Source organism: Mizuhopecten yessoensis, unplaced genomic scaffold (genome assembly GCF_002113885.1).
Source record: "Mizuhopecten yessoensis strain PY_sf001 unplaced genomic scaffold, ASM211388v2 scaffold9021, whole genome shotgun sequence".
Taxonomy (NCBI): Eukaryota; Metazoa; Mollusca; class Bivalvia; order Pectinida; family Pectinidae; genus Mizuhopecten; species Mizuhopecten yessoensis.
This window is the reverse complement of record NW_018407839.1, coordinates 129,347-273,525: the sequence shown is the minus strand read 5'-3', so window position 1 is coordinate 273,525 and position 144,179 is coordinate 129,347. Positions and strand designations below refer to the sequence as shown.

At 38.0% G+C, this 144,179-nt stretch overlaps 1 protein-coding gene and 2 long non-coding RNA genes across 4 annotated transcripts; 1 reads left to right on the top strand and 2 right to left on the bottom strand.

The window, feature by feature from the left end:
* The first annotated feature begins 4,239 nt into the window (after positions 1–4,239).
* On the top strand, positions 4,240–6,438 carry LOC110457059. Its single transcript, XR_002463657.1, has 3 exons — positions 4,240–4,339; positions 5,715–5,912; positions 6,256–6,438. It is a non-coding gene; the product is annotated as an uncharacterized LOC110457059 (long non-coding RNA).
* Positions 6,439–17,073: 10,635 nt separating this feature from the next.
* LOC110457053 lies at positions 17,074–18,656 on the bottom strand. Of its 2 annotated transcripts, none has more exons than XR_002463656.1 (2): positions 18,578–18,656; positions 17,074–18,524 (listed from the first exon to the last, which is right to left on the bottom strand). It is a non-coding gene; the product is annotated as an uncharacterized LOC110457053 (long non-coding RNA). The 2 variants fall into 2 exon arrangements; XR_002463655.1 differs by having other exon boundaries at positions 17,074–18,505; positions 18,578–18,609.
* Positions 18,657–25,634: 6,978 nt separating this feature from the next.
* On the bottom strand, positions 25,635–126,037 carry LOC110457058 (N-acetylated-alpha-linked acidic dipeptidase 2-like). The gene is made up of 19 exons (XM_021508156.1): positions 125,964–126,037; positions 82,711–82,984; positions 73,731–73,813; positions 69,053–69,193; positions 67,875–68,002; positions 67,207–67,331; positions 54,453–54,636; positions 42,584–42,674; positions 42,311–42,397; positions 41,125–41,210; positions 35,175–35,294; positions 34,381–34,463; positions 34,095–34,158; positions 33,151–33,310; positions 32,743–32,836; positions 29,390–29,642; positions 27,677–27,764; positions 26,830–26,922; positions 25,635–26,231 (listed from the first exon to the last, which is right to left on the bottom strand). The coding sequence occupies exons 1-19, from the start codon at positions 125,993–125,995 to the stop codon at positions 26,039–26,041; spliced, it is 2,379 nt and encodes a 792-aa protein (XP_021363831.1). The 5' UTR covers positions 125,996–126,037; the 3' UTR covers positions 25,635–26,038.
* Positions 126,038–144,179: the final 18,142 nt, after the last annotated feature.

Here is a 144,179-nt window from a genome sequence, read left to right as displayed (position 1 = left end):
TAATGTATTTTAGAATTGTAATATATTGTGAACTCTTATGTAGTGCTGTTATATTCTATATTATCTGTTTAAAAGTGTAATGTAAATATTCGACTGTAAACTCTGCATATGTATAAGTATAAAAAATATATCGATTACATATAAAGATATTTGAACCTCAAAAAAGTATTAAAACCTTATTTTTCCCCAACAAAGCTACAAGTCACACAGTTAACTTTCAGGTAACTTTCACACAGGCAAGTTACCTGTGGGGTAAGTATTAAACAGACTATAATTGGTTTGCCATTGTCTTCCTAAATCAACGTTTTCCTTTGTTATATAAAAAGTGGGGGAAACGAGAGCACCCCATCTGTTTCTGTGTCATGCGGTACTACTGAAACCCTAGGTAAACCGGCGACTTTTATAGAACATGTAATGTGACCTCATACGATACCACACGAAATATGAGTATCACGATAGCACATTAACTATTCAAGGTTATATACAAAAACACACACGATGCCAAACGAAATAGGAGTCCCCACGATACCACACGAAATATGAGCCTCACGATACCAAACGAAATATGAGTCCACACGATACCACACGAACTATGCAAGGTTATGTACAAAAACGTGTGGTTTTATAGCTGCACTTTACATCTACTAAATTATTAATAAAAAAAATGTAACTCAAAACGTTTTGATCACTTGGATGTCTGATTCTAGACCTAAGTTCTATACTAGGGGGAGATCGGCTTGTAATAAAATGCAGCTGAGAAATTCTTCATAAAAACTTAGGGACTGGTAGCCAGTCTAGGGAAGGAGAAGCAACTCTATTTTCGTACGCACGTGTTACCATTAAAGAGCTTCGCTCCGGCGTCTTCGGCGCCCGCTCTTATGAATGGACATTTCACATAGCAAATGAATCATCTAGTCTGATGCTCGCAGAACAAATTGCACAGCTGTGATCGCCTCACACGGTCGTCTGCACAGGAATTTGCATACCACGTGCACCTCTGATGTTGTCGCAGATGACTTATCAGTTCATCCGTTAATTGGCTCGCTGATAAACGAAGGAATACTTACTATATCACAGTGACTTAATTTGACTACGTTGAAAGCAATGCTCAACAGACCTGCTACTGCAAACACAGTGTAGGCAATCACGTGACTTTAGTTGGTGAATCCACGACTTTTAACCAGTTTTGTACCACGGAACCGATTTTGAGTCGATCTGACATCTATACACGTGCACGTTGTGTGCCAAAAAGCCGATTTTGAGCCGATGCAGATGCTTCGAAAATAGACTCCTTTTTATTCTTTTTGACAGTGATTGTTATTGAAGCTCTATATCTAGATTTGATGAATCTGTAATTTACGTCTTTAACAACAGAAATTATAACAGTATCAGTACGGTACAATTTTACTACAATCGTATCTAACAAAATCAGTTAAATATCGGTAATATGAAAGAAATTGCTCGACTTAGGCTGTCAGCTCACAAATTAAACATTGAATCTGGGCGTTATGTTGGCACTGTTAGAGCTTAAAGAGTATGTACAAAGTGTTATTTTAATGACATAGAAGACGAGTTTCATTTTGTTTTAGTTTGCACAAGATATACCGATTTAAGACGGAAGTATATATATAAAATGTTACTATAGAAATAACTCTAGTGTTATATAAGCTTGTTCAATTACTTAATACACAGAATATTAAAGAATTTTGTCATCTTGAAAAGTATCCGATAGCGGCAAATAAGCGCCGATCAGATAAATGACCGATTGATTGCTTATGTGTGTTGTTCATTCTCCCGTGACCAATGTGGCTTTTTGTACATGTAAATATCCTGTTTATTATATGTTTACACTGATAAGTCTTTTAAGTATTAAGATTTAAAGTTAATAAAGAACTAGATTTGATGAATCTGTAATTTACAAATGTAACCCTAGACAATCGGGTTGTCGAACCTCGGGCTAGACAACCAAAAAACATTACCCCTCGGGTTGGAGATTTCTCTATCCCACCCTCAGGGCAGGGGCAGATTCTATTAATCTTGATGATCATGTTTCTGAAAAGTTAGGACACTGCGAGAGAGTGAAGCAAGAATAACACCAGAAATAAATACCAGTTTCAATACTAAAGTGTATACTGAATTGACCGAGTCTCTCTAAAGCCACATGTGATATCACAGGGTGATAGATATAACTTAAAAGCGAACTGACATTGGTCTGAATCATTGGGAACCTCAATACTAGAATGTCTTCCAATGTTTTACTTCACTTACAATTGGTGTGGACTTGTGATAATGAACAAACACATGACGCTGCTAAATAAGTTCCATTGAATGTGTGTATACACTGTCCATTTCCATTCAGTGGACTTTGTTCAGTTACAGTCTTCTACTTAACATCGCAGAAATAATGAGACCAACTTAATGCTGAATCCATTTATTTTAGTGGTCATTTCGATCTAACAACGTTCTACTATTATGATGCAGTGACCAAACATTTTGGCTCTAGACTTGTATGTCTTAAAACAACATCTGTAGTATGCAGCATATATATGTTGTAACATTATTAAAATTTCTGAAATGACGAGAATATCCAAGATTCCAAATTTCCAACGTCATTCCGCTTCATGAAGTCATGGCTATGATGATGACGTCACTCATTAATTCCATTCATGACTGGAATTAATGAGTGACGTTATTCTAGAATTCAACATGTTTAAGTGTTCCCCAATCTCGAGAGCTGGAATCGCATAAATATAAGGTTGAACGTTTAATGTCTAGGTACAGTTACACGATTAGCAGTACAAGCTATCGCTCTTTATGTATGTGGGGTTTTGATAGTACAGAGCACTAAAACAAATTAAAGAGTGTAAATTGTCAGTTATTTCTGACTCTCATTAATTGTAGAACACAATTTCTTTTCGGTAGTCGCCTTTTGTTAGCACGCTTTCGGAATAAAGTCAACGTTTATTTGTGTCAGTCGGCCCATCACAAGTGGTCACTATCGTAAAATAACCACATATGTTGATGTAATACCAAAAACATATCGCCGGACCAAAACAAATATATTTCCCTGACAAAACAGGAAGTCGCCATAACAACAGATTGATGACATTGTCCTGGGACTTTATTGGTGTCACGTGGTCCTATACTAATACTGATATCACGCTTTATTAGGTTTTTTTCCGGTACGTATGTCGAACCACCAGGAAGTGGCTAGGAGCATGTATACAGCCTAGTTGTACATGTCAATATTAGTAACGATAATTTCTCTCTCTCTCATTAATTATCCCGTCCACGCAAGACGTCCCTCGGAAAGTCCCATTTTTCCTCTCCGTTTTCGGTTTTTTCTTTATTTTTAGCCGTCATTTTGGTAAACGAAACTTGCATGGTTCAGCTATCCTGGCCTGTATTAGTATTTCTCTTGAAACACCTACTATATCTAGAGGACTTTGGCTAAAATACAGTAAAAGGCGTAAAAGTCGAACTGTTCGCCCCGTTCAATATTCGTATATTTCGCCCCGTTCAATTAATGTTCGTATATTTCGCCCGTTCAATATTAGTACATTTCGCTGTTGAACGCGAGGCTAATTTAGACACGTGTCTTGTTACGTCACTAGTAAAAGTAGTGAAGTGGGCGAATACAACCATTTGGCGAATTGATTTTTAAAATTTCCGACGGCGAAATTATTTTTTGCAGAACTTCGTGACAAATATTTATCAACGATTACCTTAATGTGTGTTATCAATGGTCAACATTTACGGCTTGTAGGTACGTGTTTGTAGAAGTACTGATTTAACAGTATAGTCTTAACTCTTCCTTGTTTAAAATTGTGAAAATAGAATGTCACCTATTGTAAGCGATCCACGTATGCTTGTGGTTTTACGCGTCTTTCCTGTTAAACAGGTGTATATCCGTCAATAAAGCGAGAAATAGTTGTTTTCGACGAAAACAATGAACAATGTTTGATTTAATGCAGGGGTTAATGAAAGCTGCCGATTTTAACCCGTGAAGGTTTTCATTCGGCCAGAAAGGTGGGCGTGTGTCGCTTCGTACATATCTATCACTGGAAGATTTACTCTTTGACTAAATCTTGACCACACGACATCCATCAAAATGTCCAGTTCATCTCCAAACCTTGTTATGGTGTTCCCGCAGTCACGTTCCGGTAGATCCGACCCTGGTGACGTCATGACATAGGTATACATATAGACGGCACGGAGCGAGGTTGACCCTTACGCGCTTAAGACAGGAAGTAGCCGTGACGAACAATTATGGCTGTGTACAACATGGAAAAACTCGCATGCATATTGCTGGCTTTCGGAATAGTTCTTTTATACTCAGGTAAAGTTTTGTGATGCTTCATAAATCTTGTAAATCTTGTTTTCACGATATTTACCATTTTTATCTCGTGTGTAGTAAAGTAGATCAATGTGATCGTAAAACCTTTTTTCTTCAATGCATGTACACTCGAATATAATTGAAGTTTTATTTGTCACATATATCCTTAACGGATGTTACGTGTTGTCTATCAAACGGTTTCTGAGCTATATATAGACACTTGTATTCAAATTTCCTTTCAACCTCGAGCGTAAATGTTGCAGGATTTTGTCTCTCTCTACAAAACACGATGTACTTTTTATTTGATCAAACAAAGATATTTCGAATCTGTTTTACCTGATGTCTCGGGTTATATAGGGGACCCGCAAAAATGTATGTGTTTATTAAGTTATCTGGCGCTGGTTATTTTATTTTCGAATTTTAAAAAGAAAACGAGTTTTAGCGATTAAGTGTAACATTATCGATATCGCCATTTGACGTATGCCTACGAGCCAGGCCGCGTAGACAATTGCTTAATGATAGTTTTTAATAGGATATTAGTGAACATCGGCATTGCTGTCTCTGTATCCACATCAATATAACTTGAAATACATTATGGGAAATATTTTAAAAAAAATGTCTTTTAATAAGAATAAGTATGATCGTATTTCAACTAAGGATCATACAAGAATTCCTGCTAGTTTTGTATTTTGTCAGGATTAGATATTTTATAATTTGACTTTGAATTCATTTCAACAAATTTTGTTGTTGATAACAAAAGGATTGAAGATACATTTGCTTAAATTTACCATCTCATGGCATTCACTATATAACCCTACCGATTTCAGTTGGCATTTATTTAGGCTATGAATGCCAAGTGAAAACAGTGCAATGCTTAAATAACTAGACTCAAAAATACTTCGTATGCGTTGAGTTGTTCGACCTTAGACAAATCTGAGTGTTCGTAAAGCTGGGATTTTGTAAAATGTAAGCATTACCGTACTTCATCGATATTGTAGAGCGCGACGTTAAATAAAGTTCGTGTATCTTGAATCTTCAACTCGACAAGGTTACATAGTTCAAGATACAATATGTCAATGGAACGATTGTTAGATGTATTGGTTTTTTCTTCTATAAAGTTGATTACATGGTCAATTGTATTGACAACGAGGCTACTTCAAAATAGGTGCCCAGTCGGGAACCGTCGACGTTTTCCGTAAACGAGAAAATACCCGTTTACGGAGAGTGCCGACGGTTCCCGGTTGATTGCGCCTCGACGTCATTTTCAGTGAATACAAATAACATATACAAGAATGGTGCAACAGTTGGCAGTTGATTTTACGAATATAAATACACATATTGATTTCACTGTTGTAATCAGAGTTGTCTATCCTTACAGGGTGTGTCACGTGCCAGGAGATCGATATCGAATGTTACAAAGGTGACTGTCCCGAGGGTTACACGGACTTTGACGTTTGTGGAGAATGTGGTTGGATATATACATGTTGTGCCCCACCGCTCAGGGTATTCCACTTCGGGCCGTTCTTCTGAGGAGGTACCGAAGGGAGTGAGGAGGGAATCAGAAGGGTTATCTGAGGTACGTATGTAGGGTTAACAATTTACTAAACAGATTGAAACTAAAAATAGTTGTTATATGTTCCGTTTGTTTAGGTTTCCAGATTATGCATGTTTCTATACAAGAATAACGCATGTGTAAATGTAACTCTGACACAAATATGGTGCCTTGGAACTATTCGAGTACTTACTTAGTTCACTGTAATGAAGGCATTCATTATGTTGGTAAAAAAAATGAACGATGTAAAATACAATCACGTTGATTATGAACACTAGCGATTGCACGGGTCGTTGTATTTTAATGTACCATCATATCTACATTCAGGAGAAACTATGATGACTTGATTGATAAATTTCCATTGTAGGCTGAGCCGGGAGGAGTGAGAGAGGGGTCCATACTTCACGTCACACATCACTGAACATGTTACACGTCACTGACCATCGTCATCAACATCATCGTTGTCAGATTGTCACGCGCGCGCGTACATTAGTTGTCCAATTCTATGTTAACACGTCAATAAATGTCCATGCTAAAGTAAGAAACCGTGTTAGTGGTGTTGTTTGTACCAGCTAGGGACTTATATTACCTTGTGCCAGCTAGCTATAGGGAGCCGCAGAACGGCCAGGTAGGTCTTACCTCGACCTCAACTTTGTAATTGTTTAAAAAAAATAAAAAATAAACATACATGTATACAATCGTAAAGCAGCTCAAACAAAATCCTAAGAATAAAAGGCAATATGATTGCATTAAAACCTCGGATAACCCATAAAGCCATTAACTCATTCACCCCTGAAATTTCATAATGAACGATTCCAAGTTTAAATGTGTTTTCATGGGTGAATGCTTATTTATGGGACGGGACCGTTACTCGCAATCAGTGTCGCTAATTAAAAAAGTGTTACACTCCTGACGATGTGAAAAAATAGGTAAAATTGAATTTAAATATTTAGATAACTGATTTAAATATGACGTAAAATTCGGAAATAATGGTGTTTCAGGAGGCGCCAACCTTTCACAATTAACCAGCAGTGAGAATTCGTTGAAACGACTGGACATGTTTTGGGAAAATGTTACAAAATCAGGGGCGTAGCTGGGGTATAAATCTTGTGTAGGCACTTGAACAATTGGCCGATAAATGTGTACTGTTTCAGTTTAATGACAACGTTTTTAAATTTCGTAAACAAAATCAATTGATAATTATACAAATAATACCAAAGTATATACCAATTTCTAAAAATGAATGAGAGGTAATGATCTAATTGTGAAGATTTTAGCAGGAGTTTTCAACTAGTTCTCACCGACAACATCTTATACAATATTTTTTAAGTAGAATAAACACGAATTGTTATCCAAAAATCTACAAACTAAATTGAACTATCTATTGGTGGGAGGGTGGTTCTTACACACAAAAAAATGGTATTCGGAAAGATTGTACTACAGAAGCGGGGAGTGTAATGTTATCACATTTTCTTATTATCGTACTTTTACGTATTCCGGAAACGGATTGACCAGCTCCGACTCCTTTTCTACGTTCGTAGTTTAGTTTAGTTTGCCTTTCGAAAGAAATGAAAAGTTACCCTTCGCTCCGAAGGAAGTTTCAGTGCAAAATAATATGACTCAGGCATGGCCTGGAGAGAGCGAAGCTCGTACATTTGTTTCAATAGTATAGTATAATTTTGGAATCATAACATTTAATACCCATTTTAATATATAAAAAATGTACCTATAATTGTTTTTGTTTATTATATACTTGAATCTGTTGCTGGGAAAAATCATTCATCTTTGTACTTATGTGTGCTCTGTTTTAGAATGATCCACATTCACACTACACCAATATGACGCATAACATATTAGTTTGAAGTTGATTGATTGTACTACAGTACTACTAGACCACATTGATAGTAATAGAATCATCATTTGGTTCTTGTTTTATCCAACACTACCAGTATGTTCATAATAAAATGTATTATTATTTTTATCCAAAAGAAACAAATGCCATTTGAAAAAAAAAATAGAATAAAAATGATATTGTGAGTTGTAGTCAGAATGTTTAAACAAATGGTTTGAGCTGATATACCAATCCATGAAGGATGGGTCTGTTTTTGAGTTAAATATATTTAGCATGTTAGTACACATCCCTGGTTAGACACAGCAGGTTAGAGACTAATAAAATCGTTCATCCCCTCGGGGATGAGATCGGGGGATCTCAACCCTGGGGGGCCAAACACTCGCCTTCTCAACCCGAGGGGGGAAGATTCTTAATTTGCCAAACACGAGGCTTTGCCGAGTGTTTGGCAACTTAAGAATCTTCCCCCCAGGGTTGAGATCCCCCTATCTCACCCCGAGGGGGTGAATGATTATTTTTCTCTTACCCTGTTGTTCCTGTCCAAGTGTAAGACGAAGCATATTGTTTGTAACCAGGAACACGTGGATAGCGTATTAATATTATATGTGTGCGTCAGACGGTTCACGCATAATATTTTAAACATTTTTAAATCAATCCCATCTTCTTTGATGTCAAATGTAAACACGACAAGATTAGCAGACGAACTTGTGTATGTGTGTGACCTCATAAAAGTAGTTCTTCTTCTGGGTCACATCAGTGACGTCAGGTTTATTGTGGAGAACGTGCAAAGAGCACGTGTAGCTTGTCTCAACCCTAGGGTGAGACAAGGAAATCTCACACCGGTAAAAGTAAGGATAAATCTGTCCAGGGTAAGAGAATGTCACGTCTCCCACCACTATAAGTATAAAATGAAGAGTTTAGATTTTTCTTTTTAATAATTCAGATAATCCATGTGAAATGATGAAATTTAATGTTTGTACTGATGATATACGTTAAAAATTCCAGGTATCTACAACAGGAGATTCCTCCTCTTCATCGTCGCTGTTGTCATCAAGTTTTTGAAGATACCTAGAGATAGATTGGCATATCAGCTAAAACCATTTATTTGCTAGTGAAGTTTTAGTGATGATTGTGTTGATGGCATTGATGGTCAGTTTCATGATGGACTTGTTGTTCTTGAGTCAATATTGGTGTTAAATGTGGTTGATTAAAAATAATTGCCAGCAGCAGGTACATCATAATTTTCATATGCAGAACAGTTTTGATTTTGATTAGAAATGGTTGCTGACAGTCGCATATTATGCAATCTGTTAACAAAAATAAAAGTGGTGAAAATATGATGTTTTTAATTCTCTTCTTTACTGATATTCATAAAGCAGAGCAACCTAATGTGTTCACTTCAATGTCTAATCAAAATGCTGTAATGATTGACACAGTTCAACAGAAGTAAAAATTGTCAAGCGTTTAAAGTTTATATTTATCTAAATATCAATAAAGATATTTTACTGTACAAAACTGTACAGATAATGTTTGTCTTTTTAAGTGATTGTTAATTTGGTTGCATTAGATGAAACTAGATTCAATAATGAATATATTGTACAAGCAGATCTAACGTTAGCATTGAAATTCAACAGTTTTAGTTGTAAAATCTACTGTACTGTATATCACAAATTTGGATCAAATAAAAAATCAACAGAAACGATCCCCAAATGGAAGAATTAATAAGAACTGAATATACAGTTAATGTTCTACAATAAATGCAGAAAAAACAAGAGTAGTAATACTGAAAAATCCGCAATTTGACCCTTTGAAACACCTTTCGTTTTCCCTTGGAAAGCTGTCGGTGACAATTCTGTTTCACTGGAGCAGACGATCCGTAAACTTTGACCTCGTTAATGAACCAAGCGAACTCGTCATTGACCCTGCTTCGTACATATTCGGGTATTTCCGTCCTAGTGGGAATGACCATCGTGTGTTACGATCGATAATCAATATTTAGATGGAAAATGTGTATGTTTAGAAAGTTGTCAGTATTAAATTATGTATTTCTTTCCAAAATTTAAGCTAATTTAATCGACGGTAATACAGTTGGTCATCTAATCACATTCTTACGCACCCTTCGACGCCATTAGCTTGTGACATTAATGTAAGCTTTTTAATGACCATGCCGATGACATATCCTTCCGTTACAAAAGGAAAGAAATCGTGGAAATAAACTAACACGCCCAGTGTATTGAATATGGTCAATATTTTTTTTAAAATTCGTTGGTTCGAATATATAATTTTCCTGCTACATTACATGTCGCTTTATTATTCGATTAGGCCAGAGACCTAAAGACCTAAATTAACGGGACCGCCGACTCCATGACGTCACGCTCTATAATCAACCAAGGAGCTTCCCGATGTTCGCAGCGCCCCCACCGGGTGGTATAGAAAGCAACTTCCGGTTTGCTCCAGGGGTAAAACAATGGGTGGCAAACACTGTTGTGTGGTCGGTTGTACCAACTCCAGTAAGAAAACAGGACAGTGTATTAATTACTTTGGCTTTCCCAAAGATGCAGAATGGCGGTCAACATTGATAGCAGCCGTAAATCGGTGTGATTCGGGGTTTAGCCCTGACAGCATACACATTTGTTCGGCCCATTTTGAGCCAAGTTGCCTTCTATCACATAATTGAAAAAGTCTAGGTTTAATATCAAAATATGATTTGTTTAATTGTTGATGAATAACTTAGGATTATAAAAATAAAATACAATGATTGTTTTTTCTTTTAATATTGTATAAATTTATAATATTTAAATAATGTCACTGAATAAGAACCTTTTAGTATACGGGGAAACGTTCGCTCGGCAGTAAACAAGCCCTCACATAAGTGATGATACAATCCTTTTTTTTTTCCCAGTGTTAAAGAGATATGGCGGGTTGCTATGCCTATTTCCCCAAAGCTATGTTACGCTAGTGCGCGCATCCAACCGTGCACTGTTATGACGCGTCCTCAGGTATTTTTTTTTATACAGGTAGCAATATCGGAATCCCGTGTCTAAGAATAGATAATTGTAAACAGACCACATATTTGGTATTTCGGCATTATTTGTTGGTGTTTAAGCACTTGACATAATTACTATTGCCAGTTGGAGGGTAAAACAATTCATAAATTTCATCAAAAATAGTCTTACCTACAAAGCGTAGCTGTACTGTACACGTGTACAGGGATTTGTTGACATGCTTCGATAAAAGTATGTCGCACTAAATAATAAAGAAATTATTACTAACAAAACTGATAAATCAATAGGTATGTTATTAAAATGAAAACAAAATGTTCCATCGATTTAAAAAAAACACTATTGCCTTATTAAGGAAAATGATCACATGCCTAAATATTTTAAAAAATAAACTGAAGGAGGAATCGAACCTGCACCGTTTATTTTCTAGTCGCAAGTAAACTGCGTTACACATTTGGCTACATAGAACATATAGATATTGGCAATTACAAACTTATCTAACCCGAGAAACACCGGTCGCAGTTCAGAGAAACTTGATCACCCCTGTTTTCCATTATTTTGAGCACTTTCCCAAAGAAGGACCACTTTTCCGTAATACGATTTGTTTTTGCAAATTACATCACGGTCACAAAAAGTTTATTCAAAAGTTGGTCCTCGGATGGGAAAGTGTTGAAAGTATTTTTTAAGTCCGGGAAACCCCATCACTTTCATAGATATAGTGTATATGGCTATATTTGCAGTATCATATTAGCAATACCTAATTTCTCAGCAGTTTCAAAATTCATATTCAATTGGTTTTGTATCTTTTGTATGCATTTTTGCTACCCGAAATGCTTTACTCCTTATTTTTTTTCCCCGTTTTCATAAATGCCGACTTTGGGAAATACGGGCAGTTTTCCGCCATACCTCTTTACCCACTGCCATCGTCTATATATATATAAAATATTGCTTTGTCGTCAAACGCTACTCCTAGTGTTGTGTTCACCATTGTGGGCAAAAGTTAATACCGGGCAGACGTTTCCCAGTATACAGTAATAATTACGGTTGCTAGATTTTATTGTCTCCTTAATGCTGTCAGGAATAATGGGGTCCACTATGACGAGGTTAATGACTTTCTTTACTAAGTCACGTTCAACTTTCACTATGTTTTTCGCTTTTTCTTTGGGCAAGCTGTCGTCGACGGGATCAGTGGTTGATTCAAATTCCTGCCATAATAGAGATACATGTAGAAAGTAATTGGAATGTTGTTATTTATAATTCTGTGCAAATACAACATTATAGTACAATTATTGACTTTTAGCGATAATAAGGTTCACGTGCAACTATACAGACCTGACCAGGAATTTGTTCACAGGTCAATTAATAAATCACTTATCAGATATGTAATTATGTATACTTTCAAAAGTCAATATTTCGGGTGTCCCAGTGGCTCGGTGGTATAATGCATGGACAAGGTAGTTCAGTGGTGCGTGACCGCCATGGAGCAATAGACCGATATAGTGTTTAGGTTCGAGCCCTGGTATGTCTATAGAGTTTCCTGCTAGATCTCTCTGGTGACATGATGGTTTTCTCAGTCCTTCTGTTTCCTCCATCATAAAAAACCCTGTGTAGGTGTAAATAATAAAATTCCCCGTCTCCTGTAAATATTGTAAATACTATTCCCGCTCGGCTATCTCTCAAAAAGAGCTGATGGCTCAAGATGGTAACCGAGGGTAAATAACGTCCATTATTATTATTATAATATTAAAATCTTTTATTATATACTATACGGCAAGGGTGGATTTGCCCCCCTTGTTCAGGATTTTTTTTGTACATAAAAAACGACTTATGCCATATTAATTTGCTTACAGCCCCCCTCCGTGACACATACAAATCTTCGCCCCCTTCCCCCGTTTCAAAATTTCTGGATCCGCCCCTGTACGGGTGGAAAATATCTGAAATTACCATTTGACTATTTGCAGCACAGAGAGGTGAATTTTGTTGTGTAGACTCGAGCACCAAAACCAGAAAATTCTTCTTATTTTGGATAGTCCACATAATGCCAATGTATGAGAAATTTGCAATTAACCGTAATACACTGACTGGCTGTTAAGATCTATATTTTATTATATTTTCCTCGAAAAGAATTTATTAACAGAAATATGCAATTAAGAGAAATATTTTATTGACAGAAATATGTTATTAACAGAAATATACACCAAAATATGCAAATAAGTTAAAATAATTAAAGAAAAAAAACTATTAAGTTATTAACAGACCTGTATGCAATTTTAGTGGAATCCACTGCACGGTGACAAGTGTAATATAGGTAAACATGTGGTCGTGATTTAATTGTTTTTATTTAATTTAAAAAATATATCTTTCTACTCCAAATAATGACACGGTACTTGTTATTGTAATGACTCATTTGTTTACATTATTATAATTTTATATGATGTCACATGTTTGTGAGAGGCTGAGTATGAAGCTGTATGTAATAAAAAATAATTGAGAAGACAAAAATGTTATATTTAAGTTGTTACCGTTAATTTCATATTATAAATTTATGAGATTATGTGCAATAAAAACAATAATCTGATTATTAATATTTGCTTTCTTATTCTTATGATTATTTTTGAAAACATAAAGCAACATGGCCTAAAGTATACACGGGACGTGTCCAAGAAGGTTTAGGATATTTATATTGCTGTCCGGAACCAGAGAGTGAGTCAACAAGGGAACCATCATCAACAAGGGAACCATCATCATCACGGCATGTGTACTTGTCAGCTTGTACATGAGGGTGCAGCTCACTACATAGCATAGTATACATACAAGGCACATTGATTACAAATATATTGTGGACAAGTATTGACATACAAAATAGGCGAATGTTCTCACAAGAGGTTATCACCAGAACGGCACCTGACCGGTGAAGTGAAAGTGAAACCACAGACTAAAAACTGAAAAAATCCGACTCGGCTGCTTCGTGAACATTATGTTATTGACCACGAATAATGCTTTAGATATTGCTTTTTTTCTATTTCAGGTGTGGGAATATGATATTAGAATAACACACATACCTCACACAGTTCGTTTAATTCATGTTGTGTGAAATCGATGCTTAACAATATTTCTATCGACAGCACTCGAGTGTTTACCAATGGCGAATAGACGGTACGAGTTATCGGCCTTGATATTGTATGACACCCGGTGAGGGCACTGCGAAATCGGTAACATATTTTCCCGCCACTGGGAGTCGGCGGTCCCTTTACTTTAGGTCTATGATTAGGCTTATGTACGGGCTCCCTGAACCGGAACAGGTCACCGGAAGTACGAAAAGTTTCTAGGCTGTAGCTGTACGATATAGTGATGGAAGTTTGGATCAGATCTATTTACACGCACATGTTACCGGTAAAGAGCTCCGCTCGGGTGCCTACGACACCCGTGAGCTTCGCTCTTATGAATATGTCAATATCATTATATAAGGCCCTTTCGTAAATTTATTCTTTGATTTTTTGGCAGTATTTTACCGCACGTCTGACACGCCATGTTACTCCCCAAGTGCTTCACTTGCAAATAAACTGTTATAGATTCCAAATGGTGAAGTTTCGTATTTTATGGTAAAACTGGTGCACTGAGTCATCACATAATTAGCTAGTATTTCGTCTTTCGAAAAACTGGAAAGTGAATAGATAGGGTTACCTTGGTGATCAACATTGCTTAGTTCTGTTCTTGCAAACAGACAATGTAATAGTGACTGCCGACAAAGATTAAACAGTATATGTTTTTCTGTAGACACACACCCATGTCTATAATCAAAGTTTAGAGTTTGGTTCGCACAGCGGGGTCAGCAAATAAAGACTTCGTGTTTCGACTTCCTTTCGGATTGCCAGCGGCTGATTTCGTTTTGCCCCTATGTCTGGTGTGGGACATCTATATGTCAAAATGTCTAAATCTGGTGTTAGGGCCAGATGAAACTCGGGTTTGTGGTTCTACCTGTGAATCTAATATTGGCTGTAACAAATGATTGGACCAGATAAAAACATCAGTGGAAACTTCCGTCTGTTTCCGTGTACCATTGATATTTTCAAGAACCGTTTTCCCCCCTGTATCACAACTGATTGGAACAGCCTCCCTGACGATCTGGTCACCCCCGTCAGTACATCCGACACCAAAACATTTATTTACAACAGACTTTTGTAAACGTCCTGGATTTTGACAGGTTAAGTTTGTTGTTGCGTTTTCAAGAGAAGAACTTGACAGATTTTCCTGAATTTTCAGTACATTTCTCTTGTACAAATAAAATCTTCCTGTTCTCTGGATGTTCATGTTTTGAGCTTTTAAGTCATTTGATCAGAAAACAACTAAGGCTGCCAAAGAGCAAAGAGTTTTAATCAAATTAAACACATCTTTTTACTGGAAATTATTTCTCAACTTTTTTTATGAAAATTTTCTTCTGTCTTTTGTGGGTTAATGTTACATTTTCAGGCTGGCCTTGAAAACAAGATGGCAGTCAGACAGCCATCGTGGATTTTGACAGTTTAAGTTTGTTACAGTTAGTTCTCAAAAAGGACTTGACAGATCTGTTTTAAACAAGTCTTATATATTTTTTTTGTATGTGGGTCCCTTTGGTTTGTAGTTGTGCATGTTTCATATTGAAACTGATCGGAACGACAAGACGGCCGCCATCTTGGCTTTTGACAGCTCCAGGTTGTTATCGCTATTTCTCAGAAAGCACGTACTTTACAGATATTTCTCAAATTTTATAATAGTTTCCCCTTGTTATACACGTTTCATTTTAGATTGATTGGAAATACAAGATTGCCGCCAGACAACCATTTTTAATTTTGACAGTTCAAGTTTGTTATTGCTGTCTTGGGAAGTACAGTACTAACCAGATCTGTTTAAAATTTCATATGTAGGTTTTTCTAGAGTGTGCAGGTTCTACACTAGCCAGACAGCCATCTTTGATTTTGACATTTAAATTGATTTAATATCTGTTTCACTATTTCTCATGACGTACTTGACACATCTTTCTGAAATTTCAGATTTCCCTTGTACATGTATATATACTCCTGTTCCCTAGACTTGTATATCTTGTTTTGAGCTTGAAGAACAGAAGTTAAAATAGGTCTAACGATGACCTTAATTGATAGGACATTGTCAAACTCACTTATGTGATGTTTTACTGTTTAAGACCATGAAATTAAACCCACAGATAAAGCTTACATACAAGTAACGAGGCGATAATATCACTCAAGGATATTTTGTTGATTGCGATACAGTAATAATCCATAATAGCAAACAACTCTATAATATATAATTTGATGTGTGTCCTCAGGGTTAAGTGTAATAAGATGAACTAATTTGTCTTGTACTTTTCGTCATATACATAACGACCTACCGGAAAACACGTCTTCCCCAACCTTTATGTTTGCTGGTGACACTAAGCTGTACAAAACAATATCGGATGATACCGATGAAAGCTTACTCCAAGATGATCTCTGCAATTTGATAAAATGGTTGGATAAATGGTTATTAATTTTTCATCCTAAGAAGTGTAAAGTTATGACTGTGTCAACAAAACATAAAACGAGAGAACCACGATATCATCTAACGGACAAGGGAGGAGAAACTACAGCATTGGAGAAAGATTTAGGGGTTGTAGTACACCGGGACTTGAGCTTTACAAGGCATATCCAACAGGCAATAAATAAAGCTAACAGCATCGTAGGTGTCATATTTGTAATCATTTGTATATTTGGACGAAAATATGTTCACAAATCGTTTTAAAGTGCTAGTTTGACCTCATTTAGAGTACGCTGCAAGTGTGGAGTCCGCACAAAATTAAGGAAATCGAAAGGATAGAGAACGTTCAAAGAAGATCTTCAAAATTACTCCCCGGATTTAAGACCATTAGCTACAGCGAGAGACTAGCGCCGATTGAAGCTTCCAACTCGAACATACAAGATCTAGATATGATCAACGTGTTCAAGTTTATGAATAGACTATATGATCTGAATTTAGTGGAGGGATTGATCGATCTCGCCGCTCAAGGAAAAACTCGCGGACACAGTAAAACAATACTCAAACAACAATTGTCATTTAAATATTAGAAAACATCACTTTACTCAAAGAATATTTGCACACGATGTCATTTCATCTTGTAACGTATTTGACTTTGAGATAAACTTGGACGAATTCATCATACAGCCTCTTATATATAGGCTTGTTTTATGTTTACCACAGTGTAGTCCAAACTATATTGATGTGGATATAGAGGCAGCAATACCTGTGTCCACTAATTAAAATAATTTTAAAATCTCCCCCAAAAATCACAGAACACTATAATGTACATGTAATTTTTATTTCGTACATTCCTTGGATCACCGTTATCTATATTACATGGAAATAAGGATTTCTAGTTTCTACCTCACATCTCCCACTCTCACTAACATAAACTCGGTAAAACTTTGAAATATACAATTTGATACGCTGATGAGTCGGTAGTAGACCAATGTTTAGCGTCCCTTTTCCAAATATGTAATGCTTTCTCCGATAGTCCTTCTCAATGGCTACAATGTAGCTACATGTATGTTAAAAGAAAATACGACAGTGCAATCTAGATTTTTGGCCGTTATTATAATTAATGACAATTTCACGTCTATATAACTTACAACCACACAAACAACAAAAGGTGAGTCATGCTTTATACCGTACCTCTACTGATACGTTAAGTCAAGTTTGAAAAATGATTTTTGAAAACATGTAAAATATCAGCATTTTTATGTTTGTTAACTTAAAGATGATCATTTAAAATCCAAATGCATACCATTTTTTTGTTGTACTCTTAACAATACCAAAAATATCAATGATTCAAATTCTACTATAATGTGTTAGTACTCAATAAATCTTGGTACAGGCAAGTCATGAAAAGCGAAATCAAAGTGAGCTACAAAAATGTAGGTCAAGGTGAGCTAAATTAAAGTGATCTACACAAATGTAGGTCATAAAAAGCTAAATCAAAGTGAACTACACAAATGTAGGTCAAGGTGAGCTAAATTAAAGTGAGCTACAAAAATGTAGGTCAAGGTGAGCTACAAAAATGTAGGACAAGGTGAGCTAACTCAAAGTGAGTTAAAAAAAACGTAGGTCAAGGTGAGCTAACTCAAAGTGAGCTAAAAAACCGTAGGTCAAGGTGAGCTAACTCAAAGTGAGCTAAAAAACTGTAGGTCAAGGTGAGCTAACTCAAAGTGAGCTAAAAAAACGTAGGTCAAGGGTGAACTTAATCAAAATGAGCTTTAAAATGCCTAGGCCAAAGGTGAGCTAAGTCAAGATGAGGTTATTGAGCTATATCAAGGTAAGCTAAATATTAAAAAATAAATAAAAAATACCATGAATTACACTCCAACTTAATCACAAACTATGTAAACAATATTTCTAATATCTATAAAGCTTCTTTGAATAGTGAATTTATGAAATGGAATGGGACGACATCACTAAAATAGCAAAAATATCACAAAGAGTAAAACCACCACCACCGTAAATAAATATACACAAAATACAGGTATACACCTAACATACAGGTATACACCTAACATACAGGTATACACCTAACATACAGGTATACACCTAACATACAGGTATACACCTAACATATAGGTATACACCTAACATATAGGTATACACCTAACATACAGGTATATGCCTAACATACAGGTATACACCTAACATACAGGTATACACCTAACGTATAGGTATACACCTAACATACAGGTATACACCTAACATACAGGTATACACCTAACATACAGGTGTACACCTAACACACAGGTATACACCATACAGGTATACACCTAACATAAAACATACAGGTATACACCTAACATAAAACATAGGTGACTTAAAAATTATGCATTTACAACTAAACAGTTAATATGTGAATAAAAAATATAACCTGATGGAAAATAATCAAAATTACAAACTAACAACAGGCCCAATGGGCCTTAACAGTCATCTGACTTCAAGGACTTCATGTTTGATAGCTGAGATTTTTAATCGGCCACCCTTTCTAAACTCATTTACCTCTGAAATTTCATAATGAAATATTCCAGCCTTTGAATTGGAAGAGTTCTAATGTGTCTTCAGGGGTGAACGAGTTAATCCATTACAGTGTATTTGTTCCCAAGACCCATTGGTAACTCATGATAAAATTATGTCATAGATTTGATATCATACACCATTAGGTCAGCATTAACTAAGTTCTATTGCTTAGTGGTTTCAAATAGATCCTACATTGTAAAGTTTGAAAAGAAGTTTGAAATGTAAACTACTGCTGCCAGACAAACAAATAATAGCGCATTACAACATGGTGACCATAGGCTAGCCACCATGTTTAATTTTGAAATGAATCCAAAAAATTACAGTATGTAGGCTTTTGCTACTGGTCCTTCCTGTAACGATGGTTAAAGCAGCCAAAAACATAGCTAAGAGTCTATGTGATCCAGATGAACGTCAAACATAGATGTGAGTCAGACTTGAGCAAAATGAACACCCAATCTCTGAACAGTTGAGAATAATGTCTGAGTTTAACTACAAGACTACATTTTTAAAACAATTTATAAAAAGTTTCAGCAAAATCACCCAGGAAAACTTTAGATTGACTTTTTTTTGCATAAATGGCCATCATGGATTTCAGACAGCTAAAATCTAACAACACTTTGCAAAATTTCAGGATTAATCCATTAAATCCTACTAGTGACATTTGAGAAAAACTTAAAAAAAGTTTACAGATTGCAGACTCAGTGTGATGGCTATTAGTTATCTAGGTCCTTCAGGTCAGATGACTGAGATTTATATCATTGTTATCAGCGGTAAAAGGGTAGTTAAAGGATTAAATAATAAAAAAGTACTGATTTATATAAGCCCAATAATTACAAGTATTTTTGGTAATATGTTGTATATTCTATAATAGTTATTTCCTTATCTATATTCAGCATTTAATTATCCACAACAAAATGTATAATAATATTTCTATGGCACTATGTGCTAAATTTGGTTGGTGCTTTTAATTATTATACAAGGGAAATAACTCCACAAGTTGTTTGTTACCTTCGGCTGTAGTAAGTAGTCTTTGGTTCCGAACTCTTTGTGTCCAAAAACCACAGAATGGTCAAGATCATATGATAAAGGTTAAGTCCAAGTCACATGACATTATGGTAAGTCAGATCACATGGTGTTAGGGTATGTCAGATTACATGGTGTTAGGGTATGTCAGAGCACATGGTGTTAGGGTATGTCAGATCACATGGTGTTAGGGTATGTCAGATCACATGGTGTTAGGGTATGTCAGATCACATGGTGTTAGGGTATGTCAGATCACATGGTGTTAGGGTATGTCAGATCACATGGTGTTAGGGTATGTCAGATCACATGGTGTTAGGGTATGTCAGATCACATGGTGTTAGGGTATGTCAGATCACATGGTGTTAGGGTATGTCAGATCACATGGTGTTAGGGTATGTCAGATCACATGGTGTTAGGGTATGTCAGATCACATGGTGTTAGGGTATGTCAGATCACATGGTGTTAGGGTATGTCAGATCACATGGTGTTAGGGTATGTCAGATCACATGGTGTTAGGGTATGTCAGATCACATGGTGTTAGGGTATGTCAAATCACATGGTGTTAGGGTATGTCAAATCACATGGTGTTAGGGTATGTCAGATCACATGGTGTTAGGGTATGTCAAATCAAATGGTGTTAGGGTATGTCAAATCAAATGGTGTTAGGGTATGTCAGATCACATGGTGTTAGAGTAGGTCAGATCACATGGTATTAGGGTATGTCAAATCAAATGGTGTTAGGGTATGTCAGATCACATGGTGTTATGATAAGTCAGATCAAATGGTGTAAAGGTATGTCAGATCACATGGTGTTAGGGTATGTCAGATCACATGTTGTTAGGGTATGTCAAATCAAATGGTGTTAGGGTATGTCAGATCAAATGGTGTTAGAGTATGTCAGATCACATGGTGTTAGGGTATGTCAGATCACATGGTGTTAAGGTATGTCAGATCACATGGTGTTATGGTATGTCAGATCACATGGTGTTAGGGTATATCAAATCACATGGTGTTAGGGTATGTCAGATCACATGGTGTTAGGTTATGTCAGATCAAATGGTGTTATGATCAGTCAGATCAAATGGTATTATGGTAAATCAGATCACATGACAATATAGACACGAGTCTAGACTGAACGCCGTTAGTGAACGTTCAAAGTCCAAATTATATGTCCCAAATGCTGTAACACAAAACGCAGCCAATTTAAATAAAGTTCACAACTTTACAATGTAAAACTTTATACATGTGAAGAGCCTTGCCATGAGAATGATTTTTCCTTTAGTTTAAAATATGTTTCATTTCAAAATCAGTGAACAAGAGAGTAAAACACCTTATAAGATTTACCCTATTCTACAGGTAATATTATAGTGATATCGTTTAAAAAATGTATAAAATACAACTTTTAATCCTAAAATCTATGTTATATAGAAGCTTGTCAATGACAAAGACATTAAGAGTTTAAAGTATTCTGGATTGAGCAATTTCCAGGTGACTTTCAATAGAAAGACGAAGAAAAACAAATGTTAATTTCAGCAGATGGAAGTTTTGTACAGAGATGTGGAGCGCAGCAGTATTTTACACTATCATCAAATAAGGTTTATTGTAAGAAGTACTCGGTCACATGGAGAAAAAAAAGTTTTTTCTTCCATAAGAAATATCTGAAAATCACTACGGTTCTTAAAAAGAATTGAATTAATATAAATATTGAAAAAATAAATATCCTATGATGACATCAACGTAATAAAAAAATGATTTCCTTCTTATATAACACAACCACAAAATAAATCATATGTAGCAAACAGCCGAAACAGTATCAACTTTATAACAAATTACAGACGGAAGTTATTGATATAATTTTTTTAATTATTATTTTTCAAGAGATCCTGGCTTCATATATCTACTAATTGTTAATTTATGAATGATTGATTACATGTCTCAAACAATGTCTGAGGTGATTATCTTTATAAAACATTAAATATACAGGAGAAAGAGTTGGCAACATGATGTAGGGGAGGTAACCCAGGAAAAAACTCAACACTGAGGATATTTACAAGGAAATGTTAAATGATGTCTCTATTCATCAACAAACAGAGGTTGATCATTCCGAAATCAAATTTTGTAAATATACTGCAGGTAAGTAAACTGTTTACCTACAGAACTATATCAAGCTAGGCCCGACCTAGTATGTATCAAGCTAGGCCTTTTGTATTTACATTTTATTTACATAATGTACCTTGGATTATTTTCTTTCTCCCACACACCAACATTTCACGCTGCATCAAATATAAAAATAGATCTCTCCTTTCTACAATCTACAGTAATTGTCATACTGAATGTCATTCTGGAAGATGATTATAGTAATCTACCTGTAAACACACACTAAACTTATAAGCAATATGTCCAAAACTCAAGACGACGTTCAAAGTTGTGCCCTGTTATTTTCCTTAAACAATGTATGGAGTGGGAAATTTAGCCGATTATCTCATTCACAAATTAGTCATCAAATAGCTCAATGATTTATTTATGATATTGTTTCCATGAAGTATGAAAAGGGGAAATAGATCGATGTCAAATTAAAACAACTAAACTATAATGGTTACGATGCATGTACGTTTTGGAAGACAATTCTTAATCTTAATACTTGGCATGTTTCAAAATAGCGGACTTAATTCACATTTGAATATTTAGACAGGTCTTAAGTCACATTAAGTTTCTTCAAATGCACATAAAATAGGGGCCACTGTTAGCCCTACGACACACTGTTATATGTGATAGAGCACACTTGTCAAGCCGTGGAACAAGTTCGGATTGGTATGGAAATTATACGATACCACACACCTGTTACAGCCAGCTTCTATAACTGAAGTGAGTAGTCGATACCGATACGTCTGTTTTAATTCTGAGAGAAAACCAGCACTTTAACTGAGCATATTACACGTATAACCTCTACTGTTATTATGTAATACTGGGATGAAGTCAGGAAAAATGTACACATCACTATACTAATATATTAGTAATATATTTCTTTTTTTTTTTGATTGTTTCAAAATCTTGAAATTTGTAATACTGTTGAAATACTGTGAAAATGTAAACAATTTCATGAATTTAGAAATAACAGTATCAGCAGGACATATCGACACACTATAATATATCTATAGTGGAGCCTAAATAATTCAGCCATCTTTTGTTTAATATATCAATATATCAATACTTTATTAAGGAAACATCTCTGTTCATCCTTCCTTTGTTGCAGGTTGGGGGCGGGGGGCGTAAAATTTCATAGTGCACCCGAATCCCAATGTGTTGTGCAAAGTATTTTGAGTGTCATCATTTTAGGGTTAAACCTCGAAATACAGGTAAACCGTTTGAAAACACTGATCCCTAGCGTCGTCATCCGCCAGTGACTTCACTCGAAAGAAAATCAAATGTGTATGTACCTTTGTAGGAGTAAACTGTAATCCATTAATCACCTACTGTGTACACATAAATATGTTTTGGCCACTTATATGTAAGAGTTGTTTTCACAAGACTGCCCAGTTATCCGGTGATAATCTGATTTGAGTTCATTTAAGTTTGCATAACAGCGTTGGGTTATAAGTATGTTCAACATGTTGTGATAAGGTTTGTAAAAGTGGTTTAACGTTTTCGATAATTTCGCTGGTGTTTAGTATTCGCGGATATCAGTTAAAGCGGGAATATAGCGAAAGTAAAAACCCTGCGAAAAATAACCGTTATACAGTACTTTGTAATATCCTAGTTTGTCCTATTCACTGCTGTGTACCATCTATTGGCAGAATTCTTGTCATTAAATTGAAGAACTTTTGTGTTTTAGGTCATTAATGTAGATAACCACTTCACATCAATCAATCTACTGATGCATATTCTTTTATGTGCACACTGAGATGTGCATCTTCTTGCTTATACTGTATTAATGGTGATTGTACGCCTTCTTTGTTTAACAATTATATAACTAATACTACTATCCATATGTTGTAAAGCGCTTTAGAGTAATTTTACAAATTATATGGAGCGCTATATAAATGTTGTATATTATCATTTTACAGTTAATCAATACATGATCTTTTGATAGTCGTTAGAAATATGGAAAATTTAAGTTTACAATGAAGGTATATCAAGGATGACAGTAGATATACATCCCAAATACATCAAACATACTAGACAATGTTTAAAATGAATGCTTTGGGTCTCTTAGCTTGATTGCAATGAAACTAGGATCATAATGCACCTGTTGATAAAGATAAATTCTCCATCTCCCCACAAACAGACATGCAAACTAGATTAATATATCTGCACGTTTTTTACCAAATCACTTTTCATGAATTTGTTTCCATTTTTCTGTATTTTGGCAGTATGGAAAGCCAATTCATATGTATTGGCAAAAAATAATAATAATAATAATTAAAAAAAAGAGAAGTAAATTTCAATTAATGTACCGGTAAAACTTTCAATTCAACAGAAAAACAGTTTTTAGAAAATTAAAATATGTGTATGCGATGTTCACCACAGATTTTAGGATTTCAAGATAGATTTAAAAATGTGCATTAATATCCAAAGAGGGCCTCACTAACAGGTTTAAATATGTCCTGATCATAACAATATCCTGAAAAGTGAACCTGTCTCTCAAGATTTTCTGGTATAACTTTTAACCTTAGTAAGTAAGTTCTGGTTTACATACATCTTTTTGATAAATCAAGCGCATTAATGATCTTTATTACTTAGCTAAAACCCTTTTTTCTTCCTCTAAACCAAATTGAAATGATATACACAGCAGTTTGTCTGTCATACAGGTCACCCTGGTAAAATACTAGCCCTTCCTACCGACTCTGCTAGCGAGAACTTCTCTTTAGCTTGTTCAGTAGAGCGTAAGTCTAGTAAGCCAGAGGTCCTGGGTTCGACTCCTGGTAGAGGCATTGAAAAAATAATGGCCTTTGTTACACACATTAATACTGGTAGACTGGCATATTGAATTAAATTAGTGTACACACATCGGAGTGAGAGAATTTATAAACCTTAAACCATCACTCTTATTTAAACATTAGTTTTATAATCCCACTGCTGGTCACCTTACTTTACAGTATTTACAAATACAGGACCAGACTCCCAGTTTACATAGTTTACATACACACACATACATTTTCTCACTTGACAACTATCTCGTATGCCATTAATACATACCCCATTAATACATACCCCCATCAATACATACCCCATTTATACACAATTTGTTCTAAAAATGCATTATAGCGATGTATTCTCTTAGCAGTACCATTAAATTATTTTAGCAGTAAATTCTGATGTGCTTTTTTATGTACATATCAAAAACTTCGTTTACATTTTTAACTTATTTTGTTACATTTATCTACATTGACATCATTACACTAATAAGTACAATATACATCAGTAGGCAATTCACAGCTGCAGTTATCAAATTTCTTAACACTCAGCTTACACTCAATCAGAATCACAGGTAATATCTGTTGTTTACACTCCGATTCATCTTACACTCAATCAGAATCACAGGTAATATCTGTGAATCTGTAGTTTACACTCTGATGCATCTTACACTCAATCAGAATCACAGGTAATATCTGTGAATCTGTTGTTTACACTCTGATTCATCTTACACTCAATCAGACTCACAGGTAATATCTGTGAATCTGTTGTTTACACTCTGATTCAGCTTACACTCAATCAGAATCACAGGTAATATCTGTGAATCTGCTGTTTACACTCTGATTCATCTTACACTCAATCATAATCACAGGTAATATCTGGGAATCTGTTTTTAACACACAGCTTACACTCAATCAGAATCACAGGTAATATCTGTAAATCTGTTGTTTACACTCTGATTCATCTTACACTCAATCAGAATCCCCGGTAATATCTGTGAATCTGTTGTTTACACTCTGATTCATCTTACACTCAATCAGAATCACCGGTAATATCTGTGAATCTGTTGTTTACACTCTGATTCATCTTACACTCAATCAGAATCACAGGTAATATCTGGGAATCTGTTTTTAACACTCAGCTTACACTCAATCAGAATCACAGGTAATATCTGTGAATCTGTTGTTTACACTCTGATTAAGCTTACTTACGCACATTAAAATCAGAAAAGGAAACAACAGTAAAATTGAAAAATGAAACATTGATCCTTACTAGAGTCATAGAGTTTCCCCCAGAATGCTATCACTAAGTAAGTCTGTGGCCTGTCGTAAGGCTATTAATAAATAAGAGATCTGTTTTTTCATTGGTAACCAATTCTGGTCGTTGAGAGCGTCTTTGAGTGCCGCTGCGATCCCGGGGAACACTTGTTGTGAGTTGAGATCCTCCGGATGTGGCGACATAAGAATGTTTCTGTAACAGGGATACAGGATTAAACGATGGAACATTTACACATCAATACACATCACCACGTGAAGTTGAACAACACGATGTCTAGTAATGAATTTGGAAATCTTTCAAAGACTGAATTTTAAGAACAGAATTATGTGTTACAGACCATAATGGACTATGTCATCCTTTGTTTAAGAGTGATTCGATTGTCACCTTTGGGATGAGTGGGCGGATTGTAAATGACACACAATATAAAAATTGTTGACTTCAGTTTTAGTTCAGCCATGATTTACGGACTTGGTCTGAGCACTATTTACCTTGGACTTCTGCCTTGATGAATATTGCTCAGATCAGGTCAGTAGCTCATTTACAGACCTCACCTTAAGTCTATAACTTTATAATATAATGTAGTTTGGGGCAAGATATGATTTTGATTTTAGTACATGACACTTTATCATTCAAAGAGGCCGGTACACACAAAATCAGGCCTCGTAATTGATAGACTATACGAGATATCCACTGTACAAGTGACAGCCTGACAGAGTGTTAACATGTATCTCTCCGGAAGTACACTGGTAAAATTAGCTAAAAGTAGGTTTTAACGTTGTGAATGACGTACCTGTACTGTGGTTGTCCAGGTAACCCTTCAGGTATTATAAATACTCGTGGTACCTGTACTAGTTTGTGGTTCAGGTGATGTAAGTGATATTCACTGGAATACAGGTAAATCAAAGTAAAACACAGGTAAAACAAAGTGAAACACAGGTAAAACAAAGTGAAACACAGGTAAAACATAGGTTAAACAAAGTAAAACACAGGTAAAACAAAGTGTTTAACAGGTAAAACAAAGTGTTTCACAGGTAAAACAAAGTGTTTAACAGGTAAAACAAAGTGTTTCACAGGTAAAACAAAGTAAAACACAGGTAAAACAAAGTAAAACACAGGTAAAACACAGGTAAAACACAGGGGTAAAACACAGGTATCATATACAGATTCATGATAGGAGTGATATTGATGTTCTATTTTCAAACTATTTAAACATTTTTTATCAGTCAAAGCCCTAACATAAATTTCAAAATATATTATGTATGGTATAACACTGCATGTAGAACCGGAAATGTTTGCAGGGTGGAAATTCTTCCCTTTTTGAGTCAAGTAAACTAACACAAAATCATCCCGACACCAATACATATGTATAGATGATATCTACATTGTAGGTTATAAATATTTAGACTAAAGACTTTCATTCACAAGGTCTCACATAAAGACCCTTTATTATTGTCAAGACATATTCCAGGGGTCTACAGCAGATACATTCACAGCTTAACCCTTAACTTACAACGATGTCCTGGCAACAAATTCAAATTTGACATAAAAGCTTGTTCTGAAGTTCCTTATATATTTCTGTATAATGCCAGCTTTATGATATAAATAGTTGTTATAGTAAATCAGTGATATATACTTACTTTAATTTAGATACATCTAAATTTGTTATATTTGATGAAAATGTGAAGACAGTTTTTGAAAAATCATCAATTCTTGCAATTAAAGTATCTGAAAATACAACAAAACAATACTTTCTCATATATGCACATCTGTTATAAAACAAGCATTACTTTCACATCATTGTTTTATATCTAATAAATCCACATCACTGTTTTATACTTTAACAAGGCAAACAATCCATATTCCCCCACCAGTATTTTTTTTTTTTTATCAAGCTTGTACACCTATCTCAAAATATAGTTAAAAGTGAATTAGTACTTGTACTCTGCACTCCGCCAGAAAAAATATACTTGCATACCAACTCTGGTTACTCCATGTTAAATAGTATAGAAGATTATGCCCTAAACAAACTTTTTCAAATGTTAAATTCAAAGGTCAAATCATAGGTCACAGTAAACGACTTTTTGTATTTGACACTCTGCTATCCCAAAATGTACACCAAATTTGGTAACTCCAGTTATAATAGTTTAGAAGATATACCCAAGAGTAAAGAAGATATACCCCGGAGTGTACAAGACATACCCCAGAGTGTAAAGATATACCCCGGAGTGTAGAAGATAAACCCCGGAGTATAGAAGATATACCCCGGAGTGTAGAAGATATACCCCAGAGTGTAGAAGAAATACCCCAGAGTGTAGAAGATATACCCCAAAGTATACAAGATATATCCCAGAGTGTAGAAGAAATACCCCAGAGTGTAGAAGATATACCCCGGAGTGTAGAAGATATACGCCAGAGTGTACAAGATATACCCCAGAGTGTAGAGGAAATACCCCAGAGTGTAGAAGATATACCCCGGAGTGTAGAAGATATACGCCAGAGTATACAAGATATACCCCAGAGTGTAGAAGAAATACCCCAGAGTGTAGAAGATATACCCCATATAGTATACAAGATATACCCCGAAGTATAGAAGATATACCCCGGAGTGTAGAAGATATACCCCAGAGTATAGAAGATATACCCCAGAGTATAGAAGATATACCTCGGAGTGTAGAAGATATACCCCAGAGTGTAGAAGATATACCCCGGAGTGTAGAAGATATACCCCGGATTGTAGAAGATATACCCCGGATTGTAGAAGATATACCCCGAAGTATAGAAGATATACCTCGGAGTGTAGAAGATATACCCCAGAGTGTAGAAGATATACCCCAGAGTATAGAAGATATACCCCAGAGTGTAGAAGATATACCCCAGAGTATAGAAGATATACCTTGGAGTGTAGAAGATATACCCCAGAGTGTAGAAGATATACCCCGGATTGTAGAAGATATACCCCAGAGTATACAAGATATACCTCGGAGTGTAGAAGATATACCTCGGAGTATAGAAGATATACCTCGGAGTGTAGAAGATATACCCCAGAGTGTAGAAGATATACCCCGGATTGTAGAAGATATACCCCAGAGTATACAAGATATACCCCGGAGTATACAAGATATACCCCGGAGTATAGAAGATATACCCCGTAGTGTATAAGCTTAAGATATACCCCGGAGAACCCGGAGAAACTCTTTGGATGGACGGATGGAGTGAAAATCCTATGATCTCCCCCTCCCCAGAAAACCGGTAAGGGATTAAGAAAAATTCCACATCATATCTTTATAAATAACAATTCTGATCATTGTTTAATACTTTAATAATGATTCCACATCACTGTTTATACCTACCAAGATTGACATTAGCGACTACAAACACAGATTTCAGTGTCTGTAAATATGTTTTTCCATTTTCAAAAATGGAGATGTAATTTTGTGTATCGAGTGGAATAATGGCGCTGTCTGCCAGCCTCAGTATGACGTCCGACACCACCTTGGACACTGTTTCATGTAACTCCATCTTTGGATCGATGAAAACTTGTAGGTAGTTGATCGTATCCTCTAACGTGCTATAGGCTGGGAAGGTTGGTAAGTTTTTATAAAGCTGTAACAGAGTGTGATAGATCTTATACAGATGTAAATACAATGTTTATATAGCTGTTACAGAGTGTGGTAGATCTTATACAGATGTTAATACAATGTTTATAAAGCTGTAACAGAGTGTGGTAGATCTTATACAGATGTTAATACAATGTTTATATAGCTGTAACAGAGTGTGGTAGATCTTATACAGATGTTAATACAATGTTTATATAGCTGTAACAGAGTGTGGTAGATCTTATACAGATGTTAATACAATGTTTATATAGCTGTAACAGAGTGTGGTAGATCTTATACAGATGTTAATACAATGTTTATATAGCTGTAACAGAGTGTGGTAGATCTTATACAGATGTTAATACAATGTTTATATAGCTGTAACAGAGTGTGGTAGATCTTATACAGATGTTAATACAATGTTTATATAGCTGTAACAGAGTGTGGTAGATCTTATACAGATGTTAATACAATGTTTATATAGCTGTAACAGAGTGTGGTAGATCTTATACAGATGTTAATACAATGTTTATATAGCTGTAACAGAGTGTGGTAGATCTTATACAGATGTTAATACAATGTTTATATAGCTGTAACAGAGTGTGGTAGATCTTATACAGATGTTAATACAATGTTTATATAGCTGTAACAGAGTGTGGTAGATCTTATACAGATGTTAATACAATGTTTATATAGCTGTAACAGAGTGTGGTAGATCTTATACAGATGTTAATACAATGTTTATATAGCTGTAACAGAGTGTGGTAGATCTTATACAGATGTTAATACAATGTTTATATAGCTGTAACAGAGTGTGGTAGATCTTATACAGATGTTAATACAATGTTTATATAGCTGTAACAGAGTGTGGTAGATCTTATACAGATGTTAATACAATGTTTATATAGCTGTAACAGAGTGTGGTAGATCTTATACAGATGTTAATACAATGTTTATATAGCTGTAACAGAGTGTGGTAGATCTTATACAGATGTTAATACAATGTTTATATAGCTGTAACAGAGTGTGGTAGATCTTATACAGATGTTAATACAATGTTTATATAGCTGTAACAGAGTGTGGTAGATCTTATACAGATGTTAATACAATGTTTATATAGCTGTAACAGAGTGTGGTAGATCTTATACAGATGTTAATACAATGTTTATATAGCTGTAACAGAGTGTGGTAGATCTTATACAGATGTTAATACAATGTTTATATAGCTGTAACAGAGTGTGGTAGATCTTATACAGATGTTAATACAATGTTTATATAGCTGTAACAGAGTGTGGTAGATCTTATACAGATGTTAATACAATGTTTATATAGCTGTAACAGAATGTGGTAGATCTTATACAGATGTTAATACAATGTTTATAATGCTGTAACAAAGTGTGGTAGATCTTATACAGATGTTAATACAATGTTTATATAGCTGTTACAGAGTGTGGGAGATCTTATTCAGATGTTAATACAATGTTAAAATAATCCAAAGAAATCTTCCTAACAAACCTAAAAAAAATTCATGTTATTTCACAAACGTGCAAAATAATGAGATGTGGACATGAAAATATGAAACAAGAATTAACTTGAGAAAAAATGTTTGTACAATACACGTGTATCATATTTTCCTCTGACAATTGAGAAGTGATATAAGCGAAATCCACTATATTGATCTTTTTAAGGATCCTCTTACCACTACCAAAAATTGTAACATATCCCTAGTGTTCTGCCTACAGAGGGACAGGGATCCTTAAGACCGCGTTAGGATGTCTGACACATGCTGGGCTTCCAATCTGTGCCTTCCAGCTTAAAATGGTGGCAAAGACTACAAATCTGCTGAGTTACCTTTACATGTATAAAGTAGACTTATTTCTGATATGTCCGAGTCACAGCTGTGAATAATTGATTAAGCTATATTTACATTTACATAACAGGTGTTGAATTAAGCTACATTTACCTTTACATAACAGGTGTTGAATTTAGCAATATTTACCTTAACATAACAGGTATTGAATTAAGCAATATTTACCTTTACATAACAGGTATTGAATTAATCTATATTTACTTTTACATAACAGGTTTTGAATTAAGCAATATTTACCTTTACATAACAGGTGTTGAATTAAGCAATATTTACCTTTACATAAAAGGTGTTGAATTAAGCAATATTTACCTTTACATAACAGGTATTGAATTAAGCTATATTTACCTTTACATAACAGGTGTTGAATTAAACGATATTTACCTTAACTTAACAGGTGTTGAATTAAGCTATATTTACCTTTACATAACAGGTGTTGAATTAAGCTATATTTACCTTTATATTACAGGTGTTGAATTAAGCTATATTTGCCTTTATATTAAAGCTGTTAAATAAAGCTATATTTACATTTACATTAAAGGTGTTGAAAGTGATATTTACCCTTACATTAAGGGTGTTGAATTAAGCTATATTTACCTTTACATTAAAGGTGTTAATTCAGCTATATTTACCTTTACATAACAGGTGTTGAAATAAGCTATATTTACTTTTACATAACAGGTATTGAATTAAGCAATATTTACCTTTACATAACAGGTATTGAATTAAGCTATATTTACTTTTACATAACAGGTGTTGAATTAAGCTATATTTGCCTTTATATTAAAGCTGTTAAATTAAGCTATATTTACATTTACATTAAAGGTGTTGAAAGCGATATTTACCCTTACATTAAGGGTGTTGAATTAAGCTATATTTACCTTTACATTAAAGGTGTTAATTCAGCTATATTTGCCTTTACATTAAAGCTGTTGAATTAAGCAATATTTACCTACACATTGCAGGTGTTGAATTAAGCTATATTTATCTTTACTTTAAAGGTGTTGAATTAAGCTATATATGCCTTTATATTAAAGCTGATGAATTAAGGTATATTTACCTTTACATTAAAGGTGTTGAATTCAGCTATATTAACATTTAAATTAAATGTGTTGAAATAAGCGATATTTACCTTTACATTAAAGGTGTTAAATTCAGCTATATTTACATTTACATTAAAGGTGTTGAATTAAGCGATATTTACATTTACATTAAAGGTGTTGAATTAAGCGATATTTACCTTTACATTAAAGGTGTAAGCTGGTGAAAATGAAGGTACACCAAGATAGTAGTAAAATGGAGAATGGTCGCTGTCACCTTCCAACGGATAGATCCTACAAAATAATTACCATATACATGTAACAAGCAGTTAACAAATATATAGCTTGCCATGTTTCATACACAGTTGAAGCTAACAAAATCTAGCTGAGAGAAATTCTGAATGGTGTATATTGTGTTAAGTAGATCCAATCGAAATGAATTAAACCCAAGTGCGACGATCAATGAGCGACACGCACAGTAATGCATGATTTCACAAACGTTTGTTCTCAATCCATCAGCAACTTTTAGAGATGTCATCTGAAGACTTTGCAGTAATTATGATAAACTAGCCTGCCATAGACCCTTCAAGACAGCCTGCCTCCCCTACCTGGGCTGTGAACTGTTGGTGAGGTCGGGGAACTTCTTGGTCCACATCTGTAGCACAGACATGTCGTGGTAGTCCGGGTCGACACACGGAACCTGACCGGCCGCTGTCTTGATGACGCTATATAACAGTGGACTTGCCTCAGCATAGAAGGAGTAGTTACCTGTATCAAGGTTAAAATATATAATTTACAGAGGGATTCGTCAGGGAGCTCCAATTTGTCCTTCATCTGATTCACAGAACAAGAGGCTCAGAGGGCCTGTATCGCTCACCTGAATATGTTTGAAATAGTTGGTATGAAGTAAAGATATAGCACTCCATGGTAGGTGCTGTAAGTACATATGAAATTTCAGAAAGATCCACCATTTTTACAAATTTGAGTCCCCTTGGCCCAAGGATGCTCCAGACTAAATTAGGATAAAATCCCTTAATCCCTACGGTAGAAGAAGGATTTTAAAGGTTTTACCTCTATTTCCCCTATGGGACCCCGCCCCTCAAGCCCCAGGGGGGGCCACACACACTGTTTATACACCTTCGGACCAGGTGAACTAAAAATGATCCCGCTGCATGTAGGCACATATAGTTGTAAGATTAGATTATAAATTATTTATTATAGGGATTATAGTGATTAAGAAACACAAACAAGATATTGTTTAAATTTTGGTTCAGCAAGTTTCTAAATAAGACATCCTAATCTCAGTACACTACCACATCACCGGCCCAATTCTCGTATATTCCTGTTTTGTATATGCAACAATGCAAATACAGTTTTTCTTGGCAAAGTTTTGACATATTGTAATATTTCTTAATAGTAAGTGTAGGTTTCTGAAGCACACTCTGACTCAGTGATCATTAGATAACATTGAGGTTTATACCAGAACTGTTAAAGGTTTAATCACCCCATGATGTTTCTTAACTTAATAAAAGGACATAATAATAAATCTCACCTCTAATGACTGCGTCCAGGTTTATATAGGCCACGGCTCCAGTCAACAGCTGTTTTTCATACTCCTGTCAAAATCAAAACAATATTTTTGTCACATATTTGCAATCCAGGTGATTTTATTTGGTGTACAATTTTACTGAAAACTGCAGTATTATGATATTTTTATTGTACTAATTTTCCATTAAAACTTGACATATCTATACCTTCAGACCATACAAGTAAATGAATGGTTGTAACTCGACAAAGATACAGACCTTTGTAGAATTACTCTACCTGAGTGTACATACCTGTACCCATTCAAATGATCCAATATGGCCGTATTTCGTTGCATCCCATAGCGCGAACAGAATGGATCTTCGTGGCCGCCAACCTATAAAACAATGCGACAATTTACCAATGACATACCGCAACATCAAACTTAAAGTCCCATTTCATTCTTCAAACTTTATGTAGAGTGTAGAGTGGATTTTTTTTCCTTTGACAATATCTGTTTGTTCTTTACAATTTTACAGCCTAACAACAGCTTAAAGACCCTGTACGGATCCCAGATGGTTTGGTGAGGTGAAGTGTTATATCCTTAGACCGAAGCATGCGACCCAACCCAGTCAGAATACTGGTGTACATTGCACAGGGCAACGTAGTATGCTTATTTCATAGTGCAAGGATATATTTCATTAATATATTACATAGTGGATCAATACATACATTTAGAAAATTATCTGTGGGTATTTTGGAAAATGAAAAGTCAGTGGCAAAAATGGGAACACTAGGAATTTTCAAACATCAAAATTGTGAAACAGAATGCATTATTGACATGTTTTATGACTTTAAAAGTCTAATCCAAAATATCAAGTAATTTTATAAACTTCTACAACTAGGAAACTTGAATTCCCAATTTTGCAGTAGCTGTAATTTAAAGATGTCAAGGGTCAGATAAATGACAACGATGCAATTTTTCAGAACTTCTTTTAAAGGATAAAAAAAAAAGTAATTGTACAAGACCTCATTACAAATTTAATCCTTGTGATTGTCTGTAAAAACCCTAAAACATTTATTTCTATCTACCATCCCTGATAAGCACCTTTCTCCACTTTGGACGTAAATGCGCGTGCGAGTTCCCAGATGACAGCGTAGCCTGACCCTGCGTCAACAGCTCCCTTCGTCCAGGAATCTATGTGTGCTCCCACAATGATATATTTATCTGAAACAAACGTTCGTAAGATCTGGTAATATACAGCTTCACATCTACTTCAATATGTCGCCATACTGTATCGAAACTCCCTGTAAACAACCAAACCTGTATACAGAGACCACCTTCAGGAAGTTCATAAAGATGTCTCTTAACTCATTTATCCCTGAAGACACATTTGAACTCTTCCAGTTCAAAGGTTGGAAGCGTTCATTTTGAAATTTGAGGGGTGAATGATGAGTCAATACAGGTTCAGCTATATGATAATCACAGTAATGCAGAGTTGTAATAGTGCTCATTGAACACAGATACTTTAATATCTACATTTGCTCTGCATCATTCCATTGTAATGCATATTGCGAAGGCAAATGTTGTTATCAAACTATAACAACATTTGCTGTTGTAATGTCATCAATCTCTAATGTAACGTCATTAATCTCTATTGTAACGTCATCAATCTCTATTGTGACGTCATCAATCTCTATTGTAACGTCATCAATCTCTATTGTAACGTCATCAATCTTTAACGTAACGTCATCAATCTCTATTGTGATGTCAACAATCTCTATTGTGACGTCATCAATCTCTATTGTGACGTCATCAATCTCATTGTTATCAACACTTGATTTGCTGTTTAAAAACTGCTCGAAATAACTAAATTAAGCCTAACTACTCTATCAAAATGTAACTACAAACCTACCAGGCTTTATTAAGTTTGTCATCATGTAGCAATGTGTGTTATAGGACCATAACAACATTTGCTAAAACATCCATTGCTTAAATAGCGATGGTCTTTAGATCAGGTCTTGCTGTATTTATTTTTATGGTTTTCATTGAACAGTACAGTAGTAACATATACACTTGAATAAATAAAAAATATTGTACTCACTTAAGTACAAATTAACAGGCCACAAAACATGTACCAATTGATACTAAATGTGTTCATGTTAAAATAGCAAAAGCATGTAGCAACCATTATTTTATAGTATTAGTTGGATATATATTTATATCTTTTGATAAATTTCTGAGCCTGGAAAGAAAAAATGGCAACAACAATGCTAAAGTCTGTACAACTCTGGCCTTTTTAGGTTATATGGTAAAGTTTCTGTGATGGGCCCAGCAGATGTTTTAATCTGTACACTCAGTGAATATTATCACCTTCCGCCAGTAACTGTCCTCAATCGTCTAGACCCGAGACGGAACTGCTACTAGAGGGAATATATGGAAGTAAGTGGCCCTATTTATTATACACCCTAAAAATCAATCTGGATGACCACATGATCAACAACCCTTCAGTAGAAAGTCTCCCCAGTCCCCTCGGCCTTGTAACATCTTATTCCTAGATGTTTTGAAGGGCAAATGTCTGTAGCATTAATCTGTCACTGTCAACAACCTTGCTTACAAGTCTGTGCCAGACAAACAGATGGGAAGAGAAAGACTGGACCAGAAGAACAGAGACAGACCGACAGGGGACATATAACACAGGGAGGACAGACAGATGAACAGACGGGGAGAGACAGACTGATTAAGGACAGATAATACAGAGATGACCGACAGATGAACAGACGGGGAGAGACAGACTGATTAAGGACAGATAATACAGAGAGGACCGACAGATGAACAGACGGGGAGAGACAGACTGACAGAGGACAGATAACACAGATAATACAGGGAGGACAGACAGATGAACAGATGGGGTGAGACAGACCGACAGATAACAGATAACAGATAACACTGGGAAAACAGACAGATGAACAGACGGGGAGAGACAGACTGACAGATGACAGATAACACAAGGAAGACAGACAGATGAACAGACGGGGTGAGACAGACCGACAGATGACAGATAACACAGGGAGGACAGACAGATGAACAGACGGGGTGAGACAGACCGACAGATGACAGATAACACAGGGAGGACAGACAGATGAACAGACGGGGAGAGACAGACCGACAGATGACAGATAACACAGGGAGGACAGACAGATGAACAGACGGGGAGAGACAGACCGACAGATGACAGATAACACAGGGAGGACAGACAGATGAACAGACGGGGAGAGACAGACCGACAGATGACAGATAACACAGGGAGGACAGACAGATGAACAGACGGGGAGAGACAGACCGACAGATGACAGATAACACAGGGAGGACAGACAGATGAACAGACGGGGAGAGACAGACCGACAGATGACAGATAACACAGGGAGGACAGACAGATGAACAGACGGGGTGAGACAGACCAACAGATGACAGATAACACAGGGAGGACAGACAGATGAACAGACGGGGAGAGACATACCGATTGAGGACAGATAATACAGGGAGGACAGACAGATGAACAGATGGGGAGAGACAGACCGAGAGAGGACAGATAACACAGGGAGAACAGACAGATGAACAGACGGGGTGAGACAGACCGACAGATAACAGATAACAGATAACACTGGGAGAACAGACAGATGAACAAACGGGGTGAGACAGACCGACAGATAACACAGGGAGGACAGACAGATGAACAGACGATGAGAGACAGACCGAGAGAGGACAGATAACACAGGACAGACAGATGAACAGACGGGGTGAGATGGACCGACAGATAACATATAACACAGGGAGGACAGACAGATGAACAGACGGGGAGAGACAGACCGACAGAGGACAGATAACACAGGGAGGACCGACGGATGAACAGACGGGGAGAGACAGACTGACAGATGACAGATAACACAGGGAGGAGAGACAGATGAACAGACGGGGAGAGACAGGCCGAGAGAGGACAGATAACACAGGGAGGACAGACAGATGAACAGATGGGGAGAAATATACCGACAGAGGACAGATAACACAGGGAGGACCGACGGATGAACAGACGGGGAGAGACAGACTGACAGATGACAGATAACACAGGGAGGAGAGACAGATGAACAGACGGGGAGAGACAGACCGAGAGAGGACAGATAACACAGGGAGGACAGACAGATGAACAGATGGGGAGAAATATACCGATTGAGGACAGATAATACAGGGAGGACAGACAGATGAACAGATAAGGAGAGACATACCGATTGAGGACAGATAATACAGGGAGGACAGACCGACAGGGGACAGATAACACAGGGAGGACAGACAGATGAACAGATGGGGAGAGACAGACCGACAGATAACACAGGGAGGACAGAGAGAGACAGACCGAGAGAGGACAGATAACACAGGGAGGCCAGACAGATGAACAGACGGGAAGAGACATACCGATTGAGGACAGATAATACAGGGAGGACAGACAGATGAACAGACGGGGTGAGACAGACCGACAGGGGACAGATAACACAGGGAGGACAGACAGATGAACAGATGGGGAGAGACAGACCGACAGAGGACAGATAATACAGGGAGGACAGACAGATGAACAGACGGGGAGAGACAGACGGACAGAGGACAGATAACACAGGGAGGACAGACAGATGAACAGATGGGGAGAGACAGACCGACAGGGGACAGATAACACAGGTAGTACAGACAGATGAACAGACGGGGAGAGACAGACCGTCAGAGGACAGATAACACAGGGAGGACAGAGAGATGAACAGATGGGGAGAGACAGACTGACAGGGGACAGATAACACAGGGAGTACAGACAGATGAACAGACGGGGAGAGACAGACCGACAGAGATAATACAGGGAGGACAGACAGATGAACGGACGGGGTGCGACAGACCGACAGGGGACAGATAACTCAGGGAGGACAGAGAGATTAACAGATGGGGAGAGACAGACCGACAGGGTACAGATAACTCAGGGAGGACAGAGAGATGGACAGATGGGGAGAGACAGACCGACAGAGATAATACAGGGAGGACAGACCGATGAACAGACGGGGAGAGACAGACAGACAGAGGACAGATAACACAGGGAGGACAGAGAGATGAACAGATGGGGAGAGACAGACCGACAGGGTACAGATAACTCAGGGAGGAGAGACAGATGAACAGATGGGGATAGACAGACCGATTGAGGACAGATAACACAGGGAGGAGAGACAGATGAACAGACGGGGAGAGACAGAACGACAGAGGACAGATAACACAGGGAGTACAGACAGATGAACAGACGGGGAGAGACAGACCGACAGGGTACAGATAACTCAGGGAGGAGAGACAGATGAACAGATGGGGAGAGACAGACCGATTGAGGACAGATAACACAGGGAGGACAGAGAGACGAACAGATGTGGAGAGACAGACTGACAGATGACAGATAACACAGGAAGGACAGACAGAGATTATGGACATATACACCACATGCTACTGGCCAGACATGATAATACTTGGCTTCTTGGTAATTTAACTGTTTAAAGGATTTGAAATATTTTGACCCATGATCTTGAAAGTGGGTCAAAGTCATTCATTTGAGCACACTTAACTCATTCACCCCTGAAGACACATTTGGACTCTTTTAATTCAATGGCTAGAATAGTTCATAATGAAATTTCAGGGGTGAATGAATTAATAGTCTGTCATCCCACCAGGCTACAGGCATAATGCCATCACTCTAAGCTTCTTGGTTATTCAAAAGAAGCTGTTTAAAATTTTGAATATTTTTGACCCTGCAACCTACAAAGGGTCAAGGTCATTCATTTGAACACACTAAATAGCCCGTCATCCCACCATTCTTCTGGCATAATACCATCACCCTAAACTTCTTGGTTATTCAGAAGAAGCTGTTGAAAAGTTTGAATATATTTGACCCCTGCAACCTTGAAAGGGTCAAGGTCATTCATCCAGTATGCTACTGGATAATATAAATATCAGCATCCTAGTACAGATATTGAAGGTTATATCAATGAATTTCAGCCCTATCACCAAAACTTATACAGGCATTGATACCGGGGTGAGTATTTAAGCTCTACTACTCTTTGAATATATAAGCAAGATAAAAAAGTCACCAAGTGTGATAGCTATTTACACCAGTTTGTGAAGGTCGTTTGTTTTAACAAACTGAATAGTTCTCCACTCCAGCAAGTTACAAATCAAGTATTGATACATCTTAAAGATCTAGAGAAGACATTGCTTAAAGACAAATATAAGGGCTGACGGGACACACAACAGATATCTCTTTATCAGGTGAGCTCATAAGCACTCCACATTGAGGCTTGACAGAACTTGAGGCTTGACAGAACTTGAGGCTTGACAGAACTTGAGGCTTGATAGAACTTGAGGCTTGACAGAACTTGAGGCTTGATAGAACTTGAGGCTTGATAGAACTTGAGGTTTCAGCAAGAGGAACACAATCCTACTGAAGACCATCCTCGATATCGAGAGGTTATACTCACTTCCACTCTCTGCACCCCTGGAAGATGTCATAGCAAAATTGAAGGCATCCGGCTAGCTATTTGATTGGTCTTAGGTAAGAAAACCTGACCAATCGCTAGGCTGATACCTGTCCTTTGAAGATTACAGAGGAGCGACACCCGACTTCAAAGCCAACAGGTTTTACCGTTACAGTTACGTGACCGCGAGATACTTTTGATGTACATCAAAGGATCAAACTAGTCTTCTCGTCTCATCAACAAGGTGGCATACACCGAGCCTTCAATTTTGCTATGACATATTCCAGGGGTGCAGATCGAAGAGCAAAAGTGAGTGCAAACCCTGGATATCGAGGATGACTTATATATAATTAAGGCATGTCAAGTGAAACACAGCGGTCCTGAACACATGATATAAAGTGAACATCACTTATTTATTGTCATGTGAGGTAAACCTACCATCATCACAAAATGACAGAACTGGACAAAAACAACTGAACACTTTACACTTTTAACACAGCGTTCCTCACCTTTTTCGTATTTTCCCTCTATCACTGCTATCAGGTTGGAAATGTTACGTTTGTCGTCCTTGTTGTTGACCGTTAGCTCCACAGTCCTGAAATATACACAGTGCTATATATTATATAATACAAGTCCTAAAATATACACAGTGCTGTATTATATATAATACAAGTCCTGAAATACACACATTGCTATATTATATAATACAGGTCCTGAAATATACACAGTGCTATATTATATAATACAAGTTCTGAAATATACACAGTGCTATATTATATAATACAAGTCCTAAAATATACACAGTGCTATATTATATATAATACAAGTCCTGAAATATACACAGTGCTATATTATATAATACAAGTCCTGAAATATACAGTGCTATATATATATATCCAAGGACTGAAATATACACAGTGCTATATATTATATAATACAAGTCCTGAAATATACACAGTGCTATATTATGTATTCAAAGTACAAACTTGGGTTGGTGAACTAGAACATGAACTCATTCACCCCTGAAGACACATTTGAACTCTCCCAATTTAACGGTTGGAATCGTTTATTACGAAAATTCAAGGGTGAATGAGTTAAACTAACTTTTTACAAAAAGAATGGTGATGTATATGTTTAATACTTAATAATAATAATAATAATATACAACATTTATATAGCGCCCTATATAATTTGTAAAATTACTCTAAAGTGCTTTACAACATATGGATAATAGTAATGGTTATAATTGTGAAAACAAAAAAAAACAAAGGTTTACAATCACTTTTATACATTTAAGCAAGCAATGTGCACATGATTGAACAAATAAAAGGGTGGTATTTACATGACGTCTTTGCAAAGATTCTAAAATGCAGACGTGAAGAGGTGAGTTTTGATGTCCCTCTTGAACTTGGCCAGGGTATTGGACTTTCTAATTGCAGATGGCAAGCTTTTCCACAACGTAGCCGAAACCCTTCCAAAACATCTGTTTCCGTAGGTCACAGTACGAGATTTTGGGACACACAACAAAGATTCTGACTCCGACCGCAGTGATCGTGACGGCTGATACAGAGTAACAAGAACCTGTAGGTACTGAGGAGCTGTTCCATTCAGTGCCTTGTATGTGTACACCAGAATTTTGTACTGCGACCTGTATCGTACAGGTAACCAGTGCAACGAATAGAGGACAATACTTACCTGTCATTAAGATATTCTGGTCCCAGTCTGTAAGTAATGTTTAGTCCACCAAACCATTTGTTGGGAGCTATTTGACCTCGCATGTCCCTGTTAAAAACAAATGATTTAGAACCAAATTGAAAATATCTTTTAATTCATTCTTTAACTTCTGAAATCTCAATTAGCTATTAGTATTTTCAAAAGAGATTTTATGTTTCCATATCATATATTAATAAGGGTGAATTCTTTTGACAGTAAATACACTTCTGAGCTATATATACATGTAAAGACTACCTCATCAGTTCCGCGGCATCGTTGTAGCTGATTGGCTGGGATGGGATTTTAGGGTAACAGTCACTAGAGGGCGGAGTCCTGTACACGCCGTCTACAAACACAAATATAACATGATTACAACAGATTACTGTGGACAATACATGGTCCCCCAACTCCAGCCAAACTTTGTATCAAAACTAAACATAGACCTCAAATACATGGGTTACAGGTCAGGTGGTGTAGTGGGTGGATAAGCCACTCACCTTAACAGTCAGGTGGTGTAGTGGGTGGCTAAGCCACTTCCCTTTACAGGTCAGGTGGTGTAGTGAGTGGTTAAGCCACTCCCCTTACAGGTCAGGTGGTGTAGTGGGTGGATAAGCCACTCCCCTTACAGGTCAGGTGGTGAAGTGGGTGGTTAAGCCGCTCCCCTTACAGGTCAAGTGGTGTAGTGGGTGGATAAGCCACTCCCTTTACAGGTCAGGTGGTGTAGTGGGTGGATAAGCCACTCCCTTTACAGGTCAGGTGGTGTAGTGGGCGGATAACACACTCCCCCTACATGTCAAGTGGTGTAGTGGGTGGATTAGCCACTCCCCTTACAGGTCAGGTGGTGAAGTGGGTGGTTAAGCCACTCCCCTTACAGGTCAAGTGGTGTAGTGGGTGGATAAGCCACTCCCCTTACAGGTCAGGTAGAGTAGTGGGTGGATAAGCCACTCCCCTTACAGGTCAGGTGGTGTATTGGGTGGATAAGCCACTCCCCTTACAGGTCAGGTAGGGTAGCGGGTGGATAAGCCACTCCCCTTACAGGTCACGTGGTGTAGTGGGTGGTTAAGCCACTCCCCTTACAGGTCAAGTGGTGTAGTGGGTGGATAAGCCACTCCCCTTACAGGTCAGGTGGTGTAGTGGGTGGATAAACCACTCCCTTTACAGGTCAAGTGCTGTAGTGGGTGGATAAGCCGCTCCCCTTACAGGTCAGGTGGTGTAGTGGGCGGATAACACACTCCCCTTTCACCAAGACTTAGTGTGTGTTAACCACCGGGTTTGGTTTGGTTTGGTTTGGTTCATTTTGCTCAACGTCCTGTTAACATCTAAGGTCATTAAAGGACGTGCCTCCATGTGTGTTGTGTAAGTGCTGGTGCCAATTTTATAGTGCTATCTCACTGAAACACCGTGCCGAATAGGACGTTAAACAAAAAATAAACCAAACCATGCCAAGGGCACCCATCACAGCATCCCACCTGGTCACATTATACTGACAACAGGTGAACCAGTTGTTGCCATTCCCCTAAATGCTGAACATTAAGCAGGGAATAACAACTACCGTTTTAGCCAACAAGAGAGATAAAAATAACTTGAAATAACTTGTTCCATAATTGTTATAGAATATTTAAAGTTTATGTATTGAAACTCACATACAAACTTTGGAGATTGTGAGTGAAACATACATGAGATATAGCCTAGAAAAACAAGCATACTGAGTATTGCTGAAGCAAAACATGTCCCCTACCGGCCCCCGCAATCTATTAAGATGCAACAGTGACCTCAACCTAGATCCGAGGACCTTGAAACCTGAACTTGTCCAATATATTATTTTTTTTTACAATAATGTGAAGTTTGACTAAAATCCATGAAAGAATGAGGCACTAGAGTGCTGACAAAGATTTTCTAAAATAGTAATAGTGACCTTGTCTTGCCCCGATTACCTTGAAATTGTCCAAGATATTTAAATTCTTTACAATAATGTGAAGTTTGATTAAAAACTAGGAAAGAATGAAGGCGCAAGAGTGCTGACAAACTTCTTCGGACAGACAGCGAGGAAAACTTTAGGTATTCTTGTTTTCTTCTCCCTCCCTGCCACCCCCACCCAGTTTCACCGGTAAGGGAATAAAAATACTAAGAAATCTTATTTGTTGATTGTAAAGGTATCTTTACAAGTGTGTGAAGTTTGATAAACAGGCAAGGAAGAATGTTAAATAAAATTTTCTATTTATAGTAACTGTGACCTTGACCATTTGACCTTAAAACTCGAACCTGTCCAACTCAAACTTGTCGAAGATATTTTAATTCTTTATGAGTGTGTGCAGTTTGATTAAAATCCATGAAAGAATGAAGACACTAGAGTGCTGACAAAGATTTTCTATTTATAGTAACAGTGACCTTGACCTTGATCCGATGACCTTGAAACTCGAACTTGTCAAAGATATTTTAATTCTTTATGAGTGTGTGAAGTTTGATTAAAATCCAAGAAAGAATGAAGACGCTAGAGTGCTGACAAAGATTTTCTATTTATAGTAATAGTGACCTTGACCTTGATCCGATGACCTTGAAACTCGAACTTGTCGAAGATATTTTAATTCTTTATGACTGTGTGAAGTTTGATTAAAAACCAAGAAAGAATGAAGACGCTAGAGTGCTGACAAAGTTTTTCTATTTATAGTAATATTGACCTTGACCTTGATCCGATGACCTTGAAACTCGAACTTGTTGAAGATATTTTAATTCTTTACATGTGTGTAAAGTTTGATTAAAATCCATGAAAGAATGAAGGCTCTAGAGTGCTGACAAACCTCTTCGGACAGACGGACAGACGGACAGACGTACGGACAGACGGAGGGGAAAACTATAGTCCCCCCGGTTTCCCGGTAGGGGACTAATAACATTATAGAGCTTATGATACAGACGTGTAGTCATTTCACTAGGACCAGGAGCTGAGACGTAAAAAGGCATGTACACTTGATATTGTCAGAGAACATATACAAATGCTATTCTACACCACACAGAACATCAAATATTTATCTTACAGACTTGATCATGGTAGATTACTTCTCTCTCCCATACAACACAGTGATGACTATGCTACTCATTATTATACAGGAATTCCTCTACTTCCCCAATCACATACAGGCAAAATTTCTTCATGTCAAATTTTCAGATCAATTTTACCTAAAAAGAGCAAAAAAGTCAATATCAGGTGAACATTGACATGAAACAAGAGGCCCAATGGGCCTGCATCGCCCCCCTGGTATAAATCTCACAATTATAACCTTAAAAGTGGAATAAGATAAAGCTACAGGCAAAATATCAGTGTCTTGACTTCAAGTCATTCAGAAAAACCTGTTAAACAATTAAAACACATTTGACCCCTGTTACCTTGAAAGTCAAACATAGACATTTAGTTGAACAAACTTCATAGCCCTTCCTCCCAGAATGCAACTTGCCAAATATCACCACCTTATACCTTTTGTTTATTGAGAAGATGACTTTTTAAGATTTATGCACTATGGGCCAGAGGTGACCATGAAAGTGTGTCGAGGTCATTCACATCAACAAGCAATCACCCTGGACCTTTTGTTTATACAGAAGAAGTTATTTAAAGATTTTTAAGACAATTGACCCTTTTGACCTTGATATGAGTGAAGGTCATTTCTTTGAACAAACTTGGTAGCCCTTCATGCCAACATCCTTCTGACTGATTAGCATCACCCTGTACCTTTCGGTTTTACAGAAGAAGCTGTTTAAAGGTTTTAAACTTATTTGACCATTGTGACCTTGAATATAAGTCAAGGTCATTTATTTGAACAAACTTGGTAGTCCTTCATATCAGCATATTACTGACCAAATATCATCACCCTAGGCCTCTTGGTTATTCAGAAGAAGTTGTTTAAAGATTTTAACATATTTGACCCCTGTGACGTTGAAAATGGATGAAGGTCATTTATTTGAACAAACTTGGTAGCCCTTCATCCCAGCATGCTTCTGGCCAAATATCATCACCTTAGGCCTTTTGGTTACTGGGAAGAAGTTGTTTAAAGTAAAAAGTTGACGCCGGACGGACGCCGAACGGGCCAGGTGAGCTAAAAATCCTTGATGTTAATTTCAGGTCAAAGTCAGTCATTTTTTTGCTTTCATGGTGATTTTCTCACGTAAATTCAGGTCAATTTCAGGTCAAATTCACCTGAAGTAATTTTGCCTGGGTAAACCCCAAAGAGGCAATAGTTATATCAAAATCAACTCTTTTCAACTTTCTAACATGTTGGACCTGTTAGAAGTTGAGAAATAAACTAGAAAACAAGAGTAAGATGTTGTGTGCCCTTCTGCCCTCGATGTTGATAGACTGTATGATGACAATGAGTCTGTTCATAAAATAGCAACGGTTGACCTATAAATGGCAAAAGTGACCTTAAACATTGACCTTGACATATGAACTTATCGGAGGTTTCTCATACTTGACCTTTGTATAAACTTTTTGATGAAGATCAACAGATTGCGAGGGGACTGGATGGACACGGGGAACACATTATGCTCCCCACCCTCCTTCCCCCATTTTTGTGGATGGACATAGGGAACACATTATGCTCCCTTCCCTCCTTCCCCTATTTTTATGGATGGACACAGGGAACACATTACACTCCCCTCCCATCATTTTCATGGATGGACACAGGGAACACATTACGCTCCCTTCCATCCTCCCCCCCAATTTTATGGATGGACACAGATCCCAGCATGCTTCTGGCCAAATATCATCACCTTAGGCCTTTTGGTTACTGGGGAACACATTAGGCTCCCCTCCTTCCTCCCCCCATTTTTATGGATGGACACGGGGAACACATTACGCTCCCCTCCCTCCTTCCCCCATTTTTATAGATGGACACCGGGAATACATAATGCTCCCCTCCCTCCTTCCCCCATTTTTATGGATGGACACGGGGAACACATTATTCTCCCTTCCCTCCTCCCCCCATTTTTATGGAGGGACACAGGGAACAGTCATTACGCTCCCTTCCCTCCTTCCCCCATTTTTATGGATGGACACAGGGAACCCATTACCCTCCCTTTCCTCCTCCCCCCCATTTTATGGATGGACACAGGGAACACAATATGCTCCCTTAATTCCCTCCTTCCCCCGTTTTTATGGGTGGACACAGGGAACACATTACGCTCCCTTCCCTCCTCCCCCCATTTTTATGGATGACAACAGGGAACACATTAGGCTCCCCTCCTTCCTCCCCCCATCTTTATGGATGGACACGGGGAACACATTAAGCTCCCGTCCTTCCTCAACCCATTTTTATTGATGGACACGGGGAACACATTACCCTCCCCTCCCTCCTCCCCCCATTTTTATGGAGGGCCACGGGGAACACATTATGCTCCCTTCTCTCCTCCGCCCATTTTTATGGATGGACACGGGCAACACATTACGCTCCCCCCCCTCCTTCCCCCATTTTTATGGATGGGCACGGGGAACACATTATGCTCCCATCTCTCCTCCCCCCATTTTTATGGAGGGCCACGGGGAACACATTATGCTCCCCTCCCCCCTCCCCCCCTTTTTATGGATGGGCACGGGGAACACATTACACTCCCTTCCCCCCTCCCCCCATTTTTATGGATGGACCCGGGGAACACATTATGCTCCCTTCTCTCCTCCTCCCATTTTTATGGATGGGCACGGGGAACACATTATGCTCCCATCTCTCCTCCCCCCATTTTTATGGATGGACCCGGGGAACACATTATGCTCCCTTCTCTCCTGCTCCCATTTTTATGGATGGCAACAGGGAACACATTAGGCGCCCCTCCTTCCTCCCCCCATGTTTATGGATGGACACGGGGAACACATTACCCTCCCCTCCCTCCTCCCCCCATTTTTATGGATGGACCCGGGGAACACATTATGCTCCCTTCTCTCCTGCTCCCATTTTTATGGATGGACACGGGCAACACATTACGCTCCCCCCCCTCCTTCCCCCATTTTTATGGATGGGCACGGGGAACACATTAAGCTCCCGTCCTTCCTCAACCCATTTTTATTGATGGACACGGGGAACACATTACCCTCCCCTCCCTCCTCCCCCCATTTTTATGGCTGGACACAGGGGACACAATATGCTCCCCTAATTCCCTCCTTCCCCCGTTTTTATGGGTGGACACAGGGAACACATTACGCTTCCTTCCCCCCTCCCCCCATTTTTATGGATGGCAACAGGGAACACATTAGGCTCCCCTCCTTCCTCCCCCCATCTTTATGGATGGACACGGGGAACACAATATGCTCCCTTCCCTCCTCCCCCCCTTTTTATGGATGGGCACGGGGAACACATTATGCTCCCATCTCTCCTCCCCCCATTTTTATGGAGGGCCACGGGGAACACATTATGCTCCCATCTCTCCTCCCCCCATTTTTATGGATGGACCCGGGGAACACATTATGCTCCCTTCCCCCCTCCCCCCATTTTTATGGATGGACCCGGGGAACACATTATGCTCCCTTCTCTCCTCCCCCCATTTTTATGGAGGGACACGGGGAACACATTATGCTCCCTTCTCTCCTCCTCCCATTTTTATGGATGGACACGGGGAACACATTATGCTCCCTTCCCTCCTCCCCCCATTTTTATTGATGGACACAGGGAACACATTACACTCCCTTCCCTCCTCCCCCCATTTTTATGGATGGACACGGGGAACACATTATTCTCCCTTCTCTCCTCCCCCCATTTTTATGGAGGGACACGGGGAACACATTATGCTCCCTTCCCTCCTCCCCCCATTTGTATGGATGGACACGGGGAACAGTGTCATTACGCTCCCGGTGAAAACTTGACAGATAAATGATTACTGACCTACCAGGGCCATTATACTAACAGGCACATTCTGCCAGTCCAGCTAAAAGTAATACAATTTTATATAGACCTGTGATTATGATTTGCCCTGATGAATAAGTCATGACCATCAGTAAATTTTACTTTTTAGTTTGTTAGAAAAAAAAATGTGTGGATTTTCTGCACAAAAATTTTCAAATGCTGTCAACAATATTTCTTTGCATTATTTTATGCTTAAATTAAATTTAATAAAATACATTTCAGAACATGAAATAAACATTAATTGCAGATAAATATATTATTTAACCTATTGAATTTGAACTGACGATGAGACACAATGAGATGGTTCAGAACTCAAGAACTTCTGATGGAGAGTAGTTCCGGGAGATTGAGTACCATAATTAAGGTAAGTTAATAATGAACATACAGCTCTGTGTTACTGTATACAGTGGTTTCCCCTCTATCTGTTACCATAAGTTAACACTATAACACCACCATCCATGGTAAAAGTTTGTTCAAGGCTGTGTAATCGCTTCTAACGTTGTAAAATATTCATGACATGATGTCATAAAACCTAAAGTCAACTTCTATGGACAAAACACATAGCCGTCAAATTACATCAAAATAGGAAACAAACGATGCATACAACTTATAGGGTACTTCAAAAGCCGACAAACTACATCAGAATATTAACAGGAAGAAAACACCGCCAAGGTTCTGCTTCTTTCCCTCATTAACATTTTTCAACAAAACCTTACTTTGAATGAAACATACATTTATTGATTATTTGTGCTTATAATTTCATGAAAAATTGTTTTTATTTCCAATATTTCCATGTGTTACAGCTATACTAGTAAACAAATAGCTTTCAAAAGAATATAGCGAAAACCCCACTTACAGAATAACCTTAATCGTCGAACAGAAGCTTGGCCCTGAGCGTGATCTTGATATTTTTTATACTGCCATCCTGATGTTTTATATTCTTTGTAAAGTAATTATGGCTTATTTGAACATTTATTCTTTCAATACCCCGTGTTCCTTGAACTTTGATTCATCCCAGACCATTCAAGGATTTTAAGAATTCTATTAGTCCATTTGGCTTGTTTGTATTTTACGTCCTATTAACATCTATGGTCATTTAAGGATGTGCCAGGTTTTGGTGGGGGAGGAAAGCCGGAGTTACCGGAGAAAAACCAACGACCTACAGCCAGTACCTGGCGACTGCCCCACGTAGGTCTCGAACCCGCAAACCAGTGGTGGAGGGCTAGTGGTAGCAGAATGTCAGATGCCTTAACCTTCGGCCCCCCCCCCAATAGGTGTCCAAGATTCAGACAGATTGTATAAAGACTCAACATTATAGTTGTCTAAAATCTGGAACCTGTCCAAAGATATGTATTGTATTGACAGTGAACTACACTTGATGGCTGGGAGAAAAACTTCAAATTGAAAGATTTAGTTCTTACTCTGCACATGAGAGAAGACAGTGTGCAATTCTATAGCAACGATAAGCTCAAGATGAACGCGCTGGGAAATTACCTCAGACAAACCTCTATAAGGTTTCCCGACAGTAAATTACAGAGTCAAGCAGAATTCATTACTCCAATCGTGTAGAGTAATGGTCTTCTGGAAACATTTAACACTAAAGAAACCTGTAGCTAACCGGAAATGACCCTAACTTGTAGTCCCAGCCATCCTAACTCATTTCTGATGTAAGTGCTACCTGTACGACAATTTATTTTGTGGTAGTAAAATCTTATTTTGCTTAAACACCAACTTAAGCTTTAATAGCCAGTTACTAAGCAACACCTGTCCCTCGATAATCTAACACACTCTGGCGATAAACAGACAGTAACTTCCTGTGGAAATGCCATGTTTGGGCCTACAGCATCATAAGGGACAATTTACAACCCTACGGGGCTACTGCTTCAACACAGTTATGAGAATCAGGAAAATTTATTCCGCACCACAAATGCTACTTGGTTTTGGTCTGTTGTATGCTGTTTCCGTGAAGTCGGCCACAGGGAAATCAAGTTGCTACAATATATTGGCAATGGCAGGCCTGGAAAACTGGCAGTTAAAGAGAATTTTTCAAGACAAAAGGTTCTGACTTACTCCTTCATTTTTTTCAACTGTAGTCACTGAGAATCAAAGACGTAACGTGTTGAGTATAATGACTGGAGAGATACACATTTACTTTTTAGTTTAAGCAGAATATATAAAGATTTAAAACAGGGTACAGGATATGTTAAGATTTAAAACAGGGTACAGGATATGTAAAGATTTAGGACAGGGGACATAACATGTTAAAATTTCAAACAGAGCACTGAATATGAAAAGATTTAAGACAGGGTACAGGATATGTAAAGATTTAAAACAGGGCACAGAATATGTAAAGATTTAAGAAGGGGTACATAATATGTTAAAATTTCAAACAGAGCACTGAATATGAAAAGATTTAAGACAGGGTACAGAATATGTAAAGATTTAAGACAGGGTACAGGATATGTAAAGATTTAAGACAGGGTACAGAAAATGTAAAAATTTCAGACAAGGAACAGAATATGTAAAGATTTAAGACAGGGTACAGGATATGTAAAGATTTAAGACGGGGTACATAATATGTTAAAATTTCAAACAGAGCACTGAATATGAAAAGATTTAAGACAGGGTACAGAAGATGTAAAGATTTAAGACAGGGTACAGAATATGTAAAGATTTAAGACAGGGTACAGAAAATGTAAAGATTTAAGACAAGGAACAGAATATGTAAAGATTTAAGACAGGGTACAGGATATGTTAAGATTGCAAACAGGGCACAGAATATGTAAAGATTTAAGACAGGGTACAGGATATGTAAAGATTTAAGACAGGGTACAGAATATGTAAAGATTTAAGACAAGGAACAGAATATGTAAAGATTTAAAACAGGGTACAGGATATGTAAAGATTTAGGACGGGGGACATAATATGTTAAAATTTCAAACAGAGCACTGAATATGAAAAGATTTAAGACAGGGTACAGGATATGTAAAGATTTCAAACAGGGCACAGAATATGTAAAGATTTAAGACGGGGTACATAAAATGTTAAAATTTAAGACAGGGTACAGAAGATGTAAAGATTTAAGACAGGGTACAGAATATGTAAAGATTTAAGACAGGGTACAGGATATGTAAAGATTTAAGACAGGGTACAGAAAATGTAAAAATTTAAGACGAGTAAGGATATGTAAAGATTTAAGACAGGGTACAGGATATGTAAAGGGTATGACACAGAACGTGTATGGTTTTAAAGAATAGGAATGGACAATTCACTTGCCTCATTGTAGTTTCATCACCACAATGCATTACCTAGGAAAGTTCTGCTAGTGAGATTTTAAACTTAATTTTAGAATCAATAAACAGTCAGCTCTCTACGTGTGGTTGGGCCTTAGCCTAACTACAGGGAAGCTTGTGTGTATACCAATTAAGCTAAGTAATAGAGGTTGTTTATAACTTAATGGTTGTTGCTGAGGCCTAAAACACTGATGCTTACCAGACTAAGGTACACAACTGTTGTTGATGAGGCCTAAAACACTGATGCTTACCAGACTAAAGTACATGTAAATATAAGTCCAAAGGCACTTGTGACTAGAAAACAGTTACTAAAGAGTCAATATTCTAACTGTTTTTAGAAGAAAATCTGAAATGTCAGGAAAAAGTGATACTATAACTAGCCACATGCCTTATACGGTGGAGTGTGAGTGATCTGCCTTATCCCTGACCACAAACTGTCTAGCCTTTTCTCATAAACTATGGACTACCCCTGAAATAGAACCCGGAAAAACAAGCGATCTGGCATATTAAAAGCTGACTGTGGATATGTGGCCATCAAAACAACCTTCATCAATCATCCATCGTGACGGGGTAAGTAGGGAGATTCCAGACGAGACCTCACCAAATACCGCTGTAACGCAGACTGCCCCAGTCGCAAAACCAATGGCCCAGGCTAGGCTCTCATATTTCTACAAGGATACCAAGTCAAAACTTCTCCCAGAATTCCTTAGAGGTGGATGTGACATGAAGATGGATATGTTGTCCATATTTGTCGGGAGAAGAAGGTGGTAAGAATGTAATTTTAGAAGGCACTCATTAGAATAAATAAAAGTGAGCAGACGAAGATACCCACCCCCACCCCCACTTCCCCCTGCAGCTTTACCCATGACCTCTGACCCTTTAATCTTGATCTATGACCACAAACTGTTCTCAGGTATAGAACTTGATATTACCATACTATGGCGTACATATGAACTAAATATGTTCATGAGATATCTTGTGCACAAGGTTTTTACCTCAAAAGTTGTAAAGTGGGACCTTTGACTATGACCTTTGACTATGACCTTTGACCCTTTTGACCTTAACTGTCGACCACCCAAATCTAGGGTTAGGGTAGAACATCATATTGCCACACTATGTTGTAAATATGAACTAAATGTGTGGAGCGGAACATGAGATATATGAAACAATAGATTTTTACTTCGTACAGATACACTTTCACACAGTCAGCTCAGAATTTGGACCCTGTGTCTGAGAGTAGACAACAACATAAAAATGAGATTTCATAACACAGCTCAAATCTTAGTAATAGATGATATCATTGAAAGGGGAGACCACTCATTAATAGATGATATTGTTGTAAGGGAGGATTACTCACTAATAGATGAAAGTATTGAAAGAGGAGAGATTACTCACTAATAGATGATACTATTGAAAGGGGAGACTACTCACTAAAAGCTGATATCTATAAAGGGCAGTCTATGCTCTAATAGATGAATACCAACCACTGATAATTGAAGGGGAGATTACTTACTCATAGCCGATACTTATAAATGGGAGACTACTCAGTCACTAAAAGCTGACATTTATAAAGGGAATACTGCTTGTTTAGATGAGGAAAACCCTCTCTAACATGAACATGTGATGGAGGGGGAGACAACACACTGCTAGCTGAGTAGCTTGGTGCAAGTTGATCTACGATGAGGTTATATTGAGTGAGTGAAGAAAAGGGAGACAACTAACTGATAGCCGAGTAGCCGGGGTGAGTTGATCCCTGATGAAGTTCTATTGACCGAGTGAAGAAAGGGGAGACAACTTACTGATAGCTCAGTAGCCGGGGTGAGTTGATCCCCGATGAAGTCATATTGACTGAGTGAAGAAAGGGGAGACAACTAACTGATAGCTGAGTAGCCGGGGTGAGTTGATCCCTGATGAAGTCATATTGACCGAGTGAAGAAAGGGGAGACAACTTACTGATAGCTGCGTAGCCCGGTGTGAGTGGATCCCCGATGAGGTTATACCGGACATGGTAGAGCTGTATGGCCCAGCCAGGGAGCCACCATGTGTGTGGGGCCAGGTACGACTGGTTATGGGCGAAGTCCACTGGGTCTGAGTAAAATATCACACCTGATGCATTGTTGTTTTCAGCATGCCGCACCTGAGGTCAAAGGTAATAATGAAACAATGCATTGCAAATGATAGAAATCCTTTCCACTTATAACAGTCTGTTAAAGAGAATACTGCTTGAATCTTCACTCTAGCAACTTCAATATCTGATAGCGACAAAACTTTTTCTATAAATAGATGATAGTGACCTTGACCCTGGCAGTATCACCCGGAAACAAAACTAAAATAATCTCGCTGTATCCTCGTACTAAGTGTTATATCCCATTCAAAATTGAAGTTGCTAGAGTGATAAGAGATTTGCTTACAGATCGTAACAATGACTTCGACCTTTTATTTCCAGTATTAAACATGAACTTGCCTTGCATTCCTGTAAAAAATACATAAAACTACAGTAATGGTTTTGTTTTCTACTGCAAACAACCAATATCTATGATACGGACGGACGTTTTCATTGGTTTGTGTCATACAGATGATTTTACGCCTGACAAACAGTGAAAATGATTGGAATCAGCACTAAAGTCACATACATTGTAGACCTACTTTCGGTATGCCACATTCTGCAATCCCCAGTTGAACTTCAGCAAACTATGGTACATTCACTCGAGGTGACCAAGTACAACAGATATATCTCAGACAAATCAACTGGAGTGGACAGAATGACAGATGCCCTGATGGTCGGAGTGCAAACCTAGGCCTGTAGCTCCTTCTAGTAGTACCAGTAGGGGAGTTATAACTTCACAGGCATACAAAAACAATTCTAATAATTTTCAATATATATATTTTACAATAATTGTTTTTCTAAAAAACTAAAAATATTTGTGAAATTGTGACACAATATTAAAGCTACAGGTCATCTGGGTCGAGAACATCAAAAGCAAGCTACCATGAAATTAAAATATCGTACAACATGGATCTGTTCACGGAAATAATGTCTCTCCCTGGGCCAGTACATGTGTGGTAGAGTTATACACAATACATGGGATACAGGGGACTTTGGGGCCCAGCAGTGGAGAAATGGCAGCATTCTGATCGTAGCTAGGATAACTGGGATCGCTTGGATAAACGTGTATCCCTGTGGATGAGGAAAACTACTGATACACAGAAGGGGAAAATGTTTAATGTAGAATTTCTGCTGGTATGATGATATTCAGTGATGATGTCTGTCATACTGTGTATATTGAATATCTCTGCATCCATCTAACAATGTGGAATTTCTGCTTGTGTGATGATATTCAGTGATGATGTCTGTCATATTGTGTATATTGAATATCTCTGCATCCATCTAACAATGTGGAATTTCTGCTGGTATGATGATATTCAGTGATGATGTCTGTCATACTGTGTATATTGAATATCTCTGCATCCATCTGATTATTCATCGACGTTACTACTTGACCATATCCAGGGTTGAATGTCTTTGAAGCTGTAGTCATGGATGAACGCATTAAATTTTCTACTTTCATATTCAACGAGAATTAATGAACCAAGTATTGTAATTACAAGTAGAGAGAAGGATCAACATTGAGGCACGTCTAATGGTGTGCAGCACTGTAATTTCACAGCATCAAACTTTTATGGTTTTGTTCTTGGAACAAAGTTGTGGCATTAAATTATTGTGTGACATCATTAACAGTCAATAGTCTGCCATATTTCACCTAAAACAAGCCCTGGGGCTCAACACATACAATGTAGTCTGGTGGCTAGGGTGGCTAATACACATAGTCTCTTACTGTAAGTAGTCAGGGGGCTAATACACATAGTCTCTTACTGGAAGTAGTCAGGTGAGTAATACACATAGTCTCCTACTGTAAGACGTCAGGTGGCTAATACACATAGTAGTCTGCCATATTTCACCTAAAACAAGCCCTGGGGCTCAACACATACAATGTAGTCTTGTGGCTAGGGTGGCTAATACACATAGTCTCCTTCACACAGTCTCTTACTGGAAGTAGTCATGTGACTAATACACATAGTCTCGTACTGTAAGTAGTCAGGTGGCTAGGGCGGCTAATACACATAGTCTCCTTCACACAGTCTCTTACTGGAAGTAGTCAGGTGAGTAATACACATAGTCTCCTACTGTAAGAAGTCAGGTGGCTAATACACATAGTTTCTTACTGTAGGTAGTCAGGTGGCTAATACACATAGTAGTCTGCCATATTTCACCTAAAACAAGCCCTGGGGCTTAACACATACAATGTAGTCTGGTGGCTAGGGTGGCTAATACACATAGTCCCTTACTGGAAGTAGTCAGGTGAGTAATACACATAGTCTCCTACTGTAAGACGTCAGGTGGCTAATACACATAGTAGTCTGCCATATTTCACCTAAAACAAGCCCTGGGGCTCAACACATACAATGTAGTCTTGTGGCTAGGGTGGCTAATACACATAGTCTCCTTCTGGAAGTAGTCAGGTGGCTATGGTGACTAATACAAATAGTCTCTTACTGGAAGTAGTCATGTGACTAATACACATAGTCTCCTACTGTAAGTCTCCTACTGGAAGTAGTCAGGTGACTAATACAAATAGTCTCTTACTGGAAGTAGTCAGGTGGCTAAGGTGGCTAATACACATAGTCCCTTACTGGAAGTAGTCAGGTGAGTAATACACATAGTCTCCTACTGTAAGTAGTCAGGTGGCTAGGGTGACTAATTCACATAGTCTCTTACTGTAAGTAGTAAGGTGGCTAGGGTGGCTAATACACATAATCTCTTACTGTAAGTAGTCAGCTGGCTAATACACATAGTCTCTTATTGGAAGTAGTCAGGTGGCTAGTGTGGCTAATACACATAGTCTCGTACAGGAAGTAGTCAGGTGACTAATACACATAGTCACTTACTGTAAGAAGTCAGGTGACTAATACACACATAGTCTCTTACTGTAAGAAGTCAGGTGAATAATACACATAGTCTCTTACTAGAAGTAGTCAGGTGGCTAGGGTGACTAATACACATAGTCTCGTACAGGAAGTAGTCAGGTGACTAATACAAATAGTCTCTTACTGTAAGTAGTCCGGTCGCTAATCCACATAGTATCTTACTGTAAGTAGTCAGGTGGCTACTACACATAGTCTCTTACTGTAACTAGTCAGGGGGCTAATACACATAGTCTCCTTCACACAGTCTCTTACTGGAAGTAGTCACGTGGCTATGGTGGCTAATACACATAATCTCTTACTGTAAGTAGTCAGGTTACTGTAAGTAGTCAGGTGACTAATACACATAGTCACTTACTGTAAGAAGTCAGGTGACTAATACAAAGTAGTCAGGTGACTAATACACATAGTATCTTACTGTAAGAAGTCAGGTGACTAATACCCATAGTCTCTTACTGTAAGAAGTCAGGTGGCTAATACACATAGTAGTCTGCCATATTTCACCTAAAACAAGCCCTGGGGCTCAACACATACAATGTAGTCTGGTGGCTAGGGTGGCTAATACACATAGGCTCTTACTGTAAGTAGTCAGGTGGCTACTACACATAGTCTCTTACTGTAAGTAGTTAGGTGGCTAATACACATAGTCCCTTACTGGAAGTAGTCAGGTGAGTAATACACATAGTCTCCTACTGTAAGACGTCAGGTGGCTAATACACATAGTAGTCTGCCATATTTCACCTAAAACAAGCCCTGGGGCTCAACACATACAATGTAGTCTTGTGGCTAGGGTGGCTAATACACATAGTCTCTTACTGTAAGAAGTCAGGTGACTAATACACATAGTCTCTTACTGTAAGTAGTCAGGTGGCTAATACACATAGTCTCTTACTGTAAGTAGTCAGGTGGCTAATACACATAGTCTCCTACTGTAAGTAGTCAGGTGGCTAATACAAATAGTCTCCTACTGTAAGTAGTCAGGTGGCTAATACACATAGTCTCCTACTGTAAGAAGTCAGGTGGCTAATACACATAGTCTCCTTCTGTAAGTAGTCAGGTGGCTAATACACATAGTCTCTTACTGTAAGTAGTCACATGACTACTTACAGTAGGAGACTATTTGTATTAGCCGCCTGACTACTTACAGTAAGAGACTTTGTGTATTAGTCACCTGACTACTTACAGAAAGAGACTATGTGTAGTAGCCACCTGACTCCTTACAGTAAGAGACTATTTGTATTAGCCACCTGACTACTTACAGAAGGAGACTATGTGTATTAGCCCCCTGACTACTTACAGTAGGAGACTTTGTGTATTAGCCACCTGACTACTTACTGTAAGTAGTCAGGTGACTAGGGTGGCTAATTAATACACATAGTCTCTTACTGTAAGTAGTCATGTGACTAATACAAATAGTCTCTTACTGTAAGTAGTCAGGTGGCTAATACACATAGTCTCCTACTGTTAGTAGTCAGGTGGCTAGGGTGGCTAATACACATTGTCTCTTACTGGAAGTAGTCAGGTGACTAATACACATAGTCTCTTACTGTAAGTAGTCAGGTGACTAGGGTGGCTAATCAATACACATAGTCTCTTACTGTAAGTAGTCATGTGACTATTACAAATAGTCTCTTACTGTAAGTAGTCAGGTGACTAGGGTGGCTAATTAATACACATAGTCTCTTACTGTAAGTAGTCATGTGACTAATACACATAGTCTCTTACTGTAAGAAGTCAGGTGGCTAATACACATAGTCTCCTACTGTAAGTAGTCATGTGACTAATACAAATAGTCTCTTACTGTCAGTAGTCAGGTGACTAATACACATAGTCTCCTACTGTTAGTAGTCAGGTGGCTAATACACATAGTCTCCTACTGTAAGTAGTCATGTGACTAATACACATAGTCTCTTACTGTAAGTAGTCAGGTGACTAATACACGTAGTCTCTACTGTAAGTAGTCAGGTGGCTAAGGTGGCTAATACACATAGTCTCTTACTGGAAGTAGTCAGGTGGCTAGGGTGGCTAATACACATAGTCTCTTCCTGTAAGTAGTCAGGTGACTAATACACGTAGTCTCTACTGTAAGTAGTCAGGTGGCTAGGGTGGCTAATTCACATAGTCTCTTACTGGAAGTAGTCAGGGGGCTAGGGGGGCTAATACACATAGTCTCTTACTGGAAGTAGGCAGGTGGCTAATACACATAGTCTCTTACTGTAGGTAGTCAGGTGGCTAATACACATAGTCTCTTACCGTAAGTAGTCAGGTGGCTAATTAATACACATAGTCTCCTACTGGATAAGTCAGGTGACTAATACACATAGTCTCTTACTGGAAGTAGTCAGGTGGCTAGGGTGGCTAATACACATAGTCTCTTACTGGAAGTAGTCAGGTGACTAATACACAAAGTCTCTTACTGTAAGTAGTCAGGTGGCTAGGGTGGTTAATACACATAGGCTCTTACTGGAAGTAGTCAGGTTGCTAGGGTGGCTAATACACATAGTCTCTTACTGGAAGTAGTCAGGTTGCTAGGGTGGCTAATACACATAGTCTCCTACTAGAAGTAGTCAGGTGGCTAATACACATAGTCTCTTACTGTAAGTAGTCAGGTGGCTAATTAATACACATAGTCTCCTACTGGAAGAAGTCAGGTGACTAATACACATAGTCTCTTACTGGAACTTTAAAAGACCTAAAACCTATTGCAATAAAAAGGTAATATCCTATACACGTTTAGCCAACCATCATCAGAAGAGAGACTACCAGAAATCAGAAATCTTTCTTAGTTAAATTTTTACACATTAATAATTACGGTAGGAAATTATTGAAACTTCTCAACACCACAGTTAATACAAATTACAATGCAGTAATTAGCTAACACTCTATCAGTGATAACCGAATAACAATAGCTCTACTGCAATTTAATTGAAATTATTTGCAGTCGCGATCGAGGGACCGTATTGTTTTCATTCCTCAACACGTGGCGTGAAGCCCTACTGCAATGTTAGAACTACAGACTGATTTGACCGTAAAGGGAATATAAAAAATATGTTTATACTAGAAGCGTGGATATTCAATACATCCCTTTCAAATATATTTGAAGGGAAAAAATAAAAGCAGAATACACTATTTTTATGATGCTTCATAATATTTCACGAGGTTATCAATGACGTCAAAACATGAAAAGTGGGCCGGGAAAAAACATGCACACTAGGCTTAGCGATTTGGTAATAAAAAAACAACAGAACTAACATGGAACGCAAATTTACGGTTTACATTATTCTCGTAACGACTATCAATATCACCGTGAAGGATACCCAGATCCTTTTTTGACAATTGAATGCTTATGTATTTTTGTGTTTTGAGAAATATTTGGCAAGAAATGTTCTTATTCATATAATCTATAATTCAAATGATATTGTTTTAACATATTATTGACAAGTCCAAAGGACTATAGTTAGGTTTGCTGATCAACTAGTACTTTNTACTGGAAGTAGTCAGGTGGCTAATACACATAGTCTCTTACTGTAAGTAGTCAGGTGGCTAGGGTGGCTAATACACATAGTCTCTTACTGTAAGAAGTCAGGTGGCTAATACACATAGTCTCTTACTGTAAGTAGTCAGGTGGCTAATTAATACACATAGTCTCCTACTGGAAGAAGTCAGGTGACTAATACACATAGTCTCTTACTGGAACTTTAAAAGACCTAAAACCTATTGCAATAAAAAGGTAATATCCTATACACGTTTAGCCAACCATCATCAGAAGAGAGACTACCAGAAATCAGAAATCTTTCTTAGTTAAATTTTTACACATTAATAATTACGGTAGGAAATTATTGAAACTTCTCAACACCACAGTTAATACAAATTACAATGCAGTAATTAGCTAACACTCTATCAGTGATAACCGAATAACAATAGCTCTACTGCAATTTAATTGAAATTATTTGCAGTCGCGATCGAGGGACCGTATTGTTTTCATTCCTCAACACGTGGCGTGAAGCCCTACTGCAATGTTAGAACTACAGACTGATTTGACCGTAAAGGGAATATAAAAAATATGTTTATACTAGAAGCGTGGATATTCAATACATCCCTTTCAAATATATTTGAAGGGAAAAAATAAAAGCAGAATACACTATTTTTATGATGCTTCATAATATTTCACGAGGTTATCAATGACGTCAAAACATGAAAAGTGGGCCGGGAAAAAACATGCACACTAGGCTTAGCGATTTGGTAATAAAAAAACAACAGAACTAACATGGAACGCAAATTTACGGTTTACATTATTCTCGTAACGACTATCAATATCACCGTGAAGGATACCCAGATCCTTTTTTGACAATTGAATGCTTATGTATTTTTGTGTTTTGAGAAATATTTGGCAAGAAATGTTCTTATTCATATAATCTATAATTCAAATGATATTGTTTTAACATATTATTGACAAGTCCAAAGGACTATAGTTAGGTTTGCTGATCAACTAGTACTTTTAATGCTGAAATGTATCTGTCTCAGACTAGTGGACCTAAGTGTTAGTGCTGTCAGATGAATATTGCAACTATAACTTTCTTTAAGAAAGACAAGAAATTCAGGGATTCCAATATCACAATTTGCAGAATACAAATATACAGGAAATCCTGAGTGAAATATAAGCCCTGTACAGTACTAAGATAAATGCTTGCTAAGGGCGAGCTGATATGTACTCTAGAATAAAATAAATTTTATTATTACAGTGGAAACCGCCATAAAAAAGAATCATGGTCAAGAACCAATCATAGTCTGGTATTTTATGTAGAATCCTGAAAGACACACATATATAATTTGATGAAGATAAACATTTTGGGATTGTGGTATGATATCTGATCGTGAACATTTCCAGGCCGATCGATCTCAAAGCCTTGCCCATGTGAAATGAAATATTAGATTTTGTAGAATATGATGCAGCAGAACTTTAATAGGATCTAGCAGGGCGGTCAGCCTGTGTTATATTGCTAGACTACAAAATAACGCTACGCTGCCTGAAGATAAAGGCGTTTCGGTACATAATACATTATATACACACACAATGAAACAGATTCCTCAAATGATGAAAGAACATTTTTCACTACAGGAAAAATAATTCTCAAAGATTGGAGTCTAAATTTATAGATCAATCCATCCTCTAAACATTGGTTTTCAGGGATTGAGATTTAGACATCTCTGGTCAATCTAGAAGAGCAGTGCTCAAATCGAATCATTTTTCTTCTAAACTAGATTGTTTCACCTCCTTGATTCCACAAATATCATTGTTATATTACAGAGCCAACAACAAACCTTCTTCAACAGTCATCTATCTAATCTACAGTTTGGTTAAGTTTGTTTGTGTTTTACGTCGTATTAACATCGATGGTCATTTAAGGACGTGCCAGGTTTTGGTGGTAAAGGAAAGCTGGAGTTTCCGGAGGAAAACCACCGACCTACGGCCAGTACCTGGTGACTGCCCCACGTAGGTCTCGAACCCGCGACCCAGTGGTGGAGGAATATAGTATTAGACTGTCAGACGCCTTAACCTCTTGGCCAACACGGCCCCTCCATTTACAGACAACACAGCAGATTACATAAAACACATTAGGAATCATAGCAAGTCTTTGGTTAACATTACGCCAAACTTAATAAGTTACATTATTGTTTGAGATAACTACCTAAATGAAAACATCATGCTGTTTATTTAATCTCCAATAATCCCTGGGGGGCTAACGCATAAACTCTGACTCCATATAGGGGGGTGGGCTTATTACAGGACAGTGAAATAACATTGTTGGCATTTTTACTGAACTGCAGTTAATATTGATGGGCTTTCTAACAGACATGGGTTTATAATTCTTATTACTGGATAGTTAAGGTAAGGTCATATGCTACATTGTGAAAAGATTCATGGTTGTGCTACATGAATCTTTTCAAAATCCATACTAACCAACCTGAAGATTTTTTTTTAGAAACAGATGCTACATTGTTTACATTGAGAAACCTATCAAATATGTTTTAAGAATGGTACCGGTTGCGGGTAATTTGGGCTGAAGTGACAAAGGTCCCAGAGACTATATAATCAGTATGTTCAAGAGGAGGCAATTTCAAAATCAGGCGAAATTGGCATGATTATGTATAATCTTTTTAAAGCAGAAAATTCTGACAGAATAGATCAGCAGAATGCATAAGGGGGATAACTCTAACTCAATCAGAGATAAATGTCTCTTACACAAACCACAGTATAAGATGTAAAGGCCTTAATCAGCCACCAGAAGATAAAATCACTAGGAATCACAATCCTATGAAATAATTAATCAGACAAATTGCCTGACAACTATTGTTTTCCTTGAGTCATTTAATGTTTATATAACTGTTTCTGATTAGTCAGTTTTGATTAGTATTTTACTGGTAGGGAGAGATCGTGACACATCTCTGTATGATGAATAGGGCAATAAAATACTGCGATAACATCAGGTAACGTGGAAACAAACCTAACATGACAATATATTCTCCGTGTCACACTGATGTCACACGGAAAAGGACAAGAGTTTACAAGATACAGGTATCCTACTGATTATTGGGGTTTATATTGTGGTAAACATGGGGGGTTAACTAAGGGTTTATATTGTGGTAAACAATGGGGGTTAACTAAGGGTTTATACATTGGTAAACAAGGGGTAACTAAGGGTTTATATCGTGGTAAACAAGGGAGGTAACTAAGGGTTTATATTGTGGTAAACATGGGTGGTAACTAAGGGTTTATACATCGGTAAAAAAGGGAAGTATAACTAAGGGTTTATATTGTGGTAAACAAGGGAGGTAACTAAGGGTTTATATTGTGAGAAACAAGGTGGTAACTAAGGGTTTATATTGTAAATAAGGAGGTAACTAAGGTTTTATCTTGTGGTAATCAATAGGCTTACTATGGGTTTATATCGTGGTAAACAAGGGGGGTAACTTAGGGTTTATATCGTGGTAAACAAGGGGGGTAACTAAGGGTTTATATCGTGGTAAACAAGGGAGGTAACTAAGGGTTTATATCGTGAGAAACAAGGAGGTAACTAAGGTTTTATCTTGTGGTAAACAATAGGCTTACTATGGGTTTAAATCGTGGTAAACAAGGGGGGTAACATAGGGTTTATATCTTGGTAAACAAGGAGCTTACTTATTAATCTCAAAATCATATTCATAAAACTGGAAAACAATGTGGACTGTCAAATACCCTCGAAAAACTTTTTTTTTTAAACTGGATGATAATGTTATCAACACACAAATAATTCAATCATTTAATGAATGGGGTTTATCGCTTTTTTATCCAGATTTTTTACGTTATTTATCATGTGAACCGACGGGTGCCTCCTACTGAAGTCATCAGCTGTGAAATTACCTGGCATTGATTTCACATTTATTGTTGAGTTAATGGCTAAAAACAATGAATTTGAATGACAAGCTGTCTTTGTTTGAATTTATTGACACACTGAAACCACGGCAACCAAATATGATCTATTGGCGATAAATCTGTCGGTGAGCAGGGATTTGTTAATTTCCGTTTTCTACCTGGCCCCACTCAAATCTCTATTTGTGAATAAAAGCAAATTAATACTCAGCAATTTCCTTTTATATTTTCATGAAAATGCATTATAAAGTAAAAGGACAGCGGGGCCTGCCTGTACCATTCACTTATGTTATGTCATTCATTAGAATCAAATTGACACATACCATATCAATTTGAATATTAATGAATTAGTCTGGGCTATACTAAATATATAACATCAGATCTAATAGTCTAGCCTTTGCCATACTATTGTATCAAAATTAACATTCATGAAATACAATGTAGTCTAGACTATGATACATATTTAATAAAAATCATATCCAAATTTACATTTATGTACGAGGCTTAGCCACATCATTTAAATTGAATAAAAGATTCATGAATAAGCCTAGACTATGCTTTATATATAATATAGAATTTAATAATAGACTTCAAAACCTGAAGACTCCAGATAAAATTTGACGGATGTAATTTTATACAATTTTTGTTTGTCTGCTTACCAAGCAAAAATATTTAGATCATATCAGGCCACACAATAGGGATACTTACACAACTTACAAATACACCTAACAAATGATTACAAGGACTTAATATAGGAGGCACGGTAGTCTAGTGGTATGACGCCGGGCTTGTGACTGAAGGGTTGTGGGTTCAAGTCATGGCACAGCACTGTGTTATATCTTTGAACAAGACACTTTATTCTGCTTGTTCCAGTCTACCCAGCTATAAATGAGTACAAGGTTGCATTTGGCAGTGCTAGAATTGTTGAATGTTAGCTTTGAGCACCGAAATGACAGCACCGGCTGTATGCTCCCCAGGGAGTTGAGAAAGATATTGGCTGGTTACAAAGGCCATATATAACCGCAGATAATAATGTGTGAACCGCTTTGAGCGGTATATATGAACCTTGAATTATTATTATTTATTATTATATGTATCAGTATCCAGTGGTGAATACAAGTACTTCAGAGTTTACTGTCTAATGGTATAGACCAATATCATACAAATTAAGATACTTGTCAAAACCACAGTAAAGAGCCATGTTTTCATGTCAGGCAAGTCATAATAATGGTCTCAAACCTGTCTCAAATCTGCACAATCGATTACTGAGTCACAGTCATAGGTTCATTACACGAACAACAGCAAATCGGCTAATTCTCTAGCTGAAGATTTAAATAATGAATCGAGTTGGTACGACAACGCGACTCCGGTATCAGCAGTTTATACCTCCTGACAAAACCCATTGTGAGTTCATTCAATATTAAATCTCTGACAATTGTTGAACTTCTATTCAATTTGAATGGATAATGCCTATAAATTGTTCTGTTAAAATTCAATCCAAGGCATAGCTCCTTTTATGGATCAAGACCCCAAAAGAAACAAATTTAAGCACATCTGTGGTCCATGATAAACATCTCAGGGCCATGATAAAACATTCTTAGGGTATAATATAAAATCTCTCTAATATGTCAAAGGCAGAAGAAGATTTGAAGTCAGCACTCACTCAGTTACTGTTTGCCCCTAAGGGACTCAGCTACATTGTAAAATAAATTTGAATTTCTATATTACCTACTCCTATAGTTTATACAGATTTGGTCTGATTTGGCGAAGTACATTTTGGTAGCATGCATATGGTTCATAAGACTTTATGGGACAGAATTAAAAAAAGCTTATTTTTTTTATAATTTTTTAGGTGTAGTTTTTGGACAAAGTGGGTCCATTTGAATGGACAATACCCTGTACGCTAAAAATGAAAAAGTTTTTTGATTGTCAATTTCACTGTTAGGCAGAAATTGAACTATTCTATGGTGAAGAACGAGCCGTCTACCCTTACAGCAATCTCTACAGAACCTTATGGTTTCTACTGCTATCTACAGGACTGTCCCAGTACTACAACAGTAGCAGGTCTCAGTCTACAGTAGGCAAGAGATGAATACTTAAGGTTTCCACCTGGAGTTAAACCGTGGCAGTCTGAGTTAGGCTGTGTCCAATGCCAATGACAATAGAAAATCCAATCAACAATTTTAAACAAGGGGGACAACTGATAAAACATCTGACTCATTAATCTGACAAAGGGAAAATAATAAATATCATAAAATCTTACAAAAAACAGTAAAATCTGTACCATATATGTCTGATGTATTTCACACTTACCTTGTTGGCTGCGTGAATTTGCCCGTATTTGATGATCACTAATTTTCCTGTAACATTGACGTGCAGGAGACTAAGCTGTTTAAAATCTGCTTTTGTACCGTAGTTTGCATAGACTAATTTACCCTGAAAGTAAAACACAGATCATAGAGTTGTCTCCCTGCAAGGCCATGAAGTTCAGATATATATTTGACATGCTGGGACTTAATATAAATAAGCTTAAAAGCAAATGCCGAAACATGGGTGAATAGGTGTTATTTCATTTAGTGTAAGTTACCTAGACAGCAAGTATCGAAGAGAAGGAATTAAAGGGCATATATTCTGGATGTACATTCAACATGGTAGAGAGAAGTTATCTCCCTTAGTGTAAGTTACCTTGACAGCAAGTATCGAAGAGAAGGAATTAAAGGGCATATATTCTGGATGTACATTTGACATTGTAGAGAGGAGTTATCTCCCTTAGTGTAAGTTACCTTGACAGTGAGTGCCGGAGAGAAGGCATTAAAGGGCATGTACTCTGGATGAACATTTGACATGGTAGAGAGAAGTTATCTCCCTTAGTGTAAGTTACCATGACAGCGAGTGCCAGAGAGAAGGCATTAAAGGGCATGTACTCTGGATGTACATTCAACATGGTAGAGAGAAGTTGTCTCCCTTAGTGTAAGTTATTTTGACAGCGAGTGCCGGAGAGAAGGCATTAAAGGGCATGTACTCTGGATGTACATTCGACATGTTAGAATGACTCTCTAGTATCACAGTTGAGTTTCGTGATCTCACAATGATGCTGTTAGGATTCGTACTGAAATAGAGAGGATTATTTTGTCACAATATGTTATGCCTTTATAACATAAACTTTTTTTTTTTGTATTTTTCTAAGAAAAAAATATATAAGACATTTTCCTGACATTGTTGAAATACTTTGACACATGGTTGAGTTCTATTAAAGTATTAATAGAACCAAAGAGATAATTTAAAATCAAAATTGTCCATGTAAAAAATATTTATTTTTTCAGTAGGATTGAAATATGAAAGGCCTATGGACCTGAACTGCTTACCTATTGTTTTTCAATGTTTTTGATTTAAAATACTACATTGTTTTATGTCAAAAAACACAATCATTCTTCACCCCATTTATCTAAAGGACAAACATATCATTAACCTAAGGCCTCATACTTCTGTCAAAGACATTTTTAATACTTTATCCTTTGTGACCTTGAAAGTGAGTCAAGGCACTTTATCTCATAGCATTTGGAAAAAATATAATATGACACAGGCCAAATACAATGGCTCTCAGACTGACCAAAAAGTCCATGAGGCCTGTATCACTCTCTCTTTTATTCCATATCTGAACAAGATAGAAATGTGAAAATGTTTCTGTCAATTTGATGCCACGGTAGCCATCTTAATTTTCTCATTGAGTCAGACAAGTACAATTGGTCAGAGAAATAAGATAAGAGTTGTACTGATTTGGTTGCTGGGTATTTCTGCGAATTTGTTGAAAATGTTCATATGAAAGATTTCTTGTTCATTAAAAAATTGATTAGGCAATGGGTACAGTTATTATACAAGGTGGCCATCTTGAATTTCCTATCAACCTAAAATAAGATTCATGTGTATATTCATCGAGCTACAGGAAGAGTTAGATAGAATTGGAACTGCATAATGAAAACATCAAAGGCAGGGCGACCATATTTGGGCCAGGAGCTAAAAAATATGTTTAAAGGAAAACGTTTGCAAACAGATGCTGTGCGATATCCCTTGAGGTCACCGGCAATTAACTCCTGCCAAGTAACAGGAGGCGACATATCCGCAGGGTATTAACAAGGGTTTAATAGAGAGCTGTACTTACTAGTTGGGGTATGACAGCGTCACACCATATTTGCGAATGTCAATGCTGTCAAAACGGAAGGTCCCCCACATGTCTCGGACATACTTAATGAACCTGTTGGTATAGCCCACTCCGGACAGATGTACAAATTCTGTCACCTTTCTGAAACAAAAATACAAATTCTGTCACCTTTCTCAAGCAAAAACACAAATTCTGTCACCTTTCTGAAAGAGAAACACAAATTCTGTCACCTTTCTGAAAGAGAAACACAAATTTTGACAGCTGCTTCATTTTTTGTCGCCTTTCTGAAAGAATATACATCCCCCACCCCCCCCTATAACTCGACCTTTAAACATAATTGAAAGTAAAAATAAATCACACTTGCATATAAAGTGCTGATAATGTGAACCAAGATCTGTATTATCAGTCACAAAGTCAGAAAACAGAGAATGAGCACATGGTCCCAATAAGGATAGTCAAAATGAAAATAAATCCGGAGCGAAACCTTCTCAAGAAATGTAGTTACACATTGATACACCTGAATTACATTTCTTGAGAAGGTTTCGCTCCGGATTTATTTTCATTTTGACTATCCTTATTGGGACCATGTGCTCATTCTCTGTTTTACCTGAATTACATGTTAAAAATTGAAAGTCACAAAACAATTAGTATGCTTAGGTTCTCATCCTTATAAGTTATAAGCCAATTCATATCTATCAAATTTCTAAACCCTCAGCCAATCGGCTGCGAGGTTGCAATTTTCACAAAGCATTCGTAACAAAATGGCGGACCGCGATAAGGAAATGAATTTTTTGATGCTCCGGCAAGCTTCAAATCAAAAGTGTGGAAACACTTTGGGTTCCCGTGTATCGACGGCTTATATATCTCATTCAGTTGATATTTTAAATAAAGGTGTATCGAATCGAAATAATCGAATCATGGTACAAATATCGAGATACATATCGAATCGTGGGTTAAGTGTATCGTGACAGCTCTAAATTAAATAGTGGCGTCCAGATCAAGTTAGTCCATAGAGGGAAGTGTTCACACACTGTCAATGTGAGGTTAACAAAGCAACATTAACTCATTCACCCCTGAAGACACACTTAAACTCTTCCGATTCAAAGGTTATGGAACAGTTCATTATGACATTTCAGGGTTAAATGAGTTTTAATGATTAAAATGCCAACAAATATTATTTCAATGTCCTGTATTAAGCCCACCTCCCTCATCTTTGAGTGATCGGAGATTATGTGATGGCGCTACTGACCTTTATGACAGATATAAACACATTAGAGACATTACCAGTATCGTACAGATGTAATTACTAAGACAAAAACATCTACTACAGCCTGGTAAATACATTAAACAGCTCTATTTTAAACATTTAATTTGATTTGATAGGACATGCAAAAGTTTTGCATGTCGCAAAACAGTTACAACACCCGAGTCTTTCGACAATTTTTTTAGTAGAACAATTTCAAAGCTGACTGAAACATAATCCTAAAAGGCAATCTCAGTTTATACCAGTCCAACTTAAAACATGATCACAAATTTAAAGTACATCTGATGGTGCAGGACCCATCAACATAACACCTTGACCTGCAGGCTTGTCTTTCAATAACACTCAAATTGAGAGAAAATCAAATTTAGATTCTCCTAGCCCTTAATTATGTACTTTGATTATGTGGGGACAGGTATAAAATGTAACTGTTGTCTGTTTTCACGGCTCTATATTGTGAGCTTTGAGCCGAGGTGTTACTCAGAGTGGCTTAATATTACACTAGTTGATTACATTATCATAGAAACATTGTGTGGTGTTTTAGAATCACTCTCACTGTGTGTGATAGGGGATTATCACAGCTTTGCTAATTATAAGTTACCGTCATTCTGATCAACAGCACCGGTAAAACCTTATTAGTCATCCATGTTATCCTGAACAACAGGCTCATGGACTATAGCTTTCACATATTTTTCTATTATATTTACAATGCCAATGAAAAGACTAAATGGACAATTCTAAATCTGGCTGCTGAGTCAGATATAACAGAATGATCAGGTCAGAAAATAGAAAAATAACAGTTCATTGATATTTTTTACACTTGTATATATTGTAACCCCAAACTTTACCAATCATAACTATACAACACAGCATTAATTCTCCATTAACTCTTTACAACACAGTAACAGTTACAGTCCAGAGAGATAAAGAATCATACTGACTGTAACATATATAACATTAATCGTATTTATTAGCAAATCTGATCCTTTAATGCCAGATGCTGTGGAGATCGTACACGGATGAGAGATGAAGTTTTGTCAATTTGTATTTACATGAAATTAAAAGCTTTCTAAGAATTTGTCATGAGGATATATTCTAGAATGTTCACCTATCTATTCATACAATAAAAGGCCTCACCTGAACTGTTTTCATGTGTAGGTGAAGCATAATTGTATATAACATGAGCTTAGCCACTGAACATGTTTTTATTATAATTAGATAATGTTAGAAGAAGTTTAACACTTTACTCTGTTGGCCACTAAAGAAAGTCAAGGTCATTTTTATAAGGAAACTTTAAAGCTCTAGTGCTACTTCCCAGATACCTACTCACTAAATACCACAAACCTCCTGGGTTAATATTTCAGTTTCCAGAAGAAGCTGTTCATGCAAGAACCTGCTTGTCGTTTGAGAGAGATTTATTCCTATAACCTGTTCTTTGGAACTAAGAAATTGCCCCTCGCTAGTTCCAATGATTGCTGTCTTAAAAACAAGAGGCCCAAGGGCCTTAGCGGTCACCTGAGTTATATCATAGGTACTGGTAGCTTTATTTTATTGTTTAGATGTGATGTGGAAATCAGCATGTAAACTAAGTGAAATACAATACTTGTCATGTCATCAAAGGATAAAAATTTGAAAATATTGGTAAATGTTCCCTTTGGGGCCCCGCCCTAGCCCCTGGGGATATGCGCGATGGGGCAGGAATCCCAATTTTACAAAGTAATACTCTCATTCACCAAAGATGATTCTGACTAAGTTTGAGTAATTTTCTGCTGAAAATGGATAAAATATATATCCAAAAGTGTTACACTTTGTACTTCCCTATATAAACTATAGTAAACTTTACCCCCTCCCCAAGGGAGAAAGAATAGCTGGGGGGTCCTGAAATTTACAATTTAAGTAAAGCCTGTGATGATCTTTCTTTCCATGCAGAGAAAATGAGTGTAGTACCTCCGAGTCTGAAGAAGAAGATTTTTGAAATATTGGTTAATTTTCTCTTTGGGGCCCCGCCCTGGCCCCAGGGGTTGGGGTAGGAATCTCAATTTTACAATTTGAAACCATCTTCCTCCAAGGATAATTCTCACCAAGTAAAAATAATTTCCTACAGAAAGATGTCAAAATATACCCACAAGTGTTATTTCCCTATATAAACAATAGTAAACTTTACCCCCTCCCCAAGGGAGAACGAATAGCTGGGGGGTCCTGAAATTTACAATTTAAGTAAAGCCTGTGATGATCTTTCTTTCCATGCAGAGAAAATGAGTGTAGTACCTCTGAGTCTGAAGAAGAAGATTTTTGAAATATTGGTTAATTTTTCCTTTGGGGCCCCGCCCTGGCCCCAGGGGTTGGGGTAGGAATCCCAATTTTACAATTTTGTAGCCTCATCTACAAAGGATGACTCTGACCAAGTTTGAAAAAAAATCCATCCACTGGTTCTTGAGAAGAAGTTGAAAATGTAAAAAGTTTATGCACGACGGATGACGGACGACGACAGACGGAAAGCAATTAGAATAGGTCACTTAAGCAAAGCTCAGGTGACCTAATAATTAAATTCAACCAAGTTCCCTTGTCAAAGAAATGTTTGACATACAACTTATCTACACTTTTCCATTTTTTAAAGGTTTATTCTTATTTCCCCTACTGTGCCCCACCCCTCTGGCCCCTCTGTCCCATAAGGTGCAGACTGTGCCCTTCAATTATATGAAACATCGAGCCATACTCCATATTGATTCACATTATAATGATATACATCTCTTCTGAATGAAAGTAATTTTTATAGACAGATGCGCAGGAACCATTATATGAATTATGTGGAAGAGGAAGGTGGAAATGTTCTCTCTCACATCAACACAGCCTAGTTACTGACATGAGTGTACTCTTGATTCGGCCTGTTCTGTTTGTTTTTTGGTTATAATCTGTAAAACTTCAGAACTCATAACAATGTAGTAAAAAGTAGCATGCTTAGTACAATACTATAATTCATCGCTAAAAATGTCCTCTATTGACCAAACTTGTCTAGACGATGCCTGTTTCTGACGTAAATTCAGGCGATTATCACCAACTAATGACCAGAACTGACCTTACCAATCCAATACACACTCGCTTATTGGTCACTAATTGATCAGACCAATTAAATGTCCATTTCATCCAATAATCTGGCTACAGAATTACGGAAACCAGACAGACACCATATCTGGTGTTAGGTAGATAACAGCGGTCACTTTTTGTCAGCTTATAGTAATTGGTCACTCACACTGACCAAATGGGTTTATATATATCTTACAACATAAATATTTCAGCATACCTCATATGGTGAATGTTCCTTACAAGGTGTGTATGAACAAACGGAAGTGAACATACCATATTAGGTTAACATTATTATAATTCATAATAAATATCATATATATATGGTGATCATACCTTATATGGTCATCAAAATTATTGGCATCATTAAGGTCTTGCTGAATCATGAGTCGTAGATTATCATCGTAATCTTGTATTTCCTGTAATAAAGAAACGAAACAACATTAAATCTAAGGCATTATAACATTTTTTAAGGTTTCCAGAAAAAATAGTGTTATCATAGCAATCATGCATCTATTGCAAATGACCAATTATCTTATTAGAAGATTTGACCTAGCAAAATACCTTAATTACCCAGTGAATAAGTTTATTCATGTAATAAAATACTGTATTGATCTAAACAATAATTTAATGCCCTGAAAATAGTGTATGGACCAAACAAAATAGTGTATTGATATAGTAAAAAAATGTGTTGATCATGTGAAATACTAAATTGACCTAGTTAATTTTTTATTGATCTACTAAAATAATGTAATTAAATTCCTCAGGAAAACTATTTTATTGATCAAGTAAAATATTGTATTGATATTTTAAAATACTGTATTGACTTGGTAAAATAATGTATTGACTTGGTAAAATACTGAATTGACTTGGTAAAATACTGTATTGACTTGGTAAAATACTGTATTGACTTTGTAAAATACTAAATTGACTTGGTAAAATACTGAATTGACTTGGTAAAATACTGTATTGACTTGGTAAAATACTGTATTGACTTGGTAAAATAATGTATTGACTTGGTAAAATACTGTATTGACTTGGTAAAATACTGTATTGACTTTGTAAAATACTAAATTGACTTGGTAAAATACTGAATTGACTTGGTAAAATACTGTATTGACTTTGTAAAATACTAAATTGACCACTGCATGCGTGCGGTTTCCTCACTCCCGACTCATTTAATAAACCTGGTAGGTGTTAACACTGGTAAACATTTTTGGTTACCCACCAGTGGGTATAACGCCCTGGATGTGAACTTGAAACAGTTGGTTATAATGTTTATCTAACTCTCAATAGTAAATTTTGTGTGTTTTTATTAGTAACAATAATAATAATAATTTGAGGTTCTTATATACCGCTTTATCACAACCTAGTTCGTAGGTCGTCTCAAAGCAGTTCGCAAATTATTATCCGTGGTTATAGGGCCTTTGCAACCAGCCAATATATTTCTCAACTCCCTGAGGAGCACACAGCCAGTGCTGCCATTTCAGCGCTAACAGCTAGCTTTCAACAATTCTAGCGCTGCCCAACCACATACTCATTTACAGCTGAGTAGACTGGAATAAGTGGAGTTAAGTATCTTGCTCAGAGAAACAACACAGTGGTGTGCCTTGACTCAAACCAGTAACCCTTCGGTCACGAGCCTGGCGTCCTACTACCACTAGACTACTGTGCCTCCTTAATTTAAAAATTAGCTAACTTGAGTTAGACAAACAGGATTATATAACCAAACATCACTCGCCGGGGAACCCCTATGTATCGATCTAGTAAAATACCATACTGTCTTGCAATAATATTGTATATATTTAAAAACATAAACAGTTGTAGAAATCAATAGCTATCACAAAGAAAAAATAATTAACGAGACAATTAAAAAAACGCAGACAGTTTCAACCTGGTCATCAGCTATTCAAGAAAATGTCAACGTCCCATTTTAAAGTTCTCTCGTCTAAAATGATTTAATTACTTCCTCCGAATCTGTGATACGTTTGTTGCTAGTGCGGCCAAACACAGACACGAATTGATTCATTCCAGTATTTATCTGATTCAGACACTGAGCAATCAGCGAACGCTCTAACAGTGGTGTAAGACTTAGTACATGAGCTGAGTAATACAGATATACAATAGTGACGGTGGTGACATATAGTTAACACCAAATAACTTCAGACTTGAAATAAAACTGAAATGTCTTGGACAATAGGTATAATATAGAATGTGTCTAACCACTTTGCCGAATCTGAAAATAAATGGATGAAAATGAAGCTTTATGAAATTTCAAAGTCTTTGAAATGCAGAAATAACTATAAGGATAACTGTCCTCCTACAGGCAAAACAGTGAAGTGCATTCTGTTGTAGTTTTACATGTATAGTTACCTCCCCTTGATTTTATATCAGGTAATAACTTTATTCAGACTTTGAGCCAGCAAAATGCCACCCATCAGGGCCATTGATGCCCAGGCTGATCCTGGAAGGATATTTGTTTTGTTTTCGACAGGCCAAGCAAACCAATATATGGTTATATAATGGGCATCAGGCCAAGCAAACCTATATATGGTTATAAATTGGGCATCAGGCCAAGCAAACCTATCTATGGTTATATAATGGGCACCAGGCCAAGCAAACCTATCTATGGTTATCATATAATGGGCATCAGGCTAAGCAAACCTATCTATGGTTTATAATGGGCACCAGGTCAAGCAAACCTATCTATGGTTATCATATAATGGGCATCAGGCCAAGCAAACCTATATATATAATGGACACCAGGCAAAGCAAACCTATATATGGTTATATAATAGGCACCAGGCCAAGCAAACCTATCTATGGTTATATAATGGGCACCAGGCCAAGCAAACCTTTCTATGGTTATCATATAATGAGCATCAGGCTAAGCAAACCTATATATATATAATGGGCACCAGGCCAAGCAAACCTATATATGGTTATATAATGGGCATCAGGCCAAGCAAACCTATCTATGGTTATATGATAGGCATCAGGCCAAGCAAACATATAAAAGGTTATATAATGGGCATCAGGCCAAGCAAACCTATCTATGGTTATATAATGGGCACCAGGCCAAGCAAACCTATCTATGGTTATCATATAATGAGCATCAGGCTAAGCAAACTTATATATATATATAATGGGCACCAGGCCAAGCAAACCTATATATGGTTATATAATGGGCATCAGGCCAAGCAAACCTATCTATGGTTACATGATAGGCATCAGGCCAAGCAAACCTATATATGGTTATATAATGGGCATCAGGCCAAGCAAACCTATCTATGGTTATCATATAATGAGCATCAGGCTAAGCAAACTTATATATATATAATGGGCACCAGGCCAAGCAAACCTATCTATGGTTATATAATGGGCATCAGGCTAAGCAAACCTATCTATGGTTATATAATGGGCACCAGGCCAAACAAACCTATATATGGTTTTATAATGGGCACCAGGCCAAGCAAACATATAAAAGGTTATATAATTGGCATCAGGCCAAGCAAACCTATCTATGGTTATATGATGGGCAGCAGGCCAAGCAAACCTATATATGGTTATATGATGGGCATCAGGCCAAGCAAACCTATATATGGTTATATAATGGGTATATCAACCATTTCTACAAGCCATGATCATGGGCTTTATGAGATTCTTTAGGCCTCTAGACAGCTGCTTGTTTAGAAATTGACGCTTTTTTATATTTGACCACTAGCTGTGATCTTCAAAGCAGGTCAAAGTCATTATGAAAACAGCACTCTATGCCTGGTACCCACTTCTGGGCTACAACTCGTATCCAATTATCTAGACCTCCTGCTTTTTTTTCAAAAACTTGTTTCACCGGATTTGACTCCTAGCTGTGACCTTGAAAGTAGGTCAATGTCATTTATATGATGAACTTTACAGCATTCAACCCTAGGTACCTTCTGGGTAAATATCATGACTGATTCTTAAAATGAGGTTTCAAGAAGACGTTTTGAAAAGAAAAAAAAGTTGAAGGACAGAGGATGATGGATGAAGGCACTGCACCCAACCTTAATTTAACTCGCAGGCACTTCATGCAAGGTGATCGAAAAACATGTACAGAAAACATACAGATTGCATAACAAATTCAATAGCCAGAGTATGTGTACTGTATCCACCAACTACAAATCCAGGAAACCTTTCACGAAGCAAAATAGGGCCTTGATAGTTGGTGGCATTGCAGACCTCATTACGTGTGACGCTGACCTTGTTTCCACTCTCTGTATGGGTTCACTAATTGCCTTGGTGGTGCGAATTCTAATTTTTGTCAGGGTTTATAGTACACCTCAGGGTTACAAGATGCCCCAGGGTCAGCAAAGTAACATAGATGAGGTTAGATTCTAATTCTGTTAAAATTCTAACAACACCTATGAGAACACGTTGCCGGTCTTGTTAGCCGTACTTTCCTAAATACATCTTGACATTATATTTCCTGTTTGGGGAATTAAACAGCTTTTATTTTCCTGTTCGCCTTTGTTGTTTTACATTTAGTAGCCATCGTTGGTGCCATGCCACCTGATACACTGATCAGGTAGTACATGTCGAGGCCAAGCAAGCTACAGTGACAACAGCAATGACCTAACACTACACACCTGACACACTGATCAGGCAGTACATGTCCAGGCCAAGCAAGCTACAGTGACAACAGCAATGACCTAACACTATACACACCTTAAGGTGAAGGGTACCATTGAATCACTTGTAATCAAGGAGAAGAGTTCCAATGACAATTTGTTATCCTCCATTCTATTTAGAATATAAAGCAACCCAAAAGGAGTTTTTCAAGCATGGAGTTACTTCCCCTGTCAACTTTTTATATGTTTTTATATGTTTTGCAGGCCATAGATTGGACATTCATTTGGTCAATTCCTAGAAGGCAACATTGATAATGCACAGGCTGATCAATGTGAAAGGTCCCACGGGCTGATTAAAGGTAAAGGTCCCACGGGCTGATTAATGTTAAACGTCCCACGGGCTGATTAAAGGTAAAGGTCCCACAGGCTGATTAATGTAAAACGTCCCACGGGCTGATTAATGTTAAAGGTCCCACGGGCTGATTAAAGGTAAAGGTCCCACGGGCTGATTAATGTAAAACGTCCCACAGGCTGATTAATGTTAAACGTCCCACGGGCTGATTAATGTTAAAGGTCCCACGGGCTGATTAATGTTAAACGTCCCACGGGCTGATTAATGTTAAACGTCCCACGGGCTGATTAAAGGTAAAGGTCCCAATTGTGAAGTATTTCTGATAGCATTGCAGATATAATATCACATCTTGTAACATTTAACTGTGACTGTACAGTACACCGGTGTAACACAGGATTACTTTCCACTATTTTGGTACATATTTATACAGCTGGGCAGGCTAGAACAAACAGGGGGTTATACAGTATAGATCATTTTCTGGTATCAAGATCTTCCATGTTGTTTGTACACTATAATGCTACACATTTATGGTGAGCTTTATTTCTTATTACCAGAACAGTTTCCTAACAAATTTAATTTGCAAATTTTCAGATGAAAACAAATTGTATTAACTTGTCAGTGTTAACTTGTCGTGAAGATAACCAGGGTCTTTAAGATCCTTTACACTAGCTCCAGTATAATCTGGATCGTATCAGGAAACAAAACAAATTGCAGCCTGTCACGTCCAGGACATCTGGTGGAGGTATCACAGTGTTTACGCTTTTCTCTCTCCAATTATAACACGACCATATTGATGTCATTAGCAAATGAGATAACCACAAAATGAATGATGATCATGAATTACACATCAAACACAAGATTGCTACAGTGCTAACGCTACCATACCTGTAGTAATTTAATTTGATAAATGTCTGCCATATATTATGATGTCAACAGTGATTTCTGGTTTTGAAATAGCTAGTGTACAACGATGATGTCGCAAAAACCTTTTTTTCCAACTCAAGGGCTTTGATAAAATCTGGCTGTATTTAATTACTTGTGAAACCAGGTTTATGCATAAAATATAAACTTTATCTATTTTACAACAATTATGAAACAAGTTATTTCAACTTATATTAATCACTCTTGTTGGCCCGGATGTTAGCGCACAGAGGGTCTATATGTGGGAGGAAACCGGAGTACCCAGAGAAAACCCACGTGGTCGGGCAGGTGATCCATTACCTTTTCACGTCCGATCGGGGAATCAAACCCTGGTCGCCTTGGTGAAAGGCAAGTGTGCTATCCACTGCGCATGCACCACCCGACCACCCACGTAATTTTTAGATTTACTACTTTGTGCCAGCTAGAAAGCTTAAAGAATTGTCTACGATTTAACACATATCACCTCTGTAACCTTTGATATAGGTCAAGCCCTCTATCTCTGCATGCCACTGACAATATATCCTGACTCTATGCATTTCAGTTCTTTAGAAGAAGACATACAAGTCCTCCAAGACATTGTTCAGCATCTGTGCCATGTAAGCTAATAATTCTGCCGAATTCAACGAGTACAAAATTACTGACTTAATTCAAACAGCAGCCCAACATATTTCAATGCTCAAAATCAATGAAAAACATTAAAAAAAACCACCAAACTATTTGATATATTAGGGCATGTGATATTCTCTGAAGAATAAAGATAAGTTTATTTTCCATTTGAAGGGAAATCCCCAGATGTCAGAGTGAAGTTTGAATCAACGGCCACCATATTGGAACTGATCTTTAGTGAGGAGATGCAATCTTCGGTCATTTGGTGGTGGTCTTAATGTCTGGTCGTAAAACTCGGCTGTCACTAATCGGTAAATGTTACTACAGTTTGATTGCTTCCAACATGACAAAGCTGAGTCTTAAATAACTCAGTCTGGTGCGACCATACCAAGAAGCCCGATATCTAAATAGGTGTTTTAGGTTTCCTGAACAACCCTTGTTTTGAGCCATAATGATAGAATTTTATTTTTTATAAATTGATGGTCCCTCCAAGTGAAAACTTATTTCCCTGGAATAAGCTTCCAGGGAAATAGTTTTTCAGATTACTATTTCCTGAATAACCCATTCTAACACTGTTTTTAATATAACGAAACAAATTTAGGCAATTTAACAAATGAATTCATTAATTCAATTCTTAAAACAATTTCGAAGAGAAAAAAATATTACAATTTGGAGGCAAAAAACCCAATCATATATCTTTTTGTAACAAAACAAAAAATGTCAATAATTGAACACTTAAACTGGACAATCTGAATGTATTAGTCACATAGAGTTAATTTAATTAAATTCTTCAAGCAATTCCAATGGCAAACATTATCACATCCTTGTGAGAAATGGCCAACATCAGCAGTCATTTTCACTGTTGTCGTTGCATTTAATTAGTCCTATTTTGGGGAGGGAGCTAGCAGTCCTATTTTGGGGAGGGCTTAGCCCTAAGATAGAGAGATTTAAATGATTTTAGGGAAATAGATTTTATCGCATTTTTTGATTCAGGGAAAACTCAGTTGAGGTATTTATAATAATTAAACTTGTTGGCAGTGTAAATTAAATTTGGTTTTTGTGATATAGCTAAAGTTATTGATAATTTGTTTTTACAATTTTTCTTGAAATATTGCATTGGTGCTAAAAGTCCAAAATTTAACATCCCAAATTATAACATAACTTTATGGAATGATGAAACCATACATACAAATTTGTTTATGGCCTGTTTCATGTGTTACCAGGCCGAATTTGAATTGGACGATAGCATGTAGCACTACACACGCGCATATACTTTTCTTACATGAAAATAAACAGCATGCAAGCAAACAGAAGATGCTAAAATCAATATGCTGGTACATAGGAATCAAGGGTTTCAGTGATCTTCACTTGGAAAAAAATCCGTACAGAACTTGATCTTCGTTGTTTTCATAACCTCCTTCCCCTGTCAAGACTGACAGAAGTTGTGTAGCGACACATTCAAACATAACTACTGTAAACAGGAGCCAGGCATGCAATACAGCTGTTAGGAGATCCTGCTCTGTTATAGAGTGATAGAAATTATGTATGACAAACTTTTATTTCATGGTTAAACCTGAAGTGGGATATGAGAATTAAAATCCTGAAGAACGTTATGCACGGTAACTCAATTTGCAATAACATCAGGTAAAACTGTAATTCATTTTGTGATGTGTACCATACAGCGTACATGTAGCAGTATACTTTATTATCTACTCAATAAGATTCATCAATTTGGAAATATGTGATAGCAAAATTTTACAATGTAAGTATTAAACGTGTCGCAACGTTTCAAGACAGAAGTGTTGGTCCCTTTGTCAAGCTATGACTGAGTGAGCAGTTTGTACTTTTTTACCTGTACAACCACATGTATACACAAAATTGTATATTTTATAAGACACTCTACCTGGGACGTTTCGTCTATTGCTAGGAATCGTATACACACTGCATCAGATAGGTTACAGGTAGGGTGTAGATCTAGCCCCCTCCCCTGTTATGTCAATATCGGGTCGTACGGATAACTCAGCTGGTGTCCCCCCTCGTCTCTGTTTATGTTCTGAGTATTCCTGATTTTGTTTGCTTCTTTGATTTGTCTTGCAACTTTCATATTTTGGTATAGTTTATGATGTACTATACAGTTTACATTTAGAGGTATGTATAGTTGTCAGAAAAAGCCATTTGAAAGGTTTTACAAATTTGACCTCTTTAACTGTGACCTTGAATACATTACACATTATACAGCATCCAATGCCAGTAAATTACTGGCCAAATATTATCATGTCTCAGAAGTTGGCCATTTGGCCATGGTTCTCCAGAAAACTTCGTTCAAACATTAAAGTCATAAACAACGCGATTGTAAAGCTTTCCCTGGTGGCTGTGTTTATTATCACATTTTGTTTTCCCTCATACACTTTGTAATATATGAACAAAGGGTGCTGTATATTAAAAATCGGAATCATCTGACACCTGGTTTGTTACGAGAAGTTGTTTTTGGAAACCTCAAATTTGTCTCCTTTTTGGCCCTACAAATGGGCTAGCCCTTTTCTCTTTCTCAAATCTAAATGTTCACTGTCTAGGGACACTTGCTTCCAAATTCAGTTGTACATGTAATTGGCCATGTGGTTTTTGAGAAGAAGTTCAAAGGAAAGTTTACGGAGGGAATGACAGAAGACGGACGGCAATGGATCCTAAATGCTCCATTGGCCCTTCGGGTCAGCTGACCTAAAAATGTTATGATCAACAGCTCAACGAATGGGTGATCATATTTCTTTTGATGTCCTGTAGCTCACTCTGCCTCTTTTCTTAATTTTATAATAAATCTAAAATGACTGACCTGGTTGCTGCTGTGTAGTGTTGTTTCTTTGTGACTGGGTGGAAGGAAGACATCGTGCACGTTCCGTCGGATGATGTAACCAACAATCATGCCCACAGCGAGGCAGGCAGCCAACAGGAGGAGTTTTAAGGCACACCCTTTCTGCCCACTAAAGAAGGACAATTTGGAAGTCGATGCATTGTCTAGATTTTTGTATTCAATATCAACTTTTTCAGATTCAGCATCCCATCTTGACACTTGTTTCCCAGCAATATATTTACCCTTGGTGGGCATCCTGTGGAAAAGAAAGAAAAAATAGAAATATTTTTGACAAATTTTGAAAATAACATGAACAATCTACAAGGAGATTAATTACAATGTTGTTTTCTCCTAATGCTAGGATGACTTATCACATGAAAAATAGGGCCTGTATGACAAACCATTATCAGCATTGTCTCCGTTTTACCAGTTAAGATTTCTGTCACCCCAAGGGTATGACTCCACTGTCACCCAAAGGGTATGACTCCACTGTCACCCCAAGCATATGACTCCACTGTCACCCCAAGGGTATGACTCCACTGTCACCCCAAGCGTATGACTCCACTGTCACCCCAAGGGTATGACACCACTATCACCCACTGGTATACATTGGTGGTACAAATGTATTCTGTGTTACCTATATTGATGGTACAAATGTACTGTGCGGGAAAAAACAGCATATAGCTGCATTGTATTTTTTTTCTGCATTTTAGAATTTACTATAATTAGAAACAAAGCCCTGAGAAGAAATGCTTAGGAAAAGATGCAATTGCTTCCAGAAGGGTTTGCACTTGAGGAAGAAACTGATCAACAACCAGTACGCAGTGTACATGTAGAACAATTGTATACATGTATATAAAAAAAAGTTAAAAATGCGATTTATTTGTCAACGTAATGTCATGTATTTACCTTGCATCGGACATTGTTGTTACCGCTGGTTGAGACTGTCAACACCAGTATCTAATTTCAGTAACTTCCTTTCGTTTACTTCCGTCGTTACATAAAACGGTTTTGGATTGGCTATCAGATTTCCATTGTAATTTTGGATATAAAAGTCAGGGTTTAGGATGTTTCAGCTTTGATAGCACTGACCTGCTTACAGGCTCATTTCTCTCTCTACCTTTTTATCTTTCTCTTTATAATTCCTGTCTGTGGGGTTACTCAATTCAAATCATTTAGAATACAGTCCTATATACATATAGAAATGTTCAGTGATCACATTATACATGAACTCAAAGTGTAAAAGGTCCGTTTCTCTTATATTGATCAGTGTTATCTAAGTTACACAAAGTTCAATCACATTTGCAAACAAGTCTCATAATTCTTTTAATATTTAATATAGAAAGGAATTAAAGGCAATGCAATAAAATATCAAGAAGCAATCTTCAAACAGATCTGAAGAAATGAGTATATTATTCTTTCAAGTATATCAGTTTATAACAGGAATGTTTGATTTACTGAAATTGATATGTATAAGACAATTCGAAATTTTATTTAAAGACAATACCTTTAAAACGATGCATTATTATAGCTCTTTAAGAAGTTTTAAACCAAATACAAAGTCACAGACCTAGATAGGCCCTGGCATGGGCTGTATATTAAGTCTAGTAAAAACTCAGCGTCACCAAAACAATTCAAAATAGAATATAAATCATACTTGACAGAATCATAATGCTGTTCTGTGTTGTTATGCAAAAACATAATTGACATTCACGTTGGTCACCGCTTTTTATAATCATAATTTGAAATCTGTGTATTCCCACATGCGATCAAAATCGATAGCAATAATTGAAGTCAAATGTTTTCCAATTTGAACAGTTATATTAACATAAACATTCTAAAAACTCAAACTTCAATTATCGTTATAGAATAACGTTGAACAACAAAAACAGACGATGAACGGCGACCCGATGAACGGTCGCAACTAGGCTAGAATCAGAACGTAAACATAACAGAACTGGAGAAAACAAATACAATATTTACCTTATCACTTCAGATTGAGCGTGAACAGTATCCAGTGTATTTTTGTTGATCAAGTTTACTCTGTGACATATCAACGGGTTAACTTAGCATTAAATAGCAGTTTTAAACTGCACAAAAAGATCGTTTTTGACGTGTGTTTCCATGTCGGTTTTCTTGAAGGTTCTAAAAACGCTTGTAACGGTTGTATTGATATTGAAGCGTTTTACTGAGCAAGAAACATTCTAATTTAGTGTAAAAAGGAGCCAATTATGGAGAAAATTTACGGATGATCTCTTTAATCGAATAGTTATCTTCAAAAATATTTTATTCACTTGAAGGCATGCATTGATAGTTCAAGTTTTTTTTTACAGCATAAATCAATTGCATATTGATTGTTCCCTATTAATGGCAGATCTATAAATTAAATTTATTATTTTTTCCTACAAGTGTTAATCTTTCTTGATTATATAGCTGAAGTCATGCATGGCTGATCAAAACATGAGAAGATAACCAGTGTTCATAGAATACAAAAACAATATATTTTCGTGACCTATTGAGTTCAGGGCAGGTGATTGAAACCTTTTCCATGTCCGTTTGTCCTGACCACTAATCTCCACCCTTCAGCTCACCTTAAGCTATAGCTAAGCCGAGCTAATGCTTTCATATGACACAGATAAAATTCAAAGCGCAAACTCATCTTAAGATAAAGTGTGAGACAAAACCCAACCAAACTGATGAAGTCATGCATTGGAGTCACTCAGTTCCTGAGCTTCCCTTAGAGACTGAGACACAGCAGACAGAGCAGCTAAACCCTGAGCTAAGGACTGTGACAGGGAGTTGACCCTGTAAAAGCTTAAGTGTGACAGGGAGCTGACCCTATTCAAGATTAAGTGTGACAAGGAGCTGACCCTGTAAAAGTTTAAGTGTGACAGGGAGCTGACCCTGTAAAAGCTCAAGTGTGACAGGAAGCTGACCCTGTAAAAGCTTAAGTGTGACAGGGAGCTGACCCTGTTAAAGCTTAAGTGTGACAGGGAGCTGACCCTGTTAAAGATTTGTGTGACAGGGAACTGACCTTGTTAAAGCTTTTGTGTGACAAAGCACAGTCGTAGCTATAAAGCCTATGGATGACAAGAGCTGACCCAGCCAAATTAAGCTTTAGTGAAAGGTAAACCGAACTATAGCTTTTGTGTGACATTTAAAAATTCCCAGCTAAAGCTTTAGGGTGACAAAGAGCAGACCCAGCTTAAACTTTAGGGTGACAAAGAGCAGTCCTGGCTAAAGCTTTAGGGTGACAAAGAGCAGACCTGGCTAAAGCTTTAATTAGGGTGACAAAGAGCAGTCCTTACTAAAGCTTTAATTAGGGTGACAAAGAGCAGTCCAGGCTAAAGCTTTAGGGTGACAAAGAGCAGTCCTGGCTAAAGCTTTCATTAGGGTAACAAAAAACAGTCCTGGCTAAAGCTTTAATTAGGGTGACAAAGAGCAGTCCTGGCTAAAGCTTTAGAGTGACAAAGAGCAGTCCAGGCTAAAGCTTTAGGGTGACAAAGAGCCGTCCTGGCTAAAGCTTTCATCAGGGTAACAAAAAACAGTCCTGGCTAAAGCTTTAATTAGGGTGACAAAGAGCAGTCCTGGCTAAAGCTTAGAGTGACAAAGAGCAGACCTGGCCAAAGCTTTAGGTTGACAAAGAGCAGTCCTGGCTAAAGCTTAGAGTGACAAAGAACAGTCCTGGCTAAAACTTGCTAAAGATTTAGGGTAACAAAGAACAGTCCTGGCTAAAGATTTAGGGAAACAAAGATCAGTCCCAGCTAAAGATTTAGGGTAACAAAGATCAGTCCCTGCTAAAGATTTAGGGTAACAAAGAGCAGTCCCAGCTAAAGCTTTAGGGTGACAAAGAGCAGACCCAGCCAAAGCTTTAGGGTGACAAAGAATAGTTCTGGCTAAAGCTTTAGGGTAACATATATAAGGTTCACATAGAACTTTAGTGTGAGGCAAATAAAGTACTAATGTTTTCTTACATTTCCCAAAGTGGGACAGTTTTATGGCTCCTGGTAGGCAACTTCATTGAATGAAAAGCTCAATCAAGGTGTTGATTGAATTATTTAATCATTGCAGTAAATTCAAGATTTGTTGTAAGCTATAAAGATTAATTATACATGCAACCATTATCATTAGCTCTTCATTTTCAATTTCCATAAAAGAATTATTAAAATGAAGATGACAAAGAGCTATAATATGATATTGCAATAACGTGGTCTAGGTTTTTAAGCACACACCAGGGTCTCTATGTAAATAGATTTGGTGTTGGAGGTTTGGCCATTCTTATTAAATGAACAGCCCTACATACTCAGTAAAACACAGCTAAGGACATTAGTGGGACTTCAAATCAAATTAAAGTCTACTCACCGGCATACCCTAATAGTATCAACAGTTAACCTTTCTGTCAACAGACTCATATCAGGAACAATCTCACACATCAGGGACAAATTCTCCTAAGTGTTTTTGAAGGGGAAACAATTCGCTTGTATGGTCCAGTTGAACCTGTCACTGTTGAAGTTATTGATTCAGATGTGGAGGAGATAAAGGGATTCTTCAACATTCCCCAGTAAATGCATCTTTATGACTTTGGACTGGTATCTGAGTATTGCCCTAGGACTGAACATGTATAGATGAATGCATATTTAAAGCATATGAGATAAGTTTTATGTAATTACAAATTTACATATCCTAGTACTTTAAGGAAATGTAAGAAGAGGTAGATAGAATACAAATGGTATAAAGATCCCACATAGGATTTCCGGGTAGTAGTGAGTATACATGTATAATCCAGTTGGAGTTTCCCAGACCAGTATTTCCATAAAAGTCTGTGTGCCTGGATTATACCCGAGCCTGCAGTAAATTATTTAGTCTGACAAACACCAGAGGCCTTTTAAGGTCCCACGTACTCTGTAGCAAACGGATCTGTATTTATTACAAGACAGCAGACCTGGAGCTACCACAAAATATTCATAAAATTTAAAATCTCTCCAGCAGTCATAATAACCTATTAAAATTAATTTAGTGAAAATGATCATCAACGAGAGAAATAATACCTAAAACTTAACAATGATGATCAATAAGTCTATATATATATATATACATAAAGACACTAAAAATCTAAAAGATTGCCTTTTGTATAAAAAATAAATTCAATAACTCTAGGAAATATAATGTCTGTTTCTATGCATTATTAAGTTCAAGTAGTGATTCTGAGGTTAAAATGTAAGTAATCAAAGTTTTACAATTATCTAATGTAATTTTAGGGCCATATATATACACATCCTGTTAAAAGTCAGGACAGATCAAGTGTGCTTCCTTACTTGTGTATCTAAGATTTGTAAATAATTTATGGACAAGCAAACAACAAATGTAATTAGACTCCAGACATGTTACTCAAGGTGTAAGCTTAGAAGGTTGTAGCTAGGGTTACAGCAATCCCTACAGGAAACAAACACCCTGATGTTGATTTCCTATCTAGACCACCTATCATAGAATTCAGCAATCCCTACAGGAAACAGACACCCTGATGTTGATTTCCTATCTAGACCACCTATCACAGAATTCAGCAATCCCTACAGGAAACAAACATCCTGATGCTGATTTCCTATCTAGACCACCTATCATAGAAACCAGCAATCCCTACAGGAAACAAACACCTTGCTGTTGCTTTCCTATCTAGACCACCTATCATAGAATTCAGCAATCCCTACAGGAAACAAACACCCTGATGCTGATTTCCTATCTAGACCACCTATCATAGAAACCAGCAATCCCTACAGGAAACAAACACCTTGATGTTGATTTCCTATCTAGACCACCTATCATAGAATTCAGCAATCGCTACAGGAAACAAACATCCTGATGTTGATTTCCTATCTAGACCACCTATCATAGAATTCAGCAATCGCTACAGGAAACAAACACCCTGATGTTGATTTCCTATATAGACCCCCTATCATAGAATTCAGCAATCGCTACAGGAAACAAACACCCTGATGTTGATTTCCTATATAGTCCACCTATCATAGAATTCAGCAATCGCTACATGAAACAAACATCCTGATGTTGATTTCCTATCTAGACCCCCTATCACAGAATTCAGCAATCCCTACAGGAAACAAACACCCTGATGTTGATTTCCTATATAGACCCCCTATCATAGAATTCAGCAATCGCTACAGGAAACAAACACCCTGATGTTCATTTCCTATCTAGACCTCCTATCACAGAATTCAGCGATCCCTACAGGAAACAAACATCCTGATGTTCATTTCCTATCTAGACCACCTATCACAGAATTCAGCACTCCCTACAGGAAACAACCACCCTGATGTTGATTTCCTATCTAGACCACCTATCATAGAAACCAGCAATCCCTACAGGAAACAAACACCCTGATGCTGATTTCCTATCTAGACCACCTATCATAGAAACCAGCAATCCCTACAGGAAACAAACACCCTGATGCTGATTTCCTATCTAGACCCCCTATCATAGAATTCAGCAATCCCTACAGGAAACAAACATCCTGATGTTGATTTCCTATCTAGACCTCCTATCCCAGAATTCAGCAATCCCTACAGGAAACAAACACCCTGATGCTGATTTCCTATCTAGCCCACCTATCATAGAATTCAGCAATCCCTACAGGAAACAAACCCCCTGATGTTGATTTCCTATATAGACCACCTATCATAGAATTCAGCAATCGCTACAGGAAACAAACACCCTGATGTTCATTTCCTATCTAGACCACCTATCACAGAATTCAGCACTCCCTACAGGAAACAACCACCCTGATGTTGATTTCCTATCTAGACCACCTATCATAGAAACCAGCAATCCCTACAGGAAACAAACACCCTGATGTTGATTTCCTATATAGACCACCTATCATAGAATTCAGCAATCGCTACAGGAAACAAACACCCTGATGTTCATTTCCTATCTAGACCACCTATCACAGAATTCAGCGATCCCTACAGGAAACAAACATCCTGATGTTCATTTCCTATCTAGACCACCTATCACAGAATTCAGCAATCACTACAGGAAACAAACATCCTGATGTTGATTTCCTATCTAGACCACCTATCACACAATTCAGCGATCCCTACAGGAAACAAACATCCCGATGTTCATTTCCTATCTAGACCACCTATCACATAATTCAGCAATCCCTACAGGAAACAAACATCCTGGTGTTGATTTCCTATCTAGACCACCTATCATAGAATTCAGCAATCCCTCCAGGAAACAAACATCCTGATGTTGATTTCCTATCTAGACCACCTATCACAGAAACCAGCAATCCCTACAGGAAACAAACATCCTGATGTTGATTTCCTATCTAGACCACCTATCCCAGAATTCAGCAATCCCTACAGGAAACAAACATCCTGGTGTTGATTTCCTATCTAGACCACCTATCACATAATTCAGCAATCCCTACAGGAAACAAACATCCTGATGTTCATTTCCTATCTAGACCACCTATCACAGAATTCAACAATCCCTACAGGAATCAAACATCCTGATGTTGATTTCCTATCTAGACAACCTATCACAGAATTCAAACATCCTGATGTTATTTCCTATCTAGACCACCTATCACAGAATTCAAACATCCTGATGTTATTTCCTATCTAGACCACCTATCACAGAATCCAGCAATCCCTACAGGAAACAAACATCCTGATGTTCATTTCCTATCTAGACCACCTATCACAGAATTCAGCAATCCCTACCGGAAACAAACATCCTGATGTTGATTTCCTATCTAGGCCACCTATCACAGAATTCAGCAATCCCTACCGGAAACAAACATCCTGATGTTGATTTCCTATCTATACCACCTATCACAGAATTCAGCAATCCCTACGGGAAACAAACATCCTGATGTTGATTTCCTATCTAGACAACCTATCACAGAATTCAAACATCCTGATGTTATTTCCTATCTAGACCACCTATCACAGAATTCAGCTATCCCTACAGGAAACAAACATCCTGATGTTTATTTCCTATCTAGACCACCTATCACAGAATTCAACAATCCCTACAGGAATCAAACATCCTGATGTTGATTTCCTATCTAGACCACCTATCACAGAATTCAAACATCCTGATGTTATTTCCTATCTAGACCACCTATCACAGGTACACACCAAGAAGATGTCACTTTCTAGAATATATTACACAATCAATTTCATTTATTAGCATCAAAAGAAATTCACAATTTACAATTTCAATCAAAAAAAAAACACCCAACATATTGTAGACTTAATTGGTGTTAAATTAGTTAAGTGATTCTTCAAAATCATTACTATTTAACGACTAATTAATATAGAGCTACTTTTTGAAAACTCTGTATTTCCTATGCATAATTCATACACTTTACAAATAAGTTTTATCAGAATTTTTCTTCAATGAAAATATGTGTTATCTGCTAATTAACTGCTTATGGAGACACAGTGATGTAGGATTATAAAATGATGGGAACCTGCACATCTGTTACACAATATATAACCTAACTTATTTTACTTATGCTAATCCTACATGTGTTCCACACTTTCTAGAACTCATACACACATGTATATTACAATACAATAATATCATATAGGGTGTATATAACTGGGAGATCTCCCTCATTCCACATTTGAAATGAGGGAGAAAGTGTGTGAAATGTAACTGAAATGGCTTTGCTCAATTTATCTTTCCATTTTATGTATCAAAAAAACTAAAAAAACCCATTAATATGAGTCAGACACACCTGTTATGATCATTAAACAGACCATGCAGTAACTAGGAGATCATTTGAACACAGGATATCAATGTCGATTTTGAGTTTGTGTGAGTTGGGACTTGAATGAGGGAGTTTCAAGAGGGATTGGTAAATTTTGGTCAACATGAGGAAGTCTCCCTCCTAATGAGGGAGGGCTCACACAGCTATGGAACTGGTCTAATGCTATATAAACCATTTAACATAATACATGTTGATTATAACATACATTTACTTCACCAAGTCTGAGTTTCTGTGGTTGGTAGTTGTAAATATAACAAGAGTATGTATTCCTTCAAATGTTTCTTTTATGTAGAGCAAGTTTATTGTCTGTGGCAGCCATCATAAGCTGTGTGTATCGATCCTTCCTGTCTGGATTGTAGCTATAGTGTCATGTCATGTTATTCAAGAATTTATATAATAATATCAAAGTGTTATATATATGTTCAAAAAGTTGTATACTAGCTTCTTTAAAATGTGATAAACTTGGAGTTCGTACTAGTTTGTCAAGTATTATATTTAGATCACTGCAGTCGGAGTCAGAATCTTTGTTGTGTGTCCCAAAATCTGTGACCTAAGGAAACAGATGCTTTGGGAGGGTTTCGGCTACGTTGTGGAATAGCTTACCATCTGCTATTAGGAAGTCAAATACCTTGGCCAAGTTCAAGCATATGGATAATAGTAATGGTTATAATTGTAAAAACAAACAACAAAGGCTTGTAATCACTTTCATACATTTAACAAGCAATGTGCACATAATTGAACAAATGATGTATTGTACCTCAGCATGACCTAGTAGTATGGCTTGATTTATTGTACCTCAGCATGACCTAGTAGTATGGCTTGATTTATTGTACCTCAGCATGACCTAGTAGTATGGCTTGATTTATTGTACCACAGCATGACCTAGTAGTATGGCTTGATTTATTGTACCACAGCATGACCTAGAAGTATGGCTTGATTTCCTGTACCACAGCATGACCTAGTAGTATGGCTTGATTTATTGTACCTCAGCATGACCTAGTAGTATGGCTTGATGTATATTGTACCTTAGCATGACCTAGTAGTATGGCTTGATTTCTTGTACCTCAGCATGACCTAGTATTATGGCTTGATGTATTGTACCTCAGCATGACCTAGTAGTATGGCTTGATTTATTGTACCACCAAATTAACTAATAGTATGGTTTGATTTATTGTACCACAGAATGAACTAGTTTATGGTGTATGATATCATAGTACCACAGCATGACCTACATTGTAGTTTGTGGTACAAACTTTAACAGGTAATCAACCTAGTTTATTGTACCACTATTAGTACATGACCTGATTTAACTTTAGCCTGGTTATTGATTTTTACACCAGAACAAACAGGTGATCAACCTTCATTATCTGTATCCAGGTCAAACACTAAATTAGTCTACAGACTTTTATAGATTCCTCGTCCACATTTGATGTATGTATGAGAGCGTACAGAGACGAAAGCTGTAGTGTTAGTTGGTATGGTAAATACAGGCTGCTTGGGGCCATTCCGTTCCCATAACATTAGAAAGTCAGATGGGTATTATATATATTTATATCAGCGTATAGCAGCTCTTTTATAGGGAGTTATATGAACACTGGAATATAATTTACATTAAACTCCCGTCTGGTGTACCATTTTCTGCTACTTTATTTTCCAACATTTAACACACGTCAAGATACAAGTAAATGTATATACCGTATTTATCTGGCAATAGGCCCATGCCTGATAATAAGCCCACCCATATCTATAACAGTATTGTTCTGTATTAAGCCTACCTCCCCTCTATCAGTCACTGATTATGTGTTGGCCTCCTGGGGTCATTGCAGGAAAATATTTGATACCGTTGCAAGACAACAATGATGGTGAACCCTAAAGATCTCTTTGAATACTAATTAATAAATTTCATGTCCAAATTTGCACATTAGCATACAAATATCCATCATGCTAAAATGGTTTCAAAATAAATGTACATGTGGATTTGGTCCAGAGATTAGGATTAACAACAGCCTATGTTGGAATATATTTCATGTCATGTGACCTATATCTATAGCCAGTAATTTAAAGGTGTGTGGTAGGTAACAGAACGTTGATCGCATTAAAACTTTAAATGAAAAATATGACCAGCATAGATATTATATTAATTGATTATTTTTTAATAAAAAAATCCAATAAATTAATTTTTCACACAAATTTTGAACTGCTGTAAATGCTATCGTTAACTTTCGTGTTGAGTAAATTTGCATCAGACATGAATATATATAGATTACAGATATATATACAGATTTCTAAACCGTTAGCAATGCAAACGTTTAACACTGGGATCAGTTTAAAGAATCACAATACCAACATTTCCATACACATGAATTTCCACATTTACATTATTCATACAATGTTGATATTTTGCCTATGAAATATGCCATTTGAGCAATATTTGCAGCATGACATATAGTGGACCTTACATTAGCTGACCTAACTATATGATTGTGAATGTTTAAAATAGTTACTGCCCCGTAATATTTTTGCCATAACACAAGGCTTTGAACCCAGGACCTTCAAGCTCCAGCCCAACACTCTAGACATGTACAATTGAGCATAATGTGGTCACCGGTAGTCATGCAGACCGGCCCAGTCCTGCTACAGTAGTATACAGTTTGTGTGATAAAAGTCTGAGACAATGTGTGTTTAAAACTAAGAAACAAAATGTGCATTTAAATGATAACGAATCGATCATAACAAGTCAGTGAGAGAAGAGGATAGGAAAAATGCAGGGCCAGACGGAGATTTGAACCTGGGACCTTCCGCAGTCAAGAGTGAGATTCTCTAACCGATTGAGCTACCTGGTCACTGGAGATCAACCAAGTCCAGTTCCACTACATTCCTCCCTCCTTTTTCTAAGTCTTTGTCCCTCTGAAGACCGCACTGTTTAGAACCCAGGTTCAGGTATCCTTCTGTCAAGGATTCACTCATGATCAGTACTTGAAACAAGGGTTACTCACAGGCACCACTTTTACGGGAGAGGCCAAATGCACGGCCAAATTGGCCACGTGTTTGACTTGACAGACTTGTGTAGTACTGTACAGGTTAATCCCTAACGGTGAACACTTTCCTGGTGATCAACAGAACAAGGACACTTGAGATAATCAATAGGGGATGGTTTAAATGCTTTTTGTTGTTACGGAATCCAAGGAGGTGTCTGTGTTTCACGTTAATGCTAGGAATCGGGACAGCAGCCTGCTGTGCAATGCTATCTGCGTGAGGAATCCGACACCAGAGGCTTCAAAGGAGCTTTTTACTCTAATCTAAACCTTAGTTATGACATTGTTGCAAATTTCAATCCTCATTTTAAAGATAATTTGCATTTTAATGATTTAAAATAGTAGTACGTAGGATTTAAGCATGAAGGATATTTTGGGACAAAATTGATTTGTTCTCCAATATTCTACCTTGAAATAACGTGTAAATTCCAAAGCCGAACACATTCCAGCAGTATTTGGTGTGAGTACTGGAGTTCTATCCATGGATTCCAGTATTTGGTGTGAGTACTGGAGTTCTATCCATGGATTCCAGGCGACTACACAAATGTATTGAGCGTCTACATGGATTGTTTTTTAAACATGTATAGATTTTCTTGAATAGCTCATACAATTGTAACCTGCTGTAAAATCTGCAGCGCCCACAATATGTGAAAAATGATAATTAACAAGAACAACAGAAACCCTCTGTGTGTACTGTTGCTACCTTGAACATTGTATGTCTGGTAGAGAGCCATTTACCGGGAAATCTGATTTTCTAACGTTATAAAGCTGCGGGTGATTTCTGTTTGACATGAATACAAACTGCTTTAATAATCCACTGTACATACAGTGCTTATAATATTGTCTGACACCCTGATTCCAGCATATCTACACTCCTAATGGAAACAATTTAAATATCGTTATGTATTGACAGTCATTAAGTACATTGAGGCAGCACTATGTATATTATCAGAAAGATAAACATTTATTTATTGAATTTTGTACAACCAATGCAACAAAGTTAGGGACAGCTGAAAATTCAAATAGCATGGTTAGATAGAGCAGATAACTAACTAAGCTTAGTTAGTGAGAGCAGGGAACTGAATTAGCTTAGTTTAGTGAGAGCAGGGAACTCACTAAGCTAAGTTAGTGAGAGCAGCGAACTGGTTTAGCTTAGTTCAGTGAGAGCAGGGAACTCACTAAGCTAAGTTAATGAGAGCAGGAAACTCACTAAGCTAAGTTAGTGAGAGCAGGGAACTCACTAAGCTAAGTTAGTGAGAGCAGGGAACTCACTTAGCTTAGTTAATGAGAGCAGAGAACTCACTTAGCTTAGTTAATGAGGGCAGGGAACTGATTTAGCTTAGTTAGTGAGAGCAGGGAACTCACTAAGCTAAGTAAGTGAGAGCAGGAAACTCACTTAGCTAAGTTAATGAGAGCAGGGAACTCACTTAGCTTAGTTAATGAGAGCAGGGAATGCACTTAGCTTAGTTAATGAGAGCAGATAACTCACTTAGCTTAGTTAGTGAGAGCAGGGAACTGACTTAGCTTAGTAAATGAGAGCAGAGAACTCACTTAGCTTAGTTAGCGAGAGCAGGGAACTGGTTTAGCTTAGTTTAGTGAGAGCAGGGAACTCACTAAGCTACGTTAATGAGAGCAGGGAACTCACTAAGCTAAGTTAGTGAGAGCAGGGAACTCACTTAGCTTAGTTAGTGAGAGCAGAGAACTCACTTAGCTTAGTTAATGAGAGCAGAGAACTCACTTAGCTTAGTTAGTGAGAGCAGGGAACTGCTTTAGCTTAGTTTAGTGAGAGCAGGGAACTCACTAAGCTAAGTTAATGAGAGCAGGGAACTCACTAAGCTAAGTTAGTGTGAGCAGGGAACTCACTTAGCTTAGTTAATGAGAGCAGGGAACTCACTAAGCTAAGTTAATGAGAGCAGAGAACTCACTTAGCTTAGTTAATGAGAGCAGGGAACTCACTAAGCTAAGTTAATGAGAGCAGGGAACTGACTTAGCTTAGTTAGTGAGAGCAGGGAACTGACTTAGTATAAACAAAGAGTGCAGATAAACTCTCTGTGAGTAGTCAGGCGAAGCAGGGAAATTCAGACATTTGAAATCCAATTAACCTTTAACATTCAAGCAAGTTAAAACTAGTGAAATTAAAAAAAAACAATTGTCATGGAAACACTACATATGGAACAGTTTTGGTTTAATTCAAATTTCAGACAAAAAGTTTGAAAGTGCTTGTTTGGGTCTGGGAGAATGTCAGAAGCATCAGTGATATGACAGTGGACGTGTGGGATTTGATGTTCTGTCCATTTAGGCCGTGACAAAACGGTAGTTCGAGGAACACAGAAATAAATACAGACCACAGAATCTAATGGGGGGGGGAGGTGTACTTTTAAATCCATGATAAAATGGCTGTCACAGAAAGTGACACGAGATGTTCTTCAAGAAACGGAGTTCATGTTGATAGTTAAATCGCTATCCAAACATGTCTGGTTGAAATCCTCTCCAAGTTATCACACATGATGCTGCCACCATCAACATGATACATACAAGCTTTTCTTGTTAATGGTATTTTGTTGGCCCCATTGTCCAGGCAGACTGGGTTTTGAAGTTGCCCAACACCCGGGCGACAGCCTAATCACAGCGAGATAGACAGACACATATCCCGAGGTAAGCAGACACATTTACGTGGGGATAGACAGACACATATCCCGAGGTAAGCAGACACATTTACGTGGGGATAGACAGACACATTACACTCAGGGGACAAATAATGACGCCAATCATTTCATGTCATACCGAGAATACAGATGCTGTAATCAATAGCCTAGGTATACAATTCAACTCAGACACCATGCGTTTCCTTTGTCTTGTATTAAATTACCTAATTTTTCACTCAAAGCAGAAATTCCCTTCTCATGATCCCAGCAACATTATTCCCCTAAGTTCTGATGAGAATACACTATTACTGTACAGAAACTACACCATTACATTTTAATTGAAACACACACAATCATTAACTGGAAATTTTAATTTGTTTGATTCAATATAATCAAAATATATTGTCTGAATACTAATTGTAACAGGATGAATTACAACACAATGACAAAAAAGATGGTAAAACCAATTAATCCAGTGTTATCATGCTTTTAAATCTTCTCAGGGCATATTAGAGCAAATTAGAAATGTTACTGAGTGTATAGCTATGTGTATGGCTGTATGTATAGCTGTATGTATGGCTGTAAGTACTTAGTGTATCCATTGTTATATAGCTGTATGTATGGCTGTATGTATCATTGTATGTATAGATGTATATATGGCTGTATGTATTATTGTATGTATGGCTGTATGTACTTAGTGTATCATTGTTATATAGCTGTATGCATGGCTGTGTGTATCATTGTATGTATAGCTGTGTGTCTATGGCTGTATGTATAGATGTATGTATAGCTGTATGTATGGCTGTATGTACTTAGTGTATCATTGTTATATAGCTGTATGCATAGCTGTATGTATCATTGTATGTATAGCTGTGTGTATCATTGTATGTTTAGCTATATGTATGGCTGTATGTGCTCCATGGATTGCTTTTTGGAACACTTCATATTTTCAAATGTTAATATAATATGTGCAGAAAGCACCCCTGCAGGTGGAGGATCGGGAAAAGAATATGCCTGCTGTTACCCACTGCATGTATCATAAGAGGCGATTAATGTGGAAACACCCTGCAGAATATGGGATTTGCTTTGTCTATTTGGAGACACAAAAGTGACCAAAATAAACTGCTACGCCCATTGCAATATTTGGGATCTTCATCTTTCCTTCTACTTCTATATACCTTTTATTTCCTAGCGCTTTGGTTGGCAACACCTCATTTTTGGCTATAATATTGAGCATTTGCCCAGGTGAGGAAGGCAATGGGTTCTGTCCCCAGACAGGAACATACCAAAGTCCTTAAAAATGGTAGTTGTTATTCCCTGCTTAACGTTCAGCATTTAGGGGAATGGCAACAACTGGTTCACCCGTTGTCAGTATAATGTGACCGGGTGGAATGCTGTGCTGGGTGCCTTCGGCATTGGTATTTCAGTGAGATTAGCACTATAAAGTCGGCAACAGATCCGCACTATCACAAGGAGGCAAGCACAACAACATACCATGTATCCTGCATACACACAGGCAAGCACGCATACACTACACACATGGAGACACGTCCTTAATTGACCTTAGCTGTTTACACTAAACACTATAGACGTTAAACAAAATTAAACCAAACCAAATGTGCAGGACGATTGGGAAATGTCTACTGCAGAAATCTCTAGATTCTATAATAAGAATAAATTACCCACTATCCCTGGAGCATCAGTGTAAATCACTAATATAACTGGACGAAATAAGTCCTGTGAGACCCACCCCTCCTCTCCGCTAAATCTGTGTGTCAATTGATAACTTGACCAAGTTAGTCCCTTGTGACCTGACAACTGTTTACAGATGTGATGTTCTATGGCTGCAGTCATTCTACTGAGGTTGTGCGATAAGTGTCCATTTTAAATAATGTTTTGGGAAGATGTAAAGAAAAGCCTTATGCTACGTTTACGTTATGTTCCCGGTAGCCACGGCAGTCCCGTTTGCCAGAAACGTAGTGCGCCGTGGGATTTTGGCCATTTTTTCTCTGAATTCAAGTCTTGGCAAGTTTTCCCATGGTCTGTCTGTGACAGGCCGTGGGGGGAAAGGGGCTGCTGAGTCCTGGAGGCTCCAAGGGGCACTACGGTTCGGCCCGCGACCTGCCACGAATGCCAGTACATTCCCTCTAGGCCCCTCACATTCTGATGGGGTCCCTCACGTTTCTCACGTTCTGATGAAGGTCCGACACTTTTTTTACGTTCTGTCAAGGCTTTCCAAGGATGAAACGTGGACACAGGGCAGCTTATATCCTGAGACGAATCGACGAGATAACATCATGAATTCCCAAGATGAAGAAGATTTTGTGTACGAAACGTAGTGCACTGTGGGATTTTTGCTTTTATATACTCCCTCCCGCTCTGCGCGCTCCGTGTCAGACCGTAGTTGAACGCAACGCGCCGGGCTCGCAAACCGTCACACACCGGGACGCGCCGGATTGAACGCGACGAAACAGCTACCATACACCCTAGCTTGCCGTGAGAACCATGACAAAACGGGACAAAATGCGCAGCATTACCATGAACCAACCGTGACTTGACAAAACTGTGAGATGCCGGGTAATACACATGCTTCCCATCCCACTACGCACTTGGCCTGAGTCTCTCACCTGTTATTAAATCATGTTAACACACAACTGTAACATAATTATTTTTTTTTATATATATATATATATATAAAAAAAAAATTCAACAGTACATTAAACATAACACATCATATTTCAGTCTCACATTCTTAATTTTCACACAAGTTTTTTGTTTGTCTTGACATTTTTTTAACATTCTTATATTATTACATCGATTTGGGTACCAATGCAGAAAAACAATTATTTTCTTTATAAGTTTGAAACAAGATACATAGAATACTATTGTATGCATTGTAGTTGAGAAGCCAACAAATACCAAAAAAACACAAAAAAAAACAGTTTGACTATTTTCACATGCTGAAACCAGGATATTAGGTGTTATGTACCATTGTATTGTTTTAGAAGAAGATATAGAAAAGAAAAGAGTAATAAAGAGAGAGAGAGGGACAAGAAAGAAAAGGAAGGTTGGAGAGGTGTCGAAGGATTTGACAAGGGCTTATTGTTCAATATTGTGTAAGTTTTTGTACATAGGCTACTTTTAACAGGAATTACATTGGTACTATATTATTATGATTAATTTACATTTCAGTTATATGGCCTGCAGTAATCTTTCCCATTTTTTCCATTCCCTTTTAAAACTAGTGAGATAATTTTCACCATTACCTACAGCAATGTATTTTTGAGTACAACTGTAACATGTTTGACCTTCATATATGGACAAGGTCAAGTTTATTTCAAAATATTATATACAAACACTAATACCAGGCTTAATACTGTGTTATTACAGCGGACACAGGCCAATTGTTTCTTCTCCTGACCTTAAAGACTCTTAGAAAAAAGTTTTTAAAATGTTTTAAATTTGACCCCTCTTGCCGAGAAGGTCAGTGTCATATATTTGGGCAAACTTGATATCCCTTCATACCAGCATTGCACATACCCAATTTCTTCACCTGAGGCCTCTTGGTTATTGGGAAGAAACAGTTTAAAGGTTTTAAGACATCTGACCCCTGGGACCTTGAAAGCAGGTCAAGGTCATCATTTAACAAATTTGGTAGCCCTTTATCCCAGCATGCTACTCGCCAAATACTTTCACCCTAGGCCTCTTGGTTATTTAGAAGAAATCATTTGATGCTTTTTAAGACATTTGACCCCTGTGACCTTGAAAGCAGGACAAGGTCATCATTTGACAAACTTTGTATACCTTCAAACCAGCATCCTTCATGCCAAATACCTTCACCTGAGGCCTCTTGGTTTTTGAGAAGAAATCATTTGATGTTTTCTTTTTTTAGACATTTGACCCTTTTAACCTTGAAAATGTTTTATTTGAACAGCATGTTACTGGCCTAATTTCATAAACATATAAGCCTCTTGATCATTCAACAGATGTTGCTAAAAAATGAAAATTGATAACAGATGCTGCATCATGGAATTATATTATTTGACATGTAAGCTGATAATAACAGCACAAAATGTCTCATTTGGAAAGATTCTATAACCATGACTGTGCCTCTATATGCATATGAAGCTATGATTGGTTTCCGATACAATTGAAAAAAATTACCTATAACCACAGAGACAACTGTCTGGTACAGATAATTGAAACTAACATAAGCTTGAAAAACTTTGTTTATATGTCTTATAATTTGTGTAGCTGGAAGCATTTGGTCTGTATGTAGTTTACTACCACTGAACGGATGTCAGTTTTTTTGGGGCTATACCACAGTATCCCTGAGATCATGTGACATTATTAACAGGATGTTTGAAACTGCCCTTAGGACAAATATAAAGTATTTGTTCCATTAAATCATTTTAACACCACCCCTGAAAAAATTATATAATGGCAGTTAAATGTTTTTAGAAATAGCCGGATCCCGGAAGGAGTTTATAATCCAACATTGTACAGATTTTTACAGAGTATCATAAATAATAATCAATAATTCAAGGTTCTTATATACCGCTTTATCACAGCCTAGTTCGTAAGTCATCTCAAAGCGGTTCACAAATTATCATTAATGGTTATAGGGCCTTTGCAACCAGCCATCATCTTTCTCAACTCCCTGGGGAGCATATAGCCGGTGCTACCATTTTGGCGCATTCTACAATTCTAGCACTGCCGAACCACATACTCTTTTACAACTGTGTAGACTGGAATAAGCGAAGTAAAGTATCGCTCAAAGATACAACACTGAGTGCTGTGCCATGATTCAAACCTGCAACCCTTCGGTCATGAGCCCGACGTCCTACCACTAGACTACCATGCCTTCTTAAAATAAAGTTAGTACTGTGTGGCTCTGGTGTTAGTATAAACCAATAACCTCTACTACAGCGGGCAATCCTCAATATAATTACACAGAGCAATACTCTCCCAAGGTAGACGGGCAATCCTCCAGAGTATTACACATAACAGGACTCTCCCAAGGTAGACGTGCAATCCTCCAGAGTATTACACATAACAGGACTCTCCCGAGGTAGACAGGCAATCCTCCGGAGTAATATATAGGGCGAAACTTCCCGAGGTAGACGGCCAATCCGCCGGGGTATTACACAGAGCAGGACTCTGCCGAGGCAGACTATGTCTGGTACTAACTCACTTGTTTACAGTCAAATAGAGAAGTCATTTAATGATCGCCAACTGGTCAAAAGCAATTCATTAGAATGTTCAACATTGAAAGGGAAACATTCTCAAAACAAGGGAAACCGTCCCAGAGCAAACTTAATTTTAGACACTGAACATTAAAATCTCAGTGATGGGTAATTTTATTTTTAGATACTAAATACACAATTTTCAGTGACGATCCGTCTCAATTTAAGACACTAAATATTTAATTTTTAGTGAAAAGTGACATTTTAATTATAGCCATTAAATATATCATTCTTACTGAATAGCTTTCTTAGTTTTAGACACTAAATATCTCATTTGAAGTGAAGAGTGACATTTTTATTACAGACATTAAATATATCATTCTTAATGAAGACCTTCTGAATTTGAGACACTAAATAATTAATTCTAAGTGAAAAGTGACATTTTATTATAGACATTAAAAATACAATTTTTAATGAACACACTTCTTAATTTTAGACATTAAATATCTCATTTGAAGTGAAGGTTGACATTTTAATTGTAGACATAGTTTATATGAGTCCTGAAATAGTAAGTAGGTCAAGGTTAGTTTCTAGGAGTCCTGTACTATTAAGTAGGTCATGATGTTATATGTTCTATTAGTCCTGAAATATTAAGAAAGGCAAGGTTATATTCTACAAGTTCTGGAATATTAAATAGGTCAAGGTTAGTTTCTAGGAGTCCTGAAATATTAAGTAGGTCAAGGTTATATTCTACAAGTTCTGGAATATTAAGTAGGTCAAAGTTATTTTATAGGAGTCCTGAAATATTAAGTAGGTCAAGGTTATATTCTACAAGTTCTGGAATATTAAGTAGGTCAAGGTTAGCTTATATGAGTCCTGGAATATTAAGTAGGTCAAGGTTATATTCTACAAGTTCTGGAATATTAAGAAGGTCAAGGTTAGTTTTTAGGAGTCCTGGAATATTAAGTAGGTCAAGATTAGTTTCTATGAGTCCAGTATTAAGGTTGAACAGTATAGCCTTTCATAAACCAGAACTGAAGATACCATCCTCAGTAGACAAGAAAATGTCAGTTGCACAAAATAAGAAATATCTTTTCTCTCCCACAACCATTATAGGTTTTTTCACTTCTGACTCATTTCTAGGAGTTGGAAAACATTTGTAGGTAATTACACTCTGGACATTATTCAGTTGGTCAATCTTCTAATTATGACAATGCTTTGTGACGTCATCTTCCATATTTGTGATGTCATGATTCATGCATGGCCATTGTTAGAAAGAGGAATATAGAGAAACATATGTAACATCTGAATGTTGTCAGAGAGAAAGGTCACCATACGCCTGATGGTTGATTATACCTTTTGTCTTTACACAATTTGATAATTAATTAACCCAAGTAAGACCAACATGATAAACAACCATCACTCATTGGGAAACCTCTATTTAATCTCCCTCTCAGAATCATCAGGCTTGGGATAAAGTGTCATTGCAAAATACAACTTCATATATAAATAATTATAATAAAGAATAATTTCAAAATACGAGAATTACATGTAATTATTTTATGAGACCATGATTAGCATGATATCTGGATTTTTGAAGAAATGAAGGTAACATATTACAACAGGAGGCCAAATATGGGCCTGCATTGCTCACCTGGTATTAATCTCAAACTTGTAACCTTAAAAGTGGACTTAAATAAATCTACATGCAAAATATAAGTTTTTCATAACTACAAATCATTCAAAAGAACCTGTTAAAAGATTTAAACACATTTGACCTCTGTGACTTTGAAAATCAATCGAGGTCATTAACATTGAACAAACTTTAAAGCTATTCATCTCAGCATGCAACTTGCAAAATATAACCACCCTAGACTTTTTGTATATTGAGATTAGGTCATTTTTAAAGGTGTATACAAATATGAGCAAATGTGACCTTGAAAGTGGGTCAAGGTGATTCAAATGAAAAAACTTGAAAGCCCTTCATCCAAGCATGTTACTAACCAAATATCAACATAGTTGGTTATTAAGAAGAAGATATGTAAATATTTAAAAATATATTTGACCCCCATGACCTTTACATATAGGTCAAGGTTATCCATAAGGAAGACTTTGTAACCCTTTATCAATTAAAGCATGCTACTGGCCAAATACCAACATTCTAGGCCCTATGGTTATTCAGATGAAGTCGTTTAAAGATTTTAAGCATATTTGACCCCTGTGACCTTGAATATGATACAAAGTCATTCATTTGAACAACCTTGGTAGCCCTTTATCCAAGCATGTTTTAACTGGCCAGATATCAACATTCCTGGGCCTTAGCATTATTCAGAAAATGTTGTTTAAAGAATTAAAACACGTTTGACCCATGTGACTTTGAATATAAGTCAAGGTCATCTGATTGAACAAAGTGAGTAGCCATAAATGCCAGCATGTTACTGGCCAAATAGCATTACCCTAGGCCTTTTGGTTATTCAGAAAAAGACATTTATAGGTTTTTAACATATTTGACCCCTGTGACCTTGAATATATGTCAAGGTCATTCTTTTGAACAAATTTGGTAGCCCTTTAACCCAGCATTTTACCAGCCAAATATCATCATCCTGTGCTTTCTTGTTAGTCAGAAGAAGTTGTTAAAATATTTTAACATATTTGACCTCCGTGACCTTGAATATAAGTCAAGGTCATTTATTTGAACAAAGTTGTTCTTCATCCCAGCATGCTACTGGCCATATAACATCACCATAGGCCTCATGGTAATTCCCTACAGGCAAGACCCCTACACTATCCCTACAGGCAGGACATCCCTAAAGTCGATGAAACCAACATCAGTGAAATTGACATATACAGTAACTATAAGATGACCAGAAGAAAATTGATCATCAGGGACCGATGGTCAATAAAGGTCATTCCAGAGTCAACTGGGGTCTATCAATATATACATTGTTTCCCTCCCATGTAATCAAGTCACTTGATGAATTAATTACAACAGTGCTCGGTGTTCCTCAGACAAAGTCCCAGTCAATCTGGTCCTGACAGGAGCGTTGGCCTGTCACAGTAGTACTGGTCAATTGGTTTAAGTCTCCCGTTGCGGGAGAAATGCGAACAAAGTGAGAAGTGAGGAAAACAAGCAACAACATTCAGTCAAACAATTGTAATATGCGAGCACGCCACACCCAGTGATTGACCATGCCGGATGTCGCTGTACTGGGGATTGTGTCGCAGGGTTATACCACTGTAAAAGATAGCTTGTGAGTTTGAAGGCAATATAATGGTCTTAATATTCCTATGCAGCTACATTATTCCCCATTCTGGGAAGTCTTGAGACTTGGCCTGGGGAATCATGTGGTCCTCCCTATGTACCAATGAAACTTCCCAACCACAAGGATGTGCCCTTACAAGGTACCCTGATGGGTCATAATGTGTCCGTCCAAATGTGATGTACAAGGACGCACACACTCATCAAGCCACTGATCATGGTTGATGAAGCTGAACTAGTGAGGTTATGCTGCACCACTAGAAAAGCTTTCCAGTAAGACAGTATTTTCCTATCCTGTTCCTTGGCTGTTACACAATGTAAACAAGTAAACAATGTACAATGTAAACAATGTACAACAAAATCAATGTTGTTGAATAATGTAAACAATGTATCAAATATTGTAAACAATGTATAGTTATATAATGTAAATGATGTATCAAATATCGTAAAAAATGTATAATGTAAATAAAGAAAGCAATGTATAACGTAAACAATGTATCAAATATTGTAAGCAATAAAGTTATACAATGCAGTCAAACAATGTAGTAACATATGAAGAGGTGTTATATAACTATTTACCTATATTAAGCCTGGTCTGTAAACTATCCGTCAGTGTTGTGATTTAAGCCTGATGTTACCAGTGACAGCTTGCACTTGGGCCGGATGCCATGTGGGCCGGATGCCTACACCGATCACAATAGATTCTTTATTTCTGATGATTAATACTGACCCATACCAAACTAACACCATTATATTGATTTTCACAAATAGAGAAATAATGCCTGCATGCCACAATTGGCAGCTGATAAAGTACAGAAGTAGGATTCAGTTAGGAGCTGATAATGTAGATAGAAAGTTAGAACACAGTCAGGAGCTGATGTAGAGAGGAAGTTAGGACTCAGTTAGGAGCTGATGTAAAAAGGAAGTTAGGACTCAATCAGGAGCTGATGTAGAGAGAAAGTTAGGACTCAATCAGGAGCTGATGTAGATAGAAAGTTAGGATTCAATCAGGAGCTGATGTAGATAGAAAGTTAGGACTCAGTTAGGAGCTGATGTAGATAGAAAGTTAGGACTCAATCAGGAGCTGATGTAGATAGAAAATTAGGACTCAGTTAGGAGCTGATATAGATAAAAAGTTAGGACTCAGTTAGGAGCTGATGTAGATAGAAAATTAGGACTCAATCAGGAGCTGATATAGATAAAAAGTTAGGACTCAGTTAGGAGCTGATGTAAAGAGAAAGTTAGGACTCAGTTAGGAGCTGATGTAGAGAGAAAGTTAGGACTCAGTTAGGAGGAGATGCAGAGAGGAAGTTAGGACTCAGTTAGGAGCTGATGGAGAGAGAAAGTTAGGACTCAGCTTGGAGGTGATGCAGAGAGGAAGTTAGGACTCAGTTAGGAGCTGACGTAGAGAGGAAGTAAGAACTCAATTAGGAGCTGATGTAAAGAGAAAGTTAGGACTCAGTTAGGAGCTGATGTAGAGAGAAAGTTAGGACTCAGTTAGGAGCTGATGTAGAGTGGAAGTTAGGACTCAGTTAATTATCTTGATGTTTGTTTCAAAAAGTGTAAAACTATATCAAATACGAAAATGACTGAATTAAGATTAACAATTATTATCAAAATATATGGCACATTATAAGTGATTTTATGCTGATCTATAAAAAAAACTTCAGGAAGAATTTGATAATTTTCTAAACAAGAGGCCCATGGGCCTTAACGGTCACCTGATATATTTATACAGAGAGTTGATTTCGTTTTTAACATGAACAGAAATATTATTCAAAGTGACAAAAAACAATAAAACCACCTTATTCAATATCAAGCATACAGATTTCAGACTAAAAAGGATTTGAAACTAGCACCTCTGATTCTAAACAAGGAAAATGAAGAAATTTTAGCACACTGACTCCCTTGAGCCCCACCCTACAGCCCTTGGGGGTAGGGCTGGCTCAAAATTTTCAAAGTATCAAACTGTCAACTCAAGGTTATAATTCCAATCAAGTTATTAACATGTAATATTCAAAGTATCATTTGCCATTATAAACCATAATAAATTTTGCCCCCCCCCCCCCCCTCCCCAGGGGGTAAACGTGAGACCCTAGGGTCATAAACCTTAAGACCCTTCCATCTATGAAGAGTATTTGATTCTACCATATCTGGGTCTTGAGAAGAAGATTTTTGAAATTTCAGTCAATTCAACCCTTTTTGGCCCCACCCATCAGCCCCTGGGGGTCAGTCAGGGCTCATAGGTGCATACTATCAAACTGCTACCTAATACTGATAATGCTAACCCAAATTGAATTACTTCCAATGGAAATTAAACAAATGTTGGTCCAAAATGTGATTTCCCTATATAAACTATAGTAAAGTTTACCCCCTCCCCAGGGGGAAACGTGAGACCCCAGGGTCAAGAAATTCACAATTTCGGTAAAGCACCTTAAGACCCTTCCATCTATGAAGAGTATTTGATTCTACCATATCTGGGTCTTGAGAAGAAGATTTTTGAAATTTCAGTCAATTCAACCCTTTTTGGCCCCACCCATCAGCCCCTGGGGGTCAGTCAGGGCTCATAGGTGCATACTATCAAACTGCTACCTAATACTGATAATGCTAACCCAAATTGAATTACTTCCAATGGAAATTAAACAAATGTTGGTCCAAAATGTGATTTCCCTATATAAACTATAGTAAAGTTTACCCCCTCCCCAGGGGGAAACGTGAGACCCCAGGGTCAAGAAATTCACAATTTCGGTAAAGCACCTTAAGACCCTTCCATCTATGAAGAGTATTTGATTCTACCATATCTCGGTCTTGAGAAGAAGATTTTTGAAATTTCAGTCAATTCAACCCTTTTTGGCCCCGCCCCTCAGGCCGCTGGGGGCGTAGGACTAAACCGGCAACTATTTTTGTTGACCTTTGTCCATGGAAGGTCCCTGCAAAATTTCATTGAAATTGGTTCAGGGGTTTTGGAGAAGTAGTCGAAAATGTAAATTGTTTACGGACGCATGACGGACGACGGACGACGACGGACAAAAGGCGATCGCAATAGGTCACTTGAGACTTTGTCTCAGGTGACCTAAAAATTAAATCAATACTCTTCTTATATGTATCCCCCATTTTTGAATTTTTGCAATCACCAGGGCACTAACAAAGACAACTACAGTATCAGTGATATCGTAAATAGGCCTGGGGGAGGAAGCTTGTTGACATGTATACTTTATTATCATCAACAACAAACCCAACACCAACGATAACAATCCAAGCAATTTGTTTCCAATATCTCAATACCCTGACCAAATATCATTTTTCAAAGCTTCATGACATTTTCATGATCAAATGCCATAAGTTCCTTGGTATTTTTTAATACTATAAAATCTGTGTGAGCTGTTTAGCTGATCCCGACCTGCCACCAGTGATCCGTGTCCTCAAGTCATCACTCCTGTGTCTCTACTTGTACCGAACCATTATCATGTTAAAATCTCATTTCTCTACAGAATCACAAATTTTCTACGCCTAAAATAATCTGTGCTTCCAGATTTCCTCACCAGTGATTTTCAAGTTGACTCGAAATCTGTGGAATAGGGTGATAATGCAGGCTGCCATTTCCAGAGGGTGCCTGAGGATGGTACGATCAGCTGGCACAGTCGCACAGACGTTTTATTTGTAGCATCACTGACATTGTATAGAATTAAATAGATCAGGTTCACTCTAACGCCGCTATTATAATAACCCAGTTGTCATTATTTGATAATCTTGGCTCTAGCTAGAAGGAAAACTGAAAGTTCAACAACTCTATTTGACTAATTCAAATCGATACCAATAACCATGAGATTGCACAATTCCATATTTATGTGCATTTAATGCAGTTGAGACAGGATCACATACTTTTAGTATATTGTACTTGAGGAAAGGTTCCTTGTTTAATAACGGTACTCTATCCAAACGTAAAAAATGTCAGCTTCAAGTACCATAGTAAATGCTCTAGATATCAAGATTTTACTAGTGCGTTGTGAAAGATTGAAAGCAATTTCAAAAACAAATAATACCACTGAATCAACATATATACAAGAACCAATATACCATATCGTAGACACTAAAGGACAAAATACACCACAGAATAAACATACAAGGAAAAAATACACCACAGAATCAACACACAAAGACAGAATAGTCAACACAGCATCAACACAAAAGGACAAAATATACCACAGCATCAACACACACCTTAGGACAAGATAGTCACCATAGAATCAACACACAAGGAACAATATACCACAGAATCAACACACACCTTAGGACAAGATAGGAACCATAGAATCAACACACAAGGACCAATATACCACATCATCAACACACAAGGACAAACTATACCACAGCGTCAACACAAAAGGACAAAATATACCACAGCATCAACACACAAGGACCAACTATACCACATAATCAACAAAAAAGTACAAAATTCACCACAGAATCAACACACACCTTAGGACAAGATAGTCACCACAGAATCAACACACAAGGACCAATATACCACAGAATCAACACACAAGGACAAAATAACCCGCATAATCAACAAAAAAGGACAAAATTCACCACAGAATCAACACACACCTTAGGACAAGATAGTCACCATAGAATCAACACACAAGGACCAATATACCACAGAATCAACTCACAAGGACAAAATACACCACAGAATAAACATACAAGGAAAAAATACACCACAGAATCAACACACAAAGACAGAATAGTCAACACAGCATCAACACACAAGGACCAACTATACCACAGCATCAACATACAAGTATCAAGATACCACAGACTCAACATACAAGTATCAAGATACCACATAATCAACATACAATGAGCAATATACCACAGAATCAACATACAATGAGCAATATACCACAGAATCAACATGCAAGTATCAAGATACCACATAATCAACATACAAGTATCAAGATACCACATAATCAACATACTACGACCAATATACCACATAATCAACATACAATGAGCAATATACCACATAATCAACATACAAGTATCAAGATACCACATAATCAACATACAATGAGCAATATACCACAGAATCAACATACAAGTATCAAGATACCACATAATCAACATACAAGGACCAATATACCACATAATCAACATACAAGGACAAACTATACCACAGCATCAACACACACCTTAGGACAAGATAGTCACCATAGAATCAACACACAAGGAACAATATACCACATCATCAACACACAAGGACAAACTATACCACATCATCAACACACAAGGACAAAATATACCACAGCATCAACACACACCTTCGGACAAGATAGTCACCATAGAATCAACACACAAGGACAAACTATACCACATCATCAACACACAAGGACAAAATATACCACAGCATCAACACACACCTTCGGACAAGATAGTCACCATAGAATCAACACACAAGGACCAATATACCACAGAATCAACACACACCCTAGGACAAGATAGTCACCACAGAATCAACACACAAGGACAAAATATACCACAGCATCAACACACAAGGACCAATATACCACAGCATCAACACACACCTTAGGACAAGATAGTCACCATAGAATCAACACACAGGGACCAATATACCACATCATCAACACACAAGGACAAAATATACCACAGAATCAACAAACAAGGACAAAATTCACCACAAAAACACAAGGACCAATATACCACATCATCAACACACAAGGACAAAATATACCACAGCATCAACACACACCTTAGGACAAGATAGTCACCATAGAATCAACACACAAGGACAAAATTCACCACAGAATCAACACACAAGGATAAAATTCACCACAGAATCAACCTGAACACACACCTAAGGACAAGATAGTCACCATAGAATCAACACACAAGGACCAATACCCCCAAAACAACATACTACGACCAATATACCACAGAATCAACATACAAGTATCAAGATACCACAGAATCAACATACAAGTATCAATATACCACATTGTAAATACAAAAAAAAAAACACATTCCACATTCACCAAACGTTGAAAAAATAAACCATATGGACACACAATATACTACCACAGTGTCAACACACAGGGACAAAACATACCACAGTGTCAACACACAGGGACAAAATATACCACAGTGTCAACACACAGGGACAAATACTACCACAGTGTCAACACACAGGGACAAAATATACCACAGTGTCAACACACATGGACAAAATTTACCACAGTGTCAACACATAAGGACAAAATATACCACAGTGCCAACACATAAGGACAAAATATACCACAGTGCCAACACACAGGGAAAATACTTCCACAGTGTCAACACACAGGGACAAAATATAACACAGTGTCAACACATAGTGACAAAATATACCACAGTGTCAACACACAGGGACAAAATATACCACAAGGTCAATGCACAGGACAAAATATACCACAGTGTCAACACACAGGGACAAATACTACCACAATTTTGGAAAAAACAAATATCTTAAGACATTACAAAGTGCAGAACAAAAGCTGAAACATGTAGTGGTAATATAACAAGAGATCCCAGAGGGATCTTGGCGCCCACCTTTGTACCATCTTCATTAGTTCTTTGTCAGTTTGATTTTTTCTCTTCTTTCCTCTAATCTGTTTGATCAAGTCATGTTAACAGTAAATGCACCTTGAGGTAACTTTTGATCTAAACTTAATACTGATGTGTATGAAAGCCAACCTTCAAAGTGAGTTTGTCATTTTACATATTTACTAGTTCAGTACTAAATGTGAAAGAAATAGAATCGATCATTGCAATATGAGAAAGATCTGTTAAGTTCTTCTTTAAATCCATTTTGTTTTTATGATCAAAATATAACATGCACAACGAGGGATCAAGGGGAACCTACATTTAAAATTTGAGAAAGATCCCTCCCGTACTTCCCGAGAAATAGCGATAAGAAACTTTCACTATCAAAATCCAAGACGGCTGCCTGTCGGTCCTGTTGTTTATCCGATCAGTCTCTAAAATTGCCCTGCACAGCTAGGACCAAGGGGAACCTACATATAAAATTTAAGACAGATCCCTCTAGTTCTTTCGGAGAAATAGTGGTAACAAACCTACACTATCAAAATCCAAAATGGCTGCCTGTCGGCCATGTTGTTTATACGATCAGTCTCAAAAGTTGCCCTGCATAGCTAAGGACCAAGGGGAACCAACATATCAAATTTGAGAAAGATCCCATTGAAACTTCCCGAGAAATAGCGTAAACAAACTTTCAATATCAAAATCAAAGATGGCTGCCTGTCGGCCATGTTGTTTATCCGTTCAGTCTCAAAAGTTACCCTGCACAGCTTATGACCAAGATGAACCTACATATTAAATTTGAGAAAGATCCCTCTTGTACTTCTTGAGAAATAGTGATAACAAACTTTCACTATCAAAATCCAATATAGCTGCCTGTCGGCCATGTTGTTTATCCGATCAGTCTCAAAAGTTGCCCTGCACAGTTTAGGACTAAGTGAGAGGTGGGGATTGGGAAAGTCAGTAGGAGTGAGAGGTGGGGATTGGGGAAGTCAGGAGGAGTGAGAGGTGGGGATTGGGTAAGTCAGGAGGAGTGAGAGGTGGCAATTGGGTAAGTCAGGAGGAGTGAGAGGTGGAGATTGGGTAAGTCAGGAGAAGTGAGAGGTGGGGATTGGGTAAGTCAGTAGGAGTGAGAGGTGGGGATTGGGTAAGTCAATAGGAGTGAGAGGTGGGGATTGGGTAAGTCAGTAGTAGTGAGAGGTGGGGATTGGGTAAGTCAGGAGGAGTGAGAGGTGGGGATTGGGTAAGTCAGGAGGAGTGAGAGGTGGGGATTGGGTAAGTCAGGAGGAGTGAGAGGTGGGGATTGGGTAAGTCAGGAGGAGTGAGAGGTGGGGATTGGGTAAGTCAGGAGGAGTGAGAGGTGGGGATTGGGTAAGTCAGGAGGAGTGAGAGGTGGGGATTGGGTAAGTCAGGAGGAGTGAGAGGTGGGGATTGGGTAAGTCAGGAGGAGTGAGAGGTGGGGATTGGGTAAGTCAGGAGGAGTGAGAGGTGGGGATTGGGTAAGTCAGGAGGAGTGAGAGGTGGGGATTGGGTAAGTCAGGAGGAGTGAGAGGTGGGGATTGGGTAAGTCAGGAGGAGTGAGAGGTGGGGATTGGGTAAGTCAGGAGGAGTGAGAGGTGGGGATTGGGTAAGTCAGGAGGAGTGAGAGGTGGGGATTGGGTAAGTCAGGAGGAGTGAGAGGTGGGGATTGGGTAAGTCAGGAGGAGTGAGAGGTGGGGATTGGGTAAGTCAGGAGGAGTGAGAGGTGGGGATTGGGTAAGTCAGGAGGAGTGAGAGGTGGGGATTGGGTAAGTCAGGAGGAGTGAGAGGTGGGGATTGGGTAAGTCAGGAGGAGTGAGAGGTGGGGATTGGGTAAGTCAGGAGGAGTGAGAGGTGGGGATTGGGTAAGTCAGGAGGAGTGAGAGGTGGGGATTGGGTAAGTCAGGAGGAGTGAGAGGTGGGGATTGGGTAAGTCAGGAGGAGTGAGAGGTGGGGATTGGGTAAGTCAGGAGGAGTGAGAGGTGGGGATTGGGTAAGTCAGGAGGAGTGAGAGGTGGGGATTGGGTAAGTCAGGAGGAGTGAGAGGTGGGGATTGGGTAAGTCAGGAGGAGTGAGAGGTGGGGATTGGGTAAGTCAGGAGGAGTGAGAGGTGGGGATTGGGTAAGTCAGGAGGAGTGAGAGGTGGGGATTGGGTAAGTCAGGAGGAGTGAGAGGTGGGGATTGGGTAAGTCAGGAGAAGTGAGAGGTGGGGATTGGGTAAGTCAGGAGGAGTGAGAGGTGGGGATTGGGTAAGTCAGGAGGAGTGAGAGGTGGGGATTGGGTAAGTCAGGAGGAGTGAGAGGTGGGGATTGGGTAAGTCAGGAGGAGTGAGAGGTGGGGATTGGGTAAGTCAGGAGGAGTGAGAGGTGGGGATTGGGTAAGTCAGGAGGAGTGAGAGGTGGGGATTGGGTAAGTCAGGAGGAGTGAGAGGTGGGGATTGGGTAAGTCAGGAGGAGTGAGAGGTGGGGATTGGGTAAGTCAGGAGGAGTGAGAGGTGGGGATTGGGTAAGTCAGGAGGAGTGAGAGGTGGGGATTGGGTAAGTCAGGAGGAGTGAGAGGTGGGGATTGGGTAAGTCAGGAGGAGTGAGAGGTGGGGATTGGGTAAGTCAGGAGGAGTGAGAGGTGGGGATTGGGTAAGTCAGGAGGAGTGAGAGGTGGGGATTGGGTAAGTCAGGAGGAGTGAGAGGTGGGGATTGGGTAAGTCAGGAGGAGTGAGAGGTGGGGATTGGGTAAGTCAGGAGGAGTGAGAGGTGGGGATTGGGTAAGTCAGGAGGAGTGAGAGGTGGGGATTGGGTAAGTCAGGAGGAGTGAGAGGTGGGGATTGGGTAAGTCAGGAGGAGTGAGAGGTGGGGATTGGGTAAGTCAGGAGGAGTGAGAGGTGGGGATTGGGTAAGTCAGGAGGAGTGAGAGGTGGGGATTGGGTAAGTCAGGAGGAGTGAGAGGTGGGGATTGGGTAAGTCAGGAGGAGTGAGAGGTGGGGATTGGGTAAGTCAGGAGGAGTGAGAGGTGGGGATTGGGTAAGTCAGGAGGAGTGAGAGGTGGGGATTGGGTAAGTCAGGAGGAGTGAGAGGTGGGGATTGGGTAAGTCAGGAGGAGTGAGAGGTGGGGATTGGGTAAGTCAGGAGGAGTGAGAGGTGGGGATTGGGTAAGTCAGGAGGAGTGAGAGGTGGGGATTGGGTAAGTCAGGAGGAGTGAGAGGTGGGGATTGGGTAAGTCAGGAGGAGTGAGAGGTGGGGATTGGGTAAGTCAGGAGGAGTGAGAGGTGGGGATTGGGTAAGTCAGGAGGAGTGAGAGGTGGGGATTGGGTAAGTCAGGAGGAGTGAGAGGTGGGGATTGGGTAAGTCAGGAGGAGTGAGAGGTGGGGATTGGGTAAGTCAGGAGGAGTGAGAGGTGGGGATTGGGTAAGTCAGGAGGAGTGAGAGGTGGGGATTGGGTAAGTCAGGAGGAGTGAGAGGTGGGGATTGGGTAAGTCAGGAGGAGTGAGAGGTGGGGATTGGGTAAGTCAGGAGGAGTGAGAGGTGGGGATTGGGTAAGTCAGGAGGAGTGAGAGGTGGGGATTGGGTAAGTCAGGAGGAGTGAGAGGTGGGGATTGGGTAAGTCAGGAGGAGTGAGAGGTGGGGATTGGGTAAGTCAGGAGGAGTGAGAGGTGGGGATTGGGTAAGTCAGGAGGAGTGAGAGGTGGGGATTGGGTAAGTCAGGAGGAGTGAGAGGTGGGGATTGGGTAAGTCAGGAGGAGTGAGAGGTGGGGATTGGGTAAGTCAGGAGGAGTGAGAGGTGGGGATTGGGTAAGTCAGGAGGAGTGAGAGGTGGGGATTGGGTAAGTCAGGAGGAGTGAGAGGTGGGGATTGGGTAAGTCAGGAGGAGTGAGAGGTGGGGATTGGGTAAGTCAGGAGGAGTGAGAGGTGGAGATTGGGTAAGTCAGGAGGAGTGAGAGGCCTTATAATGTTGGTGTAGATTGGGTAAGTCAGTAGGAGGAAGATTAGATCAGTGTAAGCTGACCGACAGTCTGGTCAGTGGCCCTAGTCATCAATAAATACCAGTCATCACTCATTACTGTGACAGTTAATTACCAGCCCACTGACCATTAAACATACAGAGTAGGGCATCACTGACCACAGTTAATATAGCTGTACAGACTGAAGCAAGGAAAAGCTGTCCACTGAAAACAGTTAGCACAGCTACAAAGAACAACAGCTCGTCAGCCGATGGTGTTAGATAACTAGAATAACAGTCAAAGAACAGGTGTCAAACACAGAAAACAGGTGTCACAGATAAATAACAGGTGTCACATACAGACAACAGGTGTCACAGACAGACAACAGGTGTCACATACAGATAACTGGTGTCACAGACAGACAACAGGTGTCACAAACAGATAACAGGTGTCACAGACAGATAGCAGGTGTCACAGACAGACAACTGGTGTCACAGACAGACATTAGGTGTCACATACAGACAACAGGTTTCACAAACAGATAGCAGGTGTCACAGACAGACAACAGGTGTAACAAACAGATAGCAGGTGTCACAGACAGACAACAGGTGTAACAAACAGATAGCAGGTGTCACATACAGACAACAGGTGTAACAAACAGATAGCAGGTGTCACAGACAGACAACAGGTGTAACAAACAGATAGCAGGTGTCACAGACAGACAACAGGTGTAACAAACAGATAACAGGTGTCACATACAGACAACAGGTGTCACATACAGACAATGTGTACAGGTGTCAGAGACAGACAACAGGTGTCACATAAAGACAACTGGTGTCACCACAGATAACAGGTGTCACAAATAGACAACTGGTGTAACAGACAGATAACATGTCATCACAGACAGATAACAGGTGTCACCACAGATAACAGGTTTCATAGACATACAACAGGTGTAACAGACAGACAACAGGTGTAAAGGACAGACAACAGGTGCCACATAAAGACAACAAGTATCACAGACAGACAATGGGTGTCACAGACAGATAACAGGTGTCACAGACAGATAACAGTTGTCACAGACAGATAGCAGGTGTCACAGACAGACAACAGGTTTCACAGACAGATAACAGGTGTCACAGACAGACAACAGGTGTCACTGACAGATGACAGTTGTCACAGACAGACAACAGGTTTACAGACAGACAATGGGTGTCACAAACAAATTACAGGTGTCACAGACAGATAACAGGTGTCACAGATAAACAAATGTTGTCAAAGACAGACAACAGGGGGCACAGACAGACAACAGTGTAACAGACAGACAACAGGTGTCACAGACAGATAGAAGGTGTCACAGACAGATAACAGGTGTCACAGATAAACAAATGTTGTCAAAGACAGACAACAGGGGGCACAGACAGACAACAGTGTAACAGACAGACACCAGGTGTCACAGACAGATAGAAGGTGTCACAGACAGATAGAAGGTGTCACAGACAGACAACAGGGGGCACAGACAGACAACAGGTGTCACTGACAGATAACAGGTGGCACAGACAGACAGAAGGTGTCACAGACATATAACAGTTGTCACAGACAGACATCAGGTGTCACAGACAGGTAACAGGTGTCACAACCAGATAAAAGGTGTCACAGACATATAACAGGTGTCACAGACCGATAGAAGGTGTCACAGACATAAAACAGTTGTCACAGACAGACAGAAGGTGTCACCGACAGATAACAGGTGTCCCAGACAGATAGCAGGTGTCACAGACAAACAACAGGTGTCACATACAGACAACAGGTGTAACAAACAGATAACAGGTGTCAGAGACAGACAACAGGTGTAACAAACAGATAACAGGTGTCACAACCAGATAAAAGGTGTCACAGACAGATAACAGGTGTCACAGACAGACAACAGGTGTCACAGACAGACAGAAGGTGTCACAGACAGATAACAGGTGTCACAACCAGATAAAAGGTGTCACAGACAGATAACAGGTGTCACAGACAAACAACAGGTGTCACAGACAGACAGAAGGTGTCACAGACAGATAACAGGTGTCAGAGACAGACAACAGGTGTCACAGACAGACAGAAGGTGTCACAGACAGATAACAGGTGTCAGAGACAGACAACAGGTGTCACAGACAGACAACAGGTGTCACTGACAGATAACATTTGTCACAGACACACAACAGGTTTCACAGACAGACAATGGGTGTCACAAACAGACTACATGTGTCACAGACAGATAACAGGTGTCACAGATAAACAAAGGTTGTCAAAGACAGATAGAAGGTGTCACAGACAGATAACAGGTGTCACAGACAGACAACAAGTATCACAGATAAATAATGGTTGTCAAACACAGACAACAGGGGGCACAGACAGACAACAGGGGGCACAGACAGACAACAGTGTAACAGACAGACAACAGTATAACAGACAGACAACAGTGTAACAGACAGACAACAGGTGTCACAGAAAGATAACAGGTGTCACAGCAGGTTTCATAGACATACAACAGGTGTAACAGACAGACAACAGCGTAACAGACAGACAACAGGAGACACAGACAGACAACACGGGGAACAGACAGACAAGAGGGGGCACAGACAGATAACGGGTGTCACAGATAAACAATAGTTGTCAAAGACAGACAGCAGGGGGAACAGACAGACAAGAGGGGGAAAAGACAGACAACAGGTGTAACAAACAGATAGCAGGTGTCACAGACAGAGAACAGGGGGCACAGACAGCCAACAGGGGGACCAGCTAGCCAACAGGGGGCCCAGACAGACAACAGGGGGAACAGATCGACAACAGGGGGCACAGAAAGACAACAGGGGGAACAGATCGACAACAGGGGGCACAGAAAGACAACAGGGGGAACAGATAGACACCAGGGGGCACAGACAGACCACAGGGGGCACAGACAGCCAACAGGGGGCACAGACAGCCAACAGGGGGCCCAGACAGACAACAGGGGGCACAGACAGACAACAGGTGTAACATACAGACAACAGGTGTCACAGACAGATAACAGGTGTCACAGACAGATAACAGGTGTCAGAAAGAATAACAAATGTCATAGTTAGGAAATAGGTGTTGCAGACAGATATATATATTACGTACAATCAATATTGTTGACAGGTGCTGAGAGAACAGCTATGTAATGAAGTTTGAAGTCTACATCACTCTCGCAGACAGAAAAAGAACATATATTAGATTTACAAAAGGCGCGCTTCAGTATATTTCACCTGATGCCTGCCTTGCTACAAGATATACTAGTTCGGATATTTCTAAACATTTTCTTCAGGTAGGTTTGTATGGATTATGAAAAGTTCTTTTTACACAACGTTAACCAATACAATTTTCTATGTGACATTTCGATGACTAGTACGATATGTACACTGTCACCTGTATCAGACAAATGACCAGTGAAGTGTATGCACACAAAGGTGTAAAATGTGTACGAGTTGTCCACAAAATTGATGTCGATTTTGGCGGCTTACAATAGTTGTTATATATGTTCTGAAATTGCTCGATTCAGCTACACTTTGTTTACTACTTGATCATAGATGTGCGAGAGTCTTTGAGTGGGTAAATCGGAACACCATGTCAAGAATTTGAAAGATCTAGCGGAAGCTATATCTACCTTCATGATTCAGGAAGATGAAGAATTTATTTCACATGATGTTGTCTCTCTCTTTACCAACAGACCGGGGAAGCCCATTGACGACGCACTTAGAATCATTCGGAAAAGCTTAGAATTAGACAGATCCTGGCGCAAAAATACAAACCTCCAGATTCAGGACATAATGGATTTGCTGGAATTTGTGCTGACAACAACATATTTTAGTTTACGAAACAACATCTATCAACAACGCTTCGGCACTGCTATGGGTAGTCCAGTGTCTCCCATTGTGGCCAATTTGTTCTTGGAACATCTGGAACAAGAAGCAATAGCCACTGCCCCCATAGAATGCAAGCCTATAGCTTATGAAAACGATACGTTGACGACATACTTGAGATAATCAAGAAGAGGTCACAGAAGGATTTGACCACACATATCAACACCATAGATGCCACTAACAACATCAAATTTACATGTGAGGAAGAAACCAATGGCACAATTCCCTTCCTAGACACTCTACTGGTAAAGACAGAAGACAGAACCGTGAAGGTATGATTCTATAGAAAAAAGACCCATACGGACCATTACCTGAACTTCAAATCTCACCATCCTTTGCACCAGAAGTTAGGCGTCGTACGTACATTGCTCAACAGATTTGATACAATAGTCACAGAACAACAGGACAAAACACAATAGCAGAATCACATCGCTAGGGCAATGAGAACATGTGCATATCCGGAATAGCTAGGCCCTAAAACGGGTACAAAAACAGTGTCAAAATAAGGGGATGAACAAGAAAGGGCCTATCAAGGATCAGAACAAAACCAAAGGTCAAGTGGTCATCCCGTATATAAAGGGTTTATCTGAAACCATCCAGATGATATATCCCGGTCATGGCATAGCAACAGCCATGAAGCCCCGCAAGATGCTTCACAATATCTTAGTACACCCAAAGGATAAAACACCGAAAGAAAACGTCGCAGAATGTGTATGCAAAATTGGATGCAAAAACTGCGACGCCTCGTATATTGGAGAGACTTGAAGGCGATTTGGGGTCTGTCTTGGTGAACACAGGAAAGATACAGAAACCCAAGAAGGTAGGAAATCCACATGATCAGAAAGGATGCAGTCGGAGTCCCAGATAAATAAATTGGCAATCACAGACCATGCCACACAGAAAAATCATGTGATTGACTGGGATAACTCTAAAGTTTTGGACAGAAAAGCAATCTGTTCAAGCAGCAGATAAAGGAAGCCATCTGGATACCCCGCAGTGGGACAGTTTTAAATCGAGACGAGGGGGCTCAAAGACTCACACATCTGTGACCAAGTATTAAACAAAGCGTAGCTGAATTGAGTCATTTCGGTACATATATAACAACGTTTGTACATACGCTTACAGTGTAGCCGAAATCAAACATCGATTTTGTGGACAACTTGAACACATTTTACACTTTTGTGTGCATACGCTTCACTTGTCATTTGTCTGATGAAGTTGACACTGTGCATATCGTACTAGTCATTGAAGCGTCACATAGAAAATTTTGCATATCGTACTAGTCATTGAAGCGTCACATAGAAAATTTTATTGGTTTTATAAAAAGATCTTTCATAAAAGATATACTAGTGTTCAAGCATCAAAACGACCAAGATCAAATCTCAACTGTGGACAAGTGATCTCTTGTTGATGTCACTGTCAACTCAAGCTCAACATGCCACTTTGAGCCTATACATGTAACAAGGTCACTATTTCCTGAAAAAAATGACCCCTATAGGGTAAGTATCATATCTACAAAATAGCACCCAATATGTGTTAGAATCATATAGGTATGCCATGTTTCTGTCATTGACTAAATGTTTTTTTAAATACAGCACTTTTACACTTGCTCAACTTCAAAAGAATGCAGTGTTGCCGGACAATCACTAGTACATCGGCTAAATATAGTTCAGTATAGCACTGCCATACAATTCACTAGTACATTGGCTAAATATAGTTCAGTAATGTGGGACAATCATGAGAACATACATTGGCCAGTACGGTACTGCTGCTGGACTGTTTAGAAGAGGAAGTGCCTTTTAATTTCCAATAAATAATGTTCATCCCAAACGTTATTGTTTAAAACTTTATTCAATTGAAAACACATATTTGTTACTTTATTACTTGCAAAATTGAAAAAAAATAAGAAACATAAACTTTCTACAAAACAGTAGTGACTGATCATGAATAGCCTGAATTAGGTATTGCCTCACATGAACACTAACATCAGATGGAGACAATCAATATGTTTATGAGAAGAAGCAATTGATATATGCCATATATCTACATTGTCTTAAAACACACTCACATAGCCTGTTAGGAGCTGAGAGCTCATATTGAGCCCGAGTGCAAGAGCTAGAAGCTCATGCTAATATATTGAGCCCAAGTGTAGGAGTTAGAAGCTCAAGCTTAAATTGAGCCCAAGTGTAGAAGTTAAGTCATATTGAGTCTTAAAGTAGTATAGTAATTGGTACCCAAACTTTAACACCATCTATAAATATTTCAAAATATGTAATTTCTATCGAAAGTTAGCAATTTTAAATTACATTTTGGAGGTGAAATTTATTTAACTGCAGTTATATAAATGTATAAAATATTTGGCTATTTAGAGATGGCAGGGGCAAGGTTGTTGGGAAAGAAACCTTGGTGCACTGACTGATAACAGACATAGCCTTAGACTGGCCCTGGGATAGTATTGGCATTCCTAAGTCTCAGAGGAGAAAACTGCTAATATTTCACTGTGAGAACAATCCACTTATTATAAGGGAGCAGCCTTTTCCTGTCCCAGACACCAACACGTCCAAAGCCCTGCGATCGTGAACAGAATGATCTTTTTACCAGGAAGGTCATTGTGGTGTTCTTTTCTACAGACTTAATACAATGGAGAACTGATGGTAGTAAAACTCTGTATATATCATCACAGCATAGCTATATATAGCTGTCTGCCCTATAACTATATATACAGGTCACTTTGTGTAGTCACAACATATATGTCCCCTATAACTATATATACAGGTCACTTTGTGTAGTCACAACATACATGTCCCCGTATAGCTATATATACAGGTCACTTTGTGTAGTCACAACACACATGTCCCCTATAGCTATATATACAGGTCACGTTGTGTAGTCACAACCTACATGTCCCCTATAGCGATATATACAGGTCGCTTTGTGTAGTCACAACATACATGTCCCCTATAGCTATATATACAGGTCACTTTGTGTAGTCACAACATACATGTCCCCTATAGCGATATATACAGGTCGCTTTGTGTAATCACAACATACATGTCCCCTATAGTTATATATACATGTCGCTTTGTGTAGTCACAACATACATGTCCCCTATAGCTATATAAACAGGTCACTTTGTGTAGTCACAACACACATGTCCCCTATAGCTATATATACAGGTCACTTTGTGTAGTCACAACATACATGTCCTCCATAGCTATATATACAGGACACTTTGTGTAGTCACAACATACATGTCCCCGTATAGCTATATATACAGGTCACTTTTTGTAGTCACAACACACATGTCCCCTATAGCTTTATATACAGGTTACGTTGTGTAGTCACAACATACATGTCCCCTATAGCGATATATACAGGTCGCTTTGTGTAATCACAACATACATGTCCCCTATAGTTATATATACAGGTTACTTTGTGTAGTCACAACACACATGTCCCCTATAGCTTTATATACAGGGCACCTTGTGTAGTCACAACATACATGTCCCCTATAGCTTTATATACAGGTCACTTTGTGTAGTCACAACACACATGTCCCCTATAGCTTTATATACAGGTCACGTTGTGTAGTCACAACATACATGTCCCCTATAGTTATATATACAGGTCACTTTGTGTAGTCACAACACACATGTCCCCTATAGCTATACAGGTCACTTTGTGTAGTCACAACACACATGTCCCCTATAGTAATATATACAGGTCACTTTGTGTAGTCACAACATACATGTCCCCTATAGCTTTATATACAGGTCACTTTGTGTAGTCACAACATACATGTCCCCATATAGCTATATATCCAGGTCACTTTGTGTAGTCACAACATACATGTCCCCTATAGCTTTATATACAGGTCACTTTGTGTAGTAACAACATACATGTCCCCATATAGCTATATATCCAGGTCACTTTGTGTAGTCACAACATACATGTCCCCGTCTAGCTATATATACAGGTCACTTTGTGTAGTCACAAAATACATGTCCCATATTGCTATATATACAGGTCACTTTGTATAGTCACAACATACATGTCCCCTATAGCTATACAGGTCACTTTGTGTAGTCACAACATACATGTCCCCTATAGCTATATATTCAGGTAACTGTGTGTAGTCACAACATACATGTCCCCTATAGCTATATATACAGGTAACTGTGTGTAGTCACAACATACATGTCCCCTATAGCTATACAGGTCACTTTGTGTANCACTTTGTGTAGTCACAACATATATGTCCCCTATAGCTATATATACAGGTCACTTTGTGTAGTCACAACATACATGTCCCCTATAGCTATACAGGTCACTTTGTGTAGTCACAACATACATGTCCCCATATAGCTATATATCCAGGTCACTTTGTGTAGTCACAACATACATGTCACCTATAGCTATATATACAGGTCACTTTGTGTAGTCACAACACACATGTCCCCTATAGCTGTATATACAGGACACTTTGTGTAGTCACAACATATATGTCCCCTATAGCTATATATACAGGTCACTTTGTGTAGTCACACCATACATGTCACCTATAGCTATATATACAGGTCACTTTGTGTAGTGACAACACACATGTCCCCTATAGCTGTATATTCAGGACACTTTGTGTAGTCACAACATATATGTCCCCTATAGCTATATAGACAGGTCACTTTGTGTAGTCACAACATTGTGTAGTCACAACATACATGTCCCCTATAGCTATATATACAGGTAACTTTGTGTAGTCACAACATACATGTCCCCATATAGCTATATATACAGGTCACTTTGTGGAGTCACAACACACATGTCCCCTATAGCTGTATATTCAGGACACTTTGTGTAGTCACAACATATATGTCCCCTATAGCTATATATTCAGGTCACTTTGTGTAGTCACAACATATATGTCCCCATATAGCTATATATCCAGGTGACTGTGTGTAGTCACAACATACATGTCCCCTATATCTATACAGGTCACTTTGTGTAGTCACAACATATATGTCCCCTATAGCTATATAGACAGGTCACTTTGTGTAGTCACAACATTGTGTAGTCACAACATACATGTCCCCATATAGCTATATATCCAGGTGACTGTGTGTAGTCACAACATACATGTCACCTATAGCTATATATCCAGGTCACTTTGTGTAATATACAGGTCACTTTGTGTAGTCACAACACACATGTCCCCTATAGCTGTATATTCAGGACACTTTGTGTAGTCACAACATATATGTCCCCTATAGCTATATATATAGGTCACTTTGTGTAGTCACAACATGCATGCCCCCTATAGCTATACAGGACACTTTGTGTAGTCACTACATATATGTCCCCTATAGCTATATATACTGGTCACTTTGTGTAGTCACAACATACATGTCCCCATATAGCTATATATCCAGGCCACTTTGTGTAGTCACAACATACATGTCCCTTATAGCTATATATTCAGGTCACTTTGTGTAGTCACAACATATATGTCCCCTATAGCTATATAGACAGGTCACTTTGTGTAGTCACAACATTGTGTAGTCACAACATACATGTCCCCATATAGCTACATATCCAGGTCACTTTGTGTAGTCACAACATATATGTCCCCTATAGCTATATAGACAGGTCACTTTGTGTAGTCACAACATGCATGTCCCCTATAGCTATACAGGACACTTTGTGTAGTCACAACAAACAATAAGATCCCTTTCCTATAAATAGAGGTGTCAGTATACAGGTGCTATGTACTTGCAGTGATACATTATGTACGCCAAAGGTCTGAGTGTTGATTGTTAAGTCGTTAACAAGAATTGTACCTACCTTCCTGTAAACATTGACACAAGAGTACTCATGTCTACTCCAAATCATATGACACAGTGGTAAAGAGTCTCCGGTTCTAGGAAATATCCTGTTCTATAGAGTTTCCGGTTCTATAGAATATCTGCTCCTAGAGATGTTCCATTCTAGAAAGTCTGCAGTTCTAGAGAATATTCAGTCCTTATAGAGTTTCCTGTTTATAGAATATCTTGTCTTAAAGACTTTCCATCGTAGAGAGTTTCCGGTCCTAGAGAATAATCTGGTCCTAGAAATTCTAACAGCAGCACAGCTTATCCCACTCCGACACTGAGAGAAACAATGAGGTTATCTTCCGCAGGAACAACTTCTAGTATGCCTCTCAATTTATGTAAATAAAGTTCCCCTGGTACCGAATGGAAGCTGAAAAAATGCTCTTAATCGCGGAGTACAGCAGACAGTGCTATGGAAGGCTTAACTCCGAAACACGGCCGTACACACACAGGAGTTTCCCCATCCAAACACTCCAGTAACTCACTATACCAATACTCCTAGGGAGACGGATGCTTTCCTAGCGGTGCAGTCTGGGTATACACAATATTCCCTGGTTGTCATAAAATTGCTTGCCACATAAAGATCTGACAATTTTCCAAAAAAAAATATGAATTGCGCTTTTGGAGAAAATGCAAATGCTTTTTGAAATTCCTCTTTTCAAGGATTTGATGGGCACCACACATTTGACAACTTGCCAAAAAAATGGTAGGTGATTTGAAAAAAACTGCATTTCAAACTCGAAACAGCACATTAAAATGCATGTTTTTTCTCCATTTCTTATCTGTATTCACTTTCAAGGAATTTACTGTCTGATTTGTGGCCAAATTTTACCTTATAGAGAAGCACAGCCACAGGTACTATATATATATATAAGCACACTTTGGCTAGTTCTTTTGAAGTTCTCTAAATCTTAATTCAGCTTTTCCTGTAAAGTCTCTGCCACTTACCTAAAGACTTGGATTTTTCACTTTCTGAACCTCAAACTTTCCTAGTCTGTCCACAAGCTGTCCTTTGAAGTCTCGGCCACTTCTGTAGATATCACCCTCATTAAACAATTGTTCAAGTGGTATGATACACTACCTCTGTCTCAAACTAACTCTTCAATGTAATTACATTGCTTGTTAGCCAATTCATATAATTACTGTAATACAATAGATTGACCGTCAACAACCTAACGAGGTTCCTAGGTGAAACGTTTCTGTGGAGACTAATTACAGTCACACACAACTATAGCCAGTGGTTTCCTCTCCTCAATGTTGAAAAGTTCAGCTACACTAGTACTGTAGAAAAACATCTGACACCATAATCAACAGTTAATTATGTAACCAGACATACACGTCTTTCCTCTTTTCTATCCACTATTCTATTATTATGAATGACACAATGTAATGATTCCCGTCTCCACTTACTCAGGTCACCATGATTCCCTACAATTACACAAGCTGGTCTCTATCCCTGTCAGTGAGTAAATATCTGATGTCTGTAACTGTCAGTGAGTGAATATCTGGTGTCTATATCTGGTCAGTGAGTGAATATCTGGTTTCTGTATCTGTCAGTGAGGGAATATCTGGTGTCTGTATTTAGTCAATAAGTGAATATCTGGTGTCTATATCTGGTAAGTGAGTGAATATCTGGTGGCTGTATCTGTCAATGAGGGGGTATCTGGTGTCTGTATCTGTCATTGAGTGAATATCTGGTGGCTGTATCTGTCAATGAGGGGGTATCTGGTGTCTGTATCTGTCAATTAGTGAATATCTGGTGTCTATATCTGGTCAGTGAGTAAATATCTGGTGTCTGTATTTAGTCAATAAGTGAATATCTGGTGTCTATATCTGGTCAGTGAGTGAATATCTGGTGTCTGTATCTGTCAATGAGTGAATATATTAGGCTGGGGTCTATATCAAGTCAGTAAGTGAATATCTGGTTTTTGAGTTGATATCTATATAGTGTCTTTATCCAGTCAATGAGTGAAAAGCTGGTGTCTATATCTAGTCATTTAGTGAATATATGGTGTCTATATGTCCAGTCAGTAAGTGAATATCTGGTTTTCGAGTTGATATCTAGTGTCTTTATCCAGTCAATGAGTGAAAAGCTGGTGTCTATATCTAGTCATTTAGTGAATATATGGTGTCTATATGTCCAGTCAGTGAGTGAATATCTAGCCTCTATCCTTAGCCAGCAAATACATATTTAGTTACTCTTTCTAAAGTAGATGCCCTGATGCTCTGCCAACGTTGGTTAATATCATTGTACCTTAATTTGTATGTCTGTCCAATCAGCAGGATGACTATAATTCGCCGTCTGAGTCAATATGTCAACCCCGTGGTGAATTGATCAAATTACCCGTGATTGTCATGGCACAGTAAACTCATATCTTGGTTCTTGTCCTGTGATTTCCAGAGAGTACGATTAGGCAGTCGTCCTAACAACAAGTGTATATATATATATATAACACATGTGATAGCGGAATAACCCTCCACACTACCTATGTATTAACCAAAATATCTAAATACTACATACTACTTATTGGCTGTTCGTCTTTCGTTAATTCTTATACAAGTTATAATCAAGGATTTCTAAAGTCTATCATTAAAGCAATATCAGCTTTACATCTATGCATAAGATCCTTGCATGTTTCCCAAGACAAAATCCACAAACCATGGATTTCTTCTGTCTGCCAAGAGAATGTGGTCATAGATATGAGATTTCTCCTATTTGTTCAAAGTCTCATCAAAAATAAAGGATATCTTCTTTCTATCTACAGAATACAGTCACAAATAAGTTTCCTCCTGTCTGTCTAGAATATAGATAGAAAGTAGTCAATGAATATTTTTCCCCTGCAAAGTCTATAAAGTTGTGTATTTGATAATGAAAGTCTAATTCAATTTTATCAGCGTTCTCATATCTCCCATCTAATCAATTATTGAGTGGTCGTTAAAACACATGGTTAAGTCTGTCTGTCTATCCCTGACACCATCCTTCTTTTTTAACCTCAGTATCTGAGCTCCACATGTTCAGACAAGCACATGTATTAAGCCGTCGAAATTCCCAGCTTATCTCCGGATTACTTAACCTCTCTGGCACTGGGTTCGTCTTCGATGACTGGTCAATGTTAAATGGTCACTAGGCTCGTCTGCTCTTTTGTCCGTTTTCAATAAAGCCCAACAAATATTTGTGTCGTGTATTATGTTGCCTAGTGGTGCCACAGCACAGGGCGTGAAGCCCGATCAATGTGTACCGATCAGCAGCTCCGCTTTACAGCCAGAGTCTGTGTCACGCAATCCCAGAACAGTGGCGTAACATTTACTACAGATTATAACTAGTCCCACCTATACCTAACTATCAGATTATAACTAGTCCCACAAACACCTTACTGTCAGATTATAACTAGTCCCACCTATACCTTACTGTCAGATTATAACTAGTCCCACCTATACCTAACTGTAAGTTTATAACTAGTCCCACAAACACCTAACCACAGATTATAAATAGTCCCACCTATAACTAACTGTCAGATTATAACTAGTAGTCCCACCAACACCTAACCACAGCTAATAACTAGTCCCACCTATACAAAACTGTAAGATTATAACTAGTCCCCCCAACACCTAACTGTAAGATTTTAACAAGGCCCACCAACACCTAACTGTAAGATTTTAACAAGTCCAACCAACACCTAACTGTCAGATTTTAACAAGTCCCACCAACACCTAACGATTATAACTAGTCCCACCGATACCTAACTGTCAGATTATGACTAGTCCCACCAACACCTTGCTGTCTGATTATAACTAGTCCAGATTATAACTAGTCCCACAAACACCTAACTGTAAGATTCTAACAAGTCCCACCAACACCTAACAGTAAGATTATAACTAGTCCCACTTATACCTAACCACAGATTAAAACTAGTCCACCAACCCCTAACCACAGATTATAACTAGCCCCACCTATACCTAACCACAGATTATAAATAGTCCCACCTATAACTAACTGTCAGATTATAACAAGTCCCACCTATACCTAACCACAGATTATACCTAGTCCCACCTATACCTTACTGTCAAATTATAACTAGTCCCACCAAGACCTAACAGTCAGATTATAACTAGCCCCACCTATACCTAACTGTCAGTTTATAACTAGTCCCACAAACACCTAACAGTCAGATTATAGCTAGTCCCACCTATACCTTACTGTCAAATTATAACTAGTCCCACCTACACCTAACTGTAAGATTATACCTAGTCCCACCTATACCTTACTGTCAAATTATAACTAGTCCCACCTACCCCTAACTATAAGATTATAACCAGTCCCACCAACACCTAACTGGCAGGTTATAACTAGTCCCACAAACACCTAACTGTAAGATTTTAACAAGTCCCTCCAACACCTAACCACAGATTATAGCTAGTCCCACCTATACCTTACTGTCAAATTATAACTAGTCCCACCTATACATAACTGTAAGATTATAACTATGCCCAATAAAACCTAAAAACAGATTATAACTAATCCCACCTATCCCTAACTGTCAGACTATAACTAATCCCACCAATACCTAACTGTAAGATTATAAATAGTCCCACCTGTACCTAACTGTAAGATTATAAATAGGCCCAATAAAAACTAACAACAGATTATAACTATTCCCACCTATACCTAACTGTAAGTTTATAACTAGTCCCACAAACACCTAACTGTAAGATTTTAACAAGGCCCACCAACACCTAACTGTCTGCTTATAACTAGTCCCACCTACACCTAACTATTAGATTATAACTAGTCCATAACTTAAGTCCCACCAACACCTAACGGTCAGATTATAACTAGTCCCTCCTATCCCTAACTATAAGATTATAACTAGGCCCACCTATACCTACCTGTCAGATTATAACTAGTCACACCAACACCTAACTGTCTGATTATAACTAGTCCAACCTACACCTAACTCTCAGATTATAACTAGTCCCACTAAAATCTAACTGTCAGGTTATAACTAGTCCCACAAACACCTAACTGTAAGATTTTAACAAGTCCAACCAACACCTAACTGTAAGATTTTAACAAGTCCAACCAACACCTAACTGTCAGGTTATAACTAGGCCCACCAACACCTAACTGTCTGCTTATAACTAGTCCCACCAAAACATTACTGTCAGATTATAACTAGTCACACCAACACCTAACTGTCTGCTTATAACTAGTCCCACCTACCCCTAACTATAAGATTATAACTAGTCCAACCTACACCTAACTCTCAGATTATAACTAGTCCCATCAACACCTAACAGTCAGATTGTAACTAGTCCCACCAACACCTTGCTGTCTGATTATAACTAGTCCAACCTATACCTAACTGTAAGTTTATAACTAGTCCCACCAAAACCTAACAGTCAGATAATAACTAGTCCAACCAACACCTAACTGTAAAATTATAACTAACCCCAATAAAACCTAACAACAGTTTATAACTAGTCCCACAAACACCTAACAGTCAGATTATAACCAGTCCCTTCAACACCTAAATATAAGCTGATTATAACTAGTCCCACCGATACCTAACTGTCAGATTATGACTAGTCCCACCAACACCTTACCACAAATTATAACAAGTCCCACCTACCCCTAACTATAAGATTATAACTAGTCCCCCCTATACCTTACTGTCAGATTATACCTAGTCCCACCTATCCCTAGCTATAAGATTATAACTAGTCCAACCTATACCTAACTGTAAGTTTATAACTAGTCCCACAAACACCTAACCACAGATTATAGCTAGTCCCACCTATACCTACCTGTAAGATTATACCTAGTCCCAATAAAACCTAACAACAGTTTATAACTAGTCCCACCAAGACCTAACAGTCAGATTATAGCTAGTCCCACCTATACCTTACTGTCAGATTATAACTAGCCCCACCTATACCTAACCACAGATTATAACTGGTCCCACCAACACCTAACAATCAGATTATAACTAGTCCACCACCCCCTAACCACAGATTATAACTAGCCCCACCTATACCTAAACACAGATTATAACTAGTCCAACCTATACCTAACTGTAAGTTTATAACTAGTCCCAATAAAACCTAACAACAGATGATAACTAGTCCCACCTATCCCTAGCTATAAGATTATAACTAGTCCCACTAACACCTAACAGTCAGATTATAACCAGTCCCTTCAACACCTAAATATAAGCTGATTATAACTAGTCCCACCGATACCTAACTGTCAGATTATGACTAGTCCCACCAACACCTAACTGTCTGCTTATAACTAGTCCCACCTACCCCTAACTATTAGATTATAACTAGTCCCACTTATACCTAACTGTCAGATTATGACTAGTCCCACCAACACCTTACCACAAATTATAACAAGTCCCACCTATACCTAACTATCAGATTATAACCAGTCCCACCAACACCTAACTGGCAGGTTATAACTAGTCCCACCAAAACCTAACAGTCAGATAATAACTAGTCCAACCAACACCTAACTGTAAAATTATAACTAACCCCAATAAAACCTAACAACAGTTTATAACTAGTCCCACAAACACCTAACTGTAAGATTTTAACAAGTCCAACCAACACCTAACTGTCAGGTTAGAACTAGTCCCACAAAAAAATACTGTCAGAGTATAACTAGTCCCACTAAAATCTAACTGTCAGGTTATAACTAGTCCCACCAAGACCTAACAGTCAGATTATAACCAGTCCCTTCAACACCTAAATATAAGCTGATTATAACTAGTCCCACCCATCCCTAACTATAAGATTATATCTAGTCCCACCAACACCTAGCAGTCAGATTATAACTAGTCCTACCAACACCTAAATATTAGATTATAACTAGTCCCACCTACCCCTAACTATTAGATTATAACTAGTCCCACCAAAACCTAACTACCAGATTATAACTAGTCCCTTCAACCCCTAAATATCAGATGATTATCACTAGTCCCACCAACACCTTACCACAAATTATAACAAGTCCCACCTACCCCTAACTATAAGATTATAACTAGGCCCACCTATCCCTAACTATAAGATTATAACTAGGCCCACCTATACCTACCTGTCAGATTATAACTAGTCGCACCAACACCTAACTGTCAGGTTATTAACTAGTCCCACCTATACATAACTGTAAGATTATAACTAGTCCCAATAAAACCTAACAACAGTTTATAACTAGTCCCACCTACATTTACTACAGATTATAACTAGTCCCATCAACACCTAACAGTCAGATTCTAACTAGTCCCACCAACACCTTGCTGTCTGATTATAACTAGTCCAACCTACCCCTAACTGTCAGATTATAACTAGCCCCACCTATACCTAACCACATATTATAACTAGTCCACCAACACCTGACCACAGATTATAACTAGTGCCACCAACACCTAACAGTCGGATTATAACTAGTCCCACCTATTCCTAACTGTAAGATTATAACTAGTCCCAACTAAACCTAACTGTCAGATTATAACAAGTCCCACCTATACCTAACCACAGATTATACCTAGTCCCACCTATCCCTAGCTATAAGATTATAACTAGTCCAACCTATACCTAACTGTAAGTTTATAACTAGTCCCACAAAAACCAAACTGTCAGATTATAACTAGCCCCACCTATCCCTAACTATAAGATTATAACTAGTCCCACCAACACCTAACTGTAAGATTTTAACAAGTCCCACCAACACCTAACCACAGATTATAACTAGTCAAACCTAAACCTTACTATCAGATTATAACTAGTCCCACCTACACCTAACAGATTACAACTAGTCCCAACAACACCTTACTGTCAGATTATAACTAATCCCACCTATACCTAACTGTCAGATTATAACTAATCCCACCAATACCTAACTGTCAGATTATAACTAGTCCCACCAACACCTAACTGTCAGATTATAACTAGTCCCACCAACACCTTGCTATCAGATTATAACTAGTCCAACCTACACCTAACTGTCAGATTATAACTAGTCCCACCAACACCTAACTGTCAGATTATAACTAGTCCCACCAACACCTAACTGTCAGATTATAACTAGTCCCACCAACACCTAACTGTCAGATTATAACTAGTCCCACCAACACCTAACTGTCAGATTATAACTAGTCCCACCAACACCTAACTGTCAGATTATAACTAGTCCCACCAACACCTAACTGTCAGATTATAACTAGTCCCACCAACACCTAACTGTCAGATTATAACTAGTCCCACCAACACCTAACTGTCAGGTTATAACTAGTCCCACAAAAAATTACTGTCAGAGTATAACTAGTCCCACTAAAATCTAACTGTCAGGTTATAACTAGTCCCACCAAAACATTACTGTCAGATTATAACTAGTCCCACCAACACAAAACTGTCAGATTATAACTAGTCCCACCAAAACCTATCTGTCAGATTATAACTAGTCCCACAAAAACCAAACTGTCAGATTATAACTAGTCTCACCAACACCTAACTATCAGATTATAACTAGTCCGACCAACACCTAACTGTCAAATTATAACTAGTCCCACCAACACCTAACTGTCAGATTATAACTAGTCCTACCAACACCTAAATATTAGATTATAACTAGTCCCACCAACACCTAACTGTCAGATTATAACTAGTCCCACCAACACCTAACTGTCAGGTTATAACTAGTCCCACCAAAACATTACTGTCAGAGTATAACTAGTCCCACTAAAATCTAACTGTCAGGTTATAACTAGTCCCACCAAAACATTACTGTCAGATTATAACTAGTCCCACCAAAACATTACTGTCAGATTATAACTAGTCCCACCAAAACCAAACTGTCAGATTATAACTAGTCCCACCAAAACCTATCTGTCAGATTATAACTAGTCCCACAAAAACCAAACTGTCAGATTATAACTAGTCTCACCAACACCTAACTGTCAGATTATAACTAGTCCCACCAACACCTAACTGTCAGATTATAACTAGTCCCACCAACACCTAACTGTCAGATTATAACTAGTCCCACCAACACCTAACTGTCAGATTATAACTAGTCCCACCAACACCTAACTGTCAGATTATAACTAGTCCCACCAACACCTAACTGTCAGATTATAACTAGTCCCACCAACACCTAACTGTCAGATTATAACTAGTCCCACCAACACCTAACTGTCAGATTATAACTAGTCCCACCAACACCTAACTGTCAGATTATAACTAGTCCCACCAACACCTAACTGTCAGATTATAACTAGTCCCACCAACACCTAACTGTCAGATTATAACTAGTCCCACCAACACCTAACTGTCAGATTATAACTAGTCCCACCAACACCTAACTGTCAGATTATAACTAGTCCCACCAACACCTAACTGTCAGATTATAACTAGTCCCACCAACACCTAACTGTCAGATTATAACTAGTCCCACCAACACCTAACTGTCAGATTATAACTAGTCCCACCAACACCTAACTGTCAGATTATAACTAGTCCCACCAACACCTAACTGTCAGATTATAACTAGTCCCACCAACACCTAACTGTCAGATTATAACTAGTCCCACCAACACCTAACTGTCAGATTATAACTAGTCCCACCAACACCTAACTGTCAGATTATAACTAGTCCCACCAACACCTAACTGTCAGATTATAACTAGTCCCACCAACACCTAACTGTCAGATTATAACTAGTCCCACCAACACCTAACTGTCAGATTATAACTAGTCCCACCAACACCTAACTGTCAGATTATAACTAGTCCCACCAACACCTAACTGTCAGATTATAACTAGTCCCACCAACACCTAACTGTCAGATTATAACTAGTCCCACCAACACCTAACTGTCAGATTATAACTAGTCCCACCAACACCTAACTGTCAGATTATAACTAGTCCCACCAACACCTAACTGTCAGATTATAACTAGTCCCACCAACACCTAACTGTCAGATTATAACTAGTCCCACCAACACCTAACTGTCAGATTATAACTAGTCCCACCAACACCTAACTGTCAGATTATAACTAGTCCCACCAACACCTAACTGTCAGATTATAACTAGTCCCACCAACACCTAACTGTCAGATTATAACTAGTCCCACCAACACCTAACTGTCAGATTATAACTAGTCCCACCAACACCTAACTGTCAGATTATAACTAGTCCCACCAACACCTAACTGTCAGATTATAACTAGTCCCACCAACACCTAACTGTCAGATTATAACTAGTCCCACCAACACCTAACTGTCAGATTATAACTAGTCCCACCAACACCTAACTGTCAGATTATAACTAGTCCCACCAACACCTAACTGTCAGATTATAACTAGTCCCACCAACACCTAACTGTCAGATTATAACTAGTCCCACCAACACCTTACTGTCAGATTATAACTAGTCCCACCAACACCTTACTGTCAGATTATAACTAGTCCCACCAACACCTTGCTGTCTGATTATAACTAGTCCAACCTACACCTAACTGTCAGATTATAACTAGTCCCACCAACACCTAACTGTCAGATTATAACTAGTCCCACCAACACCTAACTGTCAGATTATAACTAGTCCCACCAACACCTAACTGTCAGATTATAACTAGTCCCACCAACACCTAACTGTCAGATTATAACTAGTCCCACCAACACCTAACTGTCAGATTATAACTAGTCCCACCAACACCTAACTGTCAGATTATAACTAGTCCCACCAACACCTAACTGTCAGATTATAACTAGTCCCACAAAAACCTAACTGTCAGGTTATAACTAGTCCCACCAAAACATTACTGTCAGAGTATAACTAGTCCCACTAAAATCTAACTGTCAGGTTATAACTAGTCCCACCAAAACATTACTGTCAGATTATAACTAGTCCCACCAAAACAAAACTGTCAGATTATAACTAGTCCCACCAAAACCTATCTGTCAGATTATAACTAGTCCCACAAAAACCAAACTGTCAGATTATAACTAGTCTCACCAACACCTAACTGTCAGATTATAACTAGTCCCACCAACACCTAACTGTCAAATTATAACTAGTCCCACCAAAACATTACTGTCAGAGTATAACTAGTCCCACTAAAATCTAACTGTCAGGTTATAACTAGTCCCACCAAAACATTACTGTCAGATTATAACTAGTCCCACCAAAACAAAACTGTCAGATTATAACTAGTCCCACCAAAACCTATCTGTCAGATTATAACTAGTCCCACAAAAACCAAACTGTCAGATTATAACTAGTCTCACCAACACCTAACTGTCAGATTATAACTAGTCCCACCAACACCTAACTGTCAGATTATAACTAGTCCCACCAACACCTAACTGTCAGATTATAACTAGTCCCACCAACACCTAACTGTCAGATTATAACTAGTCCCACCAACACCTAACTGTCAGATTATAACTAGTCCCACCAACACCTAACTGTCAGATTATAACTAGTCCCACCAACACCTAACTGTCAGATTATAACTAGTCCCACCAACACCTAACTGTCAGATTATAACTAGTCCCACCAACACCTAACTGTCAGATTATAACTAGTCCCACCAACACCTAACTGTCAGATTATAACTAGTCCCACCAACACCTAACTGTCAGATTATAACTAGTCCCACCAACACCTAACTGTCAGATTATAACTAGTCCCACCAACACCTAACTGTCAGATTATAACTAGTCCCACCAACACCTAACTGTCAGATTATAACTAGTCCCACCAACACCTAACTGTCAGATTATAACTAGTCCCACCAACACCTAACTGTCAGATTATAACTAGTCCCACCAACACCTAACTGTCAGATTATAACTAGTCCCACCAACACCTAACTGTCAGGTTATAACTAGTCCCACCAAAACATTACTGTCAGAGTATAACTAGTCCCACTAAAATCTAACTGTCAGGTTATAACTAGTCCCACCAAAACATTACTGTCAGATTATAACTAGTCCCACCAAAACCAAACTGTCAGATTATAACTAGTCCCACCAAAACCTATCTGTCAGATTATAACTAGTCCCACAAAAACCAAACTGTCAGATTATAACTAGTCTCACCAACACCTAACTATCAGATTATAACTAGTCCGACCAACACCTAACTGTCAAATTATAACTAGTCCCACCAACACCTAACTGTCAGATTATAACTAGTCCCACCAACACCTAACTGTCAGATTATAACTAGTCCCACCAACACCTAACTGTCAGATTATAACTAGTCCCACCAACACCTAACTGTCAGATTATAACTAGTCCCACCAACACCTAACTGTCAGATTATAACTAGTCCCACCAACACCTAACTGTCAGATTATAACTAGTCCCACCAACACCTAACTGTCAGATTATAACTAGTCCCACCAACACCTAACTGTCAGATTATAACTAGTCCCACCAACACCTAACTGTCAGATTATAACTAGTCCCACCAACACCTAACTGTCAGATTATAACTAGTCCCACCAAAACCTAACTGTCAGGTTATAACTAGTCCCACCAAAACATTACTGTCAGAGTATAACTAGTCCCACTAAAATCTAACTGTCAGGTTATAACTAGTCCCACCAAAACATTACTGTCAGATTATAACTAGTCCCACCAAAACCAAACTGTCAGATTATAACTAGTCCCACCAAAACCTATCTGTCAGATTATAACTAGTCCCACAAAAACCAAACTGTCAGATTATAACTAGTCTCACCAACACCTAACTATCAGATTATAACTAGTCCCACCAACACCTAACTGTCAGATTATAACTAGTCCCACCAACACCTAACTGTCAGGTTATAACTAGTCCCACCAAAACATTACTGTCAGAGTATAACTAGTCCCACTAAAATCTAACTGTCAGGTTATAACTAGTCCCACCAAAACATTACTGTCAGATTATAACTAGTCCCACCAAAACCAAACTGTCAGATTATAACTAGTCCCACCAAAACCTATCTGTCAGATTATAACTAGTCCCACAAAAACCAAACTGTCAGATTATAACTAGTCTCACCAACACCTAACTGTCAGATTATAACTAGTCCCACCAACACCTAACTGTCAGATTATAACTAGTCCTACCAATACCTATCTGTCAGATTATAACTAGTCCCACAAAAACCAAACTGTCAGATTATAACTAGTCTCACCAACACCTAACTATCAGATTAAAACTAGTCCCATCTAAACCTAACTGTCAGATTATAACTAGTCCTACCAATACCTATCTGTCAGATTATAACTATTCCTTCAAAAACCAAACTGTCAGATTATAACTAGTCTCACCAACACCTAACTATCAGATAATAACTTGTCCCATCTAAACCTTACTGTCAGATTATAACTAGTCTCACCAACACCTAACTATCAGATTATAACTAGTCCCATCTTAACCTAACTATCAGGTTATAACTAGTCCCACCTATACCTTACTGTCAGATTATAACTAGTCCCACCAACACCTTACTGTCAGATTATAAGTAGTCCCACCAACATCTTACTGTCAGATTATAACTAGTCCCACAAAAACCAAACTGTCAGATTAGAACCATGAGTTACATCCTAACCACATTGTCAGAAATACTACTTTTCCAAAGTTTTCATAAATAACCAGCCTCAGCTTCACCATAAACCACCATATTGTTTTTTAAATTTAAAATTCTCTTTTGTCGAGATTTCGTTTTTTTCTGATGATATCAAACCTAATGTCTTAATATTGATTTGAATTTCTGTCGTTTTGACCTAAATTCTTTAAATGCTTCCTCCTCAATAGTCAATTCATGAATGACACAAATTGTCTAGAGATTTGAGAAATGATTCTCCTTAAATTCAATCAAAAGAAATAGCGTAGTCATATATATCCTGTACTCCTGATGTATATAGTTTTGCATGCTTAAGTCTAATATTTCTGTACAAATGATGCGCCTAATAAGTACTATGATGTGTATTAAATTTTAATTATCTTGATATCTGGAACAGTTGTGAGAAATGTTAAATCACTAATGGTTCCCATAAAATCATGAAATATTCACGTTTAGAACTCCATGCTCTAAATAGCATTTGGCACACCACAGCTACTCGCAAGATATGTGTTTTAAGATTGGTTCTGACAAATTTAAATGGATATTTGAGAAATGCTCAAGAAATGAGTCAGGAACGTGTATTGTGATAAAGGAATTAACTTGTTATATGATAATTATTTATATATGTGGCCTACATTTATATTGTAATAATTATCTGTACTGTACAACAGTGTTGTAATGATTACCTGTAGCATAAAACAATGTTGTTATATTTATATGTAGCATACATAAATGTTGTAATATTTATCTGTTCTGTACAACAATGTTGTAATAGTTATCTGTTCTGTACAACAGTGTTGTAATGATTACCTGTAGCATACATCAATGTTGTAATATTAATCTGTAGCATAAAACAGTGTTGTATTAGTTATCTGTAGCATACAACAATGTTGTAATATTTATCTGTAGCATACAACAATGTTGTATTATTAATCTGTAGCATACAACGATGTTTTAATATTTATCTGTAGTGTACAACATAATGTTGTAATAGTTATTTGTAGCATACAACAAATGTTGTAATATTTATATTGTAATAATTATCTGTACTGTACAGCATTGGTACAGCACTGATGAAACAAGACACTGCATCAATGTTGTAATATTAATCTGTGGCATAAAACAGTGTTGTATTAGTTATCTGTAGCATGCAACAATGTTGTAATCTTAATCTGTAGCATAAAACGGTGTTGTATTAGTTATCTGTAGCATGCAACAATGTTGTAATCTTAATCTGTAGCATACAAAAATATTCTAATATTAATCTGTATCATAAAACAAGGTTGCAATATTTATCTATAGCATACAACATAATGTTGTAATATTTATCTGTCGCATACAACAATCTTGTAATATTAATCTGCAGCATAAAACAGTGTTGTATTACCACCAACACCTAACCACAGATTATAACTAGTCTCACCAACACCTAACTGTCTGATTATAACTAGTCCCACCAAAACATTATTGTCAAAGTATAACTAGTCCCACCAAAACATTATTGTCAAAGTATAACTAGTCCCACCAAAACATTATTGTCAAAGTATAACTAGTCCCACCAAAACATTATTGTCAAAGTATAACTAGTCCCACCAAAACATTATTGTCAAAGTATAACTAGTCCCACCAAAACATTATTGTCAAAGTATAACTAGTCCCACCAAAACATTATTGTCAAAGTATAACTAGTCCCACTAAAATCTAACTGTCAGGTTATAACTAGTCCCACTAAAATCTAACTGTCAGGTTATAACTAGTCCCACCAAAACATTATTGTCAAAGTATAACTAGTCCCACCAAAACATTATTGTCAAAGTATAACTAGTCCCACCAACACCTAACCACAGATTATAACTAGTCAACCTCGTATAACTTCGTATAGCATACATTATACGAAGTTATACGAGGTTGACTAGTTATAATCTGACAGTTTGGTTTTTGAAGTAATATTACAACATTGATGTATGCTACAGGTAATCATTACAACACTGTTGTACAGTACAGATAATTATTACAATATAAATATTACAACATTTATGTATGCTACATATAAGTCTTGTTTCATCAGTGCTGTACCAATGCTGTACAGTACAGATAATTATTACAATATAAATATTACAACATTGATGTATGCTACAGGTAATCATTACAACACTGTTGTACAGTACAGATAATTATTACAATATAAATATTACAACAATGTTGTAATCTTAATCTGTAGCATACAACGATGTTTTAATATTTATCTGTAGCGTACAACAATATTCTAATATCAATCTGTAGCATAAAACGGTGTTGTATTAGTTATCTGTAGCATGCAACAATGTTGTAATAGTTATCTGTAGCATACATCAATGTTGTAATATTTATCTGTAGCGTACAACAATATTCTAATATCAATCTGTATCATAAAACAATGTTGCAATATTTATCTGTAGCATACACTATAATGTTGTAATACTTATCTGTAGCATACAACAATGTTGTAATATTTATCTGTAGCATACAACATAATGTTGTAATAGTTATCTGTAGCATACAACAATGTTGTAATATTAATCTGTATCATAAAACAATGTTGTAATATTTATCTGTAGTGTACAACATAATGTTGTAATACTTATCTGTAGCATACAACAATGTTGTAATATTAATCTGTATCATAAAACAATGTTGTAATATTTATCTGTAGCATACAACATAATGTTGTAATAGTTATCTGTAGCATATTAACTATCTGTACTGTACAGCATTGGTACACCACTGATGAAACAAGACACTGTAATAATCTACACTTGGCTCGATTAGGTATACCTAGACCTCCAGGGTATTGTGTTTTGTCTAAGTCAGGATTCGGTTTTATCATCCCTGATTAAGTTACCCTAGACCAGTATTGCTTCTATTTATGACAGTGCTAACATTTGTATGTTTGGAACATATATCAATATCCTGTGGATCCAAAAATTCCATAAATAACATTCTACACATTTTAATATGACCGTAGTCTGCGACAGACTGTCTTTTAAATATGGATTTCACAGCTGTGTTCTCCCATAACTCTATACCATTTGTTCTTGAATTGAACCACGCTTGTTTTTGGATGCTAAGAACATGGTAATGAAATTTCACACACACAAAACACTAATTGAGTCATTTTAATCTAATACCACACATCAGGTTCTGACACCGGTCACGCAACAATCACAGTTTTTGTGGAACTCCAGACTAACACAGCTAAACTGCATTCAATTATTATCAAGCTTTTCTGGGATCACTCCAACGTTTTCTGTACAAACACTTGACACTATCATCATTAGACAAAATACAATTTGTCCAGCATCAATAGATTTGTTAAACAGAATTCTGTCAGGGATCAATATACTGACAAACAAAGAAAACACAGGTATTTTGTACCCTAAGCTTTCTTTGTACCGTAGCTATCCCTGTTTTGTATTTTTTCTGTTTTTCTAATTTGCCCAAAGCATACTGCCTGGTGATTGGCATTCATATTTAGGCAATATAAATGCCAAATGAACTTAAGGCAATGTCAATGAAGCTTGCTAGCACTTTATGTTGGCTTTACCTTGGCTTTTTGGCTGTCATGTGTTCACCATTTTTCTGATCTGTTTATCTTATAGATAATTAATGATATTTCACTTTTCTTAAGTTCAAATAATATGTTTATTGTATATGTTTGTTTAATGAATGGCTATGCAGCCATCTGTCCAGGAAGGGTTAATGCCGTATCCAATGCAACACTTATGACATCAACGATCGGCTCATGGCATTCATAGCCTTCATGAATGCCATCTAAAATTGGTAGGGTAATTATATAGTGACAATGTCATAAAGGAAGGTAAATATATGTCAATGAAAATTCCTCAAAATATTTTAAAAAGAAAGAGTCATTCAAAATTGTCTTCAATTAGTTACCTTGACCGCAAGGTGCAGTTGTTGAATATAGCCTATGGCTTGTACCTTGGTGATGGTAACAGTATATATACTCTCATTAAACAAACAGTTTTAAATAGAAATTTGTCTGTAAGACTTGGATGACCAGCTCCAATGCTTAAGAGCTAAAGCAAGGTTTAAGATGCATAGGTCAAAGGTCAAGTTCACAAAAATGTTTGCAACTTGTTTTAATCATAAAAGTGCACAACCATATTAAGCTGTGACTGCTGCACTTCATTTCATCCATTAATGACCTAAATGGAAAAACTTAACTGTCGTCACAGATACAAAGGTCAAAGATCAAGGTTACACAAATGTTGTGTAATATTGAACTCATGTTTAGATCATAAAGGCACATGACCGTGTCTAGTCTTGTAAGCTGCAGTACTTAATTATAATCCATTAATGACCTAAAGGTAAAAGCTTCACCAAGGTCACATGACCCTGGCTATTGTACTTATTCTGTCACATGACCCTGGCTACTGTAATTATTCTGTCACATGACCCTGGCTACTGTGCTTATTCTGTCACATGACTCTGGCTACTGTACTCATTCTGTCACATGACCCTGGCTAATGTGCTTATTCTGTCACATGACCCTGGCTACTGTACT

What these genes read in the sequence shown, in the direction of transcription:
- LOC110457058 (XM_021508156.1), bottom strand. Translation starts at nt 125,995, where the DNA reads ATGAGTACTCTTGTGTCAATGTTTACAGGAAG. An exon ending in CACTACACAGCAGCAACCAG is followed by an intron (nt 73,814 to 82,710) that starts GTCAGTCATTTT and finishes TCTTTATTACAG; the next exon opens with GAAATACAAGATTACGATGA. An exon ending in CCTGGACGCAGTCATTAGAG is followed by an intron (nt 33,311 to 34,094) that starts GTGAGATTTATT and finishes ACCTTGATACAG; the next exon opens with GTAACTACTCCTTCTATGCT.